The 139,784-nt window shown below is 59.4% G+C and overlaps 1 protein-coding gene and 1 long non-coding RNA gene across 5 annotated transcripts; one reads left to right on the plus strand and one right to left on the minus strand.

Moving 5' to 3' along the window:
* The first annotated feature begins 5,311 nt into the window (after window positions 1–5,311).
* LOC134559151 (uncharacterized) lies at window positions 5,312–8,250 on the plus strand. Its single transcript, XR_010082464.1, has 3 exons — window positions 5,312–5,639; window positions 6,687–6,846; window positions 7,018–8,250. It is a non-coding gene; the product is annotated as an uncharacterized LOC134559151 (long non-coding RNA).
* A 4,794-nt stretch (window positions 8,251–13,044) lies between these two features.
* PCDH1 (protocadherin 1) lies at window positions 13,045–69,686 on the minus strand. 4 transcript variants are annotated; one of them, XM_063413230.1, is made up of 6 exons: window positions 68,221–69,468; window positions 61,678–62,492; window positions 57,956–60,148; window positions 41,348–41,567; window positions 17,745–17,787; window positions 15,810–15,896 (listed from the first exon to the last, which is right to left on the minus strand). In XM_063413230.1, exons 1-5 carry the CDS (start codon window positions 68,282–68,284, stop codon window positions 17,762–17,764), a joined length of 3,318 nt encoding a protein of 1,105 aa, XP_063269300.1. In that variant the 5' UTR covers window positions 68,285–69,468; the 3' UTR covers window positions 15,810–15,896; window positions 17,745–17,761. The 4 variants fall into 4 exon arrangements, with proteins under 4 accessions (XP_063269301.1, XP_063269299.1, XP_063269298.1 ...); XM_063413231.1 differs by lacking the exons at window positions 17,745–17,787; window positions 68,221–69,468 and adding an exon at window positions 69,482–69,686 and having other exon boundaries at window positions 13,045–15,896; XM_063413229.1 differs by lacking the exons at window positions 17,745–17,787; window positions 68,221–69,468 and adding an exon at window positions 69,478–69,594 and having other exon boundaries at window positions 13,045–15,896.
* Between the last annotated feature and the right edge of the window lie 70,098 nt (window positions 69,687–139,784).

Consider the following 139,784-nt stretch of genomic DNA (forward strand, 5'->3'; position numbering starts at 1 on the left):
CAGGAGGGGATGCTGAAGCACCAGCATGGAGAGAGGGGTGATTCCAGAGTGTCCCATGGCCCCTCTTCCCACCCTGGTGCTCTGCAGCTGTTTCCTTCAACACCCACCCCAGCCCAGGAGTTCAGAGGGGTCTCAGGAGGTCACTGAGGACCACCCGTCACATCCCAGGGCCGTGGTGTTGGCAGAGAGGCTCCTGCAAGCAGGGGAGACACCAGAGGATGTCCTCAAGCATCCCTAGGGACCCAAGCAGCCTGCGGGCTCAGGCCACACAGCCCAGGGCTCCCTGGGATGGAGCTGTGTCTTGGGTTGGAAAATGTAACCAAAAATGTGTATTCTGTTTTCATCTGTTGAACCCGGTTGGGAGATATTGTTCTTTATCTCTTGTAACTCTAGGGGTGGAAAGAGGGCGGATGCCTTCTGTTAATGACACCTGATAACAGCAGATAAGGCAGGGCCTCCTTATCTCTTCCTCCACCCATCCTCCTCCCAGGGACATCCCCTGTGAATGGGCCATTGAAGGCTCTCACAGGACTGATAACATCACCTCATCCCATTGGGAGATGCTCCACCCAGTGGGAGCAGCCAAAGCCTTTCCACAGGGATAAAACCAGCAATCCCAAACACTAATTCAGCCAGTTTTCCACTGAATCCTTGGAGGAGGACCGGACCCATCTTGCACTGGACCCTTTTTTCTACAGGATCATCTCCACAGAACAACATCTGTCACTCCAGGAGGACTTATTTGGACTGCTTCCAACACCCTCACAACAGGGTGTCAGGTCGTATTCCTGACTCTGTCAGGGCTTTCTACGTCTTTTGTTCATTTGGGGTGGTTTTTTTTGTTTGTTTTTTGGTTTTTTGTTTTTGTACTACTGCATTTGTATTTTTTTAATATTCCTAGTAAAGAACTGTTATTCCTATTCCCATATTTTTGCCTGAAAGCTCCAAATTGCAAAATTGTAATAATTTGGAGGGAGAGGGTTGTACATTCTCCATTCCAAGGGAAACTCCAGTTTTCCCTGACAGATACCTGTCTTTCCAAACCAAGACATGCTGGCAGCAGCATTCCCACCCGGATCCCGCGTGCCTGGAGGCACTGCTGTCCTGAGGGGATCCAGCCACATGAGAGAGGCACTCTCGAGGGAGATGCTGAAGGGGCTGAAGGATGGGATTTAAGAGGCAGAATAAATGAACTCAATCTGTCCAGCTCTGCTGATCAATCACGCAGGCAGGAGCCAGATCACTGTCTCCGAGTGCCTGAAGGGTGGAAGCAGAGGGAGATGGAAATTGCTCACTGGAGCTGGGGGATCGGGGGGAATAGGGGATGCCAGGGCTGCTGACTCAGCTCTTCCTGCCCTCCTGATGGCTCTTCAGGGGCAAGGATGGGGCTGAACCCCAACCAAACCGTGCCTGGGCAACAGGGGAAGCTCCTGGCCCATGGATCAGGTCAAGGATCTCTGTGGAAACCATCTGGGATGAGGGGATGGAGCAGGGAGAACATGGTGGGAAAACAGAGCTGTGCAAGGAGAGCAGCGGGGTGAGGAACACGGGATGGGACAGGCAAAACCTGCAATGGTTGGACAGATAGGAAACTGCTAAGGTTGGGCTTTCTGAGGTGTGTGTGCTGTTACAGACCCCGATTTGGCACCGTGGTCCCGTGGGATGTTCCATCAGCCCTGCAGGGAGCTGCTCCTGGGGATGTCCGGGCAGGAGCCGTGGTGGGAGAGTCCAGAATAAGGGAATGGGGTCCCTCCATGCAGGAATCCACACACAGGGATGGAGTTATTGCAATACCGCAGGGACAGAGGTCACCCCAGGCCTGTCATCACCAGGACACCATCCCAGGGGTGTGGGGAGGGCTGGGATTGGGATCCATCCCTGCAGGCATCACCCCCAGTGAAGGCACATCCCCAGTGCCATGGAGCTGCTCTGTGTGTCCCCTCCCCTGTCTGGAGCAGGACTGGTGGCTTTAAGGTGTCCCCCCTCAGTGTCCCCCCCTCAGCCCCGCTGTGTCTCGGGGCCGCTGGCAGAGCTGTGCCTCGTTCAGGCTCTTTATCTGTTTTCATTTTCTATGCACACCTCTGGGGCACTGCTCAGATATAAAATAATCAAAATGACAGTCCCCAGATAAAGGCCACTTCTGTTCGGAACACACCGAGTTCTTGTGGAAAAGCACACAAATGGCAGTTTATTTTCTACCTCAGCACCTCTCGGGCCTTGCAAGTGTTGGATCCAAAGGAAAATCTCCTGGTCAGCTCTTTCCCACCTGTGAAACCTCGTGCAGTGCATAAAGTTCAGAGGCAGGAGTGAATAACAGCGACTTTCATTAAGTGTCAAGTGAAAGCAGAGCCAGGCTGGAGCCTAATTCCAGTTGGGACCCGTTCAATAGCAAATTAACCTGCCAGTGATCTCCCAGGAGGCTACTGAGCAGAGCAGGAGGAATAATTTGAAACCAGGTTTGGAGAGCTAGGTAATATCTTTTTTATTAGATCAGCAGATAATTTGTAGCCAGATATTTATTCCGCGAGCCTCGGTGTGCGTGAGGAGCCCTCTGCCACCCCCTCTTCCTCCCAGATCCATGAAAACCTCTCCGGATATTCCCAGCGCAGAGGCAAAACCCGAGCAGGGGGTCGGGGGTGCCCCGGGAAGGGCACGGGGGCGATTTTGGGCGCTGCTTTCTGTGACCCCTCCGTGGCCATGCCCGGAGGAGGGGAGGCAGAGCGAGGATGGCCACGGGGATGTCAGAAAAGGCTTTTCTCCCCTTTTTTCCTTTTTCCCTGGATGCTGGCAGGGAGAGGCCGGGCAGGCGGGCAGTGCCGGAGCAGCATTACCTCACCAGCGCCGAGCCGCGTTGGCTGCAGCGCCCGAGGAGGAGGAGGAGGAGGAGGAGGATGTTATCTCCTGGCAACCCCCGCGCCTGTCACATCCATCACGGCAGCGGATGCAGCGCAGGACCCGCAGCCCCGTGCCGAGGGGTCCTGCTGAGGAGGGCTCCCATCCCCTGGAGAAAAAGCCCTGGAATGGGCTTTGCTGGGCTGTGGGTGACAGGGACAGCAGCTCCGGGCTGGGCAGGAGTGAGGGGAACAGGAGCGAGGGCTGTGTCAGAAAATCAGGCTGGAGACGATGGGTCCTGCCCCAAACTGAGCTCCAGGGACCCAGAGACAGAAACTCCGAGCTTGTCCCAGCTGATGGGCCAGGAGCCCCCCTCACCCCAGGGAGGGGCTGCTGTGGCTCTGAGGGTCCTTCCTGCAATTCCAGTTGATTCTGCCCCTGCTGGGACAAGAAGAGCTGCCAGCACTGGGTGTCCCTTTCCTCCAGGGAGCCCAGCAGATGCCATCTCCATGAGGAACTGCCGCCAGTCTGGGCCCATGGATCCCTCCCCAGCCACAGCCAGGCCCCTCCACCTTCTCGAGTCCTGGGGCACCGCACATTTTCACCTCTGCCTCTCAAAAGGAGCGGGATGAGGTGAAATATTCATGCCCTCTCTGCTGGGCGTTGCAGCAACATCTGCGTCCATCCTCTGCCTTTAGCCAAAGATTCCTTCCTGAGCACCCAGCCCTGGCTCTGAGCCCTCACGTGTGGTCAGTGACTGCGGGAGCAGCACAGACCTGTGGATGAGAGGCGTGAAAAGCTGGGAATTGGCCTGGGGCTGCCAGCCACGGCCTCTCCTGGCTACTGGCAGGCTGCCTTCAGCCTCACCCATCCTCCAGCATCAGCCCGTGGAGGGACTTCCACTGGAAGGAGAATGGGAATGAGGCACCAGCAGTGCTGGGATGGACTGGAGGAGGAGCGGAGGGATGGGGAAGCAGAGCACAGCAGATCCAAGGGGATCCAAGGAGATGTTGGCTCCCCCTGGGCTGCTCTGAGCCATGGGCTCAATTTGCAGCCGATTCAGCACCATCCCCGCCAGGGCGGGGGCTGGAGGCGCTCGGCATCCCCGCGGTGCTCCTGGCAGCTCCTGGGGCGAGGATGGAGCTGGAGCTAGAGCTGGAGCAGAGCCACGATGGCCCCGCACCTCCCGGGCGTTCCACGGGAGAGGGGACGGGAGGGAGGGCAGCGGGGAGGAGCGGGGGAGGGAGCGCCTGATGAGGGATCCGGGAATGGGAGGCAGACAGGAAAACTAATCGGGGATGATTGAGGGAGAGCGGGAGGATGAGTGAAAGATTGAGACAGAGTGATAAAGAATATGTCAGACGGACAGGAAAACTAATAAAGAATAATAACGGCCCCTGGCCCTGCGCAGCAGCCACAGCCACCCCGGGCTGTGCGGGGGGAGCCCGGGCTGGGTGTGACACCCCCCCCGCCCAGGGGACACAGGGACATGCTCTGTGTGTGTGTGTGACACCCCCCCTGCCCAGGGGACACAGGGACATGCTCTGTGTGTGTGTGACAGCCACCCCCTACCCGAGGGACACACGGGGACATGCTCTGTGTGTGTGACACCCCCCCTGCCTGGGGGACACACGGGGACATGCTCTGTGTGTGTGTGACAGTCCCCTGCCTGGGGGACACACGGGGACATGCTCTGTGTCCCCCCCCAGACATCTGGTCCTGCACAGAGCAGCTCTGGTAGCTCAGCCTTGAACTCACAGCCCTATCGGTGCCCATGGGGAGGAGGATGGGTGTGTGTGGGTGTGCAAACATGGGTGGCACTGCCCCCACACTTGTCACTGTCCCCAGGCTGCTGTGAACACCCCCAGCCCAGGGGGAGGGTGAGATGCTGAGGGAGCTTTGCTCTTGCCAGGTGCCTCATGCTGGGTTGGGGGCACACCCAGCTGGCCACCCAGCATGCAGGACCCCACAGAGCCCTTCCCTTCCCTTCCCTTCCCTTCCCTTCCCTTCCCTTCCCTTCCCTTCCCTTCCCTTCCCTTCCCTTCCCTTCCCTTCCCTTCCCTTCCCTTCCCTTCCCTTCCCTTCCCTTCCCTTCCCTTCCCTTCCCTTCCCTTCCCTTCCCTTCCCTTCCCTTCCCTTCCCTTCCCTTCCCTTCCCTTCCCTTCCCTTCCCTTCCCTTCCCTTCCCTTCCCTTCCCTTCCCTTCCCTTCCCTTCCCTTCCCTTCCCTTCCCTTCCCTTCCCTTCCCTTCCCTTCCCTTCCCTTCCCTTCCCTTCCCTTCCCTTCCCTTCCCTTCCCTTCCCTTCCCTTCCCTTCCCTTCCCTTCCCTTCCCTTCCCTTCCCTTCCCTTCCCTTCCCTTCCCTTCCCTTCCCTTCCCGCGCCCCCCCAGGCTCCCCTCTCCATGTGTCCCTGACTGTTCCTGGCATTGTTTCTCTGTTCCTGTTCCAGCCTGGAGCTGAGGGGTTGTGGACCAGCCCTGGCTGCTCCTCCCTCTTCACAGCATTCCCTGTGCTCCCCTCCTTCCCAGCCCCTGCTCCGACCCCCTGTGCCTGGGGCAGGGCTGTGCCCAGTGCCAGGCCCTGAGCTGTCCCCACAGGGCCTGGATGCCCCCTCAGCCCCGGCACTCTCTTGCAAGGTTAAACAAGTGGAGGATTTCTCCTGGGAAAACGCAGCTGCTGCATCCAAACCTGCCACACCGAGCGCTGGCCCTGGATCCCCCCAGAGCGTGCCCGGCTGCAGATGGGAGAGGCTGGATGGAGCCTGTGTCTGTGTGGCTGGCTTCGGCTCGGGGCACTGGGATGGCTGAGGTCAGTCTGGGGGAAAGGACAGGAGGAGGGACAGACCTCCGGCTGGGGACACATTCTGAGTCACCAGGGCTGGGACACTGCCAGGACACCCCCGACCTCTCCAGGTGCCAGACAGGCTCTGGGGTCCTAAGGATGGGATGGGATGGGATGGGATGGGATGGGATGGGATGGGATGGGATGGGATGGGATGGGATGGGATGGGATGGGATGGGATGGGATGGGATGGGATGGGATGGGATGGGATGGGATGGGATGGGATGGGATGGGATGGGATGGGATGGGATGGGGTGGGATGGGATGGGATGGGGTGGGGTGGGGTGGGATGAGAGGACAAACACGAGGGATGAAAGCCAGGAGGGAGAAAGCTGGTTGGGACACCCCACAGTTCCAGTGTGGGATTTGGTGTTTCCTGGTGTTTCCCAGGCAGGGTGAGCATCTCTAGGAGCTCACTTCTGCCTGGCTAGGGGAACAGCAGCGCCCCAAAAGCTCAGATGGGGCTGACTTTCTACATCTGTGACCCGTTTGGGATCCCACTATGTCCCCAAGGCTGCCCCAGGGCCTGTGAGGGTCCCAGCGTTGCCTCCTGCTGCACCAGCCCTGGCTGGTGGCTGTGCCGGAGCACATTCCAGCATCCATCACCCGGAGGTGGAGCCCTGGAACAGCGAGTGGGATCTGATCATCTCTTCATCTCCTGCACATTCACCAGCACAATTCAGCAGCTTTCAGGCTATGGGGAGGCCGGGGAAAACAGGGAAAACAGCCCCTCCTCAGCTTTTCCTCCTTGGAAACTGTCTGTCCTTCCCCACCCGCCTCACCCCAAGGAAAGCCTTTTGGGGTGCAGAGGATGCCGTCACGTTTGGGATGAGCCCATCCGCACAGCGAGGGAGCTGTGCCATGGCAGACCTGCCCTGGCAGCCAGAGAGGCCTGGGAAAGGTGCCCAGGCTTTCCAGCAAGCTTGGATAGGGCTGGGATGTGCAGTGCAGATTCCATTCCAGGAAAGGAGTGCCATGCCCTGATACAAATTTGTGCTGATATAAATCCTGCAGGATCCACACGTGAGGGAGTCATGGATCTGCCCTCAGGGGGCTGCAGAAGCTGGGATCTGTGTGTGGATGGAGAACCAGGACCTGCCAGGGTCCAGGAGAGCCAGGAGCAGGAGCAGAGCAGTGACTGGGATGGGATGGAGAGCACGGGGAAGGATTTAGGGTAGGCATAAGGAGGGCAAGAAGGCTCCGTCCCTCCTGACACTTTGCCAGTGCTTCCCCACACCCCTGCCCTGCACACCAGCCCTTCCCAGCGCTTTGCAGATCCATCCCCGCTGTTCTGGCTCCGTTACAGCCAAGTCCCTCTGGCACAGAGCTCTCTGCTTCCTTCCAGGCTTTCCTTGAAGGCCCCAGGTTTGGAGCACCCAGGATGCAGCTCAGGATGAGTGCTCAGAGACAGGGCCAGGCCAAGGTGGCCTCAGTTATCCGTTCCCTGAGGATGCACATCGTCCTTGGGCACCCCCCTGCTGTGTTTGGGTAGAAATAACTGAATTTTGGGGCTTTCCCTGGATTTGTGGGTGGTTTTTGTTGGAGTTTTTCCAGGGTGAAGGAGGTGCCACTGGAATGTGGTGTCACCATGCAGGCAATGAGCTGTGAGTGGGCAGAGCAGCCTCCCCGATGGTTCCTCCAGATCAGATCTGTGCAGGGAAACTGAGGAATGATTCAAGCCAGTTGACTCCAGAGGTGTTTCCCAAAGGCCTCATGAAGTCCTGGGACCACTTTCAGCTCTGCCTCATTCATAGGATCATAGAACATGGAATGGTTTGGAAGAGACCTTAAAAATCAGTTTGTTTTACCCCTGCCACGGCAGGGACACCTCCCACTGTCCCAGGCTGCTCCAAGCCCCAGTGTCCAACCTGGCCTTGGGCACTGCCAGGGATCCAGGGGCAGCCACAGCTGCTCTGGGCACCCTGTGCCAGGGCCTGCCCACCCTCCCAGGGAGGAATTCCTTCCCCATATCCCACATGTGGCAGTACCAGAGGAACAGAAATCTCTGCCCTGTGCTTGCAGGGTAACACCACAGTGGGTTGTGGGGGATTCCTCGATGTTATTACAACACTGATTAATCACTGGCCCTGGCAGTTTTCCCATGGGATCCTTCCCGTGCTTCCCAGAAAGCCAAAGTGAGTCTCACGGGTCTGCAGAGCATCCCTGCAGTGCTGGAGCCGTGACAAGGCTGCTGCACAGAGGGAACTGAGGCAGGCTTGGACGTCCAACCCCTTCTAAAACCTCCTTTTTAAAGGCTTTGGGAAGGAGTGTTCCTTCTCTGGAGTCAATCTTTGCAATTTGGGGCTGTTTCGGGAGCGCAGGTGGGACTCAGCTGTGTCCACAATGAGGTCAGAGTGGAGAGATGGGCTCGGGAGCCGAGAGATCCGAGAGAGGAGTTTTCCAAAGCTGCCTTTCCCCAGGAATGTGAGTGCTGGGATGTGATTGGCACCTGCTGGGCTGATGGGCAGGCACAGTTCCCTCTCGTGGCTCCCATTCCCTCTAATCCCATTAGAGCTGCGCGCACTAAGCCCCGAGCCCCGCCTGCCCCGGGGAGCGGCTGGGCAGGGACCGGGGCGGGATGGGGGAGAGCGCTGGGGATGGGACAGGGATGGGGGAGAGCTCTGGGGATGGGGACTGGGTGGGATGAGAGCGCTGGGGATGGGACAGGGATGGGACAGGGATGGGACAGGGATGGGACAGGGATGGGGGAGAGCTCTGGGGATGGGGACAGTGAGATGAGAGCTCTGGGGATGGGACAGGGATGGGGGAGAGCTCTGGGGATGGGGGAGAGAGCGCTGGGGATGGGGACAGTGGGATGAGAGCTCGGGGAATGAGGGATGGGGACAGTGTGGGGTGAGAGCTCTCTGGGTGTGAGGGATGAGGGGTGGGGACAGCAGTGTGGGGATGATCCCCTGGCCATGGAGACTCTCCCGTGTTGGAGGATGACAATTGCCCGCGGGCAGAGGAGCAGAGCTTCTGCCCGTGATTAGCTGCTGGTGGCAGCACCCCAGCCTTGTGCCCATCAATCTGCCTGAGGGAATAAACGGAGCCGTGCGTTCTGCTGGGGCTGCAGCTCCAGAGCCCCCCGGAGAGGGGGCTGGGCTGCCTCTAAATCTCCTAATCCCCTTCATCAGAGTGCCAGACAAGCAAAGACACCGAGCAAACTGCCTGGGGCTGGGCCCCCCTGCTCCTCTGAGCTGCTGCAAATCCCAATCATCCTGCGGGCGATTACAGGGGCTTCTCCTGGAGCACAATATCCAATCTCCCCCAGAGGCCACCACAACATATGCGGGGCCAGGCTCCAGGGCCACCGCGGGCTTGTCTCTCGCTCATCCTATTACCGGAGTGCCTGGCGGGGATGCGCGGGGCCGGGCACCGCCCGGAGCCGGCGGGGGAAGGAGGGAGCGGCTCTCCCGAGCCGGGATCCGGCTCCTCCGGCACTCCAGGCTCTGTTCCCAACCCCGATTCGGTCCCTCCCTGCCCTCTCCATGGTCCTGCTCTGGAGGTTTCGCAGCTGCCTGTGGGAATCGTGGAATAAAACACATCTTGTGATTAAAAAAAAAAAAAAAAAAAAAAAAAAAAAAAAAAAAAAAAAAAAGAGTGGTGTCAGCTCTTTGGTTCTTTTGGAACCTCTCCCCTGAGCACTCAGCTGGCTCAGCGGTGATCCAGAGCCCTGCTCCCATGCCAGGAGGGATTTGTGGAGTCATCACAGCAGGGAGAGCTGTCCCATTGCTCATCCAAGGAAAAGTCCACCCTGCTGGGCCCTCACTGCTCTGGGCAGGGCTGTGCTGGCTCCCTCCGGAGTTGCTTGGCCCAGGAACCACCTCAGCATCTTTTAAATTCTTCAAGGATTCAGTGGGGATGGATCAGGCTGTTTTGAGGCTCCCACCTGGCTCCTGTTTCCAGCTGCCAGGAATGCCCATTGCTCTGGGAGCCAGGAACTTGCAGAAGGGGACACAGCAGAGATGGTGATGGGGGTGGGCAGGCCCTGAGGCCTCCCAGACAAGCTGTGGCTTCCGCTGGACCCTGGCAGTGCCCAAGGCCAGGTTGGATGGGGCTTGGAGCAGCCTGGGATGGTGGAAGGTGTCCCTGCCATGGCAGGGGGTGGGACTGGATTTTCTCCAAGGTCCCTTCCAACCCAAACCCTCCTGTGCTTCTGTGATATTTTGGCCACTGAAAACACAGCTTCAAACTGCCCAGTGCTTAGGGCTGAGCAAAGTCCTGCTGGGAAAACCCTCAGGAAAGGCAGTCTGGGAGGAAATGGTGCCACTGCACTGCTGGAGCCAGCGAGAGATCCCAAACCTTGTCCCCATTACCATGCAAGGCCTGGAAATGACCCTGCCAGGTCTGTGCAGGCAGCAGGACAGCTGGGGCTGCAGGTCAGGCCCTCAGGAGGCACAGGAATTAAATTTCCCGTCAAAATGGATGTCCCTGGCCTGGCACATTCCCAGCTGCCACTGTAAGCCAGGACCCAATTAAACCAGAGGTACCTGGAGAAGCCAGATCACAGCAGAGCTTTGGCAGAGCCCAGCCCGTCCCCTGTCACATGCTGTCCCCACCAGCCACCCCTCACCCCTCTCTGCATGTGCCTCAACACCAGGGAAGCCACCAAGGAGTGGCCAGGAGCTTCCATCTCCTCCACCTCAAGCCAGGAATGAATCCCCATGGACTGAGCAGGGTCACCAAGGCCACATCACCCCACCCCATGGAGCCCAGGCAGGTGGGACAATCCTGGGCTGCAGGATTCCTGCCTCCCACCCCCCTGCAGGGTTTCCTGGGCACCAAATCCCACAGCAGGGTGGTGCTGATGGGATCCCTGTGCCCACCCCGGCCGTGCTGGGCAGCTGCAGCACCGGCAGCATCCGCAGGCCCCTTCCCAGCCGGTAATTGATGTGTGCTGCCATGGAAACCAGAGGGTTCCAGCCTGGCTGGATGCGAGCTCGGGGCTGTGCTGGAGGAGCGGGAAGGCTCCGTGTGCCGATGTGGGTGAGGGGAGAGCACAGGAACGGCGAGGAGAGGCAAGGGGGGAACCAGGAGGGGAGGGATGGGTGGGATGGGTGGGAAAGGGCCGGCAGAGAGGGGAAGGAGGCACAGATGGGGTCAGGGAGGGGTCTGAATAGGCTGAGGAGGGGGAGGAGGGAGAGTGAGGGGCAACTCACACATGCAGGGTGTAGAATGTTCAGGAAGGACAGGGAGGGCCTGGGACTGTCTCTGCTTGGGAAAACCCACTTTGGTCACCTGTCCTGGGGCTAGGAGGGTGCTGGCAGCTCTGCCCTCTGTGCCACCCTCAACATTGGGATCCTTTTTCCTTGGGATGACAGCAAAGGGCTCCCCAGGATCCCTGGGGACACATCCCTGCTCCCAGCTGGCCTGAGCCTGCCCCAAGGGGCAGCTGAGAGACCCCAGCCCTCACCACGAGGGGCAACCCCGTGGGAATGGGGCATCAGAGCTCCTCTCATGGCCCTGCAGAGCCCTGGGCTCCAAAGGGGATGTCACCAAAGGAGTCTCTGCAAAGGGGAGGGGAGGCTGAGCTTCGTCTTCACTTGGGAACTCTCCCTTCCTGGAGTCTTCCAAGCTGGGAAGGAGTCTTTGCTTGGTGGTCCAACCACAGCGAGCCGGGAGCTGAGCAGGGAGAGGTGCAAGGCTGTGTGTGAGCCCAGCACAGCCCAGATGTGCCATATCTGTATGGAACCCCCCAGAGAGGGGAGTAACTCTACCCCGGTGCAGCTCGGGATCATCAGGACCCTGTGCAAAGGCAGGCAGGGAAACCCCACAGCCACAGCTGGAGCAGCTCCCTGCAGCTGGACTGGGAGGAGACACAAATGTGCCCTGGTTTGGAGGGGCACAGATGTTTCCAGAGGGTCTGAAAGACCCAAAAAAACACAGCCATGCCTGGGAAAGGAGATGGTGAAATGGTGGAAAATGGAGCAACTCTCCACGGAGCGGTGGTGGGGGTGGGAGGGGATCTGGAGAGCTTTGATGGGATTTTCCCTGATTCCCACCTTGGCTGGCGGTGGGTGCTGGAGGCCTTGGGGCTGGAGGTGTTTTTCACTGAAATATTTGGGTTTCAATCAAAGAATCAATCACAGAATCATGGAGTGGCTTGGCTTGGAAGGGGCCTGAAGGCTCATCCAGCTCCATGGGCAGGGACATCTTCCACTGGATGACCAAACCCGGCCTTGAAGGAGCCTGCTCTGAGGGGAAGTGCTCTGGGAGCTCATCCTCCCTGTCCCTGTGCAGGAACATCCTCAAGCTGGAAAACAGGGAGCCAAGAGCAGGGCAGGAAGGCAGGCAGATCTCAAAGCTCCTCCTTCCCCTGAGGATGCTCAGGGGGACGCGAGGGAAGAAGCAGCCAGGCCCAGGCAGCCGGGTTTTCACACTTTTATTGTAAAGCTTTAGGAAGGGCTAATTACAATGGACTTGGTCATCTTGACAGCTCAGCAAACGAACGGAACGGGGGAGAACGGAAAGGGGATCACGACGGTGTCATGCTCACGGCTCCGAACAGAAAGAGTTACAAGGGAATCAATTGTGCTCACAGCGCCCGGGGAGAACCAAGCCCACGGCCCAGAGGCTTCCCCGCACAGGGAAATGCATCACACATTGAGCAGTACAACCTTAGCAAGAGGCGTCGCCTTAGACACAGGGCACCATCTGAAAAATAGTGGGGGTACTTTACTCTGCCATAGGATTTCTCCTTTAGAAAAGCTACACCTGCATGTACATAAAACTGTACAAAAAACAAGGCATCACAAGCAAGGAAATGAAATCTCGTATAAATAGAACCAACACTGAAGAGCTACAAAGGGGTCGCTTAGATCCTTCCCACGCAGCCCGCCTGCTCCCTGGCTCCCACCTTTGGTTTTCCCCCTGGCTTGTCCTAGTGCAGTGTGAGATACAGTGAACCCTCCTCCTCCCTGTGCTTGTCTAGACCGGAGCCCGTGGGGAGCTGTCCTCCCCCCACGTGCACAGAGGCTTTATCCTTCTGGCTTATAATTGTGCAAATGAGCTTCTTCCCACAGCACCTCTTCCTCGCCCTCCCCCGGGACTGATCCCCAGCCACACTGGCAGCTTCCCCCCGAGACAAATCCCCTCCAACCCCTCTCCCAGGACTGATGTTCAGAGCCCTCTCCTCCCCAGGGACCCATCCCCCTGCACCCCACCGAGGCCCCACTGCCCCCTCTGGCCTTCCCCACACACCCACCCAGTGCCCTGAGACCCCCAAGCCCTCTGCACCCCGACACCCCACCCTGGCCCCGCTGTGCTGCCCTTCAACCCCCACCAGCCCTCTGTGCACCCCCACAGGGCTCCCCCACCCCAAACCCATCCCCAAACCCATCCCCACCCCCATCCCCCGGGGACCCCTCTGCACTCGCACTGAGGACATCGCCAGGTGCTCCAGGAGACAACACAGCAATTCCAGCCACTGCAATTCCAGCCTCGGGATCCCTCCGGAGACCCCAGCACACAGCAGGGAGCCCACGCGCCGGGATAAGGTGGTCTTGGACAAGCCCCCCTCGGACGTGGCTCTCCCGGGGGTCCCCAAGAGGGGCACTGGACACTGCCACTGCCTGAGCCCAGGGGAGGCGTGAGCAGCCGAGTTGGCAGTGGATTCAAAGATCGTGGCCAGCACGGCCAAATTGCACATTCTGCCCAGTTTGGCCCTGAAACTACAGAGCTACAATAAAAACAGGTCAGGAGCGGCACCTGCTCAGGCAGCCAGAGCGGGGGAACGCGGCCCCGCGGGGCAGAGCAGGGATCCCGGCCGGGCGGGCGGCTGCACATCACCGGGAGCATCCCGCCCGCCTCCAGGGCCGCCCGGCCGGGCGGGAGCAGCGGCGGGGCCGGGAGGAGGGTCCTGCCTCCTCCGGGAGGCACCGCCGGGTGCCGGGCCCGCGGGCCATGCGGGGTGGCAGCGGTGCCACCGGGGAAGGCAGGGCTGGGGCACGAGGGACGCGAGGGACAGGGGGCAGCGGGTGCGAGCAGGCGCCTTCTGCTGCCCTCCTCTGCCGCCCGGGCTGGGCGGGCACCGGGAGTCCTGCCACCGCCCCATCAGGGGAGAGGAGCTGCTCAGGACGGGGTGCGGGGGGGAGGAGGCTGGGCAGGGGGTCCCGACAGGCACTACAGCTATGGCCCGGCCCTGCGGGGTCCCCGCGCCCCCCGAGCCCGGCACAGCCCCCGCCAGCCCCGCGGGGACGGGCCGTGCGCTCCGAGGATGTGCCGCCACGGCAGAGCCATCCTGCCGGCCCGGCTCCTCGGGAAGATGCCAGAGGTGGAGACGGGAAGCACAAGGGTGCAGCACGGCCTCTCCCGCGGCCCGGCGGGCGAGGGCTGGGAAGGGCTACCCAGGAATGAGGCGCGAGTCGCCCGGACCCCTCCTGCCAGGGGTGCACCCCAAGGCCAGGAGGGTGCCCCAGCTGCCGAGGGAGCAGGGACAGAGGCAGGGGTCCCCCTCTGGGGAGCCCTGTGAGGGGCAGGGGCTCCTCTCCCCCCGCCCCGGGTGGGGACCCTGCACGGGAGCTGAGGACGCCGGGGCAGCGGGGACCCGCCGGGGAGACCGGTGGACCTTTGACAATGGAAGAGAAAACCGGACCCCGTGAGAGTGGCCCTGGGGCCTAAGGGCAGCGGGAGTCCAGCGGGCAGGGGCTGGGCGGCCCCCGGTGTGACCCTGAGACAAAGCTCCTCCTCACAAAGGCAATGGTGGCTTTACAGGCGGATGGGACGGAGGTGGAGGGCACGGCACAGCCCGGCCTGGTGGGCATCCCCTGCCCCGGAGGAGGCCCGAGGCGGTGGGCTGGGAGCCGGAGCCGCTGGCGACCTCCCTGCCAGCAGAGGCGGACTGAGGGCTTCTCCGGACCCAGCCGGTCCCTTCCTGGGGACATCCCCTCCCCGGACCCAGCCGGACCCCTGACTGGGGGCTTCCCCACCCCTCCTCACCCGCCAGGTGCAGGGCCACCACCGGGGACCCCCCGCACCCCCAGAGCAGCCCTCACCTATGGCACCAGGCAGTCCCTAGGGACCCTGCAGCTTGTGGGCACAGTGACAACGTTCAGAAAGAGATCCAGGCTGAAAAATAGCAAAGTCCCTACAGTCCAGCCAGGATGCTGTCCCTCTCCTCCAGCTCCCCAGCTGCTGTTTCAGGGACTGATCACATCTCTATTTACAATATAGAACATGAGTGCGGGCCGGACGCTGCGCTCCCAGGGGCTCTTCCACGCAGGAAACCATTCAAAGCTGGAACTTGCTCCCTGTGGATTGTTATTTTTTTTCCTCTCTTTTTTTTTTTTGTTTTGTTTTGTTTTGTTTTTCCTCTTTTTTTTGTCTCTTTTTTTTTTTCTCATTTCATTTTGTTTTCTCTTTAAACGTCTTTTTTGTTTTGTTTTGTTTCAAGGACAATAAAAAGTTGCGATCAGGCAGGACTTGAATGTCATTCCTATAAGATTCGTATTTACAGGAGTCTACAGCAAAGAGACAGGCAGCTGGCTCCCCGTGCTCGGGGACACTCCTCGTCCTATGCCCCAGGAACTCCACCAGCTCTGCGTGGACCTTTGGTACGTCAGCCCTTCTCTCCCTTCTCCGTGCCCTCCGCACCAGGAGCCTGCCCAGCCCTCCCCGGCGGCAGTTCGGGAAGCTCGGCAATCGGGGTCGGGATGCTTTTCATCCTCCCCACCCACCCCCAGCCCGGGCAACACGGCGTTAAAAAGGCGCTCCTCTCACCCCTGCCTCGCCCTGCCCTGCTCCCCGCAGAGCGCCCTGCCTGGAGGAGCGGCCGGAGCCATAAAGCATCGAAGTGGAAAATGTTCCTCTGGCCTCTGCTCCCTGCCCCTCACGCCCAGCCTCACAGGTAGATCTCCCTCTTGGTGGTCTGGGCCGAGGGGGTGGTGGCTGGCTGGAAGTCCGAGGTCTGGGTGAGAGGAATTTCCTCCATGGGAGAGTCCTTGCAGGGCTCATGGCTACTATTGGAGAAGGCACTGTACGTGGGGAGCAGGCGGAGGTTGGCCATTTTGGTGCTGCGCTCTTCCGACAGTCTGGGGCTGCCGTTCCCGACTTGCTCTTGGCTCCCTCTGTCTTGGTAAGGCACAAAAGTGGAGAGTTTGAGGGCGTTCTTGGGCCTGCGGCTGGGGGAGGACTGGCCGGGCATCCAGCAGGTGTCGGAGTGGCCAAACTCTGTGCACTCCCGGGTGCAGGTCCCAGTCATGGCTACATCGGGCAGAGGCCGGAGATCTGCGGGGAACAAGGGACAGCGGCGTTACCCTGCGAGCCTCGCCTCAGGGGCAGGCAGGGAGGGCACATCCCCGTCCTACCCACGCTGGGAGGGACAGCTGGACCCACAGACACCCCGGGAGCTGGACCCATGGGCAGCCAAAGAGTCGGATCCATGGACAGCCCAGGAGCCAGATCCATGGACAACCAAAGAGCTGGATCCATGGACAGCCAGGGAGCTGCACCCATGGACAGCCAAAGAGCTGGATCCATGGACAGCTAAAGAGCTGGATCCATGGACAGCCAAAGAGTCGGATCCATGGACAGCCCAGGAGCCGGATCCATGGACAGCCAGGGAGCTGGACCCATGGACAGTCCAGGAGCCGAATCCATGGACAGCCAAAGAGCCGGATCCATGGACAGCCAAAGAGCCGAACCCACGGACACCCTGGAGCCAGACCCACAGAGAGCCAGGCAGCAAAGCAGAGCTGGGAAGGAAACACAAAGCCACAGAGAAACAGGAGGCAGAGAGAGGGCAGAGCTCCCTGAGTCCTTTCTCCCCTTTGGAGACCAGGATTGCACAGGGAGGTTCCACAGCTGGCATTTGCACAGCAGCACACACGCTGCCACACCAGGCTTGTGATCCCAGAAGTTTAGGCACCACCTGGAACCTGCTAAGCTCCAGGAATTCCCACTGGGCACCACTGATGGCTTCACAGAGACAGAACTGCCCTGGACTCAGCCCCCAGGCACAGCCGTGTGTCCTGGGCAGCACCCTCGGGCAGCCCTGCCCTGCTCCCACCAGCCATTCCAGGCCACATTCCAGCCTCCCCTGCACCCTCAGCAGGAGCCACAAGCCCAGCCAGAAGTCCTGGTCTCCTGTGGAGCCTGAAATCCCCGAGCACATGGAGGCAAAGCCATGCCCACCCCCAGAGAGGCTGGAGGTGCCGTGGGGTGCCCTGTGCACCAAACCCCTGCCCCTGAGGGAGCCCAGCACCCGAGGGCACCACAGCAGGGAAATTGAGCATCAGTCAGACCGATTCACATCCTGGTGTCCTCACACACCAGCCACGCCCAGCCCCAGGTGTCCCCGAGCCCTGCCCAGGTGTCCTTGGCACAGGCAGCACCTGTCACGAGGCTTCTGAGGCCAGAATTGGGCACTTCCATGCAGAGCTGAGTGTCCCTCCCAGAGCCATCCCAGCCACGAGCCATTCCTTGGTTTCTGCCCCAAAGTGGGACACCACGTGGTGTCCTGGGACACGTCACTGCCTGCTGCCACCAGCAGATCCAGCCTGGTGCTGGGTGGAAGCGGCGGCTGTTCATGACCGTGAGGCTGCTCAGACTTCCAAAAATCCTCTCCATGTCTCCACCACCGTGGAGCTCTCTCCACTGCCAGACTGATGGAGGGAGATGCTAAAGAGCTCTGGGGACCTGAGACATGTGGGGCACCCCTCTCCTACTGGACTCTCACTGGTCCACAAAACTCCCTCATCCCAAAGGCAGGGCAGACCCACGGGCAGTCCCTGAGCCCTGGGAAGAAGCAAACCAGAGCACCATGGTGGGGTTTCATGGCCAACGCTCCCTCCTGCCACCAGTTTGGGACTGCCACACACCTGAGTCACCCTGGCACAGCCCTCACACACGGGATGCAGGAGAAGGCCCCAGAAAATCCTGGGAATGCTTGACACCGGCATGGATGGAGGGGCAAAGTCAGCAGCCAACCATTGTGTGAGCCCATCTTGCCCTAGAAGAGCCCCCAGTGACTGTCCCCAAAGGCAGCCCAGTTTCCCCTGGGGCCTGTGCCCACGTTCCACCCTGGGAGCTCCCCCTGGAAGCTGGGATCTCCTGGCGGGAGCCACACGGACATACCTGCTGGCAGCCCCCCTTCACAGCCTGCTCCGCTCAGGGGACTCTGATGGGGGGCAGAAAAAGGACGACAGCGTCACATCAGTGCACAGCCCCGGCCTCCAGCCCCCTGCAACCTCTGCCACTCCCTGATCCCCCAGTCCCCGCTGCCTCCTCAGCCTCTCCTGCCCTGCTCCAGCCTCCTGGAGCTGCTCCCCCCTCACTCCTTGCCCCGGCTCTGTCCTGACCCTCCCTGGAGCCCGGTGGCCCTCGCAGGACTCACACAGGGACACTCGAAGCCACCTGGGTGGTGACACCAGAAGGTGAGGGGTGAGGAGGGGTGAGGAGGGGTTGGGGCTGTGCACACACACAGGGACAGAGAGGGACACACAGGGACACACAGGGACACACACAGGGACACACAGGGACACACACAGGGACACACAGGGACACACAGGGACACACACGACACACACACAGGGACACACACACAGGGACACACAGGGACACACACACAGGGACACACAGAGACGCACACATGGACACACACACACACATGCACACACACACATGGACACACACATGGACACACACAGGGACACACACAGGGATACACACAGGGACACACACAGGGACACAGACACACATGCACACACACACAGGGACACACACAAGGACACACACAGGGATACACACAGGGACACACACAGGGACACACACACACATGCACACACACACATGGACACACACAAGGACACACACAGGGATACACACAGGGATACACACACATGCACACACACACAGGGACACACACAAGGACACACACAGGGATACACACAGGAATACACACAGGGACACACACAGGGACACACACACACAGGGACACACACAGGGATACACACAGGAATACACACAGGGACACACACAGGGACACACACACACAGGGACACACACACATGCACACACACACAGGGACACACACAGGGACACACACACATGCACACACACACAGGGACACACACACAGGGACACACACAGGGACACACACACATGCACACACACACAGGGACACACACAGGGACACACACACATGCACACACACACAGGGACACACACAAGGACACACACAGGGATACACACAGGGATACACCCAGGAGGATGCTCCGCCCTGCTCGTGGCGCGGGGGACAGCCATGCTCACACCGCAGGGACCAAAAGCAGCAGCACAAAAGCAGCAGAGGAGACATGGCAGTGGTGTGGGCAGCACAAGAGCACAGCCTGGCAGGGCACATCCTCGGGGCTGGCCGTGCACCAGCTGCTCTGTTTTCCTGGGGAATTGCCTCGATTCTGTCTCCCATGTGAGCTACAAAAGCAGAGGCACAACAGCTCTGTTTTCATCCCTGCTCTGGGCAAGTCCAAGCAGAGAATGGAACCTGAATCCAACAGGATCCATCAGGTTTTCCTCTCAGGACCACAGGACGCTCCAAGCAAGCAATGGCTTGGTCACTTTGAGGTCATCCACTTCTGTCCAAGAGCAATTATTGCCATCCTCTCCTGACCAGCTTCCCTCCTGGACATCCTTTCCCTTCCCAGAAAGACCCTGGTGCTCTGTGCTCCCAGGGGTGGGTGAGAGCCATCCCCTCTTCCTGGGGCAGATGGAGCCCACAGAGGGGACTGGCAGGGCTGAAATAAAATCCACCTCTGCAGGGAACAAAGCTACGGAGATTTCCTCATGCCAGCAGCAGCTTGGGAATGGCAGGATCAAGCAGGAACGCTGTGTTCAGGGTCTTTTATTCTGCTGTAGCCATTGCCTGCTCCTGGCACTGAAGCCTTTTTCCAGCGTTGTCCCCGCGCTCGCGGAGCCGCTGAGGAGCGGATTCTGTGCCATGAGCCCGGAACGGGGCAGGCAGGAATTCCTGAATAGCTGGGACCGAGGGAAAACACGACCCCATGGCCTAATTCCCAGCACATGCTGGTGGCTCAGGGACTCACTCCAGTGTGCTGCCAGACAAGCACAAATCCCTCTTTGATGGGAGTTCTGCCCATCGATTTTCCCCAGTTCTGTGGCCCACACCTCGGGGTGCACAAAGAGCACTCGGGATTTTGGATCCCTCCTCCACTCAAAATGCACTTCTGTGCCTCTGAGGCCCCAGAATGTGACAACATTCCCAGGGGATGGAGAGGATGGCCACACCCTCTGGGGTATCAGGGTGTCCTGGCCACGCCAAGGAAAGCTTGGTGCAGCTGCCGTGTTTTCCTGAGCTTTGGCCCATCCTGGTTATTCCAGGCCACCACACTGTGCTCCCCAGGCAGGGAAGTGGTTGCTTGGGCCTTCACAACCCTCACACCCTCCTGGATCCCCCCTTCCTGCAGCCTTGCCTCTCTCTGGCATGCCCTTGTCAGCTGCTCGGGGCGCTCTCCTCCTTGGGGATGAATCCAGGGCTGGAAAAGTTGGATCCCTTTGGTTTATTCAGGGGCATGGTTGGGGTTTTACACCAGGATTTTTATGCCCTCAGAGATGCCAGGTTGGCTCCTCTGGAAAGAGGCACAAATTGGTGCTGCTGCTAATTATTGCTGTCTCCCTCTCTCCCCACCCAGGACAGGAGTTCATCCCATTGCAGGGCTCCTCCAAAACCTTCCTGGGGGATTCCAGCAGAGCTCTGGAGCAAGACAAAGGCAGCAGCCTCAGCCAGCAGCGCTTCCATCTCCTGCAGGGGATGAGCAGAGGTTCCCTCACCCTCTGCAAGCTCGGGAGCTCCAAGCAGAGGCTGAGAGCCAGCCCTGAGCACGTTTCTTATGCCACCTTCTGCCACATCCCCAGCCCGGTTTGGTCCTGCCATGCCTTCCACTGGTGTCAGTGCAGGGAGAGCAGGGGTGGATGATGCAGCACAGGAGAAGCCTTGGAAGGGATGGGAAGTGCTGGAGCAGCTCTGGAGGGGAGGCAGCGGGGCTGTGACAGAGCCGAGCACGGCAGAGGATGCAGAAAAGCCCGGGAAAGGGGAGGAGGGAAGCACAGCATGCCAGGGGAGATTGGAGAGGCTCGGCTGTGTGAGGAAATGGGGAATGGGAGAGTGGGAAGAGCAGCTGGGAGGAAAAGCAGATGCATTCCCAAAGCTGGGATCAGAAAGAGCCCTGTTCCCTCCCTGGGGAGGACTCATCCCAGCCAGCTGCCCCAAAGCAGAGCCCCAAAGCCCTGACCTGTGCTGGCCCTGGGGACAGAGGGACGGAGCAGGGCCCACGCTGCACCCTGGGGTGCCAGGGATTCCAAAGGTCTGTCCTCAGCCAGGGAAAGAGGCAGTGCTGCCAGGAGAGGCAGCTTGGCCTCCTGTGCTCTGGACACCTGGAAATGCCCCTTCTCCCATTCCAGACCCCTCAGGGATGTCCCTGACGGTGATGGCCTCCCATGACATCACCTCCCAGCACCACTGGCCCCCTCAACATGCAACAAGGACTCCCTTCCTGCCCCACAGCTCCTGGCAGTCGGCGCCATTCCCTATTTCACCATTCCTGGTGCCGTTCCCCTGCACCACCACCCCTCCAGGAGCCGTTCCCAGCAGTCCTGCTCCCTGCTGCCCATGGCAGAGCTGCTGCCAGGCCCCATCCTGCTGTGCCAGTGTTCTCCACAGGTGCCACTCTCCCGCAGTGCCACTCCCCACAGGTGTGTCTCCCCAGGTGTGTCCCCCAGGTGTGTCCCCCTGGTGTGTCCCTCCAGGTGTCCCCCCCAGGTGTGTCCCCCAGGGCGCACTCCCCAAGGCAGGGCTCTCCCGTGGCGCTGCTCCCTCCCGGTGCCATTTCCCGCAGTGCCATTCCCGGGAAGCACCATCCCCCCCGGCGCTGCTGCCTCCAGGTACGGGTCCCCCAGGGTGCCTCGTCCTGCGGGTGCCCTGTTCTGTGCTGCTGCCGGCCCTGCAGGCAGCGCTGCTGCGGTGCAGCCGTTCCCTCCAGGTGCTGCGTTCCACCGCGCTGCTCCCCCCAGACACCCCCTCCCTGCCGAGCTCCAGGCGCCCGCGCTGCTGCGCCCCCCCCTCCTCAGACACCCTAAGGAGCAGCTGGGATTGTGCAGCCCAATATCCCATGTTTTACACTGGCTATGCCCATTGCTATCCCATCCCATCCCATCCCATCCCATCCCATCCCATCCCATCCCATCCCATCCCATCCCATCCCATCCCATCCCATCCCATCCCATCCCATCCATCCCAGCAGGTGTTTCCTGCAGGGAACAGGGGCTCTGTGGCTCTTTCCCAAACCCGTTTCCCCTTGCCAGGGCTGTTGGGAGAGGGGAGCTGCTGCAGGTGGCTCTGGAGCCAGGATCTCTTTCCCAAGGCTCAGAGACAAGGGTCCCCTTCACGGTCCCCAAATGAGGGGGCACAGGCAGTGTGTTATCCCAGCAGGGAATCTGGAATATCCTGAGCTGAAGGGATCCACCAGGATCACCCCATCCAGCCCCTGGCCCTGCCCAGTCCTCCCAACAATCCCACCCTGTGCATCCCTGGCAGCGCTGTCCAAAGGCTCCTGGAGCTCTGGCAGCCTCGGGCCGTGCCCATTCCCTGGGGAGCCTGGGCAGTGCCAGCACCCTCTGGGGAAGAACCTTTCCCTGCTCTCCATCCCAAAGCTCCCCCTCCAGCCATTCCCTCCTTCTCTGAGCTCTGCCCTCAGCTCCTCTGCTGCAGCTGAACCAGCCCAGGGCCCTCAGCCGCTCCTCGGGTGGCCCCTCCAGACCCTTCCCCAGCCCCGGCTCCTCCTTTGGACACTCCGGAACAGCTTTGGCTCTCTCTGATCTTGTGGCACCCACAGTGCCCCAGCACTGCAGGTGAGGCTGCCCCAGCCCAGAGCAGAGCGGGACAATCCCTCCCTGGCTGATCCTCAGGACACCCTTTGGATGTAGGATCCCTCCCACGGCTCCTCACCCATTTCTGGCCCACATTCCCACGTGGACAAGCCCCGAGCTCACCCATGTCCCTGCGGGAGCTGCAGGGATGGATGGGCTCGGGAGGCTCGGGGGTCCCCCCGCCAGCCCCAGCTCTTCCCAGCCGCAGCTCCCTCCCCTCCCCTCCCCTGCAGACGGCTTGCAGGACCATTGCTAGCACTACAACACCCAGCCAGACGGCTGCGGGACCAATTCTAGCACTACAACACCCAGACAGATGGCTCCCCAAACTTCCCACCCTCGCTCCAGATGGCTCCGGTATCGGAGCCCGACCCGGCACTGCCCACCGAGGGGGTGACTGCGGCTCCAAGCCACACCTCCAGCTCCCGGGGCAAGAACGAGCAACACCCGCTCTTGCAGCGCACCCGCAGAGCTCCGCAGGCGGCTGCACACACGGGCTTCCCCCGGAGTCAGGGATGGAGCACAGCCCAGCATCTCCCCGGCCCCTCCAGCCCCGCCGGCTCTGCCCTCGGGCTGAGCAGGGCAGCACAGGCAGCTGGCCTGGGGTGAGGGGCTGGGACATCCAGAACTGCAAACGCCTTCCCAGCTCCTGCCGAGGGCATCCCCGCACTGCCCAGGAGGGGATGGGGACAGATGCACCCACCAGGCTCAGCATCACCCGCACAGTTGGGGCTGGAGTGCTTTGCCTGGCTCCCAGGGGATCTGTTCTTCCTTTTCCTGCTCCCAGGGGATCTGTTCTTCCCTTCTGGCTCCCAGGGGATGTGTTTTTCTTTTTCGCAGCTCTCAGGGGTGTGTTTTCCCTTTACTCCACATCCAGGGGATCTGTTTTCCCTTTTCCCATGTCCCAGGGGACCTGTTCTTCCCTTCTGGCTCTCAGGGGATCTGTTTTCCCTTTTCCCATCTCCCAAGGGATCTGTTTTCCCCTTTCCCCACTCCCAGGAGGATCTGTTTTCCCTTTTCCCAGCTCCCAGGGGATCTGTTTTCCCTTTCCCCCGCTCCCAGGGGATGTGTTTTTATTTTTCCCATCTCCCAGGGGATGTGTTTTCCCTTTTCCCATCCCCAAGGGATGTGTTTTTCCTTTTCCCAGCTCCCAGGGGTGTGTTTTCTCTTTTCCTGGCTTCCAGGGGATCTGTTCTTCCCTTTTCCCATCTACCATGGGATCTGTTTTCCCTCTTCCCTACTCCCAGGAGGATCTGTTTTCCCTTTTCCCATCTCCCAGAGGATCTGTTTTCCCTTTTCCCATCTCCCAGGGGATGTGTTTTTATTTTTCCAATCTCCCAGGGGATGTGTTTTCCCTTTTCCCATCTCCCAGGGGATGTGTTTTTATTTTTCCAATCTCCCAGGGGATGTGTTTTCCCTTTTCCCATCTCCCAGAGGATCTGTTTTCCCTTTTTCCAGTCTCCCAGGAGATCAGTTTTCCCCTTTCCCATCTCCCAGGGGATGTGTTTTCCCTTTTCTCCACATCCAGGAGGATCCGTTTTCCCTTTTCCCATCTCCCAGGGGATGTGTTTTCCCTTTTCCCATCTCCCAGGGGATGTGTTTTCCCTTTTCCCAGCTCCTTGGGGATGCGTTTTTCCCGTGTGTGCCGGAGGAGCCCCTCCCTGCTGTGGTCACACCGCGGGCACTGTGTGACAGCGGCCACATCGCCACAGCAACAGCGGGCAGAGCACCCAGATGGATGTTCCCGGACACTGCAGGGCTCAGCAACACCCTGAGGGCTCCCAAAATCCCCAGCACCCCACAGCTTCCCTGTGATACCCAGGGAAACAAATTCCAGCCCCCTATAACAGATTTTGTGCTCGTGGTGCCACCCCCATGATCTCCTACGCTGGCACAGAGGGGCTTCAACCTCCACTGGACTATAAAAAGCAGAATTATTACTTTAAACTTCTGAATAATTATGTTAAGAAGCACCTTAATAGGATTACAGGGTTCAAAGGTTAGGAAATGCCAAAATTAGGATTGACCAGGCAGCCTTAATTCCCCTCCTGACAGTGCTTTGTGATGCAGACCAGAGTCACACTCTGGTGGGAAATATTTCCCCTGGGGTCCCTTTGTGGCTTCCAGAGAGAGGACAGAACCACCTGGGAGATTTAACAGGGAAGAAGCTGCCTTGCCAGTGAGACTGCCCCAGAGGCTGCAGAAACTGGGGAAGGAACAAGGAAAGGGTCAAGAGATCACAGAAAATTCCTCCTCTAAAAAGGGGCTGGAGGATGGGGAGTGTTGCTCTCCTAATGAGAAAAAACAGCAATTTTCTCTCCTCCTTTTGGAAATAAAATATCTGGGTACATTTTATTGGCACTTCTCAAAATTTCTGGTACCTGGCACATGCCCTCTATGAAAAATCGGGTCCTTGCAGCTAAAACTCACAGCGGACAAGAGCAAAGGCAAGGAATGAGTATTGCTGGGCAATCCTCCCGCTCACATTGCAGAAAACAATCAAATCCAGCTCCAGAATGAAATCCTGGATCCATTAATACCCCAACATTATCCTCTGGCCATCCTACAGAGACACATTCCACAAATATCCACCAGAAAGGCTGGGGAGTCCAAATCAATGCACGGAATCACCAAACCCTCTTCCCAGCCTTCACTCCTGCAGCACCCAGCTGAGCAACAATGCCTGAGGTTCCTTTAGGAGTGCACAAAGATCCTAAAACATGGAATTCCGGGCGATGGAGCTGCCTTCCTTCCCTCCCTGCCCCGGGAGCTGGGACAGGTGGGAGCGCAGGGCTCTCCTGGCTGGCACGGTCTAATGATGGTTATGTAAATCCCACGGGAGCAGGCACCACCTGCCATCCCCGGGGGCTGCCAGCTCATGCATGCCTTGGATGCGCATTCCTGCTGCCCACATTCCTCCGCGATCGCTCCTGCCTGCATTCGGCATTCTGCATTCGGCATTCCCACCTCGGCTCTGCTGATGGAGGCTCGGGATTCCCCCCCGTGGGGGTCTGCGGGGATGGCCTGGGTCCCCTCCAGGCAGGGGCTCCCTGGGGACACGGGAATGGCCATCCCAGAACTCCCTGGGGACACGGGAATGGCCATCCCAGAGATCCCTGGGGACACGGGAATGGCCATCCCAGAGCTCATTGGGGACACGGGAATGGCCATCCCAGAGCTCCCTGGGGACACGGGAATGGCCATCCCAGAGCTCCCTGGGGACACGGGAATGGCCATCCCAGAGCTTCCTGGGGACACGGGAATGGCCATCCCAGAACTCCCTGGGGACATGGGAATGGCCATCCCAGAGCTTCCTGGCACACTCGGGGTACCCTGTGCTGCCAGCCAGTGTGACCACAAGGGGCCAGGCCACCAGGAGCAGTGTCACCAGTGCCACTCTGACACAGACTGACCTGGTGACACAGTGCCTACAGCCCAGATGCCCTTCCCAGCCCTCCGGTGCACTTCACTCTCAGCTGGACCTGGGTGAGGGACAGGTGGTGGCCGTGGTGGCACCAGGTCCTGGGAGCTGCCAGTCCATATTTTCACGGGTTGGTGACATGGAGTCACCTCTTACCCCGTGTCCCCAAATCCCCAGCTCTCAGAGCATCCCTGGCCGTGGTTCCAGAGGGGCTGCAGACCTGAGCCATGGCAGGATCGTGCCCTGGGGGGCTGGGGGATGTCAGAGCAGCAAATGCTTCTTCCAGGAGAAACCTGAGCTTTGAGCTTTGCCTTGTGCCTGAGCCTGGGAAAGGCCAGGTCTGATCCTCCCTGACCTGTCCCCTCTGCCCTGGGCTGGGGGGAGCACAGAGGGTCCCTCCAGCCCCATCCCACCCAAACCATGGCACTGCTCCATGGCAACCCTGGGGCTGGCCTGGGCACCCTCCTCCTGCTGCATCCCAGCACTCATCCAGCACCTGCAAGGGTTAATCTGCCTCTCCAGAGCTTCTCAAAGCTAATTAGGAAGAGCCTGGGCAAGTGTGGTGGCAGACACCACTGCCCTTATCTCCCCACTTCCGGGGCTCTGCCCTTATCATTTAATTAAAGCTGCAGCCCTGCTTCCCTGGCTGGCAGCAGCTCATCACGGAGGGCACTGGAGCTTGAGGCAGCCTCTGCCAGCTCACCGGGAGGAGCAGGAGAAGGGAGGAAACAGGCCCCAGGAAGGACAATCAAAGGGAGAAGAAGATAAAGGAAGCGTCCTTCTATGCTCACTGGGGACTGGGAAGGCAGTGAGGGACCCCAGTGTGCCACCCCTGTGCCATGTGTGGGGGGACAGCTCTGTTCCAGGGGACATGGGCCGTGTCGCAGCCTGGGAATGAGCCAAGGAAATGCCTTGGTCGGAGGCACTTCAGGCTGGCTCCATCTCCCAGAACCCTCAAAGCAGCTCTCTCAGAGAATCCCAGGATTCCTGAGGTTGGAAAAACCCTCTCAGCCCATCCAGTCCCAGCTGTGCCCCATCCCCACCTTGTCCCCAGCCCAGAGCCCTCAGTGCCACCTCCAGCCCTTCCTGGGACACCTCCAGGGATGGGCACTGCAAACCTCCCTGGGCAGCTCCTGCCAAGGCCTGAGCACCCTTCCCATGGGGAAATTCCTGCTGCTGTCCACCCTGAGCCTCCCTTACCCTGAGGCCGTTCCCTCTCCTCCTGTCCCTGTCCCTGTTCCCACAGCCCGACCCCCCCGGCTGTCCCCTCCTGTCAGGAGCTGTGCAGAGCCACAAGGTCCCCCCTGAGCCTCCTCTTCTCCAGGCTGAGCCCCTTTCCAGCTCCCTCAGCCTCTCCTGGGGCTCCAGCCCCTGCCCAGCTCCGTTCCCTGCCCTGGACACGCTCCAGCCCCTGCAGGGCTCTCTGGCCAGGAGGGCCCAGGACAGGACACAGCCCTGGAGGTGTCCCAGCAGTGCCAGCACAGGGGACAGGCCCTGCCCTGCCCTGCTGTCACACTGGTTTGGATCCAGGCCAGGTGCCCGTGGCCTCCTTGCCCACCTGGGCACACCTGGGCTCCCAGCAAGGCATCCTCAGGTGCACCCTGACCCCAGAGTCCCACAGCAGAGCCAGCCATGCCCAATGCTCCCAGAGGAAAAGGATAATCCCTGCCATGCTGTACCCAGCATTCCAAAGAAAACTGGGGATCACAGAGCACTGGGAAATGTCCAGGAGGGAGGCCACCAAGCAACTGGATGGATGTAAATCAAGGAACAGGATGGATGTCCACCAAAACCAGCAACCCTTGCTGGTCTCCCAGAGAGAGCATGGATCACGGAATCATGGAATGACAGAATAGTTTGGGTAAAACTCATCTTGTTCCCTGCCATGGGCAGGGACACCTTCCACTCTCCCAAAGTGCTCCAAGCCCTCCAAGCCTGTCCTTCGACACTTCCAGGGGAAGTGTCACAGCCACAGCTGCTCTGGGAAGCCTCAGGGCCTCACCACCCTCAGAGAGAAAGATTTTTTTTCCTAATATCGAATCTCAACCTCCTCTCTGTCAGTCGGAATCCATTCCCCCGATGGATAAACTCTGGGAATGCTGTTGTCTGAGGGCCACACAGGGCAGTGTGGGCGCGGCCCCCAGGGATGTGTAGTGCAATACATTCAGTGCACATTTTGGGACAAGCAGCCCCCAGCCGCTGCTGGCAGCTCCCATGCCAAATTCCACACCTCCCTCCCAGAGCGTGGTTAAGCTAATGGGTCTTGAAAGGAAATTTTCATAATCACTTTGTTAGCAGGGCTGAGGCAGCACGGCTTGTTCTCCAAAACCAGCTGGAACAGCTCCGCTAACATTCGGCAAAAACAGAGAAAGAAATCAACCTGAGGGAAACCCAGCATGGAAAATTGAAGCTGTGGTGTTGGAAAGCAGCTGAGGCGATAAGCGATGGGAAAGGAGCCTGCACAGTACAAAATGTCAGAGCCTGAGGCTGCGCAGTGCAGGGAAGGATCCTCACTGCAGGTCCCAGAGCTGCTCTGAAGGCACAGCCCGGCCGGATCCGTGTGCGCCCGGCGTGCCCTGAGCGGGGGGATGGAGCTGCTGGGCAAGGGGTTCAGCTGGAGAAAGGGGGGCTCAGGGGGCACTTTGTGGCTCTGCACAGCTCCCTGACAGGAGAGGACAGACAGGGGAAACCAGGAGCTGCTCCCAGGGGACAAGGACAGGATGAGCGGCCTCAAGTTGCACTGGGAGAGGTTCAAGTTGGACATCAGAGAAAATTTCTTCACACAAGGATGGTCAAGCCCTGGCAGAGCTGTCCAGGGCAGTGGTGGGGTCACCCTGGAGGGATTTCAAAGTCACATGAATGTGGCACTTGAGATCAGGGGTCAGTGGTGGCCTTGGCAGTGCTGGGGGAATGGTTGGACTTGATGGCCTCAGAGGTTTTTTCCAACCTTAATTCCAAGATCCAAAGGGTGGTCCTGTCCTGCCCCCTGCTCATGTCCTAATCACACAAGCCAGTATTAACAGCCAATATTTGGGTTATTTTTAATTAATTGTCAGCACGGGCAGTTCTCTCACCTCACCTACAGCCACGGGGAGCACTCCAAGGAGCACCAGTTCATGTGCACAGGGATTTGGGAACACCGGCCTGGCTTTGTGAATCCTCTCCAGTGTTTGCTCCTTGGTGGCTGCCTCTCATTGTTCCCGGGTATTAAAGCTCTTGTGTCAAGGAGAAAAGAAGTGGCGTTCGCATGTCTGCCTTTGAACAAAACCATTGTTCAGCTCCATCAACAATTTAATAATCCTTCCCCGGCAGGACAATGGCTGGGGGGAAATCGTTGGTGCAGGGGGCCGGGAGCCACAGAGCCAAGTGCTGTTCCCGGCCTTTGAAGTCAGGGAGGTGTTTAAGTGACAAAAGAAATCACAAGTTTATGAAAAGGGCTCCTCTCGAGGAGGGGATCTGCAGACAAAGGGAACCGAGACCACTCGGAGGGAAGGAGAGCAGGGAGAAGGAAGAGCCCTTGGAAGAGAGTCAAGCCAAACCCCAAGGAAACCGGCAGAGGAAATGACAGTATGGATTTGCATGTGGACGCTTTGTTTCCTTGCCACCGATCTTTCCTGGGCTACTCCTGAGGAAAGGGAGCACCCGCACATCATTCCAGCTCTTTTACAGCCTGTCCTGACCCTGCCTGAGCTGTCCTGCAGACACCGAGGGGGAAGGGGCAGACCCCTGCCAGAATTTTTGGTGGCTGTGAGAAGGGGACGGGCACTGAATGCAGGGTGAGGCTCCTGGGCTTCACTGGGGGGGACATGTCTGTCCCCGATGGAGGCACACACAGCCCTGGATCCCAAACCCAGCCCCAGGGAACCAAACCCAGCTGAAATCCAACACACAGCAGTCCTGGGAGCGTTAGAGCAGGGACACAGTCAGGGAAATTTGCAGGAAGGATCCCACATCAAATGGGGCCGTTTCCCTGCTGATTCCCTGGAGATCCAGAGCCCAAGCCCTGGACTGCCGAGCCCCTTTCTCTGCAGTGCAGCCGTGCCACAAAGCAGCTGAAAGCGCTCCTTATTGACGCCTCCAACGCCCACAGACTGCGAGGCAGAGAATCTGCAGTGGGAGCACCACGGGGAGAGGTTTGGTGGCTGGCACATGGCAGGAGCAGCCCCGGTCACATCCTCCGGGGGTGCAGGCAAAATCCACCCCAAGAAATCAACCCTGCAGCGTGAATCGGAGCATTTGTCCTCCTGCTGTGATTGCCCACCGAGCACTGAAAGGATCTGCTGCCCTGATGGCCAGGACTGGGGAGAAATCCCCTTCTCCTGGAAAAGCAGGAGGGATCAGCGCCAGGGCATCCGGCTGAAGGAGCAAACACGGGACATGAGGAAGTTTAGGAATGGGGCAGCCTGGTGATGGCTCATTCGGGAAAAAAACACCCGATCTGACGAATTTTGCTGTGCCCTGTGTTTGTTTTTAGGATGGCAGCAAGAAGCCCTTGCGGGAAAGCGGGGAAAAGATGGATAATCGCTTCCGATAGGGAATATCAGCTTCCAGCTACCCCTGGGTGCTGCAGTTTACAGGCTGCTGGAGGAGAGATGCAGTGAAGTTTGCACCACCCGAGGGAGGCCTGCCAGAGGCAGTCCTAAAGGCTGCCATGAATAAAACACACTTTAAAGAGCCAGCGAGGATTACAAAATCCTAAAATCCAGGCGGGACAAGAAGGATACATCATCCCCCCCTCACATCAGAGGCAGGTTGGTAAAGGGGATTTGCCCAGAGCACAGCAGCAGGGAGCAGCAGGATGATCACGAGAAGATTTGGATTTCACGGTCCAACAGAGATGGATGAAAATTCCCAGAATCGGTCCAAGGGCATCATTTTTAGCAGTTATTTTTCCAAAGGGAGGAGACGGCAAGAGCAGGTCTGCTCTTCACGGCGAGGGAGAATCCGTGTGCAGCACGGAGCAAAGCAGCGTCGGTGCCCAGGTGGAGAGCTCCGAGGGACCCGTGATCCGAGAGGGCCGGGCCAGCAATTGACCCTTTGAAGGAAGCCGTACATCATCATTAAAGAGCTCCGTGTCCCCGGGGACCCGGAGGCAAAACAACCGCGGCGCTGCTGTCCCGGTGTGGGAGAAACCAGGGCTCAGGGAATGACAAATGAACGCGCGTGGGCGGCGGGGTTTACCTGCAGCCCCGAGCACGGGAAGGGCTCGGGATGTGCTCCTCAGGGAAGCTGATAGGGGAACAATAGCCTGGAAGTGGTATTGTTTGCAGGAGAGGCGAGATATTTGCCTTTTCTCACTGATGTTGCTGCATCTCTGTGGGGGCCCCTTCCTGCGTGGCTAATAAGCAGCAAGACGCCAGACGTGGAATACAAAAATTCCTTTGGCTTTGATTCGTGTTCTTTCTGGATAGAGTCAGCCTTACTTTTGTCAAGATCCCTGTTGTCTGGGTAATTTCATCTAGAGATCCTCAAGGAGCAGAGATCTCCACATCACTCCAAGTTTAATATCTCGGTTTGAGCTGGCATATATTCCAGCAATAATTTATACAGCTGAAGAACGGGGAAAAAAATTACTTCTGTCTAATTGGCATTACACTAATTACCAGCAAAATACATCAGGCAAATATCACATCTCCTCACTCTCTGTCATTTTGCATTCCCTGCTCCATTTTCTCTTTCCTCGGCAGCAATAAAACAGCACAACAGCCATTCCGACATCCCTGAGCAGGGATCACATCCTGACCCCCTCCTCCTTTCCCTGCTGCCTCCCCATTTCCTCACGTCCAGGCAGGTTGTTCTGACCCAGACACACACAGCTGACAGAGAACTGCTGTTCCCTGGACCTGTGCATTCCAGCACCCCGCTCTTCCCTGCGGGAGCCCTTCCCCAGCCTCTCCCATGTTCCTTGTGCAGAGGGTTCATCTCTGGAAGAACATTTTATGTCTGAGTAATAGAGAACACAGAGTACAGGACAGTCACAGCTCTCACCCATGGGCCACCTGAGCGGATTTATTCCTGGTTCACAGCATCCCCACCAGTCTACCCCAAATTACTGGAAAAATGATGTTATTTTAGCCTGACCACACCAGTCTCATGCTGGAGTAAAGGTGCCAAATGTAAATCCAAGCATGTCCAAGACCTACCACGAGCAGAGTCCTCATCATCCAGCTCATTCTGACGTGAGCCCTGGAACAGAGCCCTTTGAAGGGATCTTTCCCTGTTCTTGTCCCCCAAGCCAGGAATGAGGTCTGGATGTTTGTTTTTAGGGATACAGCCCTGGAAGGAGCATCCAGGTAGGACTCGGTGTCCATGACACACTGGGAGGTTTCCATGCTCCCACCCGTGAGGTTCAGCCCTCCTTTTCCATGAGGATTGAGGCTGAAATGCCTCACAGGGATCATTTGGGAACCTTGTACCCTGTTCAGAGGCACAACCCCCTCTCCACCCCACACAGACAATGTCCCTGCCTGTCTCTCCTGGGAAAACGCAGCCTTCTAGCCACCAACACATAAACCTCCCCCATTCCTGCTTCTTGGAAGCTTCTTGTCCTGCTCAGAAGTGCTGGAAAGGGAGCCCAGCTCTGGCCACACTGGCCAGGGAACAAGGACTGAGCCCCACGTGGCCGCTGTTGTGTCCCTGAGCAAAGCGTGGCCGCCTCAGCTCCCGGGAAATGAGCCCTGGATGCTGGCAGGGAACTGCGCTCTCGGAAAGGAGAGGCAAACGCAGGGGCTGCCACGGTTTGATAACCTCTGAGGCACAGCAGCCTATCCCTGGGATGGCTCGCCACATCCATGACTAATGGGAGATTTATGGAGTGTCCTCTCCGCCGGGGAAGCGGAGCGCCGGCGTTCCAGCCACTTAACGGAGGGGACTTCAAATCAGGATGGATGAGAGCCCGTGGGAAGGAGACAGGAAGAGAGATCCTTTAATGGTGAGAGCACAAAGGATCAAATCCCGGGGAAGAGCCAACAACTGAGACTGACACCTGACCTGTCTCAACAGCAAAGCTCCCATTGATTTCACCGGGGACAGGGATGAATCCCTTATCCTCTATCTCCTGCCGGCGAGAGGGATTTTCCATGTGAGGGATCCACACCTGACCGATCCTTCAAACTCAGCCACCTGCTATTTTTATGAGAAAGAAACTGCGGTGTGGAGTCCACGGGAAGCTCGAATGGGAGACTTTGTAAGCTCCTCTGGCATTAAGTTTAAATCCCACACTAATGCAGGTCCCTTGCACGGGCAGAGGCAGGCAGGTTTATGGAGACATTCCGGAGCATTGGGAGGCAGATAAAGGGGGAATAACTGCGGTAGATCACACAGGAGCTGGAAATGGCACGTCAAATTACTTCAAAAGGAGCTTTCTAAGGAAGCAGGTCTTTGAAAACAACAAATAGTCTGAGGCTGCTGAGGGATCCTGCCTGTCTGTTGCTTTTACACTCGGTGGCTTTTTCTGGTTTAGACGTGTTCTAAAGCTGAATGCCAAGCTCAGAATCTCTGCCTCCTGCAGAATCCCGGCTTCCTGCAAGTTCAGCTCTTTGTGGAGCCACGGAGGAGGCAGGGTGGGAAAACTGCTCTGTCTGGAGGGCAAAAAATGGCCAAAAAATGTGACCCAGCAAAACCTCAGCCTGGTCACTCCCCTGCCCAGTTGACCATGGAGCTGTGCTGGGACAGCAGGATGGCACAGGGACAGGGGTGAGCCAACCAAGAGGGAGAGCAGGGACCTTCCTATTCTGCTCCCAGAACACACAGAGTGTTGTGGCTCACGAGAAATCATCCTTTCCATTCCTGGCTGTTCCCTACCTGTCCAAAGGAACGATGGCAGCAGGTCCCAAGTTCAAGTGTGTATTTTAAAATGGGCTGGGAAACACAGAAGTAGAGCCTGAAGCAGCTTCACCCAATGCCTCACACTGAGGAAATGTCCTCCCTGGAGAGGAACGTGGGGCAAGCAAAGAAGGGCCCCACCCTCCCGTTCCCATTGCGGATCTAATTCGGAAAACTCTTCCTGGAACCGGGTTTAACGCACTCGAGCTGAAGCCATGAATAGTTGGAGGCTGATGTAAACTATTTTTGGGAAACTGACTTTCTACCAAAGAAGGGATGTTGAGATTGGCCCAGAGATAAGAATAGCTGTGCCTGACCATTTGCATGGGCATTTGCATCGGAATTTGCAACCATTGCCAGGGAAAAGGAAAATGCCAAGTCCTGTGTGGGTTGGGTTCCCTGTTTTAATGTCACTGGGGTCATGTTCTGCCAGGTGAGAACCCTTTCCCAGGCCTGCTGAGGTGGAATGTGATGGAAAATGTTCCTGCCTTGGACTGGAAGAGTTCCATGACACAGCTGAGCTTCCCTTGCCAGGGAGATGGGAAATTTTCCCTTCTCTGGGACAGCAGAATTTGCCTTCCCTCAACGAGCTCATTTATAATTCCTAGCTAAAACCTTCCATATTCCCATCTGTTTGTGGCTGATTCCCTTAAGGGAAGTCTCAAAGTTTGCCATGGAGCTGACCGAGCCTAGGAGTGGTTCCAAGGAGCGGGGTGAGTTTGGGGTCAGCAGCTCCCAGCGTGTTCCTGGCCTGGGGTCTCTGCAGGACTGCCCAGAAAATCCTCACAGCGAGGGCAGGGTCAGCTCCCCGAGCTGTGCACTCACCATGCACAGGCACAGCAGCACCCTGGGGAGCGCTTCCAGAGGGAAAGGGGAATAAAGAGTAGGGAAAATGATGGAATTTTCCTCACCAGTAAATTCAGAGCAGGATGAATGTGAAGGACATAGCACAAGCAAGAGGGCATTCACGGATTTCCACCGGCTTTCCACATACAGAAAGAGGGAATGGAAGAGATCCCAGCCCAGGACTGCAGAACCTGCAGAAAACTGCCCAGATCCGATCCTGAATGCAGCAGGCACACAGAGCCATGGGGACCTAGATATTCTCCAAGAGAAGGCTCCTTCCCACTGAAATACGGAGCTTTTGTCTCTTGGGCGTTGACTCAGAGTGTCTGCACTGCCTGGACCTTTCACAATCACACCCGGGGGGCTCAGGGACAGAAAGGGGGGAAAAGCAACCAGAACCCAACAGGGAAATTTGGGTTCTTCAAATAACTCCTCTAAAGATGTCCAGGATCCGCCAAGGATCTTTGGAGAACTCCAGGACAACCTTATGTGTGCGCTACCACATAATCCAGTGAGGCAAGAGAGGCAGATAAATTATTACAGCTATTTTGGACAACGTCTGAAGCGAGGAGCAGCCTTCTTAGAAGGTCTTGAGAGGATTAAAGGCGCTCTCTGGAGCTGGGAGCAATGTGCTTGTTCCTGGGGCAGGGGAGCAGCCGTCCCCTGCTTACCCCGGGCTCCTGGGGACAATTAAGGAAGGTGACCTGGCTGGCGTGGCAGGACAGCCGCCCTGCCCCGAGCAGCTCTGGCGTAAGAGTTTGCCCAGACGCAGCCGCTGGAAAACATGGAAAATAAGGAAATAGGGCTGGAATTACAGCTCAGGCAAAATGTTGAAACCGGGATGGGGTAATCCAGGGCCGTTCGCAATCTGCTGGATGTTGTCTGTCCTGATAAAAATCTTTTCCCAGCGGTGATTAAGCAAACCAGGAGCCAGTTTTGGGGATGAACCAACATTAAGTGTGGAAAGGAGAGAAGCTCCTGATTTCTACTGAAGAAATGCAGGTGCTGAGGATCACTGAGGGACACAGAGAGAATTTCCCAAGGCAGATGAGGAGAAGAACACAAAGAATGTGGACACTCTAAACCTGGGCAGGGGTGGGAACTGCTGCAGGACAAAAGGAATTCCAGCCCTGAAGTGTTAAAGAGGGCTGCAGATCAGTTACAGAAACCCCAAACCCACAATGTCTCAGCTAGAGAGGAGACCAAGCAGCAGCCAGACCTGAGCTCAGCTGGGCAGATGTGTGACCCACTGCATCCCAGTCAGCAAAGACCAGGAAGGGCATGGATCTAGCTGGAATCCCACATCCCAGACATAGACCACTCCAAAGCATTCCTCAGTCTCTGCAACAAAGCAGAAGTGCTGCATGGTACATTTGGAAAAAAACCCCAAAAACAACTCCACAGACTGCAAATGTGCCTGGAACTCTTTCTGCAAGACAAAAGGGACATTTAAAGATAATGTAGGAAAAAGAGAATAGGTTTTAAGATCTAGAGGAATCTCTGTGCCAGGGAAGGAGACAGAATGTAATTTTTTTGTCCCATCTGTTGGCTGCGAGGAATGGAACAACAATCGCAGTGAGAACCTTAAAAAGCAGCTCATGACTGGCACTAAAGTAGAGGCAGGAGGCAGTGACTGCCCAGGGCTGCAAATCCATCCTCATGGTGAGCAGGAAAAGAGGATGTTTGCCTCAGGAATACTCTGAGCCATCCACCTTCTCAAGGAGATCAGGGCTGGGGGTGCTCAGCATTGAGAAAACTCCAGGGAGAGCTCAGAGCCCCTGCCAGGGCCTAAAGGGGCTCCAGGAGAGATGGAGAGGGACTGGTGACAAGGGCTGGAGGGACAGGACACAGGGAATGGCTCCCACTGTCAGAGGGCAGGGATGGATGGGATATTGGGCAGGAATTGTTCCCTGGCAGGGTGGGCAGGCCCTGGCACAGGGTGCCCAGAGCAGCTGTGGCTGCCCCTGGATCCCTGGCAGTGTCCAGGGCCAGGCTGGAGCAATCAGGAATAGGGAAAGCTGTCCTTGCCCGTGGCAGGAAGTGGGGCTGGATGGGTTTTAAGGTCCTTTCCAAGCCAAACCATTCCGTGATCCCAAGGCACTGCAGGGTGCACACACAGCCAGGTGCAACCATGGTTCCATGCCACGGTCACACTGTGAACACAAACACTCCCAGACACATCATCCCTGCACCTGGAGCTGCTGTGGATGTCACCAAGTGCTGCTGGGGGGCTGTGGGACATCACCTGGACACATCCGACCCACCAAAAGCCTATGGGCAAAGTGGAGCCCTGCTGAGAGGAATATGAGCTGCAGGAAAGGAAGGCCTGAACTATAATCAGAAGTTAGCAAAGAGGAGGAGGGAAACTTCTCCCCAGACTGCCTCTGCAAGGGTTGCCAAAAAGCACCACACACATCCAAGATGTGCCAGATGTTGCTGCTGCCCAGGAATGAGGCTGCAGGTCTGTGGTGGTGGCAGGAGCAGATGGCAATGGCTGGGAGGAGCGCGAGGAAGGGTGGGAGGAGAGGAAGAGAGGCCCAGCTGCCAAAATCTCTTGCCTTGGCTCTGCTCACAGGGAGGGACTTGACTCAGTTTTCTTTCAAAGAGATCTTTAAATGTTGAGTTCCCTGAATGGGATCTCGGAGTACGCACCAGGAGAGGGAATTCTGGGGTTGTGGGACTCAGTGGGAAGAAAAGGGAGGAGCTGGAGCAGAGTTTAACTGTAGACTGGTGAAACTGGGAGCAGAGAGGCCCTTCCACTGGGAGGGCTCACCTGGGGTCTCACACACTGTGCTAACAAAGTGGGAAACTCCTGAAGGGACACTCCCGGCAGAAATCATGGGCTGGGATTTCATGGCCGTGTCACACACGGGTAAGACAAGCTGCTCCTTCTGGCTTTGCAATGCATCTCTCTAAATCTTCCCTGAAACAAAGGAAAACCTGGACTGGTGGGGTTTTACTGAGCCCAGCAGCCAAACCTGGGAAGCAGCGTCTCCCTCCATCCGATCCAGCTGTGCCGAGGTGTTGGGAGGGGCTCGGACAGCACCGGGAAAAGGCTGGGCTTGGCAAAGCCCGGCAATGAACCAGGCAGGAGGGTTTGACACCAGCTCTGCCACAAAGCCCCAAAGCCAAGCTCTGCTCCCGCCTCGTACGTCAGCAGCAGCCGGACTCCTGCCCCGTGCCTCCGGAGCACCAGGATCCCAACACGGCAGAGGGAGGAGCTGCCAGCTCATCCAGGGTCACCCAGAGCACACAGCCACTGCCGAAAAATGCAAATTGCAATTTCCTACTTCATTCCCCACCTATGGAGGAGTTCCTTCCCTGTAACTGTGAAGATAAACTCATGAACATCTGGGAAGCGCAGATCCTACGGCACGGAGAGTGTTGGGAAAGCTCATGAGGTGTTGTTAATTCCGTGCTCTGGAAGGGTTGTAACTGCATGCATTAAAAATGGCATGGGGTCTCCACTTTAAATAACAGCCATAAAAACAGATTTTGGGGGTGGAAAAACACAAATCAGAAATGCCTCATCTAATAAATCACAATCTCAGATACGTTCACACCACACAGGGACAGAGGGAAAACAGGCTCAGTGGAACAATTCCTAAATTGCTCATATTCAGCCCTGAAATCCTGTTAAACTCCCTTGATGGCCGATGGAGAGTGACTGGCACTGTCCCATCCAAGCCCTGCGTGCATTACGGCGGGGCAGAGCCTCCACGGAGCACCAGCACTCCCCGGCTACTTCCAACCAAAGCAAATCTGGGATCTGGGGGAACAGATGTCTTTGGAACAGCACCGGGTGGCCAAGTGGGAGACTGAGCCTCATTCCCAGCTCTGCATGCCCCACCAAGGTGGGGAACAGCGCAGGGAAACACTGGGGAGGAAACAGTGGGCAGCGAGGGAAAATAGCAGGGATGACAAACGCCCGGGATGACTGAGGAGCTGCCACGTCAGTGCCAGGCTCCTGGAGAAGCCTTCACCAGAACCAGCGTAATTCCTCCTGCAACGGGCCTGGCTCAGCCCCTGCAATACAGCATTTCACTGCAGTCTGCACAGCAGAAAGGGTCCAAAAAAGGAGGACACTGAGATGTGTGTTAATCAAGTGAAGAACCATCTACAAAGAAAAGGCATGGATCTGTCTTCCAGTTGAAGAGCTATAAATAGCCTTGCATACTTGCTTATCAGATTGGTTCGGCTGCAGGGATAATCTCCTGGAGAAAGCAATGGAAGCCCTGTTATGTTGGATATTTATAACCAGATGAAAGCTGAGAAAATGCTCAGTCGTGTCAGCCCGTGCCGCGGGATGGGGGTGCGGGATCCAGCGCGGCTCCGCAGTTTAACAGAAGGTCAAGAATGGCTTAGTCTGCCCGGCTTCCCAAAAACCCAAGATCTGATCTGTTTGAGGGACTGGTGCTGCTGATGGAGCCAAGGCAAGGACATGGTGGGACAGTCCCCAAAAGGTCATGATGGTCCCACATCACTGGAGAGTGTTTGCAGGAAAGTAGTCATGATCCTTCTCTGGAAGCAGAGACATGGATGTGCCACACCTCAGGCAGGGGACGGAGCAAACACAGCTCTGGTGAGCTGATCTAACACCCCCAGTGCCTCCTAATCCCCAAATCACCTGTCCCAGTGCCAGGCTCCCCTCACAGTCTGCTTAGAGGATCACGGCTCTGACCCCAGCTCCTCAGGTCCCCTCTGAAGTGCCGTGCCAGATTATCTGCACAGCACCAGGACAGCTCAGGATAATGCTGGTGGATTCCCTAGAGCCTTGACCTGCCACGGCCTCTGCACCCAGTACAGGTCAGGACAGATGCTGGAGCCACTGGAGCCCGATTCCCAACCACTGCCACGGGAAGGGAGCCAAGACAGGACATTGTGAGGGATGGAGAGCGGGGTTGTGGTTACCCCTGGGAGCCTCCACAGTGTCTGTACCACACACGGATCTGGGTGGGCCTGGGGTGATCCCTGCTCTCCTGGGAGGTGAACACACACAGGGCACCCTGTACCAAGACAGGGAGCTGGTTCATAGGGCAGGTTTGTGATGCTGTGGGCAGGGAGCCACTCCTGGGGGCTCCAGGCACTGTCCCTTGGCCTTCCTCAGCTCTGTTCATCCCCGTCGGGCACACAACAAGCATTCCAAGGAATATCCCAAGACATCCCTCTCTGCCCTCCACCTTCCAGGTGCTCCTCTCTCTTCCCTCTTCCTACTTTTAGCCCTGCTCCTCCCTCATTATCTCCAAGTCTCCTGTCACATTCCAGGGCTCAACCTTTCCTCTTCCAGGTCCATCACCCCCAGTATCTCACCGCATCCATCAGCTCATCCATGGGCATCTCCTTGCTCACTCCCCTTCCAGCCTCTCCTCCAAGTACTCAGGGAAGCCCAGAACTGTTACCCTGTGCCAGGGCTCCAGGAACTGCTCCAAACTGCTGTTCCCAGGTGACTGACTGCCACATTTGGGGAGAGAGTGATCTGCACAACACTCGTGGACAGGAGGGTGCAGCAGGTGGATTTGGGAACCCCACCACGCCTTGCTCCAATGGTTGTAACACAGAGAACTCCAGTGTTACTTCAGGAATAACCTGGGAATTGGGAAGAGATGTTCCACTAGACCTGTCCGTTTCCACAACAGAGGGACCCAGCACGTTTGCAGCTCCCTAAAAACCATCTGAACACATGCTTGGCCATCTTTCAGCAGACACACACCTGTCCCAAAGTCAGGGATGCTCCCAGAAACAGGGGGAGACTTCAGGAGAACCTTCTGCCACCTCCTCTTCCCTCCCAGAAGTTTCTTTGACCCTGCCACCTCCACAGCCACCTCCCCTGGGGACACAAGCACAGAAGGCAGCAGGTACAGGGGAGAAGATGTTATGTGCACAGCCAGAGCCAAATCCAAGGAAGCAACGGGGGCTGGCCGGAGAAGACAGCTGGAGGGGTGGGCTGCAGCCAGGCAGGGCAGCACAGAGGCAGCACAAGCAGCACGACCGCGGGTGCTATCAGGGCAGGGGGAAGCAGCTCTCCGGTGGTGACACCACAGACACCTCCAGGGGCTCTCAGGAAAGCTGGACCCTGCTGGGAGGTGACCTGAGGGGCACGGTGAAGGACACGTCGCTCTGGGGTTTGCCACCACCACCACCATGCTCAGTGAGCCTCCCCTCCACGGATCTCCCCAGCCCAGCCTGTGCCACTAAACCTGCTCTGCCCTCTGCCCCTGGAACCGCCCATAGCTCCAGCCCCAAACACCATGGGGAGCTCCAGCACACCCCAACCCCCTGAGGTGGGCGCGGGCACCCATGGGAGCACACGGGCTCCCCGTGGGCTGGGTACAGCCCCTCTGCTCACCCCTGTGCAGCCATCTCAGACCACCCTGCCAGTGGCCATTCTCCCTCTCATTCCAAACCCACCTGTCCCCACCATGCCCACCTGTCCCTGCCACACCCACCTGTCCTCTGTCATGCCCACCTGTCTCCTTGACTCTTCCCATCCCACAGCTCCCCCAGCCCTCCCCTCCCTCACCCACCTCTCCCCTCCCCACCACTCCTTGCTTTGAGCCTTGCCTCCTCTCCCTCCTCCCATCCCACCAAGCTGAGCATGTCCCAGCCGAGCTCCACATCACCCACAGTGGGGACATGGATCTTGGAGGACCAGGAGCCTCGGGGACAGGTCCCGGGGAGGGGACAGGCGCGAGGGGCGGGCACGTACCGTTCTCAGGGTGCTCCATCTCCCCGATGCTGCCATCGGGCGTGGTACGCTCGTAGTGGTCCTCGGGCAGGGCCAGGGGCCCGATGCGGGGCCCCGATGAAGATTTGCTGCTGGGGGTCTCGGATTCCTCCAGCCCGCTGTCGTAGTAGCTGTGCTGGGAGGGGTCCTGCAGGTCCTGAGCCTGGCTGGCTGCAGAGAACGTCACTCGGCGATGAGGTAACTGCAGAGGAGAGAGAGGCTGTTGCATCACCCACCAGCAGGTGAAGGCAAGGGTGGGGTCATCCAACCTGATCCCATCCCCAGCCCCCGGAGCCCTCCTGACAGACTCAGCACCAGGCTCCATCCCGGCCAAGAGCTCCCCATCATGTGCAGGGACACACTTTGCACGGTCCCTGTGCTCCCCCCAACCCATCACTCCCTCCACGGCTCTGTCCCAGCCTCCTCTGTCACCCAGATGTCCCCTGCCACGGCAGAACAGCTCTGGAAAGGTGCCCCCATCAGCACAGCCTCCTGAATCGTTGTCCCCACCCTTCAGCAGGAGTCCCCACTCGGCAGCCCCAGAGCCTCGTGTGGCCAAAGCCTCTCTGATGGCATCACTGCCAGCACAGAGCCACGGCCACATCCTCCCTCCCCCGCGGCCCCTGGCCTGAGCCCAGCTCCCATCCTCAGGATTCTCCACCCAGGGTCACCACCGTGTGCTCGTTAAGCGTTTCAAAGGCCCCAGTTCTCACTTTCCCTCCCAGCTCTGCCTCATGCGGCAGCGGCTCCTGCCAGCAGCCATTAAGCCACATCATTATCCCGCTCCAAATCCTTCCACCAAATCCTCCCTTGGCGTGATTACCAAGGAGTGGAGAGGGCAGCACGAGTTCAGGGGGCAAGAGCAGGGACTGAAACACAACCACCGGGAGCAAGGAAAGGCCACCACAATATTTCTCCAGCAGAAACGCAGGAAGAAGCCCAAGACAGGAATTATTTGATGGGGATCTGAAGGTGATGAGGCGGGAGAGGAGCCAACACATCATTTAGGCCGAATACCTTTTTTTGTGCTGGTGTCTTTACTGCAAATCAGTGGCAATCAGGCGTCCCACACACAGCGAGCACCGGCCAGGAAGGGGAAGGAATTGAGACGAACAGAGAAGGAACACAGAGGGAGCATTTAGATGAGCTGCTTTAAGGTTGGTTGGACCTGATTAAATTCACCACAGATGCTTAGAGACCTGATTTAAGTAACTTCTGAGCTGTTAGGGCTTTTTTTTTTTCCCCAAGACTTTTTTTTTTCTGAAGAATTTGTAGAGAATCAGGGAGCTTCCAGAAGACTGGAAGAGAGCTAAAATAGCGCCTGTCTTTAATGATGAGAAAAAAAGAAGAGCTGGAGAATTATAAAACAGTTAGCTTAATTTCAGTTCCTGGAAAAATACTGAAGCAGATAAAAGAACTCTTTGTAAGTACCTACAAGATAACAAGGAAATGAGTAACAGCCACTGTAGGTTTGTCACAAACAAACATGTCAAGCCATTGAACTCCTTCCTTTGAAAAGACAGCAGGCCTCGTGGAGGGAGGAGGAGCAGTAAATGTTCTAGCTCGACTTGAGGAAGTTTTTTTTGACACTGTTTTAGCTGATTTTCTCATAAGTAATGCATGCAAGCAGTGGAGGTGCAGCACAGTACATCTCTGCCTGGGTAATGTGGGTGCAAATCGTTTGGAATCAGTGAAATCATGGAAATTAAATGCAAATCACTTGGAATCATGGAAATCATGGAAATGAAATGCAAATCTTTTGGAATCATGAAATAATGGAAAGTGTTATTCCCAAAGGAATTACTGTGGACAGCCTTTTCAGCTGGGATCATGGATCAAATTAAAGCTCTGTGTTGTGTCCCCAGTCCATCACCGGCCTGTGTTTTCATTAACTGCTGGCATGACAGATGTGGGCTGAGTCTGCCACATCTGCACTCTCGTGAGGAGGAGTTACAGCTGGCTGAGGATCACTGCACATCACGGGCTGGGGATCACCCACGGTGCCAACCTCCCACCCAAAAATGCATCAATATTGGGATGTGTGAACGGGCTGGGATGTGCCAGCTCTGCTGGGCGCCAGGAGGCTGAGTGGGCTCCAGTTTTGAGGAGAAGCTCTGCCCCAATTCAGCACAGAAGAACAGACAAGCAGTTGTTAGAAACCATGACAAAATATTTCAAAAAAAAGAGAGAAATTGCTTGAGGGAAGAGAAGGTCAAGGGTGGCAAAGGCTGGAAAGAAAAAGCCTCTGCTTGGGACCACTGGCAGATAAGGAGGAGTAACCTCCACCTGCAGCAGGGAAGACCGGGTTAATCAGCATGGCAAAAACCCCACAGCGGTAGCTTTGGCCAAGTGCAATCACAGAATCATGGCATGGTTTGAGTTGGAAGGGCCTTAAAGCTCATCTCATCCCACCCCTGCATGGGCAGGCACCTTCCACTCCCCCAGGTGGCCCCAAGCCCCATCCAGCCTGGCCTGGGACACTTCCAGGATGGGGCACAGGCACCCCGTGCCAGGGGGTTGCCAGAGCAGAGGGTGCAGCCCCTCTCGGGAGGGCTCTGGAGGAGCTGAGGACAAGGCAGCGCTGCCCAGGTGCCAAGGACCCTCTGGAGTGCCCTCCCAGCTCACAGGGATTGTGTAAATCCTGGCACTGCCCTCCCCTTGCACCCTGCCCACCCGGCTGACACCAATTCCCTGCCTTGCCAGGGCCCGTCCTGAGCTCCTGCTTTCCCTCGGTGCTGGCAGCAGCCCAGGCAGACGAGCCGGGCTCCTCGGGGTGCTGCAATAACACAAATGAACCTCCCAGAGCCAGCCTGTGACAGCACCATCCCCCTGCCCGGGGAGCTGCATCCAACAGCAGCGCTTTTACCTGAAAAACACCTCCTTTAAATGTCACCTCCTGCCAGGCAGCCCTCGAAAGGGCTCCTCTCACTGCAGGGCTCCCAAGCCCTGTCCCCTGCAGCCCCACGGGGCAGCGTGGCACGGGCAGTGCCGCCCTCCCTCTGTGCCCAGCCCTGGGAAGCTCTCCACCCGCACAGCCCCACTCTGGAATCACGGAAAGGCACGGAATCGATGTGTCTGGCCCTGCCTCGCAGAAATTTGGCTTGGTGTGACCTTTCTGGGGGAGGTTAAAGAGCCTTTGAGCAGGCAGCTCTGCACAAGGAGCTGCTTGTGCAGTGCATCCGAGGCACGCCGGAGCCTTCTGTTCGAGGAGTCAAACACAGCAGGTCCAAGTCACAACCTCCAACAGCAAATCTGTTTTGGGGCCCTTGTCTTTGCTTGGCCCAGATTTTCCCTGCTCCTCATCAGAGATGACCTTTGCAAGAGCCATCTCACCAGGGCTTCCTCCAGCACCTTTCTGCCCCTCCAACCTCGCAGGCTTTTCCACCTGAGGTCTGTTCCAGCCTCTTAACCCTGAGCTACTTGTCCAGCATGACCCCTGAATCCATTTTAAAGTCAGCACTTCCCAGGATATCAGCCAGCATTCCGTTTCTCCACACACAGCTTCGCGCTGGGCTGCGTTAAAACGCACTTGGTTTAAATGGGCCCGGTTTACCAAGCAATCGGGATTGCTCTGCATGACTGCTCCATCCTCAGCACCCTCTCCCACTCCACCAAGCCCCGTGGCAGCCGCAGGTTTATCAGCAGTGATTTCAGGTTTCCTTCCAGACCATTGATCACGGCGATGAATGGCAGCAGGCACGGCGCCGCTGCCGAGGAGCAGCTCCAGGAGAGCTCCTCCACAAGGAATGCCAGCCAAGCTTCCCTTCCCTAAGCTCTGGATCAACCAGATCTGCCTCACAACACTGTGCTGAGAGTCCCAGGATCACAGGTTGGAAAAGCCCTCCAAGGTCATCGAGCCCCAGCTGTGCCTGATCTCCAGCCTAGAGCACCGAGTCCCACCTCCAGGTGTTCCTTGGACACCTCCAGGGATGGGCACTCCAAACCTCCCTGGGCAGCTCCTCACAATCCCTGACCACCCTTTCCTGATATTTGTAATTCCTTCTGATATCCAACCTCACAGCAGTGTTCATGCAAAATAATAAAAATAATAATTAAAATAATGATAATGATAAAATGCCCATTATCAACTGGACGCATCCATCAGTCGCCAGCTGCTCTGCACCCAACACAAACCAGCTCTGCCTCTGCAGCCCCACAGGAATGCCTGGAGCAGCCCTTGTTCCTCACGGAGGCCAGGACCATGCCTAAGGAAAGGTTTAAAAGCTGGACCTGTCACGTAATGCCAGTGCCCAGTGTCCCCTGCCATCAGCCACAGTGACTGACGTCAGTGCTATTTCCATCAGCCATTCCCTGCTTTAGCCATTAATCCAGTTGTTCCCTGGGGCTGCCGAGGACAGTGAGCACTGCACAGCCCCAGCCTGTTCTTCCAGCTGCTCGTGGCATCACCGCCCTCCCAGCCCTGCCCGTCCCAGGCTCCCCAGCTCCATGGACACCTCCAGAGCAGAGATATTCCCACTCTCTGGTACAAATTATTCCATCCAATTATGTCAAATATCTCTATTTTGAAAGCCTTTGCTGGTTCCCAAAACAAGGGCAGGTCCCACATCCTACGTTGTTATGTCTCAGCCCAAATTACTCCAACTATTTAGTCAGTACTTTTGCATTTCTCCCCATAATTAACAATTTTGCAATCTCCACTTGGAGTTGACAGTTCCTGAATTCCACCTCTTCCCGGCGCATTTTTTAAAGTACTTATTGTGTTGACTTTGTAATAATTGATTTTCCCCCAATGTCTTTGGCTTTGCTTGTTAATTTTCTACACTCCAGAACGACTCATTTCTCCTAATTGCTGTAACTCCCTCCTTTCACCCCCGGTATTTATTGGTTTCCTACTTCCAACTGCTGCCACTGTGCTGGAATGGGATTTGGGGCAGAGCTGTCTGTTTTCTCAGCTGAGAACTTGTGGCTTTGGATAAAAAACCTGCATCTTCAGGGCTCGGCAGTGCTCACTGTGATATTCCTGATGGGGACACTCCTGACATTCCTGTGCCAGCTCCACATCTGAGGGACAGACAGAGCCCCTGTTCCTGCAGGGATGCTCTGATGGGGACGTTCATCCCCGGGAAAATCCTGCAGGTTCCGTGCTGCCGCAGCTCAGGGATTTTTCCCAAGGAGGAATCCTCGGCAGCTCCCCCTCTGATGACCCCCATCCTCTGTGAAGTGCTCTCCTGCCTTTTTGAGTCCGTGCCTGCTCCGGCCTCTGCGGATTCCGGCGGCAGTGAACTCCCGGCCCATGTGCTCTCTGCTAAAGCTCTTCCCTTTGCTCCTGCCTCTGCTGCCTGCTCATTTCCCCTTGAACTTCTCCTACCTGCAGGGTTGTGAGGGAACAGCAGTAATTGCTCCTCGCTCTGCCCCTTTCCAATTCCACAAATCCAGGCTGCATCCTGCTCTGCCAGGTCCTGCTGCAGGCACCAGGCAGGTCTGGCCAGTGCTGCTGCCCCTCCCTGTGCCCCTTCCAGCCCTGCTGCCCCTCCTTGTGCACCTTCCAGTCCTCCTGCCCTTCCCTGTGCCCCTTCCAGTCCTCCTGCCCTTCCCTGTGCCCCTTCCAGCCCTGCTGCCCCTCCCTGTGCCCCTTCCAGCTCTTCCCCAGTTTTCCAGCCACAGGGAAGCCAGGCCCAAACCCATAGCTCCAGTTTTGGGGCTCGTCTGGCAGCAGCAGGAGCTTGTTTTGGTGAGGAATTTTCATGGGCTGTCCCTGACCTACCTGGTCCTGGCTGCACAGCCCAAACCCCCCAACACCGACCCCTGACTGCTGATTCCTTCTGCCATGAGGGCACGTTAGAAAAATTATACTGGGAGAAGTTTCTGCATGGAAAGGGTGGTCAGGCACTGGAAGGAGGGTGGTGGAATCACCATCCCTGGAGGTGTTCAAGGAATGACTGGAGGTGGCACTCAGTGCTCTGGGCTGGCTGATGCCAAATCTTGATGATCTTTCCAACCTTAATGATTCCATGAGGACTCCCACTCACGGATGCTGGAGGGGGCTAAGGGGACCCTGCACTCCTTAGCCCCTCTGATCCCTCCTGCCCCTTCCTTCCCTCATTCAAACACCTCCAGCTCCCACCAGGACCTGCACCAGGCTGATTCTCCTTGCTAAACCCAGGGAAAACAAACTCAGCCCAAGTGACAGCAGTGCCAGGAGGGAACGGGAATTTGGGATGTCCCCACAAACCCATGACATCACCGCCTGTGCAGAGGGCAGGGACTGAGCAGCAGGGGAAATTCCACTGTTCACAAAGGAAACCATAAACTCTGCCCTGGGCACCCTTTTCCTGCTGGCAGGGATGGAGGGGAGCCACCCTGCTCCCCCCTCCCCGAGCACAGTGGGGAAAATCCAACCCCTGTTCACCGGCTGGCTGCTGATCCCAATGCGGGATCCGCGGCTCCCAGCTCCCCTGGCAGCTCCTGTGCCTCCCCACATGCCAGAAGCTCCTTTCAGGCAGCTGCCAAAGGAGCTGCTTCCCCAAGAGCTGCCACAATGCAGCAACTCACAGGGCCGGGAGTGAAAGGCAGTGTCAGAGCCAGCGCCTGGAATATCAAAATAAGTGACAAGGGGGCCATTGTGGCACGGGAGCCGCTCAACTTCAGATGGATGCATGAACCCCTCTCCCTTACAAACCAACCTGGAGCGATGCAACATCCCTGGATATGGACAGAAAGGGAGAAAGATAAACCCAGGGACCATGCTTGGAGCGACCCAGAGCCAGCTTTCCGTGGGTGGAGGCTTGGGAATGATTTGCTTTGCCTGGCGAGGAGTGGGGCTCCGGCGCAGTGCAGCACAGCCTTGGGAGCAGGAGGCTGAGGGGAATATTATGTCCATGGAAACCAGGGCAGGCCTCGAGGAAAGCTGGAGCTGAATTGCCAAAACCACCCAGGGCAACGCTCAAGCTCCAGGAAACAGGACACAGGCTCAGCTGGTCCCTGAGCCGACCATTTCACAGCTCATCTGGGCCACGAGAGCTTCTGCTGCCCTGCTGGGGTGAGGATGAAGCTGAGACAGCTCTTCCCATCCTTTTCCAGGACCCTCCAGCAGCACACTGTGCAGCCACTGCACTGATTTCTGCAGGAGAAGCCCCCCAAGAGCCCTCCCTGCTCATTCTGCACTCACCCTGCAGGTGATGGGAAGAGCTCAGGGCATTTCCTGGCACAGCAGCACCCTGAGGGACAGGGGCAGGGACAAGGGACAAGGGGCAAGACAAGCACTGCCCTGGCTTGGTGACACCTCCTGGCATCTACAGCTCCCCTCTGCTCCTGCCCTTGGTGGCCTGGGGGTCCTGTCTGCCTGTCTGCCAGCACCCAAGGGTGCCTCCCTGCCCTGCCCCAGCCTCTCCAGGTGTGCAGTTGGTTCAGCAGACCCAGCTGCATTCCCAGAGCTGCTCCCTGTTTGCACAACACAAAGGAATTGAGGGAAGGGCTGGTGCCGAGCATGGGATCGGGTCCCAGGGGCTCCACCAGCTTTGGACCAGGGGGGAAATGGAGGGAGCCATCCTCCAGCCAAGATGTTGCTTGTGTACACCTGTGAGACCCATCCTTCTACTCAAAACACTCCTTCAGGCCCTCCCTAGCTTTGTCCCTGAAGGTGGAGTCTCCCAAAGAACCCTGGCAATTCTGGATGACATTAAAGGCCCAAATCTGTGACCTGCCAGTCTGACTCACTGGGGTCACCTCCAGCACAGCCACTGGGGTCCCACAGGGCACATCAGCCATGGGGTGACAGCTCTGGCCCGGGATGCTCACGGGGTCTCGTGTGGTGGCTGTGTCTGCCCACAAATCCCTGTGTCCATCCCCAGTTCCCAACAACCCTTCAGCTCTTTCACTGTTGGCAAACCAGAGAAGGAATCCACAACCAGAGGAGAAGCAGGCAGGAATCCATGGAGTCCCACCTCCCAAACCCAGGTATTACCCCAAAAAGCGCCTGCTCCCCCTCCTGAGTGGCTGCTCTGCTGACAATTAGCGAGTGCTGACCTTGCAGTCAGCAGAGCCAGTCTCCAAGTCCTGCCGAAATAATGATAGCAGAGCAGTCAGCCTCAAATGGACATCAGCTCCCGAGGCACTATTTAATGAATAAATCCAGGGAAAATGCGGGCTGACTCCACATAGGTGCCCTGAAGCCTCCTGAAATTTGCATGATGCTCAAAGAAGCCGCCAAAGCCCGGTGCCAACCTGCCTGGTCAGATCGAATTTATCTAACTCAGAGCAAGATCTAACGCAATTAGAAACCCATTTAGGCAGCCTGGGGACAGAGCCTGCCTAACCTCAGCCTATCCCAGCTCTGAGCCCATCCAGGAGGTGCCATTTGGCTTTTCTTTGGGTGAAATGAAGATGGGCAAGGAAAATACAGAAATAAATCATCGGAAGGGTGAACAGTAAAATCGAAAGGGGTCATTATCTTTATGGAATGATGTCTAAATTGGCGTGGCCGTGCTGTCCTGGAATGCCTGTCACCATCCAGCTGATAATGGAGCTATTCTGGAGATGGTTGGTGTGGAGTGGAAATTGCCCTGGACGCAGCAGGAGGCCTCATAATCACGTTAAAACCATCTGAAGATCCCAGGGAGACAAAGCTTCCGGAACCGGGAGCAACACTTGAATACAACCCTCGAGGAATCCAACAGCTGCAGAGTGGGAAAATAATGCTGGGAAAATAATGAGCTAATCTGGCTCCCAGTTGCACCCAGTGGAGCTGACAGGGAGTGTTGAAGGCTCTGGGGAGGGCAGGGGGTCTGAAGCTGTGGACTCAGGACTCTATTAAAAGGAAGGGAGATAACCAGGAATGCTTCCATGGAAGCCTTTCCACAGAAAAGCTGTCAATTTGCTGAAACCAGATCATTATTCAAGCGAGCTCCTTGTTTCAGGGTTGGGGTGTGGGGGGAGATCTTTGCTGACACGTGAAAATGAAAAAATGATGCTCTTGCAAAGGTACCTTTCACTTCAGGACTCCAGCCAAGTATTAATTATGGAGCTCAACTCAAAAAGGTCAGGCAGAATCATACCTTTAGAAATCACTAGAAAAAAAATATTTATATATAATATGTATTCTGATTGATTTGGGAAATAGGGGGAAGACCTGTCAATTCCTCCTGATTTGCTTTCAAATTGAAAATTTTCCTCTGAGGGCAAACTTGTTTTGCAACCAGCTCGATTTCCACAGGAGAAGGGCAGCAGCTTTTCCTGTCTGCCCGAGGAATCGTGCCTGTTCCCGAGGTCTGGGCACCCACACACTGCAGAGATGGGCAGAGCCCTCACTTTAGTGGTCTGCACCTCCCAATGAATGGTGATACCAGGTGAGGCAACCTTCCTTTGGAGACATCGAACAGGTAGGACAAGTCACAGGAAGGCTTCTTGGGGCCACTTATCTTGCCTGCACTGCCCCAATCCCCATTCCCACTGGCAGGGACCCCTGGGATAGGTGAGCTCCTCAAATCCCAGGATTGCCGTCACATCCTTGGCCAAACCACATCCTGGCTCCAGACAAATTTCCAGCACTTTAGCAAAGATTTCTGAGGTCTCTGGGCAAGAGACACCCTGATAGTCCCTAATAAACTGTGATCCACTTGAAATCCTTGGGAAAAAAAACCACCCAAGCTCCTCCAGGCACTTACAGAGCCTGAAATCACAACACCCCAAAAGGTTTCGCCCAGCCTGAATGAGAATGAAGGGCCCTTCAAACATCTGAAACATGAGTTCTGCTTTCCACAGGGCTCGAGTGCTTTTGATGAACAAGCAGGAAGATGAATGGATGAGCGTGAGAGGAACATCTCACATCGCTGCAGCAGGACACTTCCAGCAGGGTCTCAGTCCAGAGCTCAGCCACGAGGTGCCCCCAGCACGGCCACATCTCTGCCAGAGCCTCCCAGACAGCTGCCCTGAGCCCCGGGGAGCTGGGAGGATGTGAGCACCAGGCCATGTGGGAGCAGAATAGCTGCAGGCTTTCAGCTTGCTGGGGCCTTTCAAGATATCTCCAAGGAGCTGAATCAGGGCACGCTGCTCCGGAGCTCCAGAGCGGGAGCAGCTCCCAGGGAGAGAGGAGGGGACTTGCTGCCCTCCCCACAGGATGGCCCTGAACTTTGGTGGAACATGCCAGGATCCCCGTGCCACGTGCAGATAGGAGATCAGAGAGGTGTTTTGCAAGCCAGGAGGAGCTCAGAAGGATGTTTACATCCCGGGGAAGGGGCATCTTCAGGGATCTCTGGGCAGGACCCACAAGGCCGGGCTGTGAGTGCCAGGAGGATGGAAATGAGGAGGTGCTGGAGCCTTCCCCTGCTCTCCTGGCAGGTCACAACCCACACTCCCACCACAAACCCACCCACGCTTCCCTGCAAGCAGCTGAAGGGCTGAGGCAGTAAACAGCTTCCACCACACAAGGCATTGATGCAAAACAACCAGGAATGTTTTTTAAGGGATCTGAGGGAGTTGTTTTCTTTCTGGTCCTCTGCCTGACCTCCTCTTCCTCTCGAGAGGGTTGGGTTGGGAATCACACTGGGAAAATAATGCCTTTACTACAGGTAGGAAATGGAAACCAGGTCCTCAAGGGTGCAGAGACCTCCAGAACAGTTCAGAAGGTCAGAGAATAGAATCATGGAATGGTTTGAGTTGCAAGGAACCTTAAAGCCCATCCCACCCCCTGCCATGGCAGGGACACCTCCCACTGTCCCAGGCTGCTCCAAGCCCAAATGTCCAGCCTGGCCTTGGGCACTGCCAGGGATCCAGGGGCAGCCACAGCGGCTCTGGGCACCCTGTGCCAGGACCTGCCCACCCTGGGGAATCATTCCTTCCCAGCATCCCATCTAAATCTCTCCTCTTTCAGTTTAAGAGTTTTCCTTGTCCCATCACTTTCTACCTGTGTAAAATCTGTCTCCATTTTTTTGTGGCTCTCCTTGAAGTACAGAAAGGGTCAGGACAAAATACAAGGTCAAGGAAGGACCTGCTGGGGGGATGAGTCTGAGCTGCAGGTCTGACTCCAGGGGTGAAGCCAAGGCTGAGCTTCACCCAGGCTGGACTGGTGGATTCTGCAGCCACAGTCAGAGGTGACAAGAAAAGTGGCACCAAGATGCCAGGGGTGACCTCCACACCCCTGTTCAGTGCTCCTGTGCCTCAGCCAAGCTGTCTGTGCTTTCTGAGCTGCTGAAGGGTCAGGGCACTGCAGGAAGAGCCTCTTCTGGAATAATCTCCCCTGGCCATCTTGGTTTCTCCCAGGAGCAGAGCTGGGTTGTGCAATGGCAGCACAGCTGTGCCTTGGGGATGGGCCGTGCCCAGGGCTCCTGGCAGGTGCTCTCACAGGTCAGGGGTGTGGGGATGAGGGCAGAGGGGCAGGAAGGTGATTTGGGCCTGGCACAGGCTCAGCATTCCAAAGGATGTGCCAACCAGCGGGAGATTTACCAGGGCACCACGGGGCCTGAGTGTCCAACACCCCAGAAACCACACAGGGGCTCTTTGGGACCTGCCCTGGCACAGTCCCACACAGGGGGATTCACTCTGGGGGTCCTGGCTGGCCAGCAGCTCCAGGGACACCAGAGCACAGCAGCCACCCCTTTGCTGTTGTCCCACGGCTCCCAGGGCAGCCCTCCCCAGCCCTGACACAACTCCAGCCACTCTGTGCCCTTTGCTCCAGGCACTCCTTAGCCCTCGTTCCCTCCACAACACCTTCCCTGGCCTGTCCTACATCCCACACCCTCTCATTACTCCAGCCTCCTTCCATCCCATCCCAGAACATCCCAGCTCTGTCCTCACCTGGGAACACCCAACCCTCCACCCCCTCCAGCTGCATCCCACCCTCTGTGCCTCACCCACCCACAGCCTGGGGGTGCTCCGTGGGCTGAGGGGCCACCGAGTGCCTGGGGACACGCAGGGACCACGGGGACACTCAGGGACCACAGGGACACGCAGGGACCACACGGACATGCATGGACCACACGCTGTCACAGCCCTGGGTTCTGCCCCAGGGTTTGGGTGTTGGGTGAAGCAGCCTGCAGGGCTGGGCCCCGCTCCAGGGAACAGCACTGCAGCTGAGAGCCCGGCCGAGCGGGCAGAGCAGTGCTGGGAATATCAATAAGGGAGGCTTGGAGCGGGCGGCTGCACACACAGCCAGGGCTTTCATCCCCCAGGATCCACAGCTCGGCCGGCAGAGCCAGCCAGGGGCTCAGCCCTGCTCTGGGAGGGCTCAGTATCCCTCTGTACTGGGGCCAGCACGGTCAGGAGAGACTGGGGAAAGCCAGGGTGAAGGGAGAGATCAGGAGAGAGGGTGGGGAGGAGCAGACACAGTCGTGAAAGAAGCGGGAAGATTTGGGGAGGATAAAGGAGGAGTTCCCCAGATCCAAGGAAAGGCCAACGCTGGCTCCAAGGGCATCAGGCACGGGAGAGGCTGAGGCTGTGAGAAGGGAGAGGAAGAGGAGGGCAGGGAGGAATGGCAAGAGGGGAACTGGGCAGCGCTGTCACCCAGCCCCATGTGGGGAGACCCAGGCACGGAGCACAGGCTGGGTGAGCCTTCAAGGGAGAAAGGACGAGGTCCCAGTGCTGGTGGGGCCAGGGACTGCCAGGCAGGAGAGTCCCGATGATCTCCTTGACAGGTTAGGGACAGGAAGTGCCTCTATCTCTTTGCAGACACCGCTTACAGAGTTGTCACCTGGCCAAGGCTGCCCACCCTGCTGTCACCTGCTGTCACTGTGTCCACATAGCACAGCCCCCCTCTCCTCAGGGCTGTGCACTCCCTGTGCCACCTCCTACCACAGTCCAGGCTGCATTGTCCCCACTGCCACCTCCTTGGGGACAGGGGTTTTACTCCCGGGGCGAGTCTCCAGCTGCATCCCCTGGATCCCCTACCCCTGACACACAGTGTGTCCCTTGTCCCCTTGTCACAGACCACGCTCCCCTCCGTGCCACCTCCGCAGGGTGCTGGCAGTGAGCACCACCCACGCACGGGGCGCAGGCTGGGTACACCCCGCTGTCACCTCCCCCTGCAGCACAGCCTGCGCACACCCACGCTGCCTCTGGCTGCACATCAGCCTCTGCCAGGGGTTGCTCTTCTTCCGTGGCTGGAGCTCCTCATTTTGAGGTCCCAAATACCCCACGGTGCTCTCACTCCCTGCCATCAACCCAAGTCCCCAGCACAGACATGCCAGGAGCCACCGCACCGTCCTGCCTTGCCTGTGGTGCCCTCAGCATCCTCCCAGTGCCCCAGCACAGTGCACGACCCATTCCCCACCCTGTCCTGTGCTCCCTCAGCTCCCCCAGGCACCCCAGGGATGCTCACAAGCTGCTGTGCTTTGACACAGCCAGTCTTCCAGCAGATCCAGGGATCTGCAGCCCCTCAATGACACCTCTCTCATTCGATCTCAGCCTGGCAGAGCCAAATCTGACCTGAGCCCAGTTGATCCCAGGAGCAGGAGCTGATTCACAGTGCGGAGGAACTGCTCCCAGCACAGCGTCTCTCTGAAACTGGGGAAAAGCAGGGCAGGTCCCCCATGAACCCTCAGTGAGGCTCCATCTGCACCTCCTTGCTGGATCCATTTATCAGCTCATTCCACGTGAACGACCTTGAGAAAACCCACTGACCCAGGACAGTGGGAGACTTTCCCAGACATCTGCCAGCACCTAAACCTGCAATTTATGGAGACTCTGAGCTAAATTCTCAAACAAGACGATTTCATTTCTGTCCATTACAGCTACAATATTCCTCTCCTCCCCTCCCGCAGAGAGTAATTAATGCTGCACCGCACCCCGAGCCCGCGGGCAGGTGCAGGAACCGCAGCTGAGCTCGCTCAAGTTCACACCACTCCAGCGCCTTCCCGAGTGGTGGGGGGCTGTAAGGACCCGGGGCAGTTCTTGGGAAAGGATGTAGAATATCCCCTCCCGGTAAAAAATGATGGAGCCTGGGAGCCAGGCAGAAGAAAGAGCCGCTCCCCACGCCAGCGCCTGAGTTCTTACCCCGGGTTCATCAAAGAGCTGCTGAAGACAAGGAAGGAAGGGAAACTCCTCTCAGAAAGTTCCCAAAGGGAAGCAGATAGCAGGGCTGAGCCAAGCCCCCAGACTGCCCGCCCAGCCCTGCGGGGAGCACTTATTGAGGTGGTTGCCGGTGTCTCCTTTCCTCCTCTGCAGCCATCACATCTCCCCGCGGGTCCCAGCCCTGCCTGCCCAGGAGGCCCAGACACTTCCTGGATGGTTCAAGATAAAACCTTATGCTGTTAGCAAAACAAACGAGGAGGCTGTGAGAGCCAAGGCTGGCACAGGGCTCAAACCACCGAAGCCAGAACCACTGGTTTCCCCGGCTGATCTAATCTCTCCCAAAGCCAGAGCTCCTCGGCCCCGGCAGCCTTCTGAGGCCACTGGAGGCCCTGGGGAAGAGGTGAACTGGTGTGACAGGAGCAGGGATGGGTGCCCCAGTTTGGAAGAAGAACCAGGAGAAACAAGAACAGGTGGCCAGGGAGGGGGTCTCTGAGATGGGATATTGGGATGGTGGGAAAGGGGTGTTGGACTGTTCCTGCCTGCCAGGATCCATCTTTTCTCCAACCAGGTGGAGAGAAGACCCTGGGTGAGCCCCATGGCATTGGCATCACCCCCATCCATCCCGCCAGGAGATCCCATACGGGGCAGAGCCATCTGGGTGGGGAGCAGGACCACCCAGCTCCAGCGAGCCTTCCTGAGAGGATCTCTCCTCCCCATCACCTCCCAGGGTGGGGGAGCACCGGGATCCGGGCGCTGCTGACATGCCAAGGCTCCATCTGCAACCGCGTGCGCCCTCATTGCAGCACTGCGGCGGGCGGGAGCCGCGGCTGCCAGCCCGCGCCAGCGGGATTTGGGTCAGCCTAGCCAGGCACAGGGATCTGCTCTGCACGCCCCGGCTGTGGGACCTGGGTGTGGCTCAGGAGGATGTGAGGATCAACCAGGAGAAGCTTTGAGGGAGGATGTTGGTGCGAAATGAAATGAAATGAAAGCTGGGCGGGCTGGGCCGTGGTTCAGACTGCGTCCACATCCACATATGTGTGTGTGTGTGTGTGTGCAGGTGTTGGGAAGCCTGTCCTGAAGGAACATCTTCAGAGGGCCAGGTAGTGACTGGACATGGGACACGTCAACCTGGGGATGAAGGGTCAGCACCATGAGGCCTCTGGACTGACCATGCTGGGGTGTGATGGAGGGTTTGTGGAGATGGCTGGCCCACGTGAGCATCATTTCTGGCCTCCACAGGGCCCGAGTGCTCCAATGGCCAAGGACATGGAAAATATGCCTGGGAAATTGCTGGGAGTGAGAGCCTCCTCAGGGGCAGCAGGGAAAATAAGGCACAACTGGTCAAAAATAGAAAACTTTATTGAAGTCAAATCCAACATGGCAGCTGAGCTCAGCCCCACGGCAGGAGCCCAGCCTGCCGCTCACCGGGGTACAAAGAAGGGGGCAGGGGTCTCACGGGGCACAGGGGGTACAGCACGGGGGGGAGTGGGTGGTCCTCACCCATGGGGCCCCAGGAATTAGGCAAAGCCACAGGCACTCGCTCCCCCTCTCCCTCCCTGGCTGGTTAAGGACAGAAGTGCCAAAGCAGAAAAGTGGTGCAAGCTCCTAAGTGGCCAGACAGCCCGAGAAGAAGGGTCCTGCAAGCTCTGCACTCAGCCCACGACCTCGTGGCTCAGCTCCAAGCTCCAGTGCACACCAGCGAGCAGCCAAGACCTGCCTCTGCCCTGCCCTGCACGCAGAGAACCCCCCGGCGACACCAAGAGCAGTGACCCGACCGCAGCAGGCTCCCAGTGCCCCTCTCCCTGGCCCCAGCACAGCCCCAGGGCCGCCACACGGACGGGCTGTTCCTGTGTCACCAGGATCTGCAGACCCTCTCCCGCAGAGCCACAGCTCCAGGCCTGGTGCTCGTGCTAAGGAAAGCCCGGATTTCACCGCGCCAGCTGTGGCAGAGGGCCCGTGCCTGGGGGAAGCAGGAGCCTGAGCCTGGGAAAAAGGCAGAGCTTTGCTCCTCCACCCAGCCCCACCTGCCCGGGCAGCCACAGCGGGCGCAGAGCTCCCTCTGAGGCACCCTGGTGCAGGGATGGTGGCAGGTTCAGCCACACCAGCAGAGCTGGGCTGGCAACAGTGAGGCCAGAGCCTTCCCAACTGCTGCCTGGAGCAGGGCAGGGCTGGAACCCAGCTGTGGCAGGAGCAGGACCAGTCCCTCCTCCCCAGGAGCCAGCCCAAGAGGAGGGAGGGATGGGAGGGTGGGCATCGCCCTCCTTGGTGCTCTTAGAGTGGTCCCCAGAGGGGACACAAGCGTGTGGCATTCCCTGCCCGGAGCCCCACATGCAGAGCCACACACATGCAGTACCCTTCGCATCACCATCACCCAGGCAGCGCCACCAGGACCCAGCCCCGGGCGCTCTGACAAGGGCTCAGACAGTTTTTGGCCTCCCCCACACCTCCCCATCCCCTCCCTGCACCACGCCCACGCTCTGTAGCTGGGCTCCAGGGTAGTCCAACGGCAGCACCCTGGGCACACATGCAGGGCTGGGGGCCAGTCCTCGCTCACTCCCACACCTCTGTCCAGATGGCTCCCCGGTGCAGCGGGGGGGCCGCTGCCGGCCTCAGGATGAGCTCTCCTACCTGCTTGTTGGTGTATTTCTGGGGGTTGGTGCGGTAGCTGTAGTCCGAGTACTGCTCGGAGCCCGTCGAGTTGTTGTCCCCGGTGCCAACAAAGGTGTTGGTGGCCGGCAGGTCCTGCACCACTTGGTGCTTCTTGGAGGCGGAGGGTGACTGAGGCTGCAGCTGGATGGAGGGCAGCGGCGAGTTGGAGCGGTAGTGGCGGCCCAGGTCCGGGCTGCCCGGAGGGTAGTTCAGGGGCAGGTGGATCCGCGGGCTGTCACTGACAGAGTCGTTCATGAGGTTGAACTTGAGTGATTTCTGCAGCCCCGTCTCCTCCTCATCCTCCGTGGGTTTGGGCGGCTTGGGAGACTTGCTCTTCTTCACCTTGCCCTTGCTCTTCCCACTCTTGCTGGCCTGCTTGGGTGCATACAGGTCCTTGGTCTCCTTCTTGCCTGCCTGGTAGCCGCTCTTGGCCTCGCGCTGCCGGCAGTAGCGCACCAGGACCACCAGCACGATGACCAGGGTGACGGCCACGATGCCGGCGATGACCCCGAAGAGGATGTTGCTCCGCTGCTTGCTGCGCTCGTACTCAGGGTCGCCGGCGATGTCGATGTCCAGCGGGGTGTCCAGGCTGTGCCCCACCAGCGTGTCCAGCAGCGTGCGGTTGGCCAGCGTCTCGTTGACGTAGAAGTGCACCAGAGCCGTGCCGTGCCGAGAGGGCTTGCCCTTGTCGTTGACACGCACGACCAGGCGGTGTAGGCCGTGGTGCTTGCGCAGGATCTCCTTCTCCAGGGTGATGTCTCCGCTCTGCGGGGAGATCTGGAAGAGCTCGAAGGGGTTTCCTCCTGTGATGCTGTAGATCAGCTCGGCGTTGATGCCCGAGTCGATGTCCTCCGCCTTGACCTTGCTCACCTGCTGGCCAGGGCTGGTGTGGGGCAGGATGTGCTTGTAGGTGGCATTGGAGGGGGAAGTGATGAAGGGGGCATTGTCATTCTCATCCAAGACGTTGATGGTCACCCCCACGTAGGCAGACCTGGGGGGATCCCCACCGTCCACTGCCTTGAGTCGGAAGGTGTAGGTGCTCTGCTGCTCCCGGTCGAAAGAGATGCTGGAGAGGATGGTGCCAGTGCCATTTTGGATGACAAAATCCCCATTGTCTTGCTCCACTGACAGCTGGATCCGGGCATTTTCTCCTTTGTCAGCATCGATGACCGTCACCATGCCCACGGGGCTGAGGGGCGGCATGTTCTCCATCACCGAGAAGTTGTAGCCACTCAGCATGAACTTGGGGTCGTTGTCATTCCTGTCCATGACGTTGATGGCCACAGACGCTGTGCCCTGCTTGCTGGGGCTGCCCTTATCTTCTGCCACCACCAAGAACTCGTAGCGTTCCCGCTGCTCTCGATCCAGCACCGCCTTCACCCGGATCTCCCCGGAGTCAGGGTCAATGGTGAAGGCGCCCTTGGAGGAGGGGTCTGTCACCAGGGAATAAACCAGCTGGGCGTTGGAGCCACTGTCAGCATCAGTGGCACTCACCTCCATGACCAGCTCATCGGGCTCATTGTTCTCAGGGAAGGCCACCTCAGTGAAGCTCTGGCTGAAGACAGGGGCGTTGTCGTTGACGTCCATCACCTGCACCTTCAAGGAGTTGGTGCTGGAGAGAGGCGGGTTCCCTGAGTCCACGGCCACAATCTCGATCGTGTACTCCTTCACCGACTCATAGTCCAGCGGCGTGGTGGTCTGCAGGAAGTATTTCTTCTTGCTGTCGCTCCCTGTTTCACTCGCCTGGCGCAGCTGGAAGGGGACGTCACCAGCCACCACGCAGGTCACCACAGCGTTTTCACCCTCATCTCGGTCAGACACCTGCACCAGAGCCACTGCTGTCTCTACTGGCACGTCCTCCGAGATGTTGGCCATGCCATCCTGGTGGGTGACCAACCCTATGCCCCGTATCTCTATGGAGGGCGCGTTGTCGTTCATGTCCTTGATGGTGACCACCACCTGCGTGCGGGCGCTCTTGGGGTTGGCGCCTTTGTCCTTGGCCATGACAGAGAACTTGAGGGTGCCGATGTCCTCGCGGTCGATGGGGCCCTGCACGGTGATGAGCCCCGTGGCGCGGTCCAGGCGCAACAGCCGCCGCACCATGTCCGAGGCCTGGTGGAAGGAGTAGTCGATCTCGGCGTTGGCGCCCTGATCTGAGTCGTTGGCTTTCACCTGGGGGACAGAGGGACATTCAGTGAGCAGGACGAGGGCACGGCAGAACGAGCCCCTCCACTAACCGCTGCGGTCTTCCCTGGGGACAGATGGGGGAAAAACCAGGATTTCCTCTTCTGGGGCCAAGGACTGTGGGGCAAAGACCCTGGGACCGGCAGAGCGGCTGGGAGCCGCCCTCAGGCACGGAGGCTTTGCCTCGCTCTTCCGGAGAAACCGGCTGGGCCGGTTGGCTGTGCTCCCCTCCCGGCCGGCTCCGGCATGCAGGGAATCCTCCAGAGCCATGGAACTGTGCCACTGAGACCCAGCCAGCAGCAGGGAGGGACAGCTCCAGCTGTGCCCCCGAGGAGGGGCTGGAGCAGCTGCCTGGCTCAGGTGAGGGTGAGGAGGGAGGCAGCGATGTGCGGAGCTGCAGCAGCTCCATCACGGCATGCGGGGATGCAGCCAAGCAGGGACTGGGGCTGCCTGAGCCCTGCACAGCACTGTCCATCCCTGCCCACCCGCCAGGAGCCCTGCATCCCCATAAACCTGCCTCTACACCTATTATTTGCTTTCTAAAGAAGATGAGGTTTGTCTAACATTTGCCTCCCTAATCGGCTCTCTGAGCAGCCTCTTCTCTGCACCATTTGCTGCTCTGCCGTTATCTTGCTCAGCAGATTTGGATGGAGAACGAAAGTTGTTAAATGTAAATTCCACCTTTTACCTCCACTCACAAAACAGGCGGAAGTCATTTTCCCCCTGAAAGATAAAAGCTGAGCAATGGCAGCAGCGGAGTCTCAGCCCATTCTCCTCCCGGCCATGCAGCTCCCTTATCTGCTTCCAACTCCCTTTCTCCTAACAGTGAAAAATGAATTCTTAAAAAATTCACATCAGAATTAGCAGGCAGATGAGAGCTGGCCGCGCTCCGCTTATTAAGATGGCAGCTGCAGATAAACAGATGTCGACTACTATCATCTCAATGCCCCCTCCAAGCCAAATCCACCAAGATCCAGCCCCTTGGGCTCTCCGGGCCAGTTTGCAGCGCTGTCCAAGACGAGGCAGAGCCCCGCTCCCTGCAGACAGCAGGGCACCTCCGGAGCCACGGCCAGCCCCACGCATGGGCAGCAGGGATGCTCCCTGTCCCCACCTCCCGAGTTTCCATGGAGTGGCCAAGGGAATGCAACTTATGAAAGGGTCCTATGTCTTGTCTGCGGGCAGCACTGAGACCGCACTGGCCCCAAGCCAGACTCCTGGTGGCCCTCAGGTCCCAGCCCTCCCAGTAACCCAGAACCCTGCTCCCCGCAGCCCTGCTGCTGCCCCTCAGCCGTGTCCTGCAGCCCCACCCGCACATCCTGCACATCCTCTCCAACCTCACTCGAGCAGATGTGACATCAAAGGGACCTGCCTGCCCACTGGCCCTGGGTGACACTGTGGGTTCCTCCATCCAACCCTCCCTCCTCCCTGGAGGAACCACGGCCGTGTGGATGCTCCTGGGTTGTCCCTGCAGCCAGGCAGGAGGGGAAAGGGTGACGAGAAGAGTCCCCCACACTCACCTGGAGGACAGAGTGCCCCACAGGGCTGTTTTCAGAGAGCTCTGCCTCGTAGAGGGCCTTCTCGAACTTGGGCGCGTTGTCGTTCATGTCCAGGATGGTGATGCGGAGCAGGGCACTGCTCGCCCGCGGGGGGTTCCCCCCATCCTGCACCTTGATGGTCAGGTCGTAGGAGTCCCACTGCTCCCGGTCCAGGTTCCCCATGACGATCAGCTGAGGCTGCTTCTCCTCCTGGTCCTCGGCCACCTGCAGCCCAAAGAGCTCCTGCGCCTCCGGACCGGCCATCAGCTCGTAGGAGGCAACACCATTGGGGCCTGAGTCCCGGTCCATGGCCAGGGGGATGGGGAAGAGCGTCCCAATGTTGGTGTTTTCGGGGATGGAGAGGGTGAGGACGGGCGAGGCGAAGTTGGGGGTGTTGTCGTTGATGTCGAGCACCTCGATCTGCCCCTCGAGCAGGCGCGGGCTGCTGTTGGCATTCAGGTTGGTGATGGACACTTCGAACTCCAGGAAGCAGGGCTCTCCGGGCAGGAGGTGCTGGCACTCCCGCAGGTTCTCCCGGTCAATGGAGGTCTCTGTGGTGTAGATGTCCCCAGTCTTGCCATCCACACGGAGGTACGGGGCCCCCACTTCCAGCTTGTAGAGGTGCCCCATGTCCGGTAAGCCGTAGTCGGAGGCCAGGCTCCCTATGAGGGTGTTGGGGGGTTGCTCCTCCTGCACTTTGTAGATGGCACGTGTCCCCGAGGCCAGGGCAGGGAGCTGGCAGAGGAGCCACAGGCCCAGGCAGGATGCCAGCGGGTTCATCCTGCGCTGCAGGGGAGCTGGAGGAGACACAGACACCGGAGGTTAGGGACCAGCCCGCTCCCCTGGCTTATCCCACTGCGCCATGTGGGGCCGCACACAGTCCTGGCATGGCTCCCAAAGGGAAGGGGCTACTGGGGCTGGCTCCTGGCAGCCTCCAGTGCCCCGGAGGACCCGTCCCAGCTTGCAGAGTTCCTGCAACGCCCTGCTGGAGTGAGTAACCCTGTCATTGAAACCTCAGCCCTGTCACTTGCAGGAAGCCACTCCTGCCACTGTCCACCCTCTTCGTCACCACACCAACTGTAATTAGACCCAGCGAGGCACAGTAACAGGGTGGACTGCAGGCAGCCTGCTGCCAACAACCCGATGGGAGCCGGCCAGACTCCGAGACAGCTTCTCACCACCCAAACACAGGAGCATTGTCTGCCACCAATGCAGGGGCACTGCCTACCACACACAGCAGGGACACGCGGGCACTGCATGCAGCTGCCAGGGCTGCAGAAACGGGAGCACCAAGTGGGGAGCTCGGCCTGCTCTGCGGGGATGGGGGGCTGACACCCATCCAGCACTGCAGGGATGTGGGGCTGACACCCATCCAGCACTGCAGAGATTGGGACATTGAAGGGATACAAGGCTGACACCCACCCAAGGACACGGGGCACTGCCAGCATACTGCTCCCTCCCATCCATCACTGCCTGCACTGCAGGAACAGCAGCAGCCATCACTTCAGGGACACAGGACATTGCAGGACTGCTGCCCATCCAGCACTGCAGGAACACGAGGCACTCCAGGGATGCCGCCCTTCCAGCACTGCAGGGCTGCAGGGCACTGCGGGGCCACGGGGCGCTGCGGAGATGCAGGGCTGCCACCCCTCCAGCACTGCAGGGCCGTGGGGCACCGCTGTGGCAGGGACAGAGCAGCAGTGCCCTAGCTGCTCTGCCAGCACAGTGGCACTGCCAGTCTTGCACTGCGAGGTACAGAGGCACCACCCACCCGGCACTGCAGGGATGCAGGGGCCCTGAGCATCATCCCTCCCGCACTGCCTGTGGAGCACTACCACCCCCGCTGCCCCTGGCAGTCAGAGGGACACCGGGTCCCTGCCCAGGCTGCGCTGCAGTGCAGGAACCCCCCGGGCAGCCCCCGGCAGTGCCCAGCCCCGGCGCACTGCAACGGCAGCACAGCATCCCCCTCGCTGCACAGTCACTAGGCAACCCCACACCCTGCGCCAGCAGCTCCTGTTCCCTTCCTCACTGCAGACACACTGTTCCTTCCCATTCCCTCCCACTCCAGTCTGGGACATGGCACGCACTGGGTGCCCACCCTGTGCCAGTGCCCACCCCGCTGCTGCAGCGGCAGTTCTGCGAGCGCTGCCCCCCTGCATTGCAGAGACACCCCTGCACTGCTGCACCCCTGAACCACTGCCCCTGCCACTGGCACCTCCTTTCCGTGACCACACACTGCCCAGGCCGTGCCAGGCACACTGCCAGTCCCATAGACTGTCCCCTCCTGTGCCAAGCCTCATGCCCTGCCACCAAGCCCCTGTCTGAGGCTGTGCTTGGCCATCAGCTTTCCCGTTCTCTGGTTTCTGTTCTGGGAACACGTTTTCCGCCTCCAGGGTCCAGGAGCACCCACACAGCTTCTGCTGAGCTGTGAGCATAAAGGGGCTCAATGCAGCTCACTGGCATCCAAAACCCAGGGATTGGGTGCCCTAAAATTAACAGCCACAAACATCTTCCAAGGCCCCACAGCATCGCCCTGCTCTCACCGCTCCCATTGCTCCCTCCCTCCATACTCTGCACCTGAGGATAAGCAAATGCTCCATGGGCAAGCGCTCCATCACCATCCCCCTCCGCGGTGCCACACAGCAAGAGCCCAGTTCCTGGTTTGCCTGGCATTGCACGGGCCATCAGCAGGAGGAACACCCTGCACTGTCCTCCTTGGTACTGCCCACAAGCCAACAGCTCCCAGCCCCTCCACCCCTCTGCTTCCCCATGGACACGGCACATGGAAGAGATGAGCTCTGCCTCTGCAGTGAAAATACATCTTCGTGCCTGGAGAGGAGACTGTGGCCCTGAAGCCAAGCTTGCCTCTGTTCTCTTGTCCTGCCACTTCCTTCGTGTGCAGAGCAGAGCCATCCCCAGCTGGCTGAGGCCGAGCACAACCGCCCCCACTGGCACTGGGATGTGGGATTCCAGGAGGAAGGGATGAGCGGAGAAAGACCTCTTCCATCCCTGGGCCAGGCTGAGGATGGAGGAGGTCAGGAGCCGAGCAGAAACACAACAGATCTCTGCATCAGCACGGGCAGTGTGTGCACACACGCGTGTGCCTGTGCCGGGTGTGCACCGTGAGCACTCCAGGGTGTGCACCTGCCGGCACTGCTGTAGGGAAAGGCACACACATCACACCCTGTGCAGCTGTGTCACACAGGGCAAGGAACACATCCCTGCCTGCTCTGGGCCGTGCCCCGGGTGTGAGCTGGCGCTCCTGCCTCTGTGTGTGCCCCACACGGTGCATGTGCCCCGGCACCGCTGCCTGTGCATGTGTGTGGTGCCACCCGAGCGGGGACAGTGGCACCTGGGTCACACTCGTGCCTGCCACACCCCCGGGGTGTGCTCACACCGACCCCCCACACCCAGCTGCCTCCACGGGGTGAGCCTGCCCTGAACCCCCTCAGCCCTGCGCTCCCATTGGGGATGGCTGTGAGTGGGAGCAGGGAAGATGGCCAGCTCCAGCTGCTGGGAAAGGGCTCCCGGAGGATGCCCGGGCTGGGAGAGGCACCATGCCCGCTGCTGGGTGTTGTTTGCACTGGGCTGTTTGCACTGGGCTGGGCCCTGGCTGCCAGTGACGTAGCCACGTCCTGACTAAACCCGGTGCGAGGTGAAAGATCACAGGGAAAGGGGAAAGTCTCAAGGCAGTGCTGATGCCTCACACGGCTGAGGGAGCTGGGAGGGAGGGCCCAGCAGCTGGAAATACCACAAGCCCTGTGCCAGCCTAGAGAAGGAAGGGTGTCACCCAAAGGTGCCAAGCACCCAGGATTTCTGCTCCAAAACCAGAGCTGGAGTCTGAACCCAAGCCCCATTCCTGCAGGTGAAGGAAGGAACCCTGCAGAGCAGGGAGGTGGGAGGAGGAGAGGGCTGAGAGCCTGAGGGGCAGTTCTGGAAGGCAGGAGGGGCCCTGGACTCAGCAGGATAAGGAATCGGCAGGGTCAGGAATCCTGCTCAGCACCCAGGGGTGCAAATGACACAGCGCAGACGTGAGAGCCCAGAGCTGGGCGTGAGGAGGAGGAGGAGGAGGAGGAGGAAGAGGAGGAGGAGGAGGAAGCCTCCACAAGCACGTCTGTTCAGGAGACACAGGCTTCCCAGGGACCAGTCCAAGGCACCAGGCTATTTTCCCATGGGATCTAAGGACCATCCCACACTTTCTTCTCTGGTGCCAGGCACCTTTTTCCAACCTGCTGGCAAAGCACAGAGCACTTAAAAATAAAAACCCCTCCCAAAACAACTATTCCTCCACACACACAATTCTCCCTACGGGGAGAGTGTGAGAGAGACTGAACCACATGAGAGAGGCGTTAGTCACGCTGCTTAATGCATGACTGGGAAGCTCTCGGAGGACAGTGGCATGCAAAATCCGACAGAATTCAGCCATCTCCACCAAAAAAAAAACAAGCCTTAATGAGAGAGAGGTTATAAAGCGCCGCGAATTTAAGCAACTGCTTGAACAAGCCTGTGCTCCCTGTGATTCCCACAGCCTCCTGGCCCCGTTCCACGGGAGGCAGCACCGCTTCGGGAATGGGCACCAAAGTCCAGCCTCTCCTTGCTCCCAACGGCTGATTGCGTGGCTCGGAGCCACGGCTTACAAGTCTGTCCAAGCCCTGCACCGAGCACACAAGTGCTAATCCCCCGCCCCACGCTCCCCCCAGCCCTGCTCCGACACCCGGAGCTGGAGCAACATCCCAGCAAGCGGCACACAGCTCATCCCAGCCCGGCACGGAGACCAGGGATCGTGTCAGCCGAGAACACGGCTGATGGTCAGCCCTGCACCCAAGGCACGGATGGGCTGAATCCTGGGTATTCCGTAGCACGTCCCAGGATTTGCTCCAGCCCCGGCTGCCACTGCGGCTGCTCGGCGTTTCTGCAGGCTGGGCCCGAGCGCCCGGAGCCAGAGCACCCCGCGAGGAGGAACCCCGCTGGCCTGGCAACAGCGTCACCCCAAAATCACCCCCGAGGAGCTGGGCAGTGATGAAAAGCTGGCAAAGCCCAGGGCCCTCCCTCCTCATGCTGCCTTCTCCTCATCCCTTCCAACTCTAGCAGCCAGCGAGGCAGAGACCTGTCAGAGCCTCCCTGGAGTGGCACCCGCCATCCTCCCACCCGTGGGTCCCCCACAGCCACTCGGGGCTCCTGTCCCCTCCCGCTGCCATCCCACCCTCCACCCCGGCTGGAGACGGGCCCCGGGGGAAGACAAAAATGTCGCGGGCCTGAAACACCCCGGCAGGGCCGCTGAGAGCCGGGCACAGCAGGAGCAGCTCCGCTCCGGGGGTGCAGCCGGGAGGGCTGGGGGGACCTTGGGGAAGGGGGACAGGGTCCCCTCCGGCCTCGCAGCGCGCCGGGGGAGCCGCTGCTGCCGGCTGCGGCGGCTGCGAGAGAGGATGGAGGCCGAGCTCCGCTGCCGGCCGCCGCGGCCGAGGCTCCCCGGTCCCCGCGGCGCTGCCCGGGCTGAGGCTCCGGCTGCCGCCGGCTCCGGCTGCGGGCGCGGAGGGGAGCGGAGCCCCCGCTCCCCCAGGCGGCTCCGCCAGCCCCGCGCACACGCACAGGGACACGGACACACACACGGACACACGCACGGACACACGCACGGACACACGCACGCAGACACCCGTGGAAAAAACCACGGGAGACGCTCTGCCGGCACCGGCTTCGCGCTCAACCTCGCGTATAGGGAAAGAGGGATCCTTCGCGGCGCAGGCACGCACAGCCCGCTGACACACTCGGAGCCCGCTGACACACTCGGAGCCCGCTGACACACTCACCCGCAGGCTCAGAGCCGGCTGACACACTCACCCGCACGCACAGCCCGCTGACAAGCTCACACTCACACACAGCCCGCTGACACACTCACCGCCCGCACACCCCGCCACAAGCACACAGCTCCGCACACAGACACACGCACCTCACTCGCGTCCCCGCACCCCGGTGTCACCGCACCCCACGCGGACCCCCGCGCCCCGCCGCGCCGCCGCTCCGGCTCACGCACAGCCCCGCTCCCAGCCGGCTCCCGGCTCACCCGCAACTTCTGCGGCTCCCACGCAGCCGCGCAGCCCGCGGGCGCACACACCCAGGGCTGGACGAGGGACACACACCCAGGGCCACCCCCACGCGGAAAAATAAACACCCCGAAACACGCGCGCACCCCCCGCCACAGCCGCCCTCCCGCAGCCACCGCCCGCCCTGCGCGGCTCTGCGCGGGGCTGGCCGCGCTCCGCTCCGCTCCGCACAACAAGTGGCAGCGCCGGGCAGGACCGGGAGAGGCGGGAGCCGCCCCGCTGGCCGCGGAGCCCCGCGCAGCCCGGCGCGGAGGGGAGCGGAGGGATGCGGGATGCTCGGCAGCGGGATGCTCGCCAGCGCCGCTCCCGCCGCCGCCCGGCCCCGCGCTCCCGCACGGCGTCGAGCTCCAGCGCGGGGCATCCCGCACCCCCCCGCGGCTCTGCCTGGCTGCGGGCGGGGGTCCAGGCCCCCCGCAGCTCTTACTTGGATGGTGCCGGCGCTGCGCTCCGTGCCGAGCCCCTGCGCGCTGGTCCCGCGGCGTCCCCATCGCCTCCTTCCCGCCGGGACCGGGCTCCCCCCACCCCCCCGGCTCCTCTCGAGCGTTATCCACGGATGAAAACCAAATTTAAAAAAATTAAAAATTAAAAAAAAAAAAAAAAAGAAAAAGGAAAAAAAAAGGGGGGAGGGGGGGCAAAAATATATAAATGTCCCGTGGGAACCGCCCCCCTCCCCGGGCCGGGGCTGCGGCTCCTCCGGCGGAGCGGCGGCTCAGGCTGGAGGCAGCCCCGGTGGGCAGCTCGGTCCGTGCCCGCCTCCGTCCCTCGGTGTGTGTGAGGATGTGCAGGGGAAGCGCAGCGCAGGCACGGCCCCTTCCCCCCCCGCCCGCCGCTGCCTCCGCCTCTCGCCGCCGCCACGGGGAGGTGGAGCTCCGGCTCCTTATCAGATCCCGAGCCCGGCCGGGCTGCCGGGACGAGCGGGCAGCGGCTGCCGGGCAGAGCCGGCCGGCCCTGGGCTGCCGCCACCGCGCCCAGCGCCGTGCCCGTGGAAAACGGGGGTCCCCGCGGCCCCCAGCGCCCCCTCAGCCCGGGGACCCCTCCGCTCCCTGCCCGCACACGTGCGGCTCAGGTCTCCCTTTTCACTCCCCTCTCGGTGCTCTTAATAATTAATTGGCTCATTTATTCTTCCAGCCGGCGCTTCACAGCCCCACAAGCCCCCTGCGCAGGGCCAGGGACCCGGCCAGCGCAGCCGGGAGGGTCCCTCCGTGGGACCGAGCTCCCGGGGGCTGTCCCCACCCCAGCGCGGCCCCCCGGCCCAGCAGGGCTGCCAGCAGGCTGCACAGCTCCTCTGCTGGCTGCGGTGGTGGGGCTGGAGTGGCCGCTGTGCCCTGCCGGCACACCTCGGTGAATCACGGCTTTATTTATTGCGGGGTGTCGGGGCGAGCAGGCACGGAGCACCTGCGGCTCCCAAAGCACCGGCGAGTTCCCAGCGCCCCCGCGATGCCTTCACAAGCTGTTCTCCCTCAGCTGGCTCCTCAACCCGGCCCCTCGGCTGGCCGAGCAAAGCCCGCGGGGCCTGGGGACAGCGTGATCCGGGGCTGTCCCTTCCCTTGCTGCCTCCGCCGCCTCCGTGCTCCTGCAAGGAGCGGCCTCGCTCCCTGCCGGGGGCTGGAGCTGCAGCCCGACCCTGCCAAAACCCTCAGCACCCTCCGAGGGTCGCGCAGCCCGTGGCGCTGCCCCTCACCCGCCTTCCGGGCCGGTTGCGGCGCGGATTTCTCGCCAGGATGCTGGAAAGTCCTTCCCGCTCCGCCGCAGCGAGGATGGGAGCGCGTCTCCCCGCTGAGCTACGCCAACCTGTTGCGCAGCGCCCTTCGCTGCACACATGCTCAGCTCGGCTGCATGACTGCACCATCTAGAGGCTGCGCCTGCCCGCTCGGAGCAGCCCGGCTCCATCTCACCCCCTAAATCACCCCGTTTTCCCCCCAGAATTGCCGTGCTTTTCTCCCAAATCTCCCCGCTTTTCCCCGGCAACAAGCGGGTTGAACCCGTGGCAGGGCTGCCTCCCGCTCGGCAGGAAAAGGCGGCCGGGGAGTCATCCCTCCCGATGGAAACCCGGCTCTCCCAGACTTTCGGCTCCTCCGCGTCCGTGTGCGGGGTGTTTTTTCCGAGTGTCAATTCACATGAAGCCAATTTAGCAGAAGATGTGGAGTGAGAAGGCAGGGAAGGTCACAGCCCACCTTTGGGGCAGGGAGAGGAGCTGTGGGGTTTGTCAGGCTGTGCCCTGCTGATCCAGCCTGAGCTGGGCAGGGACAGGGGACGGAACGCTCTGTAGACATGGGGAGATTTGATGGATCGGTGACTGGCAGCCCTCCTTGCAGGGTCGGAGAGCTGGAGCAAAGGGAGGATCCGAGGGAGTGACCCCGTGGATCCGAGGCTGCCCATGAAGCAGGGACAGCAAACTTTAGAGATTGCTGGGGACCAAAGGTTTGCATTTCACAAGAGTCACGGGGCAGTCGATCCGCAGCAGCACAGGGAGTGCCGGGGAGCTGGGCACCACATGGATCACTGGATGCCGCTGATCTGTGGGACACTGGTGACTGTCACCTGAGCCTCTGCTCAGACACGTTTCTGAAGGACAGGTGCAGGCTCTAGGAATGCGGGTGAGAAGTGTCCTGGCACCAGGAACCACCTCTGTGCAGCCCAGAGGAGCCTGGCAGAGCCCTCTGCAGTGGCAGCAGCACCCATGGCCCGGGGAGCTGGGGGATCACCATGTGCAGGCCATGCTGGCCTGGCATCCCAGGGCTGCCTCATCCATCTCTGCCTCCCTTCTCCACCCCACGGCCTGGGAAAGCCCCTCCCAGAGTGCTCCTTGCCCTCTGACAACACAAGGAGCTTTGCCATTCCCTGTACTTCCTTCTCCTGGTGTTATTGTAGAATCCCAGAATGGTTTGGTTCGAAAGGACCTCCAAGACCATCTCATTCCACCCTTCCATCTGGCAGGGACAGCTTGCCCTATCCCAGAGTGCTCCAAGCCCTGTCCAGCCTTGCCCTAAACATTTCTGGGGATGGAGCATCCACAGCTTTTCTGAGCAACCTGTGTCTCACCACCCTCACAGGGAAGAATATTCCATCCTAATATGTACCAGTTCCAGATGAGTCACCCATCCTCACCTTGTCTTCACCATTCCCAGAAAGCAGAGCCAGTCTGAGTGACAAGAAACCCTCAGGCTCTAGCTCTGTCTGCAGAGTTATTCCGTGAGGCCCTCCAGGGCTGGCAGTGCCACCACCCCTGGAGCTGCTGCTGGAGGCTCTGGCTCGCCCCGAGCTCTGTGTCCCTGGGCTGGGCTGTGCCAGGTGCCCCGTGCTGGGCTGCTCTGGGTGCCCCGTGCTGGGCTGCTCTGGGTGCCCCGTGCTGGGCTGCTCCGGGTGCCCCGTGCTGGGCTGTGCCAGGTGCCCCGTGCTGGGCTGCTCTGGGTGCCCCGTGCTGGGCTGCTCTGGGTGCCCCGTGCTGGGCTGCTCTGGGTGCCCCGTGCTGGGCTGCTCTGGGTGCCCCGTGCTGGGCTGTGCCAGGTGCCCCGTGCTGGGCTGCTCTGGGTGCCCCGTGCTGGGCTGCTCTGGGTGCCCCATGCTGGGCTGCTCTGGGTGCCCCGTGCTGGGCTGCTCCAGGTGCCCCGTGCTGGGCTGCTCCGGCATCGCACAGAGGCGGCTGCTCCGCGGTGCCGGTGGGGCCTTGTCAGAAGAACAAAGCCTGCGAGGGAAGAGCATCCAGCTAAATCTCTGGGAAAGCGAGAAGAAAGGGAAACACAGAGAGCAAATGAACCTTACAAGAGAATAAATACCCCCTCCCCAACACACACACGCAGCAACCTGGCTGCCGTCTGCTGCTAGGAGTTCAAAGGCTCCTCTGTTCTCTCTCATCAGCTCTGGGCTCCGCAGGAGAAGCAGCAGCTCGGATTTGGGCAGCAAATGCTAATAACACAGATGTTCTGACAATCCGCTTGTTTCTACAATTAAAAACAAAAAGATCCTCAAAACCCAAATGCGAGGAAATGAGCACATTAAAGAACTTCTCCTCCGCTCGCCTCCTGCGTCACCGAGGGCTGCAGGTTTGCGGGGGAAGGAGCGGGGTGGGCGCAGCCCCATCCGGAGCGTCGGCGGGACGGCGCGGGGGCAGCGCAGCCCTCGGAGGGCGGCGCTGCTCCGGCCCCGGGGCGCGGGCAGCCAGCCCCGGCCGGGACCCGCGGAGCGGCCCCGGGGCTCGGGTGTTCGCCGCCTCGTCTTGCCTGTGGGATGCTCGCTGCCAAATTATTGGGAGATTGTTTTTATTACTGTTTTAACTCTTTTTTTAACCTTGTTTTTCTCTTGGCTGCTCTTTCACTCACTCATTAATTTTGGTATTTTTCTCACGGTATATAACCCCTGTCACGGCTGCCATGGCAACAGGAGGGAATGTGCTCAGCGCTAAAATATCCTCTCAAAAATAACAAAAATAAGACAACAGAGGCAGCTTCTGTGGGCTGCTGCAAATGCAGATCTGGCCTGGCTTTGTGGTGACGGAGGATGAAAGATCCTGCAAGCCGGGGAAGCCCCTGAGCCCAGGTCCTCCCACAGCGCTCGGCCCACCCCACATCCCAGGGCAGGCGGGCTGCAGGCTGGGAGCTCCTCCTGGGTGGACACCGGCGCTCAGCACCTCCCATCTCCTCAGCCAGCCCTGAAAGCTCTTCCCCATCCTCAGGACCACTGCCCACTGTCCCTCAGGGCCACATGAGCTCTACTGTTGCCACACTGGAAGCTCCTCCTGGACGGACACTGGGGCTGAGCACCTCCAGTCTCCTCATCCGGCCTCAAAAGCTCCTCCCCTTCCTCAGGGACCTTTCCTCAGGGATCACTGTCCCCTGTCCCTCAGCTCCACATGGTTTCCACCATTTCCACACTGGAAGCTCCTCCTGGATGGACACTGGGGCTGAGCATCACAGAAAGCTCCTCCCATTCCTCAGGGAGCGCCATTCCCCAGAGAATGAGGAGGAAAGGTGGGTCTGGGCTTGGAGAAGGTGCTGAGGGCATTGCTCAGGGGGGTTGCTGGTGTCCCGTGGGTTTCCATCCACACATGGATCCCTGGGACAACTCCCACCTGGTGATGGGATGTCCCCAGCCTAGGGAGCTGCAGCCAGCGTTGGTGGCAGGGCCAGCAGGGTTGTCACCCAGAGCTGTTGTCTCCGTGTGACAGGATCACCGAGCTGGGGGAGAGAGGCACTTGTGTTGATAGAGCACACCCGGATCTCCCCGAGGCATTTGACTTCCTTCCACCTGACATTTTGATTAAAACTTGCATTAGAAGGAATTAACAGGGCACAGATGAAATGGATTCAAACTGCTTCCCTGGCAGATCTCCGAGGGGGCTGCTAATGGGGAGAGAGCAGAAAGGAGCATTATTCCCACCTCCCTCCCCCGGGGCCCCGCGCTTCGTCCGCTGCTGTGAAACATTTTTATCAATGATGGAGATGAAGAGATGAAATCTTTGCTGGGAAAGCTGGAAAATGACACCCAGAGTGATGAGACAGAAAGGGAAGAGGATGTTTTCACCTGGTTAAATGGTCAGAGGGTATATGGCTGCAGATATCCGGAATATGTGTGGGACTGACGTTTGGGTTTGAAGCCCTCAGGCGGGATCTTGGGAAGCAGTGACTCTGGACAAGCCCATACAGGCTGGGGAGAGGAACCCTGGCTTTTAACCAGCAACCAGGGGAGCTTTAAGTTTAAGCCCTCCCAAGAATATCTGCTAGGTCCAGCGATGCAGATTTGTCTGTGAAAGAGTCATTAGGCATCATTGTGTACTGGTGTGTGGGGGCTGAAAATCAGTGAACAGCGCCCTGCTGGAGCTCTTTGTCTGGCACCCACACTCGGGGATGTCAGGGGAACGCCAGGAGAGCTGGAAGCAGCACCACAGACCCGACCACAGGCTGGAAAAGCCAGGCCTAGGGCTGTGATGCTGCTTAAACTCTGCTATCAGCTGATCTGAGCACCTGGCCTGTGTCCTCCCACGTGGAAAACAGAGCAGGGAACCCTTGAATCCCACAGCAAGGAGTAACAAGAGCAGGGCTGGAGCTGCAGAGAGGCAGATTCAGCCTTGGATTGAAATCCAGCATCCAAGTGGTGGAAGCATTTGAAGGCTGAAGGAGCTTTTCTCAGGGAGATGATGGGCTCACAGCTCTGCTGCAGCTTTTGTCACCAGATTAGATCTCACTTTAAAAAAGAAACCATTTAATCCTGGGAGCAGCTCTGAGGCTGAGGCGAGGATGGGCTGGGGTGAGTGACCTCCCTGGCCCGATCCTCCACCTCCTCCCTTCCCTCCACAGGGCATTGGGAAGAGAATGTCTGCAGTGCCCTGCAATTATTCAGGCACTGATTAATCAATCCCCTGCCCCAGGGTTCAGGAAGGTTTCTCCAATCCCCACCCACCCTCTGCAGCACCAAAGATCTCCTCAAGTAGATGCAGCAGGGCCCCAGAATGAAACCCTGGTGGCTGACTGAGCTTTGGCACTCAATGCCTGAGCTGATCCTGGGGTTCAGACTGGAGAGGAGCTTCCCTGGCACTGCCAGGCTGCTGGAATCCTGTGGGATGCTCCAACAGCTTCCTCAGCTTTGGAGCCGCCCCCAAGGGGCAGCTCCTGCTGCTCCCAGCACTGCGCCCATGCCAGTGGTCTGGGCTGTGGTGGCCTCCCTCCCATCCCCTGCCTCTAGCACTCTCTTTATTCCCCAAATACTCAAATTCCTGCTCCTGGGTATAAGGAAGGAGAGAGTGGGAGTGTACATGGGGTGTGGGGTCACTGAGTCATGGAATCACAGCATGGTTTGGGTTGGAAGTGGCCTTGAAACTCATCTCAATCCAAACCCGGGATGTCACCCATGAAATCACATCATTCAGGTCCCCCCTGGCTGTCCCCAGCCCGGGCTCCCCATGACCTGGCAGGAGCAGGAACAGGCACCCTGGGCAGGGCCCTGGTGGTTCTGCTGAGGGCCTGGCAGAGCTGGGGAGAGGCTGGAGAGCAGCAGGAAGAGGGGAGCTCTCAGGAAGCGCAGCCTTGCAGGGAATGAGCCGAGTTTCTCACGTCCTGCCGCTCTCTGAGCTGGCCTCGCCTCCTCCGGGGATCTGCTATTCATTCCTCCTCCAAAGGAGAATTACACCCATTTCCTGCTTTTGTTAGGGTCCATCGGTCTCCTGCCTGAATCCCACCTCCAGCTGCTGCTGGGAGATGGTCCAGCCCTCGAGACAAGCAAGCAGGCACGGGGAAGGGAGGTTTCCACATCCTGCCAACACCGTGACCTCCCTCCACAGGATCCTGCGGTCCAAGGGAGCAGGAGGAGACTCAGGGAGAGGAGACCAGACCAGACCTGCCCTGCCCGTGACTGGCACGGGGATGGGACACACAGAAACCTCTGCTCAGGCTGGGACCTGCCCGGGGAGTCTGGGCTGGGCAGGAGAGGAGCTGCTCCGGGCATGGAGAAAGGGAGAGGCTCATCCCTCATCCCCTGGCGAGGAGGGACTTGGGACCCACAGCCAGCCAGGTTCTGTGGGGTTCAGGGACAGATGGGGACCATGGGAGGGTCCTGGGTGACAACAGCAGGTCAGGGACTGTGGTGGGGACAGCCTGACCCTGCACATGGACAGCAGAGGGTGGAGAGCTCAGGGTGAGCGTGTGTTTGGCCAGAGAGGCAGGGACAGACTGAGGGCAGTGCCTGGGGACAGCAGGGGACAGGGACCCAAGGTGCCACAGGCACCAGCAGGGCAGGAACAGATCCCTGTGGGCATGGAGGGCAGGAACAGGCAGCCCTGGCACTGGGCTGGGAATGGGATGCACTGAGGGCAGGCTCTGGGGGGTCATTGTCCCTCTGGAGCTGGCACGTGGCAGGGGCAAAGGGCCAGCGAGGGGCTGGGGTGGGAAGTGGTGGCAGCAGCAACAGACCTGAGTGACCTTTGCAGGGCTGGGGCTGTGTTTGCTGAGGGGATGATGCTGCCCCTTATCTCCGCTCTGTTTGCTCTGCAATATCCTGGAGACAACACTTCTCAGGGCAAAATCCAGAGCCACTGGGGTGAGGATCGAGGGCTAAACATGGGGCAGACAAGCTGGGACCCGCAGGAGGGCCAGCCAAGATCAGATACGGCACATCCCGAGGGAGAGAACGAGCCTCAGTGGGAGGGCTGGAGCTCTGCAGTGGGGGATCCTGTGGGGATCCTCTCTCGGGGCTGGGGCACAGTGATCTGACCCTGGGATGCAGTGGGTGCAATGGGATGTCGCTCCCAGCTGTGCCCAGGTGCCCTGTCCCCAAGTGCCACATCTGCACATTGTTTAGAACCACAGACTCACAGAATTATTTGGCTTGGAAGAGATCTTAAACACCACCTTATTGCAACCCTTTTGGTGGACACCTTCTCCTAGACTTGGTTGCTCCAAGCCCCGTCCAGCCTGGCTTTCAGCACTTCCAGGGACCCACAGAGCTCACAGCACATCCTGCTTCCCCCTGTGCCTGAGCATCCCCGCCCCAGGCTGGCACTCCTGCTGAGGGACAAAGTCCATCTGTCCCAGAGACAGAGGCTCTGCGGGGTGCCACGCAGGCCAGCATGCCCTGCCCAGACTGGGAAGGCTGTGGAGGCAGGGAAGGGTGTCAGGGCTGAGCGGGAAGGGGGTGAGGCAGCTTTGGGGAAGGATCCTGAGGAGCTGGGAGCAGGCAGGGAGAGCAGACTTTGCCCATCGTGGTAAACAAACAGCATGGATCACTCCAAAGCAATCCCTGACTCCACCGTCCCTCACAGACACAACCTGCAGGGCCCTGAACTTTTGTGTATTTATTTTAGGACAAGAGCATTAGAGGGAAAATACCAAACAACAAATAATCTCCCTGCACACCGGCGTGCCAGGCGTTCTCTGCTCCCTAGGGCAGGCTGGCAGCTCAGCCTGTGCTGCTGAGGGCCACATCACATGCCCCCATCTGCCTGTCCCCAGGCCCACTGCACGGCTGGCCCCTCCACATCCACCCTTCTTCAGCACCTCAAACCAGGCCAGCCCGGGTGGGTTCCTCCCGAGGGGCAGTTTTCATTTGCTGCACTGGCCCTTGAATTCCTTTTTCCCTTGCAAAAGGACCCCGTGGGTCCTGGGGAGGATTTGAGCAGCCCCTGGCAGTGCAGGGTGTGCTTTGAACATCTCCAGCACCTCCACATAATCCTCTCTCCCGTCCCTTTGCTGGCACACAGCTCCCAGCCTGGAGCCGGCATTCCGGGTGGGGATGAGGCAGAACAGCTCGGTGTTGGTGGGCCCTGCACGAGGGGCAGCTCCCAGCCCAGAGGGCGGCTCCTGTGGCCAAAGTGCCCAGCCAGGGCACCCCCAGCCACTGCCCAGTGCTCCCCAGCAGCCTGGTGCCCCCAGAAGCTGCAGCTCAGCAGCAATTGCTGGCGCTCACAAACAGCCTTGTTTCATCTCCGGAGGAAACTCTTCAAAGCCACCCAGGCACTTTGATTTCAGAAAGGTTTTCATTCCTGTGAAGATAAGAAAAGCTCCCTTGGCACGGTGCAAGGGCCCCCAGGAGGGACTGCAGCCCACATGCCTGGGAGCCAGGCAGCCCCGGGCTGGGACTGGGCAGAAATGAGTCCATGGCCAGCAGCAGCATCACGGGACAGGAGCTGGCCCTGCTGCCACTGGATGGGGCCCTGCCCTCTGCCAGGGCCGGGGATGTGATGGGGTGACCTGGAGAGAGGCTGTCTGAGATCTGGGCTGGGCTCGGCACCTCCAGGCACTCGGGACAGGGAGGTGTCTCCTTCCAGGATTCCTGCCATGGCCTCTTGCAGGGACCATGGGTTGGTGGCCCAGATGCTGCTCCCAGCTCTGGGCTCTGCTGCCCAGGGCTGGGTTTGGAAACAGGTGGAATGTGCCTGGATGTGGGAGCAGTGAAATGAGGAAGCACCAGAGGAATGGCTGGGAGCAGGGAGTTTTGGGTCCAAGAGCCATGCAGGGGCTGGAGAGGGTATGGAGCAGGCTCTTGGGACAGTCTGGGAATGACGGGGAGAGTGTCACCACGGGGGTAGATGTTCTTCCTGTCACCCCTCCTGTGGCCAGAGCCTCGCCCTGACCCCCCAACCTCACCCTGGCTCAGAGTCATCAAGGCTTTAACCACAAAAGAGACTTTGAGCTGCAGGATGTGGAGGTCAAGAGGCAGAAGCCCTTTCAGTGTCTGGGTCTTCTCCACAGCAAGGAGTAAAATTAATAAGACAATTTGGAGGGGAGATTTGGATGATGAGATCCCACTGTTATGGGATAACGAGATCCCTGAGCCACTTCAGCTTGAGGTCCCTGGCAAAACCACTGTGAGCTGCCCAAACGCCTTCAGGAAACCACAGCTGAGTGTGGAGATGGAGCAGGGGGTCACAGGGAGCTGCAGGAAAGTGAACCTGTGGTCTCCCCATCCAGCAAATCCCCCTGAGCTGTGCCACAGGGTTAGGGAGGGCTGTGCCAGGCACCCCAAAAGGAGGGCAGAGGAGCAGAGGAAGGAAAATCACTGGAGAGTATTGGCCTGGCACACAGCGAGACGTTTGGAGTGCATCTGGTCACAATTTTGCTCACAAAAGGAAACCTCTTAGCCTGATTGCAGCAGCACCACTCTGGAGGGAGCTGAGAGCAGAGCCAGGGGCACTGTGGAGTGGGCAGGGAGCTGTGGAGTGGGCAGGGAGCTGCTCTGCCCCTCTGCGGTGTGAGGAAGGTGAGGGGGCAGCGCCAGTGTCACCGAAGTGCTCGGTGACAGGAGCTGGCACAGCCAGCACCAGACTGCAGAAATCCAGGGCAGGAGGAGACCTGGGCCCCCTTCCTGCGTCCCTGCCCCACGCTGGGCTGCTCCAGGTCACAGCTCTTGGCCTTGTACGACACCCACGGTGTCACCCCACCTGGGACAGCTGCACAAAGCCAGGGGGGATGGGGAGGGCACAGCAATTGTGCCCCCATTGCCACAGTGCCACCACCACTGCTGTGACACCCCCCTGTCAGCCTGCAGGGACACCAGCACCACATCCCTGGTGATCTCAGGGTGACTGTCACCTCCTGGTCCCTCCTGGGGTGCCAGGGAGTGCAGGTGCCTCACCAGGGACCAGGAGGCTCCTGAGTGGTTTCGTAAGTGGGTGAAGGGGCAGTCCCTGAGCTGGGAACTCCCCGTTCCTCCTCCCTGCCCTACTTTGGCTCTGTGTGACCCCACACCTGCCCGGGGAGGCACCAGACAGGCCCAGCTCGAAGCGGGGGCAGTGAGATCGGGGACTCTGCTGGGTTTGAGGATCACACTGGAGGAGCAGGAGAGGGCAGGGTTGGCAGGAATGAACTGGAGACAAGCTGGGACTGATGGAAGGAGCACGGGAGAGCCTGGGAGACCCGTCCTACTTTTCTGACAGTGAAGAGCCAGGGCGGGGGTCCCTCCTGATTTCCCTCCTCAGGCCCCTGGGCTGATGCTGAGGGAGCTGCAGCGGGGACTCCCAGCCCGCAGTCCCGGAGGTGCCCGGTGCCAAAGCTCCAGAGGAAGGAGCACAAACGCCCCGGGGCACCAGGCAGGCGGAGGAAGCCCTGCAGGGAGCCCTTGCTCTCCTTTCTGCCGAGAACAGCCTGGGGCAGGAACGCTCCCCTGTGCCCGCTGCCTGCCCGGCCCCCACTCCAAACAACCGGGAGCTCCAAAGGACTGGGGCACACAAAGAGGGGCACCCTGAGCATCAGGATGATCACAAGGGTGCTTTCCGGGGAGTTTTGTCACCAAAAATATTACAGAAAAGTCTTTCTTAACTGATTTTTTTGTGTTGTTTTTTTTCCAGCCTGAGTCAGGTGTTTAAAACCCTGTGGACCTTTGTGTGCCACTCCACCTCTTTAGGAAAGTGGGAGGGGAGGAAGCGATACAGAGGATCCATCCCATAATTGAGTTTTGGTTTGCAATCCTATTGTTAGCAGGGCAAAAATAAACCGCAGAGCAGCAGCAGTGGGAGGCAGCAGCCCCAGCCCTGCAGGGACACCCCGGTGCCTCAGGGGACTGCCAGGGACTTGGGCACTGCAGGGTTGGGTTTCATTTCCTTCTATTGCAGCCAAGTTTTCTAGAGGCAATGAGGTGATTTTAGCTCCTGGGTGATGTCACCGATGTGAGGGAGCTCTACAGGATTTAGATCCCGGGATCAGAGAATTGTTTAGGTTGGAAAAACCCCCAAGGCCATCAAGTCCAACAGTTAACACAGCACCGCCATGTTCACCATGAAATCATGTCCCCAAGTGCCACATCTGCACATTTCTTAGAACCACAGACTCACAGAATTATTTGGCTTGGAAGGGATTTTAAACACCACCTTATTGCAACCCTTTTGGTGGACACTTCTCCTAGACTTGGTTGCTCCAAGCCCTGTCCAGCCTGGCTTTCAGCACTTCCAGGGACCCACTTCAATCTGAGACGTCCCCACATTGGTGGCTGGATCTGGAGAGGTGCAAAAGGTTTCCTGAAGGAGGAAAAGACACTCCAGGAGCAAACAACAACCTCTGGCAGCATCTTCCTGGCACTGCAGCCCCCTGAGCTGGTAACCTGCAGCTCTCAGGATGGGTTCCTGGCAGACCCAGCTTGGCAGAGCTTAAACCCCTCTAGAACTGGGTCCTGCTGGACCTGAGCCTTCTGAGCTCTGCTGGGTGGGACCTGCAGCTCTCAGGGTGGGTTCCAGCAGCTTGGCAGAGCCTAAACCCCTCTAAAACTGGGTCCTGCTGGCCCTGAGCTCTGCTCACAGCTCTCCTTGCTGCCAGCCCCTCCATCCCAGCCCCAAACTGTGCCTGCTGTTGCACGGGCACGACTCGTGTGTCTGTGGGGGGAAGCAGCCCCAGGAATAACCCAGCCTGGGAGCCAGGAGCTCGTGTGCTCGTTTGAAGTGCTGGATACGGCAGCTCAGGAGCCCCTGCTCGCCGAGATTTCTAATCACGCTGCTGCATAATTGTTCCAAGCATTTGCTCACGCTGAAGCAAAGCTTATTGGTTTGTGAGCCCGAGCACACCCCGGGGCCTGCTTCCAAATGTAGGCCCAGCCTTTAGTGCCCCCGGTGCCGTAGTTGGGGGATGTGAATTTGTGTGTTATTGCTGAGAGCTCCGGCACCGGGCTTGGCGCTCTTGGAGGGCTCCAGATGTGTCATCTGGGCCAGGGGATTTGCTGCCTTTTGTGCATTCCGGCGTCGTGGCTCGGAATCCTCCATCCCTGCCTTTGCTTCCCTGCCTGAGGAGGAGGAGGATGAGTTTGGGAACTCTGCTCCTGCATGAGCTTATCCCAGTGTTTGGCCATGTATTCCCAAATGTCCACCACACTTCCCCCGTGCTCCCTGTGCTCCGTGTGCTCCCAGCCATCTCTGCTTCCCGATTTCCATCCTGTGTCTCTCCCCCTGCATTCTCTCCCCCTCTCTGTTGGCTCTCTGTGGGTTAATCCCTATTTTCTCCACAGCATTTGGCTCCCTCTCATGCATCTGCCATTAGAACCTTCCCTGTTTCTCTTCCCAGTATTCCCAAAGCTCTGCCAAGCAGGCTGGAGCCCTGGTCCCATCACATTCCAATCCCTGCCTGTCCCACAGGTCTGGGACTGAGCCATCTCCATGTCCTAGGAAATGTGGCACAGTGAGATTTGCTCTTCCTTCAACCCCAGGAATGGCATCTGGCTCCATGTCTCTGGGATTGCCCTGTGGGAGTCACAGCACCCCTAGCAGGCAGGATCAGACCTAAAGTGAGGGCAGGGACCGAGATTAAATCCAGCTCTGGCTCCTGCCAGGCTTGTGGGGCAGTTCTGTGGGGCTTGGAGCATCCTGGTCTCTGCCCGTGGCAGAGGCTTGGAATGGGAAGAGCTTTGATTTCCAACCCAAAGCAGTCCATGATTCCATGATTCTGTGAGAACCTTTCCCATTTCCTTAAGCCTTTGTGGAGGGGTGGGAAGTGCTGAGCTCCAGTTTGCTCTGGCAGCAGGCAGGAATCTGTGCTGGGTGGAACACACGAGCTTCCCCTGCCCTCCCAGGCTGTTGGGATTTCGGGAGCCACCCCTGGCAGTGACTGCACAGGGTCACATCTGGGGAGACACAGGAAACTGGGAATGTGTCTCCACCAAAGCCCCAGTGAGTCTCAGGAATGTGGTGCCAAAGCCACCCATGAAGTCCTTCCTGTGTTGAACCACTGGAACAGGGACAAGTGACATCCAAATGGCTCCTTCCACAAGCCCCAAATCCTGGGGCTGCTGTCCCCGTGGGGATGAGGGAAGGATTCCTTCAGTCAGAGCTGTGGAGGTTCCCAAGCAAACAGGAGGGAGCAGTTTGGGGCTCCAAGCAGCAGAACCTCCAATGGGGCAGCAGCACCAGCTCCCCCCTGTTCCAGGGATGCTTCCCGGGATGCTTCCCACTGCTTCACTGGTGATCCACTTACCCAGGCTGGAGCTCCCAGCGCTCCCCTCCATGGACAAAGCCCCTGGAGTGTCTCCAAAGCTGCTGATTTCCCCAGAGCAGCCCTGAGCACCTTGGCCAGCACACGGCCACCCTTCAGCTGGGCACCTCCAGGCAGGATCTCTTCCAGGACAAGGCCAGCACAGATCCCTGGGGAGCTCCCGGGCGTGGCTGTGCCGTGGTGTTGCCCAGGAAGAGGAGAAGGAGGAACAGCAGCAGCAGCCCTGCGCAGTTATGCAGTAATATCCAAATCTGCTTACTGTCTGCCGCTGTGATTGAAGGAGTTTCTGTAATAATGTATTAGCTAAAGCTTCCAGATTATCCCAAAAACATCAGCTTTAACAAAGGGGTAATGCCTCTTTAATCCCCGCATGATCCCGGTTCCCAGTCTCTGCAGGACATTAATTCACGGCTAATACACAGACTCCAGGCAGGCTGCTAATGTGGGCTGCAGCCCAGCGGGGCCAGCCGGCCACTGCTTTGTTCCCCCTGCTCCTGGGAATGCCAGGATTTCCAGCCTGGTCCTGCTTCCCGGGCAGAGCTCCGGGGTTTGGCTGCTGTGGTTGGTCTGGGGCGATGCAGGATGTTCCCTGCTCTGGGGACAGCCCGGCACTGGGCGCTGCATGTGGGATGTTGGGATGTGTTCCTCACCCCCGTGTCCCTGGAGGAGGTGTAAAGGACACCCTGGAGCAGGTAGCCCAGAGCAGCTCTGGCTGTTCCATCCCTGGCAGTGTCCAAGGCCAAGCCGGACAGGGCTTGGAGCAGCCTGGGACAGTGCAAGGTGTCCCTGCCATGGCAGGGGGTGGAATGGGATGATCCTTAAGGTTTTTTCCAACCCAACCCATTTTGTGAGTCTGGGATTCTGTGAGAATCAGCTGTGGCTCTGCTGCACTCGGCAAACAACTTCCTGGTGGGAAATGCCATGGCCAGGGGTGATGGGACCACCACGATCTCAGCAGGGCTTCACCCTGGGCCAGAGCAGCTGGTCTGGGGACACCGCCATGGAGCTGGGCCAGGGCAGGCTCAGGCTGATTTTGGGAGAAGTTTCTTCCCCAGAGGGTGCTGGCACTGCCCAGGGTCCCCAGGGAATGGGCACGGCCCGAGGCTGCCAGAGCTGCAGGAGCCTTTGGACAGCGCTGCCAGGGATGCACAGGGGGGATTGTTGGGGGGTCTGGCAGGGCCAGGGGTTGAACTTTAGGGATCTTGGGGTCACTTCCAGCTCAGGACTCTGTGGGTTTGGAAAAAGACACTTCAGGCTCCTGAGAGCCCAGCAAGGGCAGCGCTGCAGATCCAAAACCCAGCGGTGTGTGCAGACAAACTGGGAAGCAGGACAGGAGCTGGATGGACAAACAGCAGATGGGGACCAGGCCGTGCCTGTCCCCTTCAGCAGGACCTCAAGGGCTGCTTTGTCCCACTGACAGGTTGTGCAAATTGCTGTTGTCACCCTGGTTTGCTGCAGCTGAGCCTCCCCTCCCACTGCCCCCAGCTCAGCCATGCCTGGGGTGAGGATGGATCAGGGAGAGAGCCCCTGTGGAACAGCTTCTCTGCTTTCTCCTTCTGCTCCCCATTCTCATCTCCCCAGGCCCGGTTCCACAAGTAGAAGGAGCTGGAACTGGAACTGATGATCATGGTCTGAAATCTGCTGTGTCAAAGAGATCTCGGCCTGCAAAACTCTGGTGGCAACCTCTGGTTTGCTTCATCCAGCTCTGCAGAAAGCCTCTTGTCTCCCTGGCTCGGAAGGAATTCCCTCCATCCTGCTTGGGGTGGGCACATGGAAATGTTCAATGGTGGGAGGGAACCCTGGAGTTTTGAGTGCCCTTCCCCATCCCTGGGACAAGGTCAAGGGGTACAAAGCACAAAGCTGAGAACAACCCCAGCAATGCAGAGAAGGCCTCAGAGGTGGTGGGATCCCTGGCCAGGAGAGCTTTCATCCCGCTGGCTGTTCCCTCACAAAGCCAAGACATCCACAGGTCTTGAGCCTCATCTCAGAGCCACCTGAGGATGTCACAAATTGCCCTCCGGAGGTGTCTGTCCTCCCCATGGCCTGTAAAGGGCCGGGCGAGCGCGGGCTCCGCGGGGAGGCAGCTTGAGCTGCGAGGAGCTCGTCCCACCCCATCTGCTGAGGCCAGTCCCCATCTGGGCCAGGACCTGAGCACAGCTCAGCCTCAACCTCTGGGCTGCCTTTTCTCAGCTTCCTCTTTTGATGTGGAAATCGGCAGCTGCCTCAAAGCGCTGCTCCGTGGCTGGATCCAGCAGCGGGTGCCTCTTGCAGAGCGCTCCTCTCTCCCAATTACCTTCCCGGTCTCCACGGTTACGGCATCCGCGGGCTTGGGGAGGTTTCTGTGCCTGCTCATCCCTCACCTCTGGGGCTCGGCTGCAGCCCCGCTGCCAGCCCTGCCCTTGGGTCACAGCAACCCCATGGACGCTCCAGGGAGGGGCGGAGTGACTGGGAATTGTCCAGTGGGAAAGGCCTGGGGGTGCTGCTGAGAGCAGCTGGACATGAGCCCAGGTGTGCCCAGGTGGGCAAGGAGGCCAAGGGCACCTGGCCTGGATCAAAACCAGTGTGACAGCAGGAGCAGGGCAGGGCCTGTCCCCTGTGCTGGCACCACTGGGGCACCCTCCAAGGCTCTGTCCTGTCCTGGGCCCTCCTGGCCAGAGAGACCTGCAGGGGCTGGGCAGGGTCTGGAGTTCCAGGAGGGGCTGAGGGAGCTGGAAAGGGGCTCAGCCTGGAGAAAAGGAGGCTCAGGGGGGACCTTGTGGCTCTGCACAGCTTCTGACAGGAGGGGACAGCCGGGGGGGTCAGGCTCTGCTCCCAGGAACAGGGACAGGAGGAGAGGGAACGGCCTCAGGCTGGGCCAGGGGAGGGGCAGGTTGAATATTAGGGAAAATTTCTTCACTGGAAGAGTGGTCAGGCACTGGAACAGGTGCCCAGGGAACTGGTGGAGTGACCGTCCCTGTAGAGTCCAAAAACACGCAGGTTTGTCTCCTGGAGACATGGGTCAGTGGTGTCCTGGGCAGTGCAGGGGGAACGGCTGGGCTGGAGGATCTTAGAGGACTTTGCCAGCCTCAATGATTCCGTGATTCTGTGACCTTCCCTGGCTGCCCCTGGCACTTGACTGCCCTGGGATGCAGCCCTGGGGACATCAGGCAGCTGCCCTGGCCATTCCCCCATTTGTGTCACCCTGCTGTGTGCAGAGGGCCACTGGGGGTGTCGGGGCAGGGACCGAGCTCCTGCGGGGACACAGACACGGATCCAGTGCACGTTTCAGCTGCCACCCACACGGGAATGTCACTTGGACACGCACAGGCCAAAGCACGGCCACTGCACCCTCAGTTCTGCCCAGGCAGGGTGAAGGCTCTGGGGTGGAGCCTGTGCTGCAGCTCCAGTGAGGCACCAGGAGCCATCACTGGTTGTACTGGGAGCCTGGTGGAGCCGAAACCAGCCCTCCCACGGTGTCTGGGCTGCAGTGAGTCAGCCACCCCTGCTCTCTGCCATGTGGGACTGCACAGGCTGCTGCAGGTCCCCTCCCAGAGGCTTCTCCATGGCTGGGCATTCCCAGAGCCGTGTCACTGCAGGGGAGAGGCCCACGGACACAGCGAGAAGCACGTGTGGCACAGAGGTGTGCAAGGGATGTGGCTTGGAGCCACCTGGGATGGTGGAAGGTGTCCCTGCCCACCACAGGAACTGGATGGGCTCGAAGGTCCCTTCCAACCCAAACCCTTCCGTGATTCCACGTCACCATGGGCTGAACCACACAGAGTCTGGGGCAGCAACCCAATGGGAGCACCCTCCTGTCCAGCCCTGGGAAAAGTCACCAAGGTCCATTTTGGCAGCTGCTTCCTCAGGCTCTGTTTTGTCCTGTGCTCCATTCCCACTGAGCAGTTCCCACAGCCAGGAATAACTCTGGGAATGCTCCCCCTGCCTCTGCTCTGGGTCCCCAATGCCAGTACGAGGCTCTGTGGCAGCAGACCTGGCCCAGTGCCAGCTGCTGGAACCCTGGCCCTGCCATGCCACACCTGGGAATGCTCACAGGGAATCAGCCCCTGCAGGACGTGGGAGCAGCACCGAGGTGGGGCATCCACGGAAGGGATGAGGCTGGAATCATCCTCTGCATCCCCCAGCCTGGAAGGGATGAGGCTGGAATCACCCCCTGCATCCCCCAGCCTGTCCCCTGTGCCGGAGGGGACTCCACGTGCAGCCACAACATCCCTGCTCGTGCCAGCCCCTCCCAGAGCTGCATCCAGCAGGGCTCTCCCCCGTGCCAGGGAGGATTCCATGTGCCAGGGAGGCTCCGGCAGCCTGAGGAGCTTTGGGAAAGGCACCTGACACGTTGGGTAGCATTTTCCTGCAGGGCATCATTTCACAGGTACAAGGTGTTTGCTCCACGGAGATTCGTGTGCAGGCACGGAGCAGCAGGACAGGCAGGGAGCCTGGGAATGCCAGGAGCTGAGTCAAGGCAGTGGCATGAGAAAAAGTGGGTCCAGTTTGGGCATGGGCACAGGGAGGGGAGCAGGACACACAAATGCTTCCACACAGAGCCTGAGCATGGCTTCCATGGATTCCCCTGTGCTGGCCAGGCTGGGTGAGGCCCTGAGCAGCCTGGGCTAGTGAGTGTCATCCCTGCCGTGGCAGGGCATTGGAATGAGATGGTTTTTAGGGCCCCTTCCAACCCAAATCATTCCCAGATTCCAGGATTTGTGACCCTGGGAGTTCACCCGTGCTTTACCTACAGCTCATGAGCAGCTCATTGGGTCTCTTGCATTTCAGCCATGCAGCTTCCCTCTGACCTGGGCAGAGCCCTGGGCTCAGGGTGAGGGGGGAACACCCATGGGAGCACCCCAGCAGCCAGGGATTTTGGGGTCAGGAGGGTGCCCTGAGCCCGTGTGAGCTCCATGCCTCCGCTCGTGCCGCCTGCCACCCGAACTCCAAATACTTCCACGACAAATAAGTGCCACACACCGCCCACAGCCAGAGGGAGGAGAGAGCTAAAAATACCCTCCCCTCGTGGCTGCCAGCAAAGCCCAGCAGGGCCACCTGCCAGCGGGGAGCCAGGGCCACCCCGGGCAGAGCCAGGCACCCTCCGCACACTGGGGAATAGGAACAGTTCCTGTGGCGTGACCCAGAGCTGCTGGAATCGCTTCTCGGGCCGGGATGGGTGCCCAGGCAGCTCTGCCCAGCTGGCAGCTCCCCACGCTGCCTCCAGACACAGTGGGAGGCACGGATCCTGGGGAGACAGGCGAGGAAAACCCCGAGGGGGGTGACATCCTCCTCTGCCACCTCCCCAGGGGACAGAGGAATTGCCAGAGCAGGGGGAAGGCATTGACATGGCACAGGGGTGGGGGACAGGGGACATTGCTGGTGGGACAGGGGTGTTGAGGCGTTGCTGTGGGGCTGGGACAGGGACATCAGAGCAGCCTGTGGTGAGAGGGATGAGGATGGTGGGAAGATGCCCCTGAGCCTCCCTCACCCCGCACGAGGCAGCCTCGGTTCTGGGAGGCGGTGGCTCCTTCCCAGGGTGTCCTGTCCAAGCAGGAGGGCACGGGCAGCTGCGCTGTCCCCAGAGGTCCTGCAGGCTCAGCCTCTCCCTGAGCAGCACTCATCAAAGTGCTCGTAAAGAGCAAGGTTTGCTCCCCCTTTGGGAGCTCCTGGACTGCCAAGGTTGGTCCACGTGGACTGAAATTCCCTGATCTCTGGGCAGGCAACGCCTCAGGAGCTGGAGGAAGCTGCTCCCTTCAGCTCCCCTGGCTCAGGACAGCCCCTGGGAGCTTGGGGACAGGATGTGACAGAGAGCAATGGGCCACACGCTGCCTCTCATCCCCCAAAACAAAAACCTGAGATCCTGGAGGACACATTACAGTGTAAAGAGCGTGAAACTAGAAAACATCTCACATCTCCCTTCCTGCCTGGCTCTGCAGAGATCTGCCCACTCAGCCCGAATCCGGAGCCATGGAAAAGGAGCAAACCAGAAGAGCTTTGTCTGTGTTCCAGCCCTTCAGAGATTTGAAACTTGACAACAACGCAGGAGAGATTTTCACCCTGTTTTTACAGATTATCAGTGCATGAAAACGCTGCTGCACTCCATGCCAGACCCGTGGAGCAAACCTGCTCCCAGTACCCAGGGAGAAAACCCCTCCCACTCCCACAGCCTGCAGCCCCCAAGCTGTGGGCATGTCCTGCCAGCACCGGAGCACCCACAGCCCCCTGCAGCACCCACTGCTGCACCCACAGCCCCCTGCAGCAGCACCCCATGAGCAGGGCCTGTCCCCCTGCAGAGCTGCCTCTGGTGTCTCCAGAAGGACCTGGAGCTGCTGGATGAGTCCAGAAGAGGCCATGGAGATGCTGCAAAGGCTGGAGCCCCTCTGCTCTGGAGCCAGGCTGGGAGAGCTGGAGGTGTTCACCTGGAGAGGAGAAGGCTCCAGGGAGAGCTCAGAGCCCCTGGCAGGGCCTAAAGGGGCTCCAGGAGAGCTGGAGAGGGGCTGGGGACAAGGCATGGAGGGACAGGACACAGGGAATGGCTTCATACTGATAGAGGGCAGGGATGGATGGGAGATTGGGCAGGAATTGTTCCCTGGCAGGGTGGGCAGGCCCTGGCACAGGGTGCCCAGAGCAGCTGTGGCTGCTCCTGGATCCCTGGCAGTGCCCAGGGCCAGGCTGGACAGGAATTGGAGCAGCCTGGGACAGTGGGAAGTGTCCCTGCCATGGCAGGGGCTGGAATAAGATGAGATTTAAAGTCCTTTCCATCCAAACCATTCCATGATTCCATGACCCAGAGCCCCCTGAAAGCTGCAGAGGCTCTTGCTCAGGATGGCTTTGCTCAGGCTGCTCTGCACCCCAAATGTGACCCCTCTTCCCTCTTCCTCTGTGGGTTCAGGCTTCCCTGCCCTGATCCTGTGCCAAATCTGCCCCCCCCCCCCGCCCTAGCTCACCCCACCCCCAGCAGGACAGGCAGATTGCCCAGAGCAGTCCCAGCCGGGAGAACCCCGCCAAGAAGGGAGGAATTTACCCAAAGGGGGAAAATCAAGGTAGGACCCTGAGCCCGTGGCAATCCTTAAGGCAAAGGAAGCCGCTGCAGAGGAGCTGCATTGCACAGGACTGAGTCATCCACTTTTCCTGCTGCCTCATGTCGGATATAATGGACATGAGGGGGAAAAAAGCAGGATTACGTTTTCTCTTCTTCCCCAGCCACCATCCTGAAGTGTGGCACGGTGGGGACAAGCCTGGCTCCTCCTGGGGCACAGCTCAGCCCTGAAAAGCCTGGCCAGGTCTCCCCTGGCTGCAGGGAGCTTTTCCCACGGGCAGGGAGCAGGTGAGATGCTTCCTGCCGGGATCTCTCCCGGGCTCAGGGCGCCCGCAGTCTGTGGGTGCCACACGGCAGGTTCTGAGCTGTTCCTTTGGCATGTTCGTTCCGGCAGCCCGGGCTTGAATGGCCGGGGTTAGGAAAGGCTCTGATTCACCAGGTGGGCTCACTCGAGGGCAGTTTCCTGTCCCTGCTCCTGCTCCACCCTCCGCCGGTGCTGCCGGACTGGTTATGCCGCTGCTGGAGCAGGACAAACACCCCTGGGGCTCCTCCAGTGCCGGGGGGCATTTCCAGCCCCACGGGCAGCCAGCTCACCCCACAGTGCCCAGGCAGGTCCCCTGCACTCCTGAATCCAGCCCGGAATGCTCCTGCTGGAAGCTTCCCCGCAGGATGTGGAGCCCGGCAGAGGTGTTGCTCCTGCCCGGGCCACCCTCTCATCAGCGGGCTGGGAATAAATCCCCAGTGCTGCTGCTGATACTCGCGGCTGACACGCGAGCCTGGCAGGGCAGTAAACAGCGATGAGGAGCCAGCAGCCTCCAGCCCAGGCTGATCCAAGCATCCCTATTTCATCCCCCAGATGAGAGTTCGAACTGGGAACAGGCAGTGCCGCCTGTTCCTGCCAAACTGAGCCTGGGGTTTGGAGAAGAAATCTGCAGGAGCAGTAGGAAGTGAGGTTTAGCATCCCTGCAAACCTGAGGGAAGGGGAGAGCTGCACTGGGGGCTGAGAAAGCCCAAGGTGGGCTGAAATTCCCGTGAAAGACGGATAAATGTGTCTGGAAGAAACAGGAACAGTGAGGGGGGTGTTGGTACTGGTAGAGCCCTGGGGAAAATAAATGCTCCCATTTGCAGGGAATTCCCATTTCCCCCAGGAATAAACGGTCCAACTCCACCCTTGTTGTGGGATCTGTGCCCCTGGCCGTGAGGAGGCTGTGGGGCAGAGAGCTTGGGGAGAAATCCAGGCAGGAAGGCATACTGCAAAGGGAAAAGGGAAAAGGAGTGGTTTTTTCTCCCAACTGACTCATGTCTGCATTGCCGTGAGTCAGCATGGCAGGATCACCTGCCCAGGGCAGCCTTTGGATAGAAATGATCTGTGAGGCTCCTTCCCAAAGCTCCCCGGGGTTCCACGGCCCTGCAGGGAGGGATGGGCTGGCTTGGGCAGGGTGCAGACCCCTCTGGGGGTGGCCCTGTGTCCTGGTGTGTGTCCTGCCAGCTCAGGGACCCTGTCCCATGCCCCCTCAGTGCTGCCCCAGTGCCAGCTTTGCAGACTGCCAGGGGTCGGGTCCCCATTCGGGAACCAGTCCTGCCTAGAAATAATCCTTTTTTTACTGTGTATTTCAACTGGCTCAGTTCTGCAAGGAAATTCCTCCAGTCCAACGCTGTCCCAACCACTGCCAAGTTGTCCCAGTATATGCAGGGCCGCAGTGGGGACAGTCCCCTCAGCACAGGGGACACGCAGGAACCCCGGCAGTGGAGTCCCCTCGGTGCCTGCGGGCAGTGCCCTGCGCTGGGGGGGAGCAGCGCGTCCCCAGCACGTCCCCGCTGGCTGTCGCAGGGTGCAGGGGGTGACAACCCTCCCCTGGCCGTCTCGGGAGCAGAGGAGCTCCGGATGCAGGCGGGAGAGCGGAGGGAGCGGGATCTGCATCTGCCGAGGCGCCCGAGCTGGGCACAGCCCCAAGCCCGACCGCAGCGGGGCTCCCACCTCACCCTCCCTCCCTCTGGAATTCTGCCTCGCTTTCCCACCCTCCTTTCCGCCCTCGCTGGCTTCCCACCCCCTCCCACGCCAGCCGGCTCCCGGGGCTGCATCCCGGCAGGAGCATCCTCCTCCTCCTCCTCCTCTCCCCAGGCAGCCCCCGCCCAGCCGTGGCAGCTCCCACCCCGCTACCAGGAAAGCGCAGAGCGCCGGGATCGCTGCCAGAGCCCGGCTCCTGCGCCTCAGCTTCCAGCGAAATGCCAGGAACGTGATCTCCGGAGCCTGCCAGGTGACGGGAGGGTGTCTGCGCAGCTGGGGAGGCTCAGGTGGGCCACGCCCGGCCCCTTCGCTTTGGGGCTGCTCACACCGGACTCCGACACTTCCCTCTGCTCCTGGCTTGATCCAAACCCCTCTGGAGCCTCCCGAGAGTCAGACTCACAAAAACAAAACCTGTGACGGGCACCTGCGTAGGGGGATGCAGAGGGAAGCCCTGGGGGCAGTGGGAAGGGAGCTCAGATCTCACCCAAACCAAGAGAGTCCTTGCTCCTTCCCTGGGCGAACCGAAGTGGAAAATCACCGAGGAGTGCCCAGGACGTGGGTGGTGAGGCTGGGTGCACCCAGAGCCCATCCCCACACTCCCACTGCCCCCATTCTCCCTGCCCTGAGCCCAGGGAAGCCATCGGGGGTGGATGCTGTGCCCAGTGCCTGAGGGTGCCATAGGACACCCGTGGATCCATGGAAGAGGCAGCACGGGAAGGAAGCAGAGGATCAGTGCCCACCACACTCAGGCAGGGAGCTCCCCCAGGCTGTGTGGTGGAAACCTTCACCCAAGGGGTTTTCTGCCCGTTTTTTCCCTTTTTCTCACCATTCCTTGTGTTTTTCCCACATCCCAGCATGGATCACTGCCCCTCCAGGGATTACAGGTTCCCTGTGACCTGCACAAAGCACTCCCAGGCTGTGCCCTCGGTGCCCTCTGTGCTCCTGCCGTGTGGCAGTGCCATGCCAGCCTCCAGGGACCTTTGGGTGATGTCCCCTCCCAGCCCTGTCACCATCACCCCCTCAGCCAGCTCTGTGAGGCCATGGGACGCCTGTCACCCATCAGCTGTGGAGGGGTGGGCCTGGGAAGAGGAGGGATGGGCAGGGATCATCCCTGGCAGTGTGTGCCCTCTCCAACAGGGCATCCTTGTGTCAGAAAGCATCCAAAAAGCAGGGGAAATACTGCCAAACGTCTTGTTTTCAAAAATGACACTGCAAAAGGCAAGGGACAAGAAGTTGAGTCCCTGCTTTCAAACCTCCTTCCTCCCTCTGGGAACAGGGAAGTGAGGGAAACACGGGGAATTCTGGTGTGACCCTTGCACGTGGCACGCTAAGGAGAGGCATTAAAAGCTGGACACACCTTGCTGGCAGTGCCCAAACAGGCTGTGCCACCCCTCCAGAGGCCAGAGGAGACCAAACCCTGCCCTGCGACCACCCCTTGGTACAACCTGAGCGACCACACTGCTGCTGCCATGAGCTGGTGGCTGTGCCTTGGTGCTCCCGGGTGCTGGGCCAGGTTTATTGCCAGAGCTGTGTCACCCTCTGCCTGCCGAGGGACACAAACTCCACCTGATCCCCACGGCACGTGGCCTCTGAGCTTTGTCACTCCCGGGCAGCAGAGCTGGAGCTGCCTGGGGTAAGAGCAGCGCTGGCAGCACCCACTGTGTTCCCTGAGGGTTTGTCCTGGCCCTGCTGTGGGAGAAGGGGTGGCACCTGCAGCACTCCCGGCCGCCCCACACGGGTGGGACACATGGGGCCCGAGTATTTTTATCCTCCCCGAGTGTGTGTGAGTCACTCATTTGTCTCTCCTCCACATCAATCCGTTCCAGCACAGCGCCAGCTCAGAGGGAGCGAGCGGGGGAAAAGGATTCCAAACCCAGCTCTCCTCACGGGCTGGAGGAGGGGAAGGGATGGGAACGATCCCTTCTGCTCACCCCCCAACCCACCCAGCCCTCCCTGCTCTGCAATCCCCAGCTCAACCCCAGAGTGTCAAATCCCCGCTCTCCCACCGTGGTCAGTCCCAGAACTGCTCCTGTCCGAAAGAACTGGTTGGGAATGTGCTGGCACTCAGCAGCAGCCAGGCACCAACACATGGCCAGGAAAGATCTGAGGTCCCAGTTTGCTGAAGGTCTGAGTGTGGCCGTGCCCAAAGCAGCACTGACACATTTCCTTTGCAAGGAAAATTTCCCTGGATGCAAATTCTCCCTCTGGGAGTGCCTGTGGCAGGCACACAGGAGCTGGGGGTGCCCTGCCCTTGGGTCCATGCAGGGAATGGCTGACAGGACAAGGGGAATGGCTTCAAAGTGACAGAGAGTAGGTTTAGATGGGAGATTGGGATAAAATTCCTTCCTGGCAGGGTGGGCAGGCCCTGGCACAGGGTACCCAGAGCAGCTGTGGCTGCCCTTGGATCCCTGGCAGTGCCCAAGGCCAGGTTGGACATTGGGGCTTGGAGCAGTCTGGGACAGTGGGAGGTGTCCCTGCCATGGCAGGGGTGGAATGGGATGAGCTTGAAGTTCCCTTCCAACCCAAACCATTCCATGATTCCATGACTGCCACCCCCAGGCAAGGCCAGCTCTGGGTCTGAGGGGGGGCCTGAGCAGGGGGCTCTGTGTCCATCCAAGCTGATAAGGACGGATGTGACTTTGGGATCTCGGAGCAGAGACCTGGGGGCTGCTCCCCACCCTGCAGCCCCCCGAGCTCTGCAGCTCAGGCCAGGGAGCCTCAGCCTTGAGGAGCTGCAGGATGAAGGACCCCCTGCACTCCCAGCTCCGTTCTCTGGTGGGGCTTTGCCAGGAATGGATCCAAGGCCTCATGGCTGGGTCAGGTCAGGGAGCTGGGCTGCAGCACAGTGGGGAAAGCAGGAAAATGGTCCTACATTTTCTACATTTTGTAGAAAAATCATACATCCTGGGATGTGGGAGCCTGGCAAGTGTCCCTGGCACTGTCAGCCCAGTGCAGGGCTGCTGCCAGTGCCCCCAGCTCTGGAGCAACCAGAGAGCCAGGGCTGAAGGCTCCAGCTGCTGGTCCTTGGCAATTCCAGCCTCTAACCTTGGGTGGGATTTGTAATTTTAGCTTCACTCCTGCACTGCAGAGGTGAGGCTGTTCCCCTGCTCCCAGCCCAGCTGAGCTCCAGCAGTTCCTACCCCAGAGCAGTGCTCCAGAGAGGGAGCTGGGGGCCTTGGGGAGCAGGGACTGACAGGACAGCCCCATCCTCACCTGGGGCATGCCAGGAGCGGCTGTGCTGGCACCTCCTGTCCCCCAGAGTGCTGCTGCGAGGGGCCAGGGTGGCACAGAGGGTCCCAGAGCCAGGAGCTGCTGGTCCATGTGTCATGGATGAGAGGTCCCTGCTGGAGATTTGGGGACAGCTCATGATGTCATTTTTCCACATTTCCCTGTTCTCCATCATCTTCCCTCGTGTTTCTCCTGCTCTCTGCCTTCTCCATGGGTCTGTGGCCAGGGATGTGCAGGAGTAGGTGAAAGACTCAGTGGTGAGGATGGGAAAGGTGGGGTCAGGCCAGGCTTGGGCTCTGCGTGAGGTGGGTTTGTATCCCACCGAGGGGGCTGGATCCCACTGAGGGGGCTGGATCCCACTGAGAGGGCTGGATCCCACTGAGAGGGCTGGATCCCACTGAAGGGGATGGATCCCACTGAGAGGGCTGGATCCCACTGAAGGGGATGGATCCCACTGAGAGAGCTGGATCCCACTGAAGGGGATGGATCCCAATGAGGGGGCTGGATCCCACTGAGGGGGCTGAATCCAAGGAGGCTGGATCTCACTGAGGGGGCTGGATCCAAGGAGGCTGGATCCTACCAGGGGGTTTGGATCACACCAGGGATCGGGTGAAGTTGTTTTCTGCAGCTCTGTGCATGGCCCTGACACCCTGGGCATGGACCCATGTGGGACCAGCAGCCCTCAGAGATGGGAGCACAATCTGGGGGCATCTCTGGAGCCCTCCAAGCCCCCCAGCCGCACTTTTGGCTCAGTTTGCTGCACAGCACCAGCGAGGCAGCCCCGCATCCCACAGCATCCCCCACTCCTAATCGCCCTAATCCCTTGAAACAAAGTCTTAATCCCGGGGAGCTCAGTGAGGCAGAGCGGGGTTCCTGCGCCGTGCCATGGCTCAACAGTGCTCTAATCCCAGAGCAAACTGCTCTAATCCTGGAGCACGGCTCCCTGCCCCCCACCCGCCCGCTGATCTGTAACCGATCGGCGCCGGGGCAGCGACCCCATGGACCAGGGCCACCCCCGCTGTCACCAGGGAGGGCCCAGCAGCGTGTGGGGGGCACTGCCCGAGGGTAGCAGGGCTGGGGGTGCTGTGGCTGAGCCCCCTCCATGCCGGGCATCTCCTGGCAAGGGCCACGCTGGGCTCCTGCCCACGCCATCGATTGGCTTCAGCAATATTTAAAGCTCCCGTTTAATTTCCAAATGCAGAGGAGTGGCTTCTCCTTGTCTGGCTGGCTGTGAGCATTTCCAGCTCTGCTGGGCTCTGGGAAGACGGGCGGGAGGGGACAGAGGCCCTGCAGGGGTCACGGCGGGGGCAGGTCCCCAGAGGATGCTGCTGTGGGGCAGGGCTGGCTGTGCCCGGCCGGGCCGGGGGCGTGGGCGCTGCCCGGAGCTGCAGAGCCCGAGCCGGCCAAGCCAGCCCTGCCTGGCAGGATGCCCGTGGGGCCATTTCGGAGCACCGGCGGATGGGGAGGGCTCTGCAAGCGGGAATTGCCTCGCTCTCCCTGGCAGACGGGAGGAGGAGGATTCCCCCGGGGCTTTGAACCCTCCCCTGCCGCTGCTCAGCTCATCCTGCAGCACCAGCGAGCACCAGGCAGTGCCGGGTCCTGGGTCTGCAGCACCCACAGCAGCACCCGGGGCTCCCCATCCTCCCGACCCCCCTGCAGGGACCTCACCCTGGGGCTTCCCAGGGAACGCAGATCCCACCGTGCCCGTGCCCCGTGCTGCAAACTCCCAGCCCAGCGCCCTCCCCAGCGCGTGTGGAGTGTCACGGATGCAGGGCCCAGCTCCCATCCCTCCCAGCCTGCACGGAAAGTGCTTTCATCCCTCCGGAACAGCCCCCCTGGGAGCAGTGTCATAGCTGGGGCCGTGCTGTGCTCTGGCCAGGGCGATTCAGTGCCTGCCTGGCTGAAGCTTCTCCCCTCAGAGCCTTTGAAGCCCACACACGCCGTTAAAACACCGCCTGAAATATTTATCGAGTCAATTTTCAACTCACATAAACTCCCTGCTTACTAAGGGGAAAAAAAAGAATTCCCTCTCATTTTCCATGAATCCCTGAAATGCAGATCCAGGTGCCGCTGCCAGGTGGGCTGGGTGCCATCCCATCCCTGGGGATGCAGGACATGCTGTGCCCTCCTGCACTGCCAGCTCCTGCTCCCCCTGGCCTGGTCAGGCTGTGCCCTGTCCCTGTCCCCGTCCCTGTCCCTGTCCCCGTTTTCTACCCGGGTCTCTCTGCTCCTGGCACACGGGAGCGTTTGGCTGCCCCGAGCTGCTGGAGCGGCTGCTGGGGCCCTGCACTGTGCAGACACCCCCGGCCGGCCCAGCCCGAGGGTCCCCGAGCAGCCCCAGCCGGGCAGGACCGCAGCGAGCAGCATTTGTGTCCCTTTGTGTCCCTTTGTGTCCCTGCCCGAGCGGCGGGGAAGGGGAGGGGGGAGATCTGCAATGAAAATGGAGCAGCCGCTGTTTGAGCATCCCCAGCGAAAGAGCCATTAGCGCTAATAACGGAGCAGAGGGCACTCCCCATCCGCAGCCTCGGAGCACTTTGCACGGAGCCGTTTCCCCCCAGCTCCTCACCCCGCAGTGCCGGCGGGGGTGGGATGCCAGGGACGCCACTCTTCCTTCGCCACTCTTCCACGGCTGGAATGAGAGGGAAAAGGGCTGGGATCAATCCCCGTGCCCCACAGCCTCCGGCAGGGATGGTAGTTCATTCATCCTCTCCTTTGAGGAGTTTTTGCCACCTCCAAAAGGTCTCTCGGGGACTCTGGGGCTGGGGATGGGTTGCAGGGTTGGTTCATCCTCCAAAGCCTTGCCCTATCTCCTAGGCCTGGGGAAGGCAGGGCACAGGGACACCTGCCCAGCGATGCCATCAGAGCCTGGTAGTGACCAGAATTTCATCCCAGCCACTGCCAGGAGATGCAGGGAGAGGGAGAGGGACAGGCAGGGAGCTGCTGTTGTGGGAGCTCCCCTCTCAGTGGGGCAGGGGCATGTGGGAAGGGTTTGCAGGCAAACCCCCAGCTCTGAACTGAGCTGTTGCTGTAAGAGCACTGCAGCGGGGCTGCAAGAGCAGCTCCGACAGGCTCTGGCGATAAGCAGGAATTAGAAATGCATTAGGAACTGCTTCAAAGCCCTGCCCGATCCGAGCTGCAGCGCCTGATGTCACAGATGCTCTGTGCTGAGGCAGGAGGAGCTGGCACAGGGCAGTCCCCAAGGCCACCACACCAGGGCCACGATGGTGCCTCCACCCCGGTCCTGTGTGTCCCAGCAAGTGCCACAGCCTGGGGAGGAGCCGTGCCCCCCTCAGCGCCCAGCTCCTGGCAGCTCCCAGCCCATTTCCCTGGATGCAGGAACGCGTGAGTGCTCCCGGGATGTCAGCCCTGGGTGCTGGGATCACACAGGGTTTGTGCCCCGCAGCAGTGAGCAGGTCCCTTCTCCTGAGGCAGGGAGGGCAGAGACAGGAAAATCCCAAATGCTGCTGCCACCCAGCCCCTCTCACACAGCCGGGCTGGCTCCTGGGTGGGGTTTCCACCTGCCTTTCCCCCATCCAGTCCCTCTCTCCCAGCCAGATCCCAGGTGGGAGAGGCTCCCAGTGCTGCACCCCCGGCACAGGATTTGTTCAGCCGGCTGGTGCGCCTCTCTGGAACATCCCAGATCCATTTAGGGACACTCCCCCTCCCTCCTCCCAGCGGGACATTAACCCCAGGGCTATTTTCTAAACCTTGCTGGGGAAGCCACTCTGCTGTGAATCCCGGGGGGCCATGCAGAGGCCCAGGCGCAGCGCTGGGAGCTCAGCCAAGGATATTTCCACCGGAAAATCCTGTAAGGGAGGGATGTCAGCCCCAGGCCCATCCTTCTGATCCCTGCTGCGTGGAGGAGGCAGAGGCAGGGTGCAGTGTTGGGGTGCAGGGGTTAACTCCGGGGTGCAGCTCCTGCTGCCAGCCCCAGGGCCCCTTTCCACGCTGTTTATTTTTATCCTGCTCTTGATGGATCGGTGCAGGCTTCGACGTTGCCAGAAGATTTCCCCCCCAGTTCCATCACACGGCAATTTAAGGTTAGCCCTGCCTGCCAGAATGAGTCAAAAGCTTTTAAAAAGCCTATAAAGCAGGCATCCATCCTGCCCTGGTTTGATTCCACTCCTTTGTTTATGGCTGAGGTCACCGGCTCGTGTCTCAGGGAGGAATCCAGGTCACCGGTGGTGGTGACGTGGGGTGAGGGAGGCACTCCCTGCCTGGCTCAGACACCTCTGCTCCTGCGAGGGCCCACGCGATGGGCTCGCCTGTGGGTGCTCACACCCCGCCTGGCACGGAGAGAAGGGACAGGCGGGCTGGGAGAACCCCCTGGGGGCAGCTGGGAGCCCCAAAAACAGCCCAAAAATTTCCCCTTGAGGAGCTCACTGGCCTCAGTGAGACCCCAGCTCTGGCCAGGAAGGATTCCAGGCAGCAGGAGGCTCATCCCCATCAGGGCAGAGGCTGGTCTGGCAGCACGGGGATGTCCTGTGGATGTGTTTGATGCTGGGGGTGCCCTGTGGGTGGGTTTGGTGCTGGGGGTGCCCTCAGGCAGGTTTGGTGCTGGAGGTGTCCTGTGGGTGAGTTTGGTGCTGGGGGTGCCCTGTGGCTGGTGAGCTTTGGGAGGCACAGGGGATTTTGTCCCCAGACCAGCGCTGTCTCTGCTGCCAGGACAGATGTTGCCCCCGCCCTGCCAGGCAGCAGCTGGGTGCCCCTCTAGCCCGCCGGTGGGACACCCACGGTGCTCCCAGCCCCTCACAGGGACACCCACGGTGCTCCCAGCCCCTCACAGGGACACCCACGGTGCTCCCAGCCCCTCACAGGGACACCCACGGTGCTCCCAGCCCCTCACAGGGACACCCACGGTGCTCCCAGCCCCTCGGGCAGTGGCTTAGGATCAGCACAGCCAAAGCGTGTCCCTTAATCCTGCTCCCAGCCCGGCAGTTGCCATGGAGAGCGCCACAGAGCACTTCTTGTCACCCCCTGCCCTGCCTGAGACCCTCCTCCCAGCCCTCCCCCTCCCATTCCAGGTGGAATTTCCCCATTCCAGGTGGAAATCCTGATGGTTTCCCCAGTGCAGCGTCTCTGGGAAAGCTTTTCCAGCCAGGCCTTCCCGTTCCTCCAGGCTGGGCCAGTCCAGATCCGTCCGTGCTTCTCCCAAAGCCATTGCCCCCACCCTGATCCCTGCTCCCACCTCCTGCCAGGCCAGCTCGTGTCCCCTCGCTGCCTTTCCCCGGGATGGGCACTGGACAGGGGTGACCGCTGTGCCCACCTGGTGCCAGAGCCAGCCCTGTGGGGAGGCAGTGCCAGCTCCCAGCCGGGGGTGCAGAATTCCCAGGTTTTCCATCAATCCCGGGCCCTCGGCCTGTGCACACCCCTCTGGGGGCATTCCGGGCTGCCGCTCCCGGCTCCCTCTGCTCTGCCGGCCCCTGCCGAGCCGGGCTGGGCTTTTTTTGAGAGTTCTTTCTCAGGCAGCCGCTCTGGGGCTGTGGCTGGCGCTGGAGGGACAGGGAGCGGGGAGGGGGCAGGCGGAGGGGCGGGATCCCTTCATCCCCATCTCCGCCGGTTCCAGGGCACCCCGGCTCGCCTGGCGAATTCTGCGGGGAAGGGGAGGCGGCAGGAGGAGGAGACACACGGCCACGCGTCACCTCTGTGCTCACCTCCGGTGACCCCCGGGCGCGGAGCAGCTCTGCCGGGGCGCTCCCAGAGGAGCGGGGCCAGCAGCGCCCGGCCCGGCCCGGGAGGAGGCGCGGGGGGATGAGGAGCAGGAGCAGGGGCAGGGAATGTCCTCTGAACTCCGGGCTAGGCACATGACCTGCCGGCACCCTCACAGATTGGGTGATGTGGGGGTTTAGGCTGACACGGGGGAGTGGCTGTGACTCCCTCCCGCTCTGGCAGCTCAGGGGGTCCTCTGTGCTCTCATAGGGGTGTGGACCCCGAAATCCAGCCCAGACCCGTGAATTTGGTCTCTCTGGTCCCACCAAGGGAGCAGGGGAAGCCATAGCTATCCCTGAAATCCAGCCCAGCCCCCTGAATTTTGTCTCTCTTTGGCCTCTCCAGGGGAACGGGGGAAGCCACAGCTGCCCCACAGCCCACGGTGATGTCCAAACTCCCTGAGAACGAGCTGGTTCTTCCCAAACCCCACACAGCTCCCAGCCTGCATCAGCTGGCAGGGGTGTGCGGGATGGGAAGCTGGCGCTGGAGTGAGCAGAGCATCCTCCCAGCCCCTGGCAAGCTGCTGCCCTGCCTGCTGCCCTGCCTGCTGCCACCTCGGGAGGGGCATTCCCGTGCTGCAGGCAACCCCAACAAACAGCTTTTGCTCGAAGCTTCGCGGGATGAGACATCCCAGGAGGATAAATCCCTCCCCAGGGGTGCAGCCCCCTGGGAGGCGCAGTCTGGTGCAGCTGTGGTCCCAGTTCCAGCTGTTTCTGCACCCCCAGAACACCCCCAGGCTGTGTGTGAGGTGCCTGGCTGCCCCTCCCCAGCCTCCCTCCCTCTCCACACGAGTGGTCCCCAGGGAAAGCAAGTGAGAAATCGTGGGCCGTGAGTTGCTTTGCAAAGAAAATCTGCCCCAAATCAGCTCCCCACAGTGTCTGTCCAGAGCAGGCAGTGCTGCTGGAGCTGGGGGGTGGCCCAGAGCTCAGAAGGGAACAGCAGCTGCTCCCAGCAGCAGGAACCAGGCCTGGAGCCCCCATGGTGTCCTTGTGCCATGGGAGGTGTTGGATCTCTGCCCGTGCCCTGGGCCCGGCTCTGAGCCCGGGATCAGAGGGGATTTCTGTGCTGGCTCCAGCTGGGCAGTGCTGGGTGCCATCCTCCTACTCCCGGGGCATTCCTGGTTCTCCATTCCTGGCTGCAGACCAGGCTGGATCAGCCCAGAGCTGTGTCCCCACCATGTGGGGATGTGGATTTTCCAACCCCTGCTGCTCCCTGCAGCCAGGCAGCAGGGCCTGCCTGTCCATCCCACCACAGGTGGGCAGCTCCAGGCTCTGGAAGGACACTGGGTGCTGCAGGGTCCAGGTTGGGCCAGCACCTGTGATTTTGGGCAACAATGGATAAGCAATAACCATCTGCCTGCACAAGGGCATTCAGGCCCCCTGGCTGCCTCTCTGTTGGCACTCTGGGAGCAGCAGGGTCCATGCTGGGATCTTCCTTTGACCCCAGCAAAGGCCTGGGTTTTACCTTGTCCCTTTGTCATGATGAGCCACAGGACCCTGAGGAGGGGCTGGGGTGATGGCAGGGTGACCCAAACCCTTGTGACACATGAGGTGACATGGGTGAAGCCCCCTGCCCTCCCTCTGGAGCCTCCTGCTCCAGAGTGCCCTCCCTAAACACTCGCTGGCCCCCAGCCATGGGCCACAGCCACCCCTGACATCCTTCAAAAATCCCAAAAATAGGGGTGGGGCTCTTACACTTGGCTCCTTGTCACAGTGACCCAGGGATGCTGGCACTGCACCTCTGCTGCTGGAAGGGCCCTGCCACCACCTCCTGCAGTGTCCCCTCAGTCCCTCCTGCCCTGGCACCCTCCCCAGCCCTGCAGCCCCATCCTGGCCCGGGGCTCCTCCAGAGGGGCACGGAGCAGGGCTGGCAGGAAGCACCGGGGCTGGCAGTGCCAACGTGTCCACCCATTTGTCTGTAATTAAAAGTTGTGTGTAGAGATTTCCTGTGACACGTCCCGCGAGTCCAGCTGCAGACACGGTGCTGTGTGAAGCAGGAGATGCTAATGAGTGCTTGTGCATATTAAATACCTTGTTTACACTTAGACAACAGCCGGTGGAGCTGGGGAAAGGAGGGGAGGTGGCTGCAATCTTCACTCAGGCTCTCTGCCCCTCAGGAGCTGCTGAGCCCGGGTTGGGCCAGGCTCTGGCTGCAGGGATAGTCCAGGGCTCTCAGCTGTGATGCCACCACCCTGTCTCGAGCCCTGAGTGTCACTCAAGTTTGCCCAGGGGTCCTCTGTATGGGGACTCAGGGGGGGCTTGCCTGAAGCCTGCCAGAGGGCTGGTCTCACCTGATCCTGGGTGTGGGGGCCTGGAGGAACTGGGCAAGAGGAGAAGGCAGCAGGATCAGGGGGACAGCAGGAGCCACCCTGCCCAGGCCCTGCCCTCACTCAGTGGCCAGCTCCTCACAGCCACGGGGCTCTGTTTGCACGAGATGCAGGGAAGGTCCCCTGCCCTCCCCTGTCCCAGGGCAGGATCCCACCCTGCCCAGAGGGACAGCTCTGGCTCTGGGGTGCAGCCAGACTGGGGTTTGCCAGCACAGCCTGTGCACCCCCAGCAGTGTGGGGGGCTGAGGTGAGGGCTCAGGGACTGATGGTGGCCTTGGGCTGCTGCGGGGACACAGTCCCTGTCCCCTTCCCGGTCAGGTGCCCCTCACTGCCCTGCTGAGTCAGCCCAGGGCCCTTTGAGGCTCCAGGAGAGTCCTCATGTCCCTGAAAATACAGATAGGCAAGCACAAGGGCAGCAGCTCCCCAGGCTTGCCAGGCTGGGGGACAGCTCTCAGCAGGGCAGGAATCAGGCAGCCCCCTCTGCCTGCATTCACAGAGCTGGACAAACTCCAGGACAGAGCTCCAAGGACATCAGACAGCCCCGGTGTGACCCCAAGGTCACTGTCCCAGCTATGGGTCACCCTTCCCTGGCCAGCATCCACCGTGTGGTTCCTGCACCACACAGCACCCAGCAACCAGGACACTGTGGGCAGGAGCTCTGCCCGCTCTCTCCTCTCGGGGGCATCCTCAGGGGGCTTCAGGTCCCTGCTGCCCTGGAACCACAGCTTCAGCTCGGCTGCTCATTGCTGCTGCCTCGGGAAGGGGCTCCCGCGTGTGCCACCCCGCAGGGGCTCCTGCTGAGCCTGCCCCGGGAGGCCGGGCTGAATGGCTGATGTGATCACTGACAGGTTGCCTGAGATGGGCACTGTGGAGTTGTTTCTTCCCCAGCTTCCTCCAGGGACAGGCAGTGCCAGGAGCTGCCAGAGAAGGCTGGAAGGGCCCCACTCTGCAAAGACAGAGCTGGCATCGGGAGCCAAGCTGGGACCCCCGGGGGCACACCCCCACATCCCACCTGAGACCCCCGGGGGCACACCCCACATCCCACCTGAGACCCCCGGGGGCACACCCCACACCCCCCAGCAGCAGCTGCACCTCGGTGTGGTCACTGTTGTGTGTTCCCTGTGTTCCCTGCAGTGCCAGGGGCGAGTTCCCAGAGCTGGTCCCCAGCCACACACGCCTGAGCGAGCCGGGCCGGGGGAGAGCCCCGGACTGGGGCCGTGGAGCCTCCAGAGGAGGAAAAGAGAGCACAGGGAACATGAAGCTGCCTGGGCTTGTGCCAGGCTGCGGCAGAGGCGTGTGCTGGGTGACAGCAGCAGGGCCCTGTGGCACCAGCCCCAGACACGGTCTGGACACCCAGAGCCCGTCCCTGTGTCCCAGGGCCGTGGGATAAGGGATGCTCCAGGGAACTCGGTGTGCCCCCACATGGTGATCTCACACAGGCCGGGCCAGCCAGGGCTGCTCAATGGATTCACACCCTGCGAATTCCCAGTCCCTGTCTCCAGGGCACCATCACTTCCTCCCCATCAGTCTCACTCCTCATGGGAGAAGGGATCCTGTTGGCACCCCTGCCTCGTCCCCTCAGGGTGTTCCCCACGGGCACAGGTGGACGGGGAGGGATGGGGAGGGATGGGTGGCACCAGGGGGGTGTGGGACAGAGACAGGCTGACCCCAGTGCTCATGGTTGCTGTGAGGAGTCCACAGCAAAGCTTTTTTGGGGGGAGAAAGTGCCTTTTGGGGTTCAAGAAAGCCTTGGGACTGCGACCCCTTCTCCTGGAGCCCTGTGTGCCCGGCATGAGGTAGGTGGGTGTCCCTGCCTGGGTGACAGATGTCCCCTCCCCTGTCTGCACTGTCCCCAAAGGCTACAGCTCCCAGCGAGCAGCCGAGATGCCACCAAAGTGCCACCAAGCGCCAGGTGCTGGTCCCTGCCCACGCCCACTGAAGAGCCGGGGAGGATCCAGTTCCCTCCCACCCCGTGGTGGGCTGGGGGCTGGCAGGAACCAGCTCAGTGCCACCCTCAGCGTGTGGCTCTTTAGCCCTGACCCCGTCAGCAGTTTCCCCGTCCCACCTGCGCCCTGGAGCTCTGCCCACCCCTCCGCCAGCCCCCACCCAGCCCCGGCGTTCCACGGAGCTGCCAATCGCGAGCGTTTTAAATGTTAATGACGACGTTTCAGATTTGTAGTGGAAACTAATTAAAATTGTTATTGTTAGCGGGTTTGAATTGCCCAGGTGTGAATCATTATCCTCATTAAAATAATCAGGGAGACGGGGATGTGACAGGAGAGCAGATGGATGAGGAACAGCCTGAGCCAGCGACCCGGCCGGCCGGGGAGCCTCGGTGCCCGCGGGGAGAGGGGGCAGCGCTGCCCAGGCGGGCACAGACGCCGGGTCCAGCCCGGTCCAGCATCTCCTGCCCCACGGAATTGTCCCCGCATGGCTGCAGGGGGGATATCGGGAATGTGCAGAGCAAGAGCAGCACCGGGGAGAGGCTGCAAGGCTGGGTTTGGTCATCAGCCGTCATTGCCAACATCGCTCCTGCTCCCACCTGGGCCACTCCGCTGTGTCCTGGCTGCGCTGCCCCGTGTCCCCCCAGCCCCGGGACCGTCACCTTCCCCCGCACGGATTCCCTGGAGCAGCGGGGTGCTCCTGCCCGGTGCTCTGGGAACGGGGTGACATTCCCCGGGCTTGGAGCTGGAGGCTGTGGGGCTGCTGCTGCAGCTGCCAGGCTTGGGGACACGGGGTGGCTCCCGCAGCCCCGCCGGAGCCACCGGGCCGCTCCTGCCCCGGGGCTGCTGGTGGCCCGGGTGGCCCCGCGTCGCCGCAGCTGCTCGGGGCCCTGCGGTTCTGTCTGCAGGGAACAAGGGCCCCTTTCTGCCCCGTGAATGGGCTCAGTGTGCGCAGCCCCCGGCCGCACCCCGCAGCCCCCGGCCGGCGGGGCTGGGGTCAGCGGGACCCCGCGGGCACGGAGCTATTCCGGGAAAGGGCACAGAGCTCCCCGCGCTCAAGGTCGCCTTTGTGCCACGAATCCCAGAGCCGGGGCTCCCCTGGGGCCGGGCGGTGACACCAAAGGCAGGAATGATGGCACACGGCCAGCGCTGGGGCTCTTCACAGCCGGTCTCCCCCCGAGGCTGTGTCTCATCCCTTGTCCCCGGCTGTGTGGGGTGGCTCCGGAGAGGCTCTTGCTGGTCCCAGGATTCCAGCCGGGAAAGGCGGCCCCGGGAGCTGCTTGCCAGGCGCTGGCCACGGGTGACTGCGGGGATGTGCTGGCCAGGTGGCACTCAAGTCTAGTTTATCTGCTGATGTTTTCATCTATTGACAAATCTATTATTGATGATACACTTTCCTGGGCTTGGCAGGGCTCTGTCCGTGCTCCAATCATATCCACCCAATAAATCTCAGCCGGGGCTTTGCCGTTGCTGCTGAATTAATTATCCCCAGATTGTTTTTTCATAAATATTTGACAAGCACTAACAATGCAAGGCGTGAAGCCCCTTGGTAGCTTTGTGGCTCCAAATTCCCCTTCAAAGGGAGCTGTCACCTCCAGCACTGCGGGACCAGGGTGGCTGCGGGAGACACGGAGAGGCTGGGGCAGGACCTCGGGTGAGGAGCCACTGCTGCCCCCTGGGCTGGGGGGCTTCACACAGGGAGGTGTAAATGGGGCACAGCACCCAGAGCCATCTAATTCATGCATCCAAGGAGCAAGAAGGACAGCAAACCGGCCCCAGTTGGATGGAGGAGGATTGGACAGGACAAGGACAAGGTGTGGAGCTCCTGGGATGCACAGCTGGGATGCTCGGCCCCCTCTGACAGCGCAGCCCGGCTGATGAGTCATGGAATAGCCCGAAGGGACCCACAAGCATCACCCAGTCCAGCTCCTGCTGCTGCACAGGACAATCCAACAACCCCACCCTGTCCCTGAGGGCATTGTTCAAATGCTCCTGGAGCTCTGGCAGCCTCGGGGCTGTGATCACTGCCCTGGATGTCTTGGGGTGTTGGGAATTTTGGGCGTTCTCCAGCCGAAAGGCTTGGCATGGTGTTTGCTCGGTGTCATCGAGCTGAGACGAGGTGGAGCAGAGCCCCTGGGAGGGGTCACCCAGTACAGGGTGGTCTGGGGGCACCTGTGCCTCTGCCCAGCGGCCAAAGCTCTCCGCACACCTATGTCCCCAGACTGCTCTTCCTGGGGACACAACCTCCACGCCGTGCCCCTGGAACGGGATGATGTGTTAAAAATGGCAGAGCTGTGGGATCAGCCTTGGGGTTGGGTTCCAGGCATCCTCCCTGTTCCACAGCTGGGCTTGCTGCAGCATCTGGGGAGGGCACTGGGAGCAGGATGAGACCCCGTGCCAGGAGGTGATCCAGGGCTGCACAGCCTGAGGCTCTGTGGGATGCCCAGCCAGCCCTGCTGCAGCCACGGGGAGGGAACAGGGATCCAAACACAGTCAGAAGGTGGGAGAAGCACCACAAACCCAGAGCGAGCACTGGAGGTGGTACAAGGCCGGCTCCAACCCAATCAAGGAGGAAAACTGGAAGCTTCCCAGCAGATCTGCAGTCGGGAGGGAAATCTTTGCTGGAGCAGGAGCCAGCACAGCCGGTGTGCAGCTCTCCCTGCCGGGCTGAGGGGCTGGAAGCAGCAGCCAGGATGCTGCTGGAGCCCAGCACAGGCCCGCCCGTACCCAGAGAGTCCCCAGGGACTCTGCAGAGCTCACAGAGCTCAGCAGGCACGAGGCCCTCGGCAGCTGAGGTGGGAAAAGGTCTCACTCCTGCACTCAGAGCACAGCCTGGAGCAATCTTTGGGAAGGGCTGGGCTGTCCTAACCCCACAGAATCCGTCCTCTGCTCTCCTGCTCAGCTCAAGGTCAGGCAAGGAGGGGGTGTCATGGACTGAAACCCACCTGAGGAGGCTCTTCCCACCTGGCCCAAGTCCTGGCATCTTCTCTGGGATGGGTCTGAGCTGAGGCCACAGCTCCGAGCAGTGGCACTGCAGCAGGAAGAGCCATGGGCAGCCCCTGGCACTGCAGGGATTCCCAGGATAAACTGGCCATGGACCAAAGCACAGATGCTGAACTAGGCTGGGCAAATTAAACTGAGAGAAAGGAGGCCAAAAGCACCCTGGAGAGGCTGGGACTGGCTCTGAGGCTGGGCTCTTCCTCACAGAGATGTGTCAAGGGTGCACCAAGGCATGCTGGAGGTGGGAGTGTGGAGCCCTCCCCAGGGTAAGGGGCTGGCACAGGGCAGGGTGACTCTCAGCTGGTTCCTGGAGTTATCAAACAATTAAAGAAGTGATAAATTTAGCCCGTGGAACAGGAAATTGGCAATAACGCCGAAACGAAAGGAAGCAGTTGAGCTAACTGCTGGGCACTCTACAAAATTGGCTATAAAAGAGAAGGACTGCCATAAATACGAGGGCAGCCAGGAAAGGACATTGCTGGTAATGAAACCCCTGCTCCCCATGCGGGAAATGGGAAGACACAGAGCTGGAGATGGGAAAATATCAACTGTGGCAGAAGGAGTGGGAATGGACGGACAGCAGCCAAGACTGAGCCGGGTCCTCTCATCCCTGAATTGATGGTGCTGCACTGAGAGGCTCCAAAAGCTACAAAATCCTCAGAGCGATGTGCTGAGCTCCAGCAGTGTCCCTGAGGAGAGGTGGGAATGGGCTGGGACAGGCACCGGGATAATGGGAGAGCTCATTCCCTGCAATTGCTTTGCACAGTCCCGCAGGTTAAAAATGCCAGGAGCGGGTCAGGCAAGCACAGCCCATGGAAATGGCCTCGGAAGGCCTCTCCCCCGTGAGCAGCAGCCTTCGGGAAGCTCCGGGCTCTGTGGAGCCGCCGGAGCCGTTCCTCTCCTGTGCCAGGCAGCAGCAACAACAGTTCCCCGAGAAACCCGAGCTAATGAATTGTTAACAGTGACTGGAGCTATTTTCAGCTGATCCAGGACAAAACATTCAGCAAAATTCCAGCTACGGGAGGAAAAGGCCTGACAAGACAACTGCCTTGTGTTCCAGAGGCAGGAAACTGGGATCTCCTGGGATGCAGGCACATCCAGGGCCCCTTGGGCTGGTGGCCACGACCCCTCCATTCCCTCTGCCTTCGTATGGAGAGGGCTTGGTGGGGTTTCACTGCTCTGCTGCCAGGAACTGAGCTGGGTTCAGCTGGTCCAGGCCACCCTGGGTCTGTGGCATCCCTGGTGGGACACAGAGCTGATGGTGGGAGCTCAGGCATGGCCAAGGTTTGTCCCGTGGGGTTGGTACCACGTGTGGAGGAGCTGCTGGAATTCTGAGACCATGGCTCAAGCATGAGGCTGCTCTGGGGAATGTCCATCCCAGAGAGGGAGGGGGCTTCTCCCAGCAATGCTGCTGGGTTCTCCCACAGCCCCCCCATGAGGGACCTCCCATCCCTGCCCTTGTGAGGGGGAGTGGGGAGCTAAAGGGGCACAAGGAGGGTTCTGGGGGTCTCTGAGGACCCCCGAGGAGCACAGGGGTCCCCACACACCCTGGCTCTGGGTGGCTGCTGTATCAGCCATGCCCAAGGCCCTGCACATGGCCCCCTCCAGGGCACTGTCCTTTGATCCCATTCCCAGCTCATCCCTGGGCACCGATTCCAGCCTGGCTCCCACCGCCCTGCTGTCCCCCGCCCTGCAGCCCTCCCTCTGCCCTTCCCAGCCTGCAGCAGGCCTGGCCACCTCCATGAACATCCATCCCAGGCTTCATTTCCATGGAACTGAGCTTGGCTGCAGGCTCGGAGACCTCAGGGAGAGGCAGTGCAGAGGAAATGCTGTTTTATAACACCCTCCCGCCCATCTGTTGTGATCCTGAACCTCAAGCCCAAAAAAAGTCACTTCCCTGCTCCAGGGTGCTCCTCAGCTCTCTGCTGGCTCCCTGCTCCCCCAGCAGCCCCCAGCCCCACTGTGCTGCAGGTTCCCCCAGGCTGGGGGTCCTGCCCCATCCCTTCCCGACATCCAGCCCATCCCAGCCTGTGTGCTCCGTGGGGACCGTGGGGTGAGTGACTGCAGGGGACAGAGGTGACCCTGGCAGTGCCCAGACCACCCCCAGCATCCCTGAACCTGTGTGGAACACCAGGGGTACAGATGGAGGGAAAAACCCCCCGAGGTGGCTTCTGGCTCAGAGTGGGGGTGGATTTGAGCACCTCCACAGTCCAAAGCCCTGTCACAGCCAAAGGAGAGCTCCAGCCGTGGGAGGGGACACAGGACCCCTGGCCCAGGCTGCTGCCTCTGCGGGACAGCTGCTCCAAGATGGAAAACCCTCTCACATCCCAGCTCAGGCTCAGCAGAGCAACCAGCTCCTCCTGTGGCAGCAGCCGGGGCTGGGCAGGGAATCTCCACCGGGCACGTGGAGCTGCCCCGAGCCAGGGACGGCTGAGGCCACTGCAGCCACACGAGAGCCACGGCACGGAGGAGGGACGGCTGAGTCACCTCGGGGAGCGCAGCCCACGCTCACCCATCTCCCACCAGCAATTAATGCCAGCACCAAATACAAACACGGCCCCGTTAGTCAGCAGCGGGACGCGGCCGGGCAGCAGCGCCCAGCCTTCCCCAGCAGCAGCTTTAAAAAACGAAACAAACTCCCACGTGGAAACCTCCAGCTCCTCTTGGATCTGCTAATTTATTCCCCTCGCTGCTGCTGCTGCTCAGCCTGCAGACAGGCCCCAGCGTGTGGGATGAGTCCAGAGCTGCCCGCGCCCACCTTCCCCGGGAAAAGAGCAGCAGGAAGGGGCAGGGAAAAGGGGAGAGCATGGGAAGGGATGCAGGGCAGGAGGCAGCTCTGAGGCACAGGGGGCTCTGGTGGAGCAGGTGCAGAGGACCTGTGGGAGAACAGCCCCTGCCTGAACCATGCAGGGCTTGAGCTGCACCACTGTGGCCCCAATCTTCCCTGGATCATGAGTCCTGTGGGTTTTCATGGATCACAGCTCCCTGCTCTCGCAGCAGGCAGTGGCTGGACACATTTTGACAGCTCGCGGTGCTTAATGCAGCTGGTGGCCGTGACCCCACATTCCGCAAGAGCTGGAAATCGATATCTTCTCACCAGGAGCTGTGAAATCCGTGGGGTGGCGTGAAAGGCCGCCCTGCTCTGCCAGGGTTATCCCGGGATGGGGCAGCACAGGTCCCACCGCCCTCAGGGGCTGCCTGGTGCCACGTGGTCCTTTTGGGGAGCATCTGCTGTCATTGAATATAAACAATGAGGCAGAACCCAAGCAGGCCTTGTGTCACCCTAGAGCACATCCTGGGCTGGGTGGAGGTGGCTGGTCACTGTCACTGAATGCCACCCTGCCCTGCCCCGGGGCTGCTGCTCCTGCCATCCCCAGGCCACCTTGTGCAGCAGCAGAGCAGGAAAAGCTGTCCTGGGGCAGGGACCCAGGTGTCCCACACAGGGCCACGGGACAGCAGAGCCCACAGATCCCCAGACTGGGACTCCCAGAGATGGGAATCCCTCTGGCTGCTGCTCATTCCACACCTCCAGAGAGATACTGGGACCAGTATTGGGCAGGGACAGGGTGTGGCAGCCCCCCTGGATCCCTGGGGTCTGGCAGAGCCCCCGAGGGGCCGTGGGACACCGGGAGCTGTGTCTGGCAGCCCCCACGAGCCCCTCTGGCAGCGGGACCCAGCTGCCTGGGCACCTCTGGATAATCCATCTGCTGAACATGCTACAGGCCATTAGCTTTAACTAGAGGGAGTTGCGGGGAGAATCATTAAAGGAAAAGTTCACAACGCAATTAATAAAGCACCTCATTAGGTCTCCTTCCTCTCTGAGTGTGCAGCTCCCGCTGCTGGCTCTGGTGCTCCTGCTCCCCTGCTCTCAGGAGATGCTTTTCCTTTCTCTTCCCTCTCAGGAGATCATTTTCCTTTCCCTTTCCCCTCAGGAGGCAGCAGAAGGCTGGAGATGACTTCTCTGGGAATGTGATGGGGCCTGCATGGTCTTACCCCACCAGGGTCCTGCCCAGGTGTCCCCCAGCTCTGGGATCCTTCGGGGCAGCTTTCCATGACCAAGGCACAGAGAGGGACAAGCGGGATGCACATCCATGCCTGGAGGGGGAGGCAGGCTCCAGGCCCCAGCCCCTGCCCTGCTCTGTCCCTGTGGTCCCGTTTGTTGTGGGGGTCCAACAGCATCTCCAGAGCTGCTGACGCTTCAACCCTGTGCTCCTGGGGCTTCATCCCAACCAAAGGCTGGATTCTTCACCCCCTCAGGCTCTCTGCACTCCTCCACAAGGTCATGAGAGCCAGGCAGTGCCAGTGCCCTGGGCCAAGGGGGTTCAGCACCCTCCGGGAGCCCCAGAGGGGGCTGAGGGCTGCATTTGGGGATTTGGCACACGAGGGTCTCCTGGTTGGATCCTGCCCATCCAGAGGGTGTGGAAGGGCACTCCAGGCTCCAGGCTGGCCCCTGGCTGTGCTTGGCTGGTGATGGTGGCCACGGGCAGGGCTTTGTGGCCACTTTGGCCACCACCAGACACCGGGGCTGCTTTCAGGGACCAGTTTCACATCTCCTCTCTGAGCTGCTCAAGGTCTCTTTTCCTTCCCTCTGCCAGCACCCAGGGCAAGCTCCTGGCACCCACTCCCAGACGTGTCTGCGCAGCAGCCCAGGGGGACACGGCTTGGCAGCGCCACGGAAGGGAAGCGCCAGGAGGGGCTGTCATTCCTGGCTGCTCTTTTTGCTTCCAGCCCCTGCCTCCCATCTCTGGCTGTTTCAGTTTCCTTCATCTCATCCTCACCCTTGAAAAAGCTCCAAGGTCCCGGCTCCCACTGGGATGGAGGATGTTCCCAGAGCCAGGGCTGCTCCAGAGCCACTTCTGCCCTGCCAAATTCCAAGGGGAGCAGTGTCCTGATCCCACAGAGATCCCACAGCAAGGACAGACCAGCGTGGTGGGGCTGGGGGCTTCCACTGGCTGTGCAGCCAAGAGAGAGGGGAGCAGAGACCCTGGGAAACAGAGGCAGTCCTGGGCAGTGGAGCATCCCTGTGGGATTTGGGGCTGGATTCAGCTGCCCTTCCTGGCAGGTGGAATCTCAAGGCAACAAGGGAATTGCACCCCTTGGAGCAGGGAAAGAGGTGGGCAAGCATGGAGGTGTCCCTTGGACAGGGCTGGAGCTGTGGGAGCTGTGGCAGTACTGGAGATGGATCCCTGTGGGAAAGGGAAGCAGGAAATGCCAATTCCTTCCATCTCCTCTCATCTGCAGGCCCAGCAAGGCGTTTGTCCAGAGGGGAGTGAGGCAGGATCCATGGGAAGCCATCAAGACTGGTGCTGATCATGAGAAAGGAGGTGCAGGCACTTCCAACCACACACAGGAGCCCCAGAGAAGGAAAAGGAGCTCTCCAGACCTGCTCCTGCCCTCTGAGCTGGGTTGGTTCAGGACAAGCTGCTGCATTCCTGCACCACGAGCTGCTGGAATGCGTGGCCAGGGGTGCAGCAGATTTTCCATCTAAATCAGACTCCTTCTGTCTTAATCTCAGCCAGTACAAGTGGCTTAACCCATCGGACCAGCTCCAAATCCTCCTCTCCTCCTCCCGATCCCACTTAAGCCCCGAGTTTTCCCCCTCGATAATCTCTGATTCGCTGGGATCACGGGATTGCTCTGCCAGCTGCACAAATCCAGACGCTTTGCTGCTGGGCAGGCACCCAGATAGGGATGGATGCAGCTGGGGAATCTTAGGGACTCCTCCCTTCCCTCCTGCCCTGCCCAGCCCTGCTGCTCCCCTCCCGTGGAGCCCGGAAAGCAAAGCTGTGGCACTGAGCAGGGGGAGGTGCCCACATTCCATGAAATCCACAGGTTCCCGTGGCAGGACACAAATTCAAACATTCCTCTGGGAACCAGGAGGGGATACAGGTACAAGAGCTGGGATGGCTGGCCTGGGACATGGGCTGGGCACGTGCTCCAGAGAATTCCCAACTGAGGGATGGAAAACAAGGCCAGGGATGGAAAACAAGGGCAGGGATGGAAAACAAGGGCAAGGATGGAAAACAAGGGCAGGGAATGCTCTGCTGTGCCAGGCTGAGTGGAAATTCCTGCGTGGAATCCTTCTTCTGGGATGGCCTCACCCATGCAGCCGTGGGCTCCAGAGGCACAGGCAGGGAGCTGGGAGCATCTCCAGGCTGCTGGGAGCTGGACCCTACGGCACATGGCTCCTGCACTGGGATCTCTGATCCCAAGGAATGGACTAAACCCACTCCAGCCCTCCCCCTGCTGCTGCCCCGATTACTGGATAGGACAAAACAGGGAACAGACTGGGAAGAGCCTGCCTAGCCCAGGCCATGTCTGAGTCCTGTCTTCTCCCTCTGGACACATTGTCCAAGGGGAAAATCCAGACATCAGAGGGCAGGGAGCCGTCACGCAGGTGGGCAGTGCCCAGCCACACATTCCACACCAGCCCTTCTTGTAGGGAAACGTTCTGACAGTGCCACTCTCCCAGATTCCCCTCTCTAAGCTCAGGAAATCCCTGCCTGCCAGCAATGAGGCTCAGTGTTGCTGCCTTGCAGCCATTTTGGAGGCATTTCCTTCACATCCTTCTGTGTTTTTATCTTTTTGTTCTGCAGCCTGAATTCCCTACAATGTTTTCCACCCCTGGGAATGGGCTCTGTGTGCTTTTCCCTCTGGAAACACAGAGTACCCCCAGCATCTCCTGTAGGGCAGGATGGAGAAGTGAGGGAGCGGGCTCTGCTCCCACATCAGCCTTCCCTCCATCTCTCCTACAACAGCCTCTTGCCTAACAACATTTGCCTAATTAGCAATGTGCCCGATTGTTTTACCCAGCAGGAGAACGGGCTGCTTGGCTGAATCTCACAGAGCTGAGGGGGACCCAGAGCCCCGAAACGAGGAGCTCCAGATGAGAGAGGAACATTCTCTTCAGGTGCTCTGTTCTGCCAGAGGGCCTTTGATTTGGGGGATTGTGCAGCATGAAAGGCCAGGCTCGTCCCAGCCTTTGAGGGACTTGAGAGGGAGATATTAAAGTTTGATGCAGTGCTCTGGGAGAGGCTCTGTGATGGAGAGAGGAGCCTTGCAGGGGCTGGGGAGGCTGGGGGATCTTCGGGGGCTGTTTGTTATAGATTTCCTTGCCTGGTGGGCTGCATGTGAGCAGAGTGCTGGGGTGGCAGGCGGCGTTGCTGCTGTGGCCTTGGCTGGTGGGGCTCCCAGGGAGGCGCTGGGCTCCTCACGCATTGCGGGCAGTGACCCTGGGTGTCAGGGAGGAACCTCTGTGATTTCACTCCAGAGGGGTCATGGCTCGGACGGACGGAACCCGCAGAGCTGGGTGAGAAGGCTCCTTGGGGATTCCTGCATCCAGACCTGGCTCGGGCTGTGGGTGTGCCCTGGGAGCCTCCAAGAACAGAGGCAGCTCCAGATCTGCTGGTAGCCGCTGTGGCACCGGGCACGGACAGCGGGATTTGGGCTTGGAATGGGTTTGCAGCAGGAACTCCCTCCTCAGTGTGATGCCTTAAGTTTTAGCTCTCATGTTTTCCAGATTCTGTGCTGCCCAGGGGTGCAGTTCTGAGCCTCACATTCAGTGCTGGTGAGCTCTCTTCACAGAGCAGGGACACAAAACAAATCCTTGTCCTGCTGCACACCAAGGACAACTTTCAGCCCAAAAGCACAAACAAGGGTGGGCTGGAGGGACGAACAAGAAGGATGGGACCTGAACCTGGAGCTGGAATTGGACAATTAAACCACAATATGCAAATGGACCAAAACTTATCAAAGTGTGAGACCTCATGACCATTTGTCAATTTTGTGACCATTTTGTGTCCGTTTTGTGACCATTTTAGGTCCATCTCGGCTGTATCCCTGGTCAGGCTCTTGTCCTCCCCAGGGATACAGCCTGGGCAAGGCCTTTCAATTAATATCTACTTTCAATTAATATCTACTTTCAATTAATATTTACTTTGTTCCCTTAGCTCTGTCCAGTCTCTGCTCCAGGTCAGCCTCCCAGGCATCAGCTGGGCCCCTCTCCCCTTCCCCTGGGGTGGGAGGGTTGGAGCAGGGCTGTGGCCAGGGACAGGACCCTGCTGTCACACACCCCACAGGACCCTGCTGTCACACACCCCACAAGGCGCTCAGCGAGCCCCTGGGGCCAAAGGGGCTCTCCTCTCCAGGCTTCCTGAACTATGGATCCAGACAGCAGCAACCCAGCCAGAGAGGCCTCTCCAGGCAAACCCTGGGCTCAGAGCTGCTGGGCAGTGTGGCCACCCCAGAGCTGCCTGCTGTCACCCCTGAAGCACCCAGGGCTGTGCATGGAGCTCTGTGCTTGCATTTGGCTGTCGGTGCGTGGGGCCAAGCCTCCCCCAGCTCCTGCCCGGGGCAGGGCACAGGGAATGGGTGTCCCTGAGAGTGCAGATCCTGTGCTGCAGTGCCCACATCCACAGGGAAGTCTTCCCAATACCAAGCACCACGGCAGCTCCGTCCCAAGGGTGCTCCAAGGACTCCAGGCTCCGTCCCTGAAGCCGCGCCGGCCGCGGGAAGCGATCAGTCCCCAGGACAGCTCGGCTCTGACACATTTCGCAGGACTGAGTCTTCCATTCTTGCTTTAACCTTTCCTGGTGACTCGTGGTGGCTGTGTTAAACCATGATATGCCTGCAACATGACAGTGATTTGTTTAAAGAGCCCACACTCGTCCTTGTTAGCGCTCACTCGGGGCTCTGACAGTCCTGTCAAAGCCTCAGCACATTTTTCTGTTCTCTCCCTCATTTGCTGCTGTCACCACGGGGAAATATCTGGATAACAACAGCCCTGGTGGCATTTGAGGAGCTCAGGGCCCTTGGCTTGGCTCCTGGTCCCTGCCCAGCATCCTGAGCCTGGCCCTGAGCAGCAGCAGCAGCACTGAGGATCCTGTGGGTACCAAGAGGTTTCCCAGCTCCCAGACTGGAGCAGGACGCTGATCCCAAGCCCCTTCACAGCCTGGAGTTTGCATGGCTGGATCCTGGGAATGGGCTGGGCAAGGAGCAGGCGCTGGTTCCTGCCCAGGGGAAGGCGGTGCAGTTTGGGAGCTGGGCAGCTGTCCCAAGCCCAGCGTTCTCCTGCTGAAAGAGATCCCTGCTGCCCTCTCCCCAGAGGATGAGTGAGCAGAAAGGGGGTGGTGCTGCCAAGGCCTCGGACTGGACACAACCAGAGCATCAGGGATGCAGAAACCGGTCCTCTCCCGGGAGCTGCCGGGGAGTGAGGTGCCTTTCTGAGTGTTTAAGAGCTAATGCTTCAGTGTCCAGGGAACTCCCACATGGATGAGCTTCAGGGCTGAGCACGGCAGCAGGGAGAGGAGATTTATGCTGAGGTTTGGGTAAATCAGAGTGAGCCTGGAGGTGGTGTGGGAGGGCTGGCAGCAGGTCTGGTGTGCAAACAGCAGCCTGCTCCAAGCTGAGAGCTTCCAGCCTGGGCCATGCTGGAGACGTTGGGAAATCCAAGTGGTCCCTCTGCAGATAGCCCGAGAAGGAGGTGGGCGAGGGCAGGGGAGGTTGGGGTGGAAGAGGAGTACCCAGAGCTGACTGCAGCCCTGCACCGGGCAGAGCAGCCCCTCCCAGTCCATGCAATCTCCTCCTGTCTGGTACGGGCACCACAGGGAACCTCCACCAGAGCCCCCTCGCACCCAGCCAGCCCTGCACCCCTCCCAGGGGATCCTGCCCTGTTCCCGTGCTCCAACACGGGTGCAGGGGTGTCACCTCCCACACTGCTGCCTCCCCCAGCACCCTCATCCCCTCCTGGCACATCCAAGATCCTCCCGGATCCACAGAGCTGCCGGAGATGCCAAGCCCATTTCCCAGAGATAATGTTGTGTTTCCAGAGTGCGTGTAGACAAATCTGGCCAAATGTTCCCCTCCCTGAAGCCATCAAACCCGAATGACTCTGTAATATTTAATGGCTTGTTTTGCTCCCTAAATGATACAATGAAAAGGATTATTAATGTTAATAGCGTTCTTATCATATTTTAATAGCATCATGTATAACCCAAATGTCATCTCAGCACATATTTCTCCTGCTCTCACCCAGGGCATGGAGCAATCACACTCCAGGGATGTGGAGAGGGAAGAGGCATCGGGCAACAGGGTGGGAAGTGGGGCTGGAGCCTGAGGAGGAGCTGGGCTTGGCTGGGTGGAGAGAGGGGACACAAAGATGCGTTGGGAACTGCTTCCCTGGCAGCAGGGGAAGGAAGGAGGGAATCAGAGGGCTGTGGGGGGAGATGGGCAGGGAAGGGGACACGGGGAGACAGGGGAAGGATGTCTGGGATGGCAGGGGAAGGAGGCACAGGATGGGCAGGGAAATGGTGGGTGGGCAGGGAAAGGATGCATTAAACGGGCAGGGGAAGGGTGGATGGGATGGGCATGGAAAGGATGCACAGGGAAAGTGTTTATGGGATGGGCAGGGGAAGGAGGCATGGGATAGGAAGGGGAAGGATGCCCAAGGGAGCTCCAGGTAGGCCCCAGGGAAGCACAGGAACCCTGGGCATTGAAGAAACCTCTCCTATCCAGGGGGTGAAAATCCAGAGGCTCCCATCCCCTACAGCCACCAGATCCCGCAAATCCATCAGGTCTGGAGAGGGCTGGATCCCCCAGACAAGGAGGGTCAGGCCACAAGAGCAGGACAGGATCCCCAGGACCTGCCAAAGCTGCTGCTGCTCCCAGTTCTCTTCCCTACACCCGGGACTCCACTGGGAGCAGCTGTCAGTGACACACTCCAATTTCCAGCAGATCATTTCACAGTCCAGAGAGCATTTCCCTATTTTTCCCCATCCAATCCATTTTCTAGATTAGTTTAACTAGGCTGAAATCCCCCATTTTTCACCTGGAGTTTGGTTTCCCTTGCATCCAGCCCTCACCTCCTTGCCAGGCAGGGAGAGGCCAGAGTGCAGAGGGACCTCAAGGACAACATCATTTCATTTTCCCAGTCCTCAAACCAAGCCATGACATTTCCAGAAAGAATTGCAGAGAAAAGAGCCAGAAAGTCGCCAGGAGATGCCGTGAGTTGCTGAAGCTTTCAAATAAAGCTCTGCACCTGTAAGAGCTTTGGACATGCAGAAGTTTTACTGTGGTGTGGATGGAAATGGGGTTTCCTCCTTGTCCTGTGCCAAGGGCTGGGCACAGGTACAGCACCAACCCCCGCACACCCACACTGACCCCAATCCTCCCCCAGACATCTGAGCACTGCTTGCAGCTCCCCAGACCCCCTATCCCAGGTGCTGGGAGTGTCCCCCGTGGATGTGGCAGCGCACGTGCGCACCACTGCCGGCTCCCTCCCACCCAGCTGCTCTGTGCTGGGAGATGAAAGGGGGCAGCTCGGCTCTGACCTGCTCATATTTCACTAAAATGTTATTTTAACACTTAAAAGGGTAGAAAATACCATCGGCGGCTCCTCATTTATCAGATCGATGCGCGGGGAGCGGGGCACGCACGCGCTCCACATTAATGAGCCCGCGGGAGCTGGCAGCTTCCCGGCACTGCCTGGCACGGGAGGCAGCGATGGCAGGAGGCAGGGACGTGGTGGGGGCTCTTGTCCCCTCTAGGGAAGGCCACAGGAGCTCAGTGACTCCCGTGGGGCTGGAGCAGGGAAGGGAGAGCAGCAGTGGGGGAGACCCGAGGGCAGGGATGGATGGGATTTTGGGAAGGAATTGTTTCCTGTGAGGGTGGGCAGGGTGCCCAGAGCAGCTGTGGCTGCCCCTGGATCCCTGGACGTGTTCAAGGAGAGGATGGATGGGGCTTGAAGCAGCCTGGGACAGTGGGAGGTGTCCCTGCCATGGCAGGGGTGGGATGAGCTTGAAGGTTCCTTCCAACCCAAACCATTCCATGTGGAGGAAGGGCAGCTGCTGAGCTCACCTTCCCACAGAGACATTCCCACAGCAATGTGGTGGCTCTGAGATCCTGAAAGGAGCCACAGAGACACTGTCCCATGGAAAACAGCAGTGCCAGGCCTAGCTCACCTCCAGATGGCCCCAGGGATGGTCACTGCCCAGGGATGGTCACTGCCCAGGGATGGTCACTGCCCAGGGATGGTCACTGGCACAGGGATGGTCACAGACCCAGGGATGGTCACAGACCCAGGGATGGTCACTGCCCAGGGATGGTCACTGCCCAGGGATGGTCACAGACCCAGGGATGGTCACTGCCCAGGGATGGTCACTGCCCAGGGATGGTCACTGCCCAGGGATGGTCACAGCCCAAGGATAGTCACTGCCCCAGGGATGGTCACAGCCCCAGGGATGGTCACTGGTACAGGGATGGTCACAGCCCCAGGGATGGTCACAGCCCCAGGGATGGTCACTGGTACAGGGATGGTCACAGCCCAAGGATGGTCACTGGCACAGGGATGGTCACTGCCCCAGGGATGGTCACTGCCCCAGGGATGGTCACTGCCCAGGGATGGTCACAGACCCAGGGATGGTCACTGCCCCAGGGATGGTCACTGCCCAGGGATGGTCACTGCCCCAGGGATGGTCACTGCCCAGGGATGGTCACTGGCACAGGGATGGTCACTGGCACAGGGATGGTCACTGCCCCAGGGATGGTCACTGCCCAGGGATGATCACTGGCACAGGGATGGTCACTGCCCAGGGATGGTCACTGCCCAGGGATGATCACTGGCACAGGGATGGTCACTGCCCAGGGATGGTCACAGCCCCAGGGATGGTCACAGCCCCAGGGATGGCCACTGCCCCAGGGATGGTCACTGCCCAGGGATGGTCACTGCACAGGGATGGTCACGGCCCCAGGGATGGTCACTGCCCAGGGATGGTCACTGCCCCAGGGATGGTCACTGCCCAGGGATGGTCACTGGCACAGGGATGGTCACTGCCCCAGGGATGGTCACAGACCCAGGGATGGTCACTGGTACAGGGATGGTCACTGCCCAGGGATGGTCACTGGCACAGGGATGGTCACTGCCCCAGGGATGGTCACAGACCCAGGGATGGTCACTGGTACAGGGATGGTCACTGCCCAGGGATGGTCACTGGCACAGGGATGGTCACAGCCCCAGGGATGGTCACTGCCCAGGGATGGTCACTGCCCCAGGGATGGTCACAGCCCCAGGGATGGTCACAGACCCAGGGATGGTCACTGGTACAGGGATGGTCACTGCCCCAGAGACGGTCACTGGCACAGGGATGGTCACTGCCCCAGGGATGGTCACCCTGCCCAGCAAAGCCTCAGGCACTGCAGGAACTTTGTCCACTCCTCCATCCCCACATGGATGTCTCTGCCCACCCTCAAAGGCAAGGACAAAAGACAATCCAAAGATCAGGCAGTGCCAGGAGAACCCCAGGGAGCAGGGCTGGCTTTGCTTGTTCAACACCTCCGTTAATAATCCTGGCACAGAGAATAAACAGAAGCAGCAGCTGTGAGGGACTTGCAGGGACTTTCCAGTTTCAAAGCAATATTTGGAATTTTTCACAGCCCTCAGGGCACTTACAAAAACAGCTTTGAGTCTTAAAGGTCTCACAGCTTTAGGACAACGATTTTACTCATCACTTTTTCTTCTCTGACTCAGAAGGCATCACCAGAAGGGTTTCCAAAGGGCCCAGAGGACAGGGACAGAGGGAACTGAGAGATTCCAGTGCTGCAGACACTGAGGTGGGAATGTCCTCACTGACTGCACCCACACCTGCTCCAAGGGTGGAGTTACCTGTGGCTGACACTAGCTGTGAAAATATCAGAGATGCCATGTCCTGTCTGCCTTCACACAGGACACACAGTGAGCCATAAAACCTTTTTCCATGAGATTCTCCTTAATCTTTTCAGCAGGTTTTGGGATTTGGGGGCATCCCATGGTGGGTCTTGAAGCATCCCCATGGTGAGGCAAAGGTACCAGAATGAAGCAGGGAGTCCCCAGGGACCCCCCTGTTCACATAACTCACACTAGAACTGGTGTCACACAAAATGTTTTCACCCAGCTGAGTGAACAAACCATCAGAGAAAAATCAGGAGTTTTGCAGAAATGTAGAGGAATTTTTTTAAGGCAGAAACAGAAGTGATATTCCCAGGCGGTGTTGGCTGGAAGGAGTGAGACACCCCTCCCCTAAATAACACATCCCTGAGATTTGCAGATGAAACCAAATTGGGAAAGAGCTCAAACTCCCGAGGAGGAGAGACCCCACTGAGGTGGCAGGCAGAATGTGATGCACTTGGAGGAACACAGCCAGGCCATCGAGGAGAGAATGATCCGAATCCGGGCTGAGGCACTGGCAGGGGGAGCCCCGCGGTGCAGCCAGGCTGGGGAGGGCTGAGCACGGCTGCTCAGGGGGTCTCTCCACTGCTGCTTTCCTTCCTCACCATCCATCCCAGTTTCCAGAGGATCAGAGCTTGCTGAAAACCCTTCTGCCATTGGCAGAGTTTTGAGCCAGGCTGGCTCCCCACGAGCCCTGGGGATGCTGCCCTGGGAGGGTGGCGATGCCTGCAGGGAGATGAGCTGGATCAGTGCCTAACCAGAGGCTTTTTTAGGGTTGTACAGCCCAAAATGTAGCCTCTATCCCAGTTCCCTGGGATTCCAGGAGCCCTGGGTGCATTCTGGCATTGCCCATCCTGGAGCAGCTTCACCCATCCTTGCCAGGACTATTCCAGCCTCAGAACCCGCAGCCACTGCTGGACCATCCTCCCACAGGTCTTGGATCCCCTGGAGAGTCTCTGGGTGGATTTTGTGCCCGCTGGGGCAGGGATTCCCTGCAGGAAGGCACCCCAGGGGCAGAGCATGGCAGAGCCCCGGGATGGGGAAGGGAGCTGTGCTCAGGGAGCAGCTGTGCCGGGATCCAAGCGAGGGCTGTGGGCATATGGCAACCCATTCACTGAAGGAAAAAATTAAATTACCCAGGACTATAAACCAGTCAATTTAGAGCCATATCCTGACTGTAATCAGGCAATGGTATTTCATTTACTGCCACTCCAGCAGTGCTGCGAAGGAGGGAGCTTGGGGGGACACCCTGAATGCAGCCAGGGTGAGAAGAGGGATGAGGTGCCACAACTGGGGGTGTCCCAGCAGCTCCCACCTTCTGTGGCAGTCCCTGCTCTTGTCCACTGCTGCCAGGCTCACCGTGGGCACTCCAGCCTCCAGGAGGTGCAGCTTGAATGTCACATCAGCCTAATGGGCAGCTGCCTCGTTTCCAGGTTCCACAGCCTCATTTTCCAGGCACAGATGAGATGTTTGTGCCTCGGCTGGCACTGCCTGTCAGCGGGAAACGCTGCTGCTCTTCCCTCTCCTCGCTGGAATGTGCAAAATGGAAGGATGCTTTGTAATCTGGTTATGTGCATCCTGAACATCTTTCACCTCCTGCTTTTTTTTGTTGGTGATGGTAGTATTTTTGTTTGGGTTTTGGATTTGGTTTTGTTTAGGGTTTTTTTGTTATTATTTTGGTTTGGGGGTGTTGTTTGTTTTTTGCTCTTTTTTTCTTTTTTGTGTTTTGGTTTGTTAGTTTATTTTGGTTTTTGTTTTTTGGGTTTGAGGGTGTTTTTTTTTGTTTCTATTCATGGAAATGGGATGAAGCCTGGCCTGGATGGGAGGGATGGGGGTTTTGCCCAGAGCAGCTGTGGCTGCCCCTGGATCCCTGGCAGTGCCCAAGGCCAGGCTGGAAAGGGCTTGGAGCAGCCTGGGACAGTGGAAGGTGTCCCTGTGCATGGCAGGGGGTGGAATGAGATGAGATTTAAGTTTCCTTCCAACCCAAACCAGGCTAGGATCCTGTGATAAGGATTCCTGTTTCTCTAGTGGCTCATTCCTCAGGGACCCATCATCCCATCCCTGTGGGATGCACCTTTCCAGCGACACCAGGCTGCAAACACCAGGCTGAGCATTTCCCACAAACTCCCTGGAGGGAGGGACCAAAAGCTCTTTACAAGGAGCTGTGGAGGAGAGGGGTGTGATCATCCCCGGGGCTCCAAAACGAGCTGGGCAGGATAGCGAGGGAGCAGAGAGGAGCTTAGGCCACCCTTTGATGCTGCAAAGCACTCGCCAGCCTTAGCTGGCTCTCCCCAGCCCTTCTCCCTTCAAAGCAGGCCCAGGCAGAGCTCAGCTCCCATCCCCAGGGACTGCAGGGATCGTGCCCCCGTTCCGGAGCTATCTGGGGAAGCTGTGATAAGAGAGAGGGCACAGCCTGCCTGAGCGCAGCACCGTGCGCTGCTCGGACCTGCTCTCCCTGCCCTTCCCAGCCCTCCTGCTCCTCATCCAGCCCTTCCCAGCCCTCCTGCTCCTCATCCAGCCCTTCCCAGCCCTCCTGCTCCTCATCCAGCCCTTCCCAGCCCTCCTGCTCCTCATCCAGCCCTTCCCAGCCTTCCTGCTCCTCATCCAGCCCTGTCCCTGCCCCTTGGCTGCTGTCTGCCTGTGTGGACATGAGCCTTGCCGGTCCTGTCCCAGCTGCTGGAATTGCAGGGTGCAGGCAGGAGTCGGGGGCAGAGCAAGGGCAGCGGCTCCAGGAGCTCATTTTCAGCTCAGGGCACAGAGCCGGGTGTCCTGCAGCACCCCTGGGTGCAGGTGGAGCCCAGGCTGGCTGCAGGAAACCATCCCCAGCCGTGTCCCATGGTTCTGGGGACCACGAGTGCTGTGGTTCGAGTGCTCTGTGCCCTGCAGGTGGCTCAGGGAGGGGACAGGAGGGACGTGCAGGCTCTGCAGTGCTCCTGGCAGTAAACTGCCCCAGGGAATGCTCTGGAAACCGGCTGGCCTGGCCACGTGGAATTCCTCTGCAGGAAGGAGAATTTAAAACCACAACACCTGCAGATGCTGCCTGACACCCCACCTCCCCAAATGACTTCCCTGAGGGATGGGACAAAGTCAGCAGAAAGGTCACCTCTGACATCCTCCCTCTGCCTCTGCACAAAGCTTTGGGTGCAGCCTGCAGGGCTCTCCAGGAGCTCTGTGAGGGATTCTCCTGTTGGCTGGGGGGGTTCTGTGTGACAGCTCCAAACCATGTACAGGTCATTGGCTCATGGAATCATGGAATGGTTTGGGCTGGAAGGACCTTAAAGCTCAGGTCGTTCCACCCCTGCCACAGGCAGGGACACCTTCCACTATCCCAGATTGCTCCAGGCCCCATCGAGCCTGGCCTTGGACACTTCCAGGGATGGAGAAGCCCCAGCTTTTCTTGACCAGGCCTTCCCCAGGCTGATCCCCTTCCACCTCCACTGCCCCTTCACTGTGATTTTCATCTATATTGAATTTCTCCGTTTTCTGACTTCATTTTCCCATCCTGCTCCTCTCTCCACCCAAACACAGCCAGCATTTCACTGCTGAACAGGGGAGCTCCCCCTGACCCTCCCCATGCTTGTGCTGGGCTCATTCCCCATGGAAGGCCTTCAGGAGTTGCTGCTGACAGCCCTCCTTGGAACGAGGCATGGGCTGGACTCTCCACACAAGGATCCTATTGTTGACTGACAGCAAGAGCTGCTGACTGAGACATCTCCCTGGGAAAGGACTGGATAATATTCCCTCTGCTCCCAGCCCCTGCCACAGGCCCAGACCAGCTCCCCACACCTGTGCACGTTTCCCTTTAACCCAAGCTGAGCTCCCATTAACACCTGCACCTGGAGAGGAGCTGGCTGAGCTCTTCAGAACCAAGATATCCCTTGTTCCCACCCCATCCCAGGAGCTGCTGCCCTGTGGGTCCTCACTGGCACTGCCACGTGCTGGAGGTCCTGGCACACTCCCCTCCCCAAACCTGCTCCCTCATTCAGCCAAACACAGCCAGAGCTCACCTGTGGCATTGCTGGGGTGTGACAAGGACCAGGAGGGTCCTGCCTGCCTTTCCTCCGACTCTGAGGAAAGGATGAAGGGGGCTGGGGGTCTGGGACTGTGTCCCACACAGAGCCCTCGTGCTCTGCTCTGTGGGTTTGTGCTCCGGGGGCCCTGAGTCCCCAGTGGGGCACAGGGACATGTCTGCTCTCAGGAATGCACCCAGACAGCCTCGTGTCTCTGCTGGTGTGCGTGTTCCCCCAGGAATGTTTGCAGCAGCGTCCCCTTTTTGCAAACACTCCCCATTTGGGGCCATTCTGGGGCAGTCAAGCCCCAAGATGAAAGCATTTGGGTCCTGACTCATCTCACCACCCGCTGCAAACGCTGGATTTCGAGTTCCCCATCCTCTGGAGGAAGCTTTGGGTTGATTTGGGAGGAACTCCAGGGCTTTGCATGCTCCTTTGCACGGCAGATGAACGGCTGGGGCTCCCCGCAGGGCCAGGTGGATCCTTCTCCTCCTGGGGACACGCAGCCACCCTGTGCTCCTGCAGCACTGGTGCCACCTGCGGCCGTTTCACCCGCCAAAAATCCCCTGGAACCTCAGGTTTAATCTGCTGTGAACTCCTCCAAACGATCTGTCCCTCCAAAATAATGCCATGTTTTGATGGGTTGGTGACAAGGACATTTAATCCTGCAAGTTGATCCTTCCGTCCGTTTGACTGGTGGCCCTTTCATGTCAAAACTCTTCAAGCCACTGAGTGGGAGCTCAAAGGCTGCTGGTGAATTGTCAGCCCGGCGCCCTCGGAACAGGTCCAACGTGTTGTGCTGCTGTTTTTTCCCCAGGGAATAATCACATCCCTTCTCTCTGCCCTGCGCATGCACGGGAGGTCGGGATTGTTATTTCTGATGAACTTCAAGGCGCCTCTTGCTGGAGAAATAACATTTCTGTGGGTTTATTTATTTATTGATCTGCTCCCTTCCAAAGCGAGGGGAGAAAAAGAGGCAAGGCGAAAAGGCAGAAGAGAAGGAGATGAAGAAGTAGGAGGGGGTGGGAGGCCAGGGAGATGAGCACCAGCTCAATCCCGGCTGCCACGGTTTAATCAAAGGTTTCTACAAAGGGAGACCAAATCTTTTCAAATTTGTCCTCAGCCCTTTGTTGTGCAGCCACAGCCCCCGTTTGCCGCAGCCCAGCCGAGCCGGGGCTGCAGCTGCTGTCCCCAGAGGCCACGGCTCCTGTCTGAGGTGACAGAAGAATCTTAGCTCCGAGCTACAAGCAGGGACCGCGCGGGCAGCGGAGTCTGATCCCGGGTGAGGGCTGGGTGCTGCTCCAGGTGAATCTCCTGGGAACGGCAGCGATTGCTCCTGGATTTCTGCCTGACCCTGGGGAAGCTCAGCAGCGCTGCCAGGGCTTTAATTGCAGAAGGGTTTCAACACACCCTCTGTGAAGGGGCTGATTTCTGCTGCCAGCCTCGGGGAGGAGCCGGCTGCTGTTCCAGTAATGCCTCGTGCCTCTCACAGCACAGCTCCCTCCGAGCTCCCAGAACCTGCAGGGGTGATTGGCTCCCTCTGCCCCTCCTGTGAGCTCCTGGATCTCCTCCAGCTCTTTCATTTCCTACCAGAGGCCTTGATGGCAAACAAGGTCACCCCTTCAACCCCGAGCCAGAGCTCACAATGTTCTGCCTGGCCCCTCTCACCCTCCTGGGGGGTGCCACTGTTGATTCTGGGGTGCTGAAGCTCTGCCAGTCATGTCTGTGCCAGGGGAAAGTCCAACAGAATGGAGAATCCTGGAGTCACTGAGGTTGGAAAAGGCCTCCAGGACCATTGAGCCCAACCTGTGTCCCATCCCCACCTTGTCACCAGCGCAGAGCACCGAGTGCCACCTCCAGCCCTTGACCTCCAGGGATGGGCACTCCAAACCTTCCTGGGCAGCTCCTCCCAATCCCTGACCACCCTTTCCATGGAAAAATTCCTGCTGATGTCCAGCCTGATCCTCCCTTGGCACAGTTGATGCCGTTTGCTCTTGTCCTGCCCCAGGATCCTGCCACTCTCATGGCCCTGTCACGTGGGGCACGGTGGCCACTCAACTCCGGGCTGGAGCGGGGCCCAAAGCGTGTTCCCCCCAAGGTTTGGGACCTTCCCATGGGGCAGAGCCCTCCCCATGGAGCGAGAAGGGCCAGCAGCCCCAGTGCTGGGGCACAGGAAGGCTGGCAGGGCTATCAGCCAGGCTGCTGCCCTTTATCTCCACTGAGCATCCACCGCTGCACTCCACAGCCCCAGAGCCTTTGAGTGGAAGAACTGCGATGTTTATTCATCCAGGGCAGACCCCAGATAGGAAAGGGCTGATAAGAGCCACCACAAGAGCTGCTGGAAGCAGCAGATAAGATCTCAGTTCTGCCATCAGCCCTGAGTAATGCAGCGCCTTCATGAATATGCAGCTCCATTGTGCTGCCCGGGAAACTTTGAGAGCTGAACTCAGCCCTTGTCTGGGAAAAACCCAGCCTGGGGGAATAACCGCAGAGAGATTCACATCCATGGCACACAGCGAACCCTGGGATCCACATCCATGGCACAGAACTAACCCTGGGATCCACATCCATGGCACAGAACTAACCCTGGGATCCACATCCATGGCACACAGCTAACCCTGGGATCCACATCCATGGCACAGAACTAACCCTGGGATCCACATCCATGGCACACAGCGAACCCTGGGATCCACATCCATGGCACAGAACTAACCCTGGGATCCACATCCATGGCACAGAACTAACCCTGGGATCCACATCCATGGCACACAGCTAACCCTGGGATCCACATCCATGGCACAGAACTAACCCTGGGATCCACATCCATGGCACACAGCGAACCCTGGGATCCACATCCATGGCACAGAACTAACCCTGGGATCCACATCCATGGCACACAGCTAACCCTGGGATCCACATCCATGGCACACAGCTAACCCTGGGATCCACATCCATGGCACAGAACTAACCCTGGGATCCACATCCATGGCACACAGCTAACCCTGGGATCCACATCCATGGCACAGAACTAACCCTGGGATCCACATCCATGGCACAGAACTAACCCTGGGATCTGCATGCCCATCACTGCAGAATGTGGGATACAGATGAGTGATGTTGAGGGTTCCTGGAGTGGAAGCTGCTGGGGACATGGTTGTGACCACTGTGCCAGGATCCTGTGGAAGAGAATGGGACAGGATGTTACCAAACCAGACCTTTGCAGCGGGATTTCACCAGGGTTTACTCTAGGAAGAAATCCTTTACTGGGGAAGAAATTCATAATGAGGAAGAAATTCTTCCCTGTGGGGGTGGTGAGGCCCTGGCACAGGATGCTCAGGGAAGGGGTGGATACCCCACCCCTGGCCAGGTTGGAGAAGGCCTTAAACAACCCCACCTAGTGGAAGATGCCCCTGCCCATGGCAGGGGTGAGATGATATTCAAGGTCCCTTCCAGCCAAGATTTATGGGCTGCATTTCTCCCAGCCTGGGTGTTGACTCAGGAGGGCCTTGCAGGGCGGGGGGGAGTACCCCAGGCAAAAATTAGGATCTGGCAGGAGCTGGAAGTGGAGAGGACCTGACTGAAGCCTGCCCAAGGAGCAGCAGGAGATGGTCCATGCACACCTCCAAGGAGCCACCTCCTGCCCCACCACATCCCAGCAGCGGCGCCCAGGGGTCCCTGCAGCCCACCCAGGGGCTTGGTGGCACTGGGGACGTGTCAGGGTGGCCCTGCCTGCCATGGCACCCTGCTGGCAGCAAGGCCAGCCCTGCCCCAGAGGCACCCGCGCGGCCCCGCTGCTGCTGCGGGTGCTGTGCACCGCCGAGCCTGGAGCTGCCTGGGAGCTGGGAACGAAGCATTTGTGAAATTAATTAAGACAACAGAGGCCCAAAGAAAGGGAAAGTTAATTAGTCACGGCAATCAGTTAGATTTGATCCAAAAGAACAAACAAAGAGTTAGAAGCGTGTCACTGGCGGGCTGCTTCTCTGGAAAAGGGATTACGTGGAGATTTCCACCAAAGGGAATGGCTTTGTGCTGCTGCTCCTTATGTAATTGGGGATTTAGAAGTGGCACAAAGAGTCATTACCACAAAATTTCTTTGTCAGTGGAAAAAAGTTGACATTTATGAAGCACAGGAGGGAGCAGCAAAACAAGGCAGATCAATCAGCGCGGACGTGGGAAGGGGCTTCCCTGGGCCACAGGGCAGCCAGGACGAGGAGGAGGAGGAGGAGGAGGAGGAAGGCTGATGGTGGTGGCTGCCCTGGAAGATCCCCAGGGCATTATGGATGGATGGGCCAAGATGCAGCAGCATCAGCAGGGTGTGAAAACCAGCGGCCGAGGCGTGAAAAGGGGCAGGAGAGGCAGATCCGTGGCCAGGGAGGGGGGGACGCTGGGGACACAGCAGGGACAGCCCCCAGGGCGGCCCTGCCGGGGGGGCTGACTACAGCGAGGCCCAGGTTTTCTGCCTGAGCTGCCTCCGTTATCTCGGCTTTCTCCTCCGCAGTTCCAGCTTTAATTATTTACTCCGACTCCAGCAGCTCCGTTTCCCTCCAGTGGGCACGAAGTCACCTCCTTGTTGCTAAGGGCCTCCCCCGAGCTGCTGTGGTGGCACTGGGAGGTGTCACTGGGCTCTGAGAACAGCACCCCACTGCTGTGGTGGCACCTCTGCACCCCAACAAAGAAGACTGCAGGCTCCTGGGGCTCTCAGGATGTGCCTCAGTTGCATGTGTGCCCACGGGGGTGTCCCCAGCTTGTGCAAGGCATTCCCTGCTCTGGCTGCTGCCACCCATAGGACTCACCCACAGAGCTGCTGGTCCCCAAAACCACTCCAACCTCCCAGGAAAGTTCCCTGACAATCTGTCAGCATGAGGAGCAAAGCACTGCTGCACTGGGGACTGCCGGCTCAGAGGGATTGTCCTCTGGCGATAAGGTGACAGCAGAGCAGCCCCAAATGTAGCCACATCTCAGCCTTTTGCGGAGGGCTGGCTCCTTGGGCGCTCACTTCCCACCCACCCACGCCTCGGTGCTGCCCCTGGGATGAAGGGAAGGCGCCCAAGGCTGGAACACCCACAGGGAATGTGCACCCCAGAGGTGCTGCCAGCTGGGAACACTCCCAGGGCTGGGAATGTGTCCCAGTCCCAGGGCCTGGGACATTCCCATTGCAGGCAGGGAGCCATCCCCCAGCTCCCAGCATGGGTTTGAGAGCAGGGACCCCAAATCCCAGTTTAGCCATGCTCTTCCCAGTGCTCCAAATGGATAAAGGGCTGCTGGGAAAGCTGGCATGGCCCGAGCTGCCATGGGATTATCCTGTCTCCACACAGGTCCCTGACCTGGCTGGGAGAAGATCCCTCACGCTGGCTCCCGAGGATCCCTGCCCCACTGGATTTATGGAGCAGGCTCTTCTCCTAGAATGGTGCTGAGCACACACCAGGAGAGGAGGGATGTGGACCCGTCAGTCCCTGCTGGTTCTGGTTCCCATTTATCATTAAAATAAGAATTCACTTTGAATAAAGGGGAGGAGTGAGGAGGGTGAAGTCACCCCACACCCTCCAGAATAAAGGGGAGGAGTGAGGATGGTGAAGTCACCCCACACCCTCCAATGGCCCCTCTGGACACGTGGCAGAGTCACACCACAGCCCCACCCCCATTAAACCCCACCAGCCCCACTCACATCCCACCACAAACCCCAGTCCCATCCATGGGAGAACATCTCCATCACATCCATGGAGACCTAGGCCCAAATCCCCTCTCTCTGCAGGAAAAAATAACTGCCAGGTCCCTTCCCAGGCTCCCAGCCCTTCACCTGGGGCTCTGGCAACAATTCCAGCACTCATTAGGGAAGCTGCTCATTAGTGGGTGAGTCAGAGGGCTTTGGAGGCAGCTCTGAGGAGCAGGGGCTGTGCTGAGCTCTCCGGGTGCCTCTCAAGTGCTCTCCCTCAGCTCCTGGGCTTTGATGGGGCTCCCGTCTAGACGGCTCCGAAATCAAAGGTTTGAGCCTGGTGAATGTGGTGGTTACTCAGCCGCTGGTCTGGCTGTGCCTCGGCTGCCACCACATCCCAGAAGGACGGCCCTGCCTGCCCAGCACGGCTGGGAAATCACAGAATTACAGAGTCACAGAATATCCTGAGCTGGAAGGGGCCCGTGGAGATCACCAGTGCAGATCCTGGCCCTGCACAGATGATCCCACCCTGTGCCTGAGAGCGTTGTCCAAGCACTCCTGGAGCTCTGAGCCTGTGGCCATTCCCTGTTCAGTTCCCCAGCACCCTGTGTGGGAAGAACTTTTTCCCAATATCCAGATAGAGTCACAGTTTCGTGCCATGGCTGGAGACTGCTGCAAAGCTCTGCTGCTCCGCGGAGACCCTGGGAGCTCTGGGACCTGGCCCCACCCTTTCCCAGGGCTGGGGGGCACTGGCAGGGTCCCCCTGTGCCTTGGCTGGTGACATCACCCCAGAGCTGAACCCTGCAGCCCCTCTGCCTGTGCCCCCCAGCTTGGTGGAATACAGAGGAGCATCCCCGGGCTGCCTGAACACCCGGCTGCTCCAGCTTTCCGCTTCTCCACATCGTCTTTTGGGACACCGTCACTGGGTTTTAATTAATTGTGTTCAAAATCAGGAAAAAAAAAAAGAAAAGGAAATAAACCAGCAACAAGTCCCGCAGCTCTTCCCTCGGGAGGAGCTGCTGGTGCTGGAGCTGGTTTGGAGGGAGCAAGAGGGATGTCAGGAACAGGGAAGGGTGGGATGTGCGAGCAGAGCTCCGGTGTCGCTGTCCCCAGCCCTCTCCAGGGAGCCCGGCGTGGCCACCGCTGCCGCTGCTGGTGTGAAAAGCTGGCTGGAGGCTGGGAAGTGAGGCCGGATCCGGCTCGTGGATCCCGGGAACACGACGGGCTGTCAGAGCCGCTCCCTGCTCATCTGCTTAGTGACCATGAGTGGCGGGGCCGGCCCTCCCCGCTTGGAAAAGCCTTGTTTTGTTTGCTCATCCGGCTCATGAAAAATGCAGCCGCCCCTTGCCGTGTACACGGAATTCGTTTTAGCTCGGAATTCTCAGGTTTGGTGCCAGGAGAGGGACGGATCCATCCTCAGTCAGCTCCGTGTGAAGGAATGGAGGGAGTTGGGTGCCCCCAGCCAAGTGCCCTGTCCCACATCACATCCCTGTCCCACATCCCCATCCCACATCCCTGTCCCACATCCCATCCCCATCCTCATCCCACAGCCCTGCCAGGGCCCTGGGGTCACACAGGGGATGAGCCCTGTGCCTCAGCCCGTTCCCACCCTTCTCCCAGGCTGTGCTGCTGGAGGAGCCCTCATAAATTACACAAAAGGCACTTCCTGGGCAGCCCTTCCTGAGCCACGGCGTGCTTGGGCACACGTGGTGCCACCCCACGCTGCTGCCAGCCTGTCCCCCTCAGCTCCTCATCCCAGAGCTGTGGGAAAGGGCTGCCACCCACAGCACCACAGCTCCCTCAGGAATCCCTCAGGAAGGGGTTCCAGCAGTGCTCCTGGTAAAGGACAGGATCCTCAATCCCCTAGGACAGGATTCCAGCAGTGCCCAGGGCACAGGACAGGATCCTGAATCCCCCAGGACAGGATTCCAGCAGTGCCCAGGGCACAGGACAGGATCCTCAATCCCCTAGGACAGGACTCCAGCAGTGCCCAGGGCACAGGACAGGATCCTGAATCCCCCAGGACAGGATTCCAGCAGTGCCCAGGGCACAGGACAGGATCCTCAATCCCCTAGGACAGGACTCCAGCAGTGCCCAGGGCACAGGACAGGGTTCCAGCAGTGCCCCTGTCACAGGGCAGGATCCTCAATCCCCCAGGATGGGATTCCAGCAGTGCCCAGGGCAGCAGGGACTGGAGCAGGCAGGGGCTGGTGGCTCTGGTGTGTGGAGCACTTCTGCCTGGTGAGGACAGGGATGGATTTACAGAAGGAAAGAGCTAAAAATCCAAGGTGGAGAAGGCACAGTGAGGATCAACAGTAATCACAGGCAATGGGAAGCTCCTGGGGCGGGAGGATTGGGAGGAACATGGCAGTGCCAGGGAGCTCTTTGGCCCTATGCTGGCTCTGACCCCAAGCAGGGCACCAGGAGGCGGGGGATCATGACCCAGATGTCACCTGGGGACTGATGGCATCTAAATCCACTGGGATGGGGAGCCCCAGGGAGCTGCGAAGCCCGCAGGGAAGGCTGGACACGGCTTTGGCCCAGGTCTAGGGATGTGTGGGAGCCACCAGGATTCTGTGGAGTGAGGGCTGGGGAAACAGGGCTCAGGATCCATTGGGATGTTGACACCTGTGCCCATTGCCAGCGTGTGATGACCTCTGGGCATCAACAAAACATCAGAGGAGCAGCCCCTGCCAGCTGCAGCATGAACTGCGTGAGTCCAGAGGAGGCCACAGGGATGCTCCCAGGGCTGGAGCCCCTCTGCTCTGAGCCAGGCTGGGAGAGCTGGGGGTGCTCACCTGGAGAAGAGATGGCTTAAGGGAGAGCTCAGAGCCCCTACCAGGGCCTAAAGGGGCTCCAGGAGAGCTGGAGAGGGACTGGGCACAAGGGCTGCAGGGACAGGACACAGGGAATGGCTTCCCACTGCCAGAGGGCAGGGATGGATGGGAGATTGGGCAGGAATTGTTCCCTGGGAGGGTGGGCAGGCCCTGGCACAGGGTGCCCAGAGCAGCTGTGGCTGCCCCTGGATCCCTGGCAGTGCCCAAGGCCAGGCTGGAGCAGCCTGGGATGGTGGAGGGGTCCCTGCAGGCTGCTCCAGGTAACGCAGCCGGATCCGCTGGGCGCCAGGGCAGCGCTCCTGAAACGCCTCTTGCCCGGCGGGTGAGGGACAGCGTGAGCGCTCTGCTAATGCCGTGTCCTGCCGAAGTCTCACACTCTCCACTATTCAGAGGGGCCAAATCGATACCCTCAATAAGAAAACAGTTCCAGGCAGCACAGGGAAGCCGAGATCAGCCCGCTCCCGGCAGATAAAGAGGAATTGATCTCCGAGCTGGAAAGCAGGGGCTGCTCAGGTGCAAGCGGCCGCGGCGTGGCTGGAGCCGGGCCCCCCTGACGCCGAACATGCTCCGGCATCGAGCAGGCCGGTTCCGCCACGCTGGAAACAATCAGCAGCTGAATCAGCTGGAAGAGCACATTTAAACGGAGAAATTTGAATCATAATTCCAGGCTGTGAAGAATACTCTCCCAGCCACCCAAGGAGACAATCCCTCAATCAGGAGAGCAGAGGCCTGTTAAGAAAAGCGGGCTGCGTCAGACAAAAGTGAGAGCGGCTGCAGAGAATGAAAGCGGCGGCAGCGCGGCGATGGGACGGGAAGCGGATCATTTCCAGCCTTGCAAAGGGACAAAATTACCGGGAGAGACAATGGGAAGCGGCTTTGGACACCTGCGGCATCCGGGGGGGTTGGGGTGGGTGGCTCAGGACGTGCTGTCCTCCCACGGGGCCTGGCTGGGAGAGGGGGGGATGAGGAGGTGATTTCTGCGTGTGGAGGAGCCATAGGTGAGGACAGGGAGCGGGAGGTGGGAAGAGCGGGATGTGGAGCTGCCAGGCAGGGATGAGCAGCGGGGAGGGTTCAGGTGAGCAGGGCAGGCGGGTGTCACGCCGCCGTTTGAAAAGGTCGGGCTGCCATCCATGCCTGGCCGTGCCACTGAGAGCCCTGCTCAGGGCGGGATGTCAGAGGAGCCAGGGAAGGTGGTGTCAGCAGTGCCAGTCAGGGCAGGTGTGTGGGAAACGTGCCGTGTCAGCTTGACAGGATCCTTTGGGGGTGGGAGACACGTCTGGTGGCCAAAGGGAACAGCGCAGACCTCTGGAACTGCTCTGAGCCATTACCCACTCCTACTCCTCCTCTCTGTGCCCCCCATGCTGAGGCACAAGCCCAGCTCCTCACTCACCACAGGGGACACACGGGCTTTGGGAAGAGCCCCTGAGCTGTTGTCACCTCCCCAGGGGATGCCAAAACCCCTGAGGTGCAGGGCTGATCCTGCCAGGATCTACAGGGATGGCCACTGCAGCTCCAGCCAGCTCAGCACATGGATCAAACCCCTGTACTGAGGGCTGGAAGGGTGAGAACAGCGATGGATTTGAGTGCAGGGTGCCCAGGAAGAGATGAGATGGAGTGGAAAAGCTGAAATTCCAGGCTCAGTGACCATTCCCGGCAGGCCAGGCTCAGCCCTGTTCTCTGCAGGGACAGCAGGCAGGGAGCCCCCAGCCAGGCCATTCCCAGTTCAAAGCAGCTGAGGAGCTGCCCAGTTAATTCTGATTTATCCCTGCCTGGAGCAGTGGCACATCCCACCCACGCAGCTGCAGCTCATCCCCATCCCTGCCTGCCAGCAGTGTCCGTCCCTGGATGCTCCCAGGCTGCCCCACCGCTGTCTGTCCATCCTCCCTTCCTGCCTGCCGCCTCCTCCTCCTCCCTCCTGTCCTTGCAAAAGGGATTAATGAATGCATGGAGGGGCCTCTGGATCTGGCAGCAGTTGGATTGGGGCCCAAGGTCTGCTCTGCCCTTGCAGGGAAGGGGCTCCTCACAGACCTGCTGGATGGAGCCATTCCAACCTCATTACCCAGAGAGATGGAGCCAGGAAGGGGAGGAGGAGGAGGCCGGAGCAGGGAGGGAATCAGAGCTCCAAGGCCTCGAAGAAACCTTATTTCATTCTGCAGGACGCCAGAGACGCAGGGCCGTGGCCTTGGGTGGGTATTGAGCATGCAGGCAGGGAGCAGGAGAGAGGAGCGAGGATGCAAATGGGGCTGGTGCTGATAGGCAAGTGGCAGCTCCTCGGGGAATGCGCTTCGGGATCCTGCACCACCCCAGGGTGAGGTGGCACGGAGGCCCCAGGGCATGGCACAGCTGCAGGTGGGGTGACACAGGGTCACCAAGGCATGGCACAGCTCTGGGCAGGGTGACACAGGGTCACCAAGGCATGGCACAGCTCTGGGCAGGGTGACACAGGGTCACCAAGGCATGGCACAGCCCTGTGTGGGGTATTGAGGTTTCCAGGGTGTGGCATAGCCCCACGGCAAGGTGCCACAGGGTCTCCAGGCATGGTGCAGCTCCATGGTGGAGTCACCTGCACACAGGACTAAAGGGACAACAGAACACCACAGGCTTGGTCAGGCACTGAGAAATTGCAGAGCTCCTCTAATCCGTCAACCCCTGTGACAGGGGAGGGTCGGCAGCACATGTGGCACAGGGAACAGAGCATGTGGCACAGGGGACAGAGTGTGGCACAGGGAACAGGGCGTGTGGCACAGGGAACAGGGCGTGTGGCACAGGGAACAGAGCATGTGGCACAGGGAACAGAGCATGTGGCACAGGGGACAGAGAGTGGCACAGGGAACACAGTGTGGCACAAGGAACACAGAGTGTGACACAGGGAACAGAGCGTGTGGCACAGGGAACACAGAGTGTGACACACAGAACAGTGTGGCACAGGGAACGGAGAGCATGGCACAGGAACCCATCCCAGCCACCACACCCAAGGCAAGGAACGGCCCATGGCTCTGTGATGGGTCTGTGCAGCCAGAGAGGCATCAGGAAACCGGCTGGGAAGGCAGCTCCATGTGCAAAGGCAGTTCCATGTGCAAAGGCAGCTCCATGTGCAAAGGCAGCTCCATGTGCAAATCCAGAGGCCGCCCGGCGCTCCCGGCCCAGCCCCGCGTCTCCCTGGCACGTCGGCACGCTGGGAGGAGGCACAGCCCGGCGCTCCCAGCCCTGGTGTGTTTTTCCTTTCTTCCCCTCATTTCTGCTCATAAAGGTCTGTGCTTAAGTAATGAGGCTTTTTTGCCTGCCTTCTGCAGGAAGATACACAAGTGTGCCAATGTAAATTGCTCCATTTGGAGGGCTAATTGCACTAAAAGGCAGCCTGATCTGTGGTTTTTCTCTATTTTACATTAGCAGCTGAGCTGTCAGATCTGAAATGGAAACTCATTTTTAAGGCTTTGCATTTACAGTGGCTTCAACAATGAAAAATGTTCCCTGACAGTAATAGAAGGCAAACCTCATTAGAGAAACTTAAACCAAAGCGGCACAGTGCTAAAGCCCTCAGGCTGCTTCCAAGCATCTTAAGAGGGAACAAGAGCATTTTTCACATGACTCTCTCTGCCCGTGGAGTGCTCTGGCTCTTCCTGGCTGGAGCTGTGCCCGCAGGAGCCGTATTTCTGACATGCTCAGGGTTGCAGCAGCGATGGCAAATAGCTTTTTCTCGGGGGCACAGGGCACCGAGGCGTTTTGGGGGTGGAGAACCCGGCTGGCTCCAAGCAGCTGCTCAGCCCAGCCCCAGGATGGTGTTTTTGGAGTGGTCCAAGCTCCCTGGGAACCGTGGTGGTGCCAGGAGCACAGCGTGGCTCTGTCACACCCCAGCCTTGTGGGTTGAGGGGTGCCAACCTCAGCACCCACAGGAGCAGTGCTGGGAAGGTGCTCAGCCTCCCCAGAGCCATCTCCTCCTCCTGGGAGCTCTGCCAGTGATCCATGGGGAATCTGCCTCCCCTTACCACCCTGACCCACACCCTGAGACTTTCCAAGCCTCTGCCACCCAGCCCAACAAACCCCCCCTCCCAGCAGGTGCCAGCAGCCTGTGCACTGCGAATTCCAGGTGGGAATGGCTGCGCAGGGCTCCTCTGCCCGCTCTGCCAGCACCTCTCTGCATCTGCATTAATATCCAGCCGCAGATTTGCATGGTCATGAGCTATTTTTACCCGGAGAGCTCAGCTCGTTCCGCACAGAGCTCAGCCTGTGCCGGGGTCAGGGATCAGCCTGGGCAGGCCACGCTGGGGACACACAGGGCTCAGAGACAAGGAGGCCACAAAACTGCCGCAGGAGCCCTGGGAAACATGGCACAGGTCCCAAAGGGATGCAGAGATCTCACTCCACAGCCCACAGTGGGCTCGGTGATGATCCCAGCCCTGCCTCCAGCACCCTCCTGCTGCCTCCTGGTCCACATTCCTTTCCTGCAGGTTCCAGCCACATTCTGAGGAATATTTTAACCCTGTTTAGCTGCCCCATATTTTGTGGGCATCCAAGGCGAGGTGCAGCTGGAATGTTGCATCCTCATGGCGCGGTGGCAGGGGGTGCCCAGGGCGTGGCACGGATCCTTTCAGCATCCTTTCCCGTACATCCCATTCCTGAGGCATCTCCTGAGCTCTCCTGGGGCTCCTCAGCACATCCCCTCCACTGTGCACAGGAGACCACACTCCTCCTGGAATCCTCCTCCCATTCCTATGGCCCACAGGTGACATTTTGGGGAAAAGTGCAGCCATTTTGCAGCAAGGGTAAAAACGGGACCAACTGTCCCCGGCCTGGCACCACATTCCCAGAGCCAAGCACCCCATGGGAAGATGCCTTCAGCATGGAGCCTCCTTCCACCAGTGGTGTGGAGAAATTTATTTTCCCTGGAGCTGTTTTCCCCTGGAAAAACACATTTTAATTTCCACCACAAATTTTCTACAACCGTTTCTTGCTGCGTTTTCTGGGGATTTTTACTGGAAACAATTTTGACCAGCCAAAATATTTCACTTATTTGGTTTCCAAAAAATCTCCATCTCTTTCAATTGCTTGATAAAAACCCTGACAAATGTAATCAGTCACAGTCATTCCCTGCAGAAATGTTTTCGTTTGACCAGAAAAAAAAAAAAAAAAGAGAGAGAAAAGAACAAATATTCCTAGCAAAAAGACACTTGGCTTCTGCATCACGTTGCCACTCCAGCCCAGGCTGGAGGAGACAGTGCTTGGATAAGGGCATTCCCCTCGGGATATCACACCCCCGTGGGCCATGGCTGATGGCACAAACCACGTGGCAGCTCCGTGTCCGTGTCCCAAAGTCACCGAGGTTGGGGGTGAGCGATGCTGAGGAGACACTGCGACATCCTGGAGGGGACACATCCTGCTCCTTGTCCTGCTCCTTGTCCTGCTCCTTGTCCTGCTGGGCCCTGTCACCGCTGCTGTGTGCCCGGGGGCAGCCTGGCGTTGTGTCAGGCCTTAAAATAACCTCACTTGGCTCCCTGGGGGAGAGGGAGGTGATTTCGGTGCCAGCGCTGCTGGAACATTCCCCGCTCTCGCGCGTGGCCTTGGCGAGTGGCTCCTGCTGCGGGTTTCACACCACACCCGGGGTCTGCTGGGGCAGCCTCAGCTCCTTTCCCTCTCCTGGCCCAGCCAAGGCTTCAGCTGCGGTGCCACCGCAGAGCTGAGACACAGGAACGTCACCCAGGCTGGGGGACCCCCTGTGCCGTGGCCTCTCTGGGTGGTTCCTCCCTGTCCCCCTGGAAAGGGATGAAGCAGAGGCCTGGGAATCCCAGCCCCCTCTCCCGGCTCCATCTGCACTCCCAGGATAGTCTGTTCTCTCCTCCTCGCTGCTGGGAATCGCAGGAGATGTCTGCCTTCCCTCCCACTCCCGCATTACTCACCCAGCCCAGCCGATCTGGACTCCAGATGGACCAGAACCAGTTTTCCTCCCAGGAGCTTTGGGGGAAGGTGATGGGGACAGGATCCCGGTCCAGCCTTCCCTGAGAACTCCCAGCCCAGCTTCTGGGCTCCATCCACAGCCTCCAGGAGCTGGGATGCTCCCCCAGGGATTCTGGAGGGCCGTGGCAGAGGGAGGAGGAGGAGCAGCCCTGCATAGGGACGGTGAGGCCAGGGCTGTGCCCCCCACACCCCACCCACACCCCTGGGGA

This window comes from Prinia subflava, chromosome 16 (assembly GCF_021018805.1).
Source record: "Prinia subflava isolate CZ2003 ecotype Zambia chromosome 16, Cam_Psub_1.2, whole genome shotgun sequence".
NCBI classification, from domain to species: Eukaryota; Metazoa; Chordata; class Aves; order Passeriformes; family Cisticolidae; genus Prinia; species Prinia subflava.

What these genes read in the sequence shown, in the direction of transcription:
- PCDH1 (XM_063413231.1), bottom strand. Translation starts at nt 69,686, where the DNA reads ATGGAGCCGGGCTGCTCCGAGCGGGCAGGCGCAGCCTCTAGATGGTGC. An exon ending in TGGGGCACTCTGTCCTCCAG is followed by an intron (nt 60,149 to 61,677) that starts GTGAGTGTGGGG and finishes TCTGTCCCCCAG; the next exon opens with GTGAAAGCCAACGACTCAGA. An exon ending in GATGGAGCACCCTGAGAACG is followed by an intron (nt 15,897 to 41,347) that starts GTACGTGCCCGC and finishes TGTTCCCCGCAG; the next exon opens with ATCTCCGGCCTCTGCCCGAT.